Source organism: Sciurus vulgaris, assembly GCF_902686455.1.
Source record: "Sciurus vulgaris genome assembly, chromosome: 3".
NCBI classification, from domain to species: Eukaryota; Metazoa; Chordata; class Mammalia; order Rodentia; family Sciuridae; genus Sciurus; species Sciurus vulgaris.
Window position 1 is genome coordinate 1,370,451 of NC_136463.1, and position 109,343 is coordinate 1,479,793.

Sequence of the window (109,343 nt, forward strand, 5' to 3'; positions counted from 1 at the left end):
TCAGGCTCCCCCTGGTCCCACCTGCTGCCAGAGTATTTGTGGGGCTCCAGAAGCCCAGAGGTGCTCAGGGTGTGGACTCACCAATAGCTGTAGCAGGCTGTCACTGCTCTGTGACATGGAGGAGTCACAGACACTTGATCACCAGGGCTGGCACACCAAGATCCTTTTGGTCCTGATGGAAGACCAACTCAAACATGTTCAGAAAAAAAGAAAGTCACCACCAGAACAGCTAGGGTTCCCACTGTCCTCGGGGCCTCTGAGGACTTAGGTGTCCAAGTCCTGTCTGTCTGTCTGGCTGTCCCTTCCCTGTGTTTCTGTCCAGGACCTGGCTGTCTGTCTGTGTGCTGACTTCTTTCCTCACAGCAGATGTCTTTTCCCCATGGCTGGACTGGAGAATAGGGACATGACCCCGGCAGGGCCAGGCCGCCTCAGCCCAGCCTGGGCTCCCCAAGGCCGGCTGCCTGGGCTGGGGGATGTGGCTGTGTGGCTTCCAGGCCTGGGTCTTGAGCAGCAGCTCGACCAGAATCGTGTGGACTGGGTGAGGTCAATTCCTGCCTGAGGGAGGGGTTGATACCATTAGAAGTAGACAGAGGGGCCGGCGATGTGCGGCTTTGGGGCAGAGCACTAGCATGTGCATGGCCCTGGGTTCAGTCCCAGTGCCACATGTGCGTGTGCACACGCACACGAGTGAGCAGGAGGTTCCGGAGCAGATCAGCGCTGGCAGGGACCACCCTACAGCCCCGTGTACTCACATGCTCACCCTTAGCTCACATCCTCAATTCTTGGGGGCTGGCCTAGCACTGTGCAGCTGTCCAGTGGTCACCATTACTCTCCCCTGGCCCCAGGTGTTGACCGAGGCCTTGACCATGGCTGTGCGAGGTGATGCCTGTGCCAGCTCTCCAGACACGTCCATCTCCCGAGTTCTGGCAGGGCGTTGCCAGTTTCTGAGCTGTGGAGTCCTCAGTGGCACTATCCCCGCCAGCCCATCTCATAACCCACAGTGGGCAGGGGGAGGAAGGAGGAAATAAAAAGCCTCTGGCCCAGGCAAGAAACGATGAGTGGGGTACCCTCCTTTCATCCCATTCATCCCGAGGGGTCAGACAAGTGGGTCTTTGCATCCCTCCAGGGCTGAGCCCGTACTGCCTTTGCCATGTTGCTGCCTCCTACAGGCAAAGCTGTGCATGGGGGGTTCTTTCCCCTGCTGGGGCAACCCAACCTTTATTACCGAGAAAGCCCCTGTGGCTCTTGGCCTCCCAGGGTCACAAAAATTTATTATCCCAATAACACCTGAGAGAGGAATGCTCCTGAGGTCCCCACTTCCGCCCATGTCCCCCTGCCCAGCCACAGTCCATCCTGGTGGCCTGCATTCTTTCTCCCACTTCCCTGTAATGGCCTGATGATCGTTGGCTCCCAGGCCCTGGACTGGCAGGTTGTCCTCCTGTGGTGCCACACTGCAGAGCAGCACAGGTCTGATGCGGGACAGGGCAGAGTCCAGGACACTGGTGTGACAGTGGGAGGCTTCAGCTCCTCCCAGCTCTGCCTCCTGTCCAGGCTCTTTGACCCACCTCAGTGGGCCAGGCCCTGGAGCCTGGATGCCAGGGCAGGGGCGGGATGGTGAAGGGCCATAGCTCAGCTCCTTGTTGAACTTGTGCTTGGAAATGAGCTCCTGGATTTCAGGGGTGGGGTGGGTTCTAGGGGCAGGCCTAGGTTGTCTAGGTCCCTGGCATGTTCAAATCCAGAGTCTACTCTTGGTGAGGACAAATTGCTACCCACGCCACGATGTCGGTATCCAAAATGGTCAGCAACCCCACAGCTGGAAATCAAGGTCTGTCCTGGCTCCTGACATCTATCTGTCAGTAGGGATCTGAGCCAGCCCTGGGCATGCAGTCTCATGGTGGGGTCCTGTGCATGATTGTGCTCCCGACCCTACAAGTCCTGGGCAAGCTCCAGGCTACAAGTGGGTCATGCACCTGACTGTTAAGCACTCACTGGCAGTGGGGCCTCTGGCAATGCTCTCGTGGGCACGCACAGCTGGGCACAGCCCAAGATGTTCTCCACCTTGAACCTGCCTGACACTTGCCTGCCATTTGCTCATTCCTAGTCCCTCGTGTCTGTCTAGAGGGTCGGGCACTGCTTGAGTGCTCGCTGACCTTCGCCGTGGAGACACCTGCTCCGTGCTCTGTATCCTGGGAGGGTTGTGCTATAAAGTGGGCTCTCCAGGCTCAGCCATGCACTTGAGATGCTGCCGACATTATACGGAGAGCTGTCTGCAAACGTGGCTGCTGGAGATCGAACCCAGGGCCTTGTGCTTGTGAGGCAAACGCTCTACCAACTGAGCTATATCCCCAGCTCCTCAGCTGGACTTCTGAGGGGCCATTGAATTTGTGGTGAGGGAAGGTCAACATGATGTAGGTGGGCTCCAGTGGCCTTCAGTGTCCAGCAACTGCTTGGCCTCTTTTGTATCCATCCTTTCTGTTAGCTGGACAGCTGGTATACCTGGTTATTGATAGGTGGGCTGCAGAATACCCAGTATTATTGGACAGCTAGGTTTCAAGGTTGCTGGATTTAGCAAATAAAATACAAGATGCCAGGTTAAATTTAAATTTCAGATAAAAGAATGAATCATTTTTCAGTATGAGTATGTTCTAAATATTCCCCGGAATACACGCACCACAAATGTCTTCTTCTTTCTCTGAAACTAAAATTAAACTAGGAGACCTGTAGCTTATTCAGCCATGCCATCTGGGAGTCTGGGGATTGGTCGCTGCCAGAACCCAGCACCAAACGAAGACCAGAGGCAGGAGGCGACCACTAAAGTGCCCAGGTTTGCAGCATACTCACCAGGCTACCTCCAAGAAGGCTGCTAGCCCCCCCACCCAATCCCAGGAACAGACTCTGATTGGCTCAGCCGAGGTCATGTGATCACCCAAACCAATCACTGAGGCTTGGGGGGCGGGTACCCTGCGGGGTCCGGATTGGCTCCTGTGCCTACAGCTGCCTGCCTGCTCGCTGAGCCGCGTGCCTGCGGAGCGGTCTCCCCAGCTGGTCCTTTCCGCACAGAGGAAACTGCCAGGGACTCCGTGGTCCAGGAGCAGCGGCCTTGAGCGCCTTTCCAGGGCTTTGTCGCTTTGGGGTTCTGCTCGGCTGGAGGCAGAGTGCTCTTCCTGCTGGACTTCCTGATTTCCTGCTTGCCCTTGGCACCCTGGGTGCCCATGCAGCTGATCTGGGCATGTCTGTGGGCGCGTGCCCCTTCTCATCCTCTGCCGGTCCTCTACATCGTCCCTCCCTCTCGACTTCTCCAGACCATCCCTGCACGCTCCTGAAGAAGGGAGCCATGGTGGGGCGTCGAGGGCGCGACTGAGGGCCTGGTACCTGTCAGGGCAGCCCGAGCCGGTTCTTTTTTTGCGTTTGTTTGCAGTGCTGGAGACTGAACCCAGGGCACCCCACGTGGTCGGCCAGCACTCTACCACTGAGCTACATCCCAAGCCTGTTTCTCATAAGTGAAAACAGATTTCTTGACAAGGGGCAAGATCATAAACCTGTTCAGAGGCTCCCACATCTCAAGGTTGGTTTTAACTTCCGCCTCTCGACCGACCTTATTGTGAGGAGGCCTTCAGACCATCCCATGGCTGTGGAAAGGGCTGCTGGAACCTTGGGGCAGAGGTGGGTTTGGGAGGCCTCTGGATCAGCCTATGGAGGGACAGAGGGATGGGCTGAGAAAGAAACCGGCAGTGTCCGCGCCAGGAGGGATGGCATCAGTGGGGGTTGAGAATGGACGTGCGCAGAACATGCGCAGAGCCCTGCTCTGGTGGGACAGGGTGGCCCCGGTCTGTTCTGGCCAGCCAGCCAGTGCTCGGGTGTCTGCAGCAGGCTTGAGCAGGTCTCCAGCTTCGTCACTGGAGCGTGCAGGACACACACCTGACATGCATGGCCCTCTGAAGGGGGCTGAGTGAATGCAGGCCCTGTGACCCCAGGGAGCAGGTGCCCAGGGAAGCCCAGGCAGCCCTGAGCCACTGCCTGGGAGTCCACAGTTCCCCGTCTCTGAAGAGCTGTGAGGTGCAGCGAGCCAGGACCCCTGACCTAACGGCAGGGTGGAGTGCGGCTGCAGCACCAGGTCCAGGCCTTGCTGTATCCTCCTGCCCCTAGGAGAGGGTGCAGGAGGAGGTACCGGGGAGGGCCTGTCCCCTGGTTGGGGCCCCCTGGTGTGGGCTGGGTGGGCCCTGCCACACATTGGCTCAGAAGTCCCTTAGGCTGCCTGGTCTCAGGGCAGGTGAGCAATGAAGTGTCAAGGTCTCCAGTTCACAGGTGAGGTCACAGAGCCCAGAGTCACCAGTGGGAGTAAGGTGGCACCTGGGGCCTAGTCTGAACGCCGGGTCCCAAGTCCACCCCTCGTCCTGCCCAGCTCTTGCAGGCTGAAGACTGGTGTCGTTGGGGCCTCTTGGTCTCCTTGCCAGCTGCAGTCTGGTGCAGCTACAGGGAGGGTGTCCTGACGAGGGACTTGGCCTTGAATGGCCCGCCAACCTGACTCTACTCGGGCTTGTCCACCTAGAGGCCGGGCTCCTGTCACCACTATGGATGGTTGGAGCAGGTGGCCTTAGGTGCCTGGGAAAGGGCATAGAAAGCTCATGGCCAGGTCTCCGGCTCTCAAGGCCCTGGGAAGGGAAGTGGGTGGCAGGTGGTGGGGCAGAGGCCCAGTGTGGGTGGGCGCTTGGCAGGGCTGGACAGGACTGGGGCGAGTCCCTCTCCTGGAGCACCACTTCCATCTGCTCTTTCAGCTGGCACCCAGGGCCCTGGAGTGGCCTCCCCCGGCTGGGCGTGGTGCCTGGGGGCCTCCTGGCCAGCTGAGTGCAGGAGCGCCCCCCCCCCACCTGGTCCAAGCCTCGCTGCCTAGGCGGCTCTGCAGCCTCGCCCAGGCGGGGGCCAGCAATTAAAGCCCCCTCGTCCCCAATTGGTCTGCAGTATTAAAAACGAATCGCGATCAGCCGGCTGTCATCTCTGCCTGATGAAACGTCAGTCCATCGATCCCGCGTGCCCAGGGCCATCATCCATCTTGCTTCAGCATTTCGCATAATGGCTCGTTTGTCTTGATCAAAGTGTAGTCTTGCATGTTTAACCCTCGGGAACCCACAGCCCCGTGTCCTTCCCTGATACCCTGCCCTTGGCTAGGGCCCCATTCTGGGGCAGCAGGTTCTGGAAGGCCGGGACTGCCCTTCCTGAGATGAGGTGGGAGGAGGAACGGGCAGGGATGGAGGAGAGGGGTGGGGAAGGCACGATGTCAGGGATGAGGGTGTGGAGCCCAGCGTGCGGTGACTGTGTGGCAGAGCTGTGTGTCCTACTCCTGAGTCCACCAGACTCCTGTAGACCTCCTCAGGGAAGGCAGACGCTTGAGACGGGTCCAGCCTGTTTGGTCTGCCCAATGGTCACCTGCCCCAGGGCTCACCCCACTTGCTCACATTCCCAGGGCCCCTTGGTGGCCTTTAGCCAGGCCTCCTTCTCCCACCAGTTTCCAGACCTCCTCCTACCAGCCTCCGGCCCAGCCCTATGCATCCCTCCCTGCACCCTGGGTTTTTCTCTGGGTGTCAGCACCTCCCTGGGGGCCTGGGCCGGCCTGGCTCTTCAAACCCTGACTGCTGGTCAGAGGGCACGCTCTCAGTGGGTGGCGTGTGGAGCTGAGGTGCAGCATGGAGCAGCAGGAGTGCAGGCCACATCCAGCTCTCAGGGCTCCCTCTGCCTGCCCTGCCCTGGGCTCCTCCAAGACAGCCCTGGCTGCAGCACCTCCGGCAGCCTGCCAGACCAACCCAGCTGGTCTGCCTTGCTCCCGTAGACATCCCACTTGAGCTGGAGTCCTGGTGTGGGGCTGCCAGCCCGGTGCCTTTCCAACACTCCTCCTTACAGACGGCATGACCGACGACTGCGCTGGGGGGAGGTTATCCTGGCAGCTGGCCTGGCAAGATTGGCAGCCACTGTTGTCCACCCTCTCGGGTGCTGCAGGGTCTTGGCAGCTGACCCCACTGTAGCGTACTGCTGGCTCCGTGAGAGTGGGCTGAATGGAGGATTTGAACCCAAGGCCCATCACAGGGGCTTCCCATGGTCCCCAGGGGAAATGTCACCACCCCCTTTCTGTGCTTTGTCACCCATCCTGCCCTGACCCCCACCCTGGTCTGCCACAGAGCCTCCCTCCCTTGCCTGCTGACCTCCCTGTGTGGCCTCCTGAGGGGGTGGCGGGAGGTGACAGGCATTCGTGCCTGGCTTTTCGTTGCTCTGGAGCTGTCCAGCCTGTACTCTGCCCAGCAAGAAACTGAAGTTACTAAGGGTGGATTATCCTGAGCCCATAGGGGGTCTCTGGCCCCAACTCAGTCCTCCCTCCCACCAGGGGTCCCTAAGCCGGGAGCCTGGCCCAGCAGGCACACCTGCCCTCCTTACCACAGTCCTGGATCTCAGCCTTGCTTCCCCAGCACCCAGCTCTATGGCCAGGGTGGGAAACCACCCCCAGGCTCACCTTACCAAGCGGGGCTCTGGGGGTGCTCAGGACCTCAGGCACAGTTATTCCAACAGGGTCCCTGGAATGATGGCACAAGGCTTCTTGCAGCCCACGCCTTGTGCTTAGGGTCCCTGTCCCAACCCCACTCTCCACGGACTTGGAGCTGGCTGAGGGGGAGCTGTGGGGGTTCCTCCTTGCTGGAATCCACGCTGTAGGCAGGTCCTGCTGGGCCTCCCAGGGAGGTCTCCTACCCAGCGAGTCCTGCAGAGGAACGCAGGCGCAGGACAGGAGTGGAGAGAGAGCTGCCCGGGCCAGGGCATGCCCCACGGGCACACGGCCCCCAGCCCGGGCCACAGCTCCACTGCCCAGCGACCTTGCCTCTGCACACCTGCCCTCCCCAGGGCTCCCTCCCAGGACACAAGGAGCATCCTCGTACTGGCGAGTGTTAGGCTCCCTCTGGGGCTGCAGCCGCATGGGGGGTTGTCTCCAGGTGGGGGCGCACTGAACCCCACTCCCAGTGCACCCGGATCTTGGGCTTGTCTCTAGGGGCCGCACAGGCCTGTTTAACAATGAGGACTGTCAGCTGAGGAAATGTGAGTGGGTTCCTGCCTCCCTGAGGTGCCCACCATCCTGTCACCGTCCTGCACTCCTCCCTAGCGTCCCCGGTGCCGAGTGGGTTTGGGGGAAACACCCCCCACCCCTGTGCTTTGTGGGGGCTGATCCCATCTTGTTCCCCTCTCAGGGATGCCCACTCGCCTGTGTTGAGTTCAGGCTGGACAGGTGAGCAACCTATCCCGGGATCAGACCTGACTGGCAGGGGAGGGATTCCAGGCTCGAGAGGGGCCCTTGGGCGACTCCAGCCGAGGGCACCTCACGTCCACTTCAGTCACATGCACCTTTCCTGGTCTGGCTCAGCACCCAGAGGGGCTCCACTCTGGCTAACGCAGGAGGCAGGTGGGGACGCTCTGCCCAATCCCCCATTCTGGGACCTGGATGCGTCTGCTGAGCCTCAAGGAGCCCCCAGGGTCCCTGGGAAGCCACTGTGTCACACACACACAGGCTAGCAGTCATGATCCGGACCACGGAAAACCTGTACAATAGTTCATATATTTATTCTTAAGCAAGTTATCAATAAAAAATTTAATACTAAAATGCCTTTACATAGTTTGCTGTTCATAAAACCTTTTTTGTTTGTTTTTAGTGTTTACATTGAAAAAAAATCCAACCATCCTCTTAGTTACACATGTACAAGGACCGTGCTTTCGCCACGTTTAGCCACGGTGGGGGGTCACGCCAGTTGCGCGCGCGCGCGCACACACACACACACACACACACACAGAAAGGAAGGAAAGAGAAATGCAAAACGGACGGCAGGGGCGAGTGGGCGGGTGGGAACGGAACTTCCACGTTGGGGAGGAGCAGGCCCTTCCTGGCGCTCACTCCACACTGGGCTTTGGGACGGCCTGAGCCCCGGGCCAGCGGTCAGGTGTCCTCCTTCACTTGACAGCTTTCTGACTCCCAGCCTCCAGCAGGACCTGGCCAGGGTCTCCCCAACCACCACCAGGAATGAAATACTGCGCTCGTGCGGAGACACTGGGGAGACGGGTGCAGCGGAGAGCTGGGTGCCAGGGCCCCTGCAGAGCGGCCCCTCCCCTCCTCGAGTGCCCGTGGGTCCACCAAGAGCACCCGGGGTGGGGGCAGCGTCAGGGAAACAGGTCCTGGAGTGGCCTGGGGTTGGGGCTGGGCTCCTGGCCGGCCAGAGCCGAGGAGGGGCTGCGGGGCCCTGATGCTCCACTGCTCCTGGGAGCTTTCCCACGCTCCCCTACGGATGAGGGAATTGGTGGTGGGACACGGGGAGCATGTGGCCCCTAACACAGCTCTGAAGACAAGGGCCTTCTGGCATGGTCTGGAGAAGGGAAGGGTGCCAGGTGCTCCTGGTTGCTCGGGGCCAGGGTGTGGGCACAGGAGACCAGGAGGGCACCTGTTCTGTGTCCCCTGCATGAGCCTCCCAGGCCATGAAACTGTCCTGCCAAGAGGCCACGGAAAGGGCCCAGAAACCCCAGGGGGTGTGGCAGGAAGGGGGCTGAGGACCAGAAGCCGGGTGGAGGGCAGATGGGGAGAGGGGCCTTCCCCAGGTCTCTTCTTTCCTTCTCCCCCACCCCAGTGCCTCCACGGGCCTCTCCACCATCTGCACCTGAGCAGGCCAGTGAGGTCGGCCAGTGGCCTTGGGGCACCAGGGAGGCTGCTGGGGTGGGAAGGGGTGTCTTTCTCTCCCACCCGATTGGTGGTGGAAGAGGGCTGGGTGGAACTGGACCAGGCCCTGGCGGGCCCCTGGAGGGGAGGGCCGAGGGGTCTGGGCTGGTCGTGCCCTGCTCTGAGCAAGGCCAACTCTGCTCCCCGCGACAGACTGGCCATGTGAACGGAAATCAGAGATAACTTGGAATATCTAGGACATAAAATAAAAACACCGCTTTTTCTTGAACTGTAAAACATTTGTTCGTTTTTGCTTGTTTTAAACAGAGGTAAGGTACGCATGGCTGCTGCCCCTCAGGGTGGGGGTCTGCTCCTGCCTTCATCTTGATGCCTGGAGTCCGTTCCTTTCCTGGGGGACCCTCATTGCCACACCCCCAACCCCAACACTTCTTTTACCTAAGAGACGTATCGAAAGGAGGTCCAGTGTGACCTCTGTCTTAAGTCGGCCCTACGAGATTACAGGGTGCAACGAGGGTCCCGTCCGACCTGTCCCATGGTCTTTGCCCCCCAGTCCCAGCTGCCTGTCGACACCAACGTCCCCGCTGGAACTCAGCTAGGCTGAGGAGAACAGCGCACTTCCAAAGAAAACTCCAGAACGAACTCCGGGCACACACACGCGCAGACACACACATGCACTCACACACACACACCCTCGTCACGCCAGTGGGGGAGATCCTTTTCCACTGTTTTCCATAAAACTTCCCCACAGAAATACAATATTTACATAAGAAATAAATAGACAACACACCTGATTTCTGCTTTCCCTGGTGGGAGACAGTCGGAGGTATAGGGAAATATGGCTTGGATACGAATCTCTCGAGAACGCTGCGGGAAAGCAGAGTGGCCAGGGGGCCTGGGGCCAGCTGACCCTCCGCAGCAGATGGGACTGGAGTGGGGTCCACGCCTAAGCGCGCTCTTCCAGGGAAAATCACGGGAAAGCCTCGGGTGGGTTTGCATATTGGCTCGGCCTGACCTCGGGGGCCTTGCGGGGCGGGCAGCTCAGCACAGGATGGGCACGCCCTCGGCCGTCACCAGGCGCCCGGAGGTGGGGTCATAGGTGCCGGCCAGGTAGTAGAGGTCCTGCCGGTCCTGGCAGGTGCGGCTCCGGGCCATCTGCTCGTACTGCTCGCGCGCCACCACCTGGCACTTGTGGGAGATGGTCTGCACGTCGTTCTCGTCCTCGTGACAGGACTGGTACAGTGCGTTCTGCCGGGCACGGCGCAGGGCATTGGGACCGGCCCAGCCTGCGCCCGCCCCCCAGGGCCCTGTGCCCAGGAAGGGTGGCAGCCCGGGAGCCTGTGCAGGGGACCGGGTGCGGACAGGCCCAGAGGCTCGTCTGCCCTGGGGGCTCGTCCATCCCCCTAGGAACACCGTTTCTTCCCCAGGGTGGGCTGGGGGCACGGGAGGGCCGGGACAGGGAGTAAGCTAGACCTGCGTGGAGCCAGGTGCTGCAGGGTCACGGCCCTGCGGGAGTGGGACCATGGGGTGCATCAGGCGGCTGCTCTGCTTCCCGCAGGGCTCCTGGGGCTGCTGGGGAGGTGCCCTAGAGGCTGCCCCTCTGGCCTGGTGGCTGGGATGCTGCCCCCGGCCTCTCCACCCGCTGGGGCCTCACCTTCCCGTCGCTCTGCCGCTTCCCCAGCTTGGTCTCCTCGGGGTGGTAGAACCACTTGACCTTTACCACCATGTTGCTGCCCCAAGACTCCCACATGCTCTCGATGCGGCCGATGTAGGGCAGGTTGGGCCGCCCGGCCGACAAGAAGACCGCACAGTCCCCGATGCGCAGCACCTCCTTGCCCCGGACGATGGCCTTGTAGAACAGCTTCCGGGCCTTTCCCTTCATGCCCCGCCGCTGTGGGGACAGCAGAGGCAGCAGGGTGAGAAGGGCCCGGGGCAGGATGGCCTGGCGGAGGAGCAGCACGCCCAGTGGGTGTGCTCAGGGCTCCACAGGGGCTGCCGGCACCGACCACAGGTCCTGGGAGGGGCACGCTGGGCTTGCCCCGCACACGGGGTTGGGACAGCCAGGCCACAGCCATGCCAGTGCCCTGGCATCAGGCCGAGAGGAGCACGGTGTTCCTGCAGCACCGTCTTCAAGTGCAAAACCCCTGCGCACCACCTCAGGCGCTGTGAGTGCGGCCTTATCATCAACGCGAAGAAGCCCAGACAGCACTACCAGGGGACCCCGGGGCACAGAAAGCAGAGAGCGGGCAGCTGCTGGGCCGAGGAGCTGAGGGTGGTTGGTAGGAGCACATGGGCCGGGGCAAAGGCAGCTGCCCTCTCCAAAGGAGGCTCTGCTACCCCCGGAGCCGTACTGGGGAGTAGACAGGGAAAGGAGAAGAGGAGGCAGAGGAGATGAGCCCGCCTACCTGTGTGGGGTTCCCCGACCACTTCCACAGCTGCCGGGCAGGCAGGAAGGCTGAGATCTTTGGCCGGTTCTCCACGGAGGGCAGCCGCTGCCCCCGGGAAAGCTCTTTGGCTTTGGAGAAGCTCAGGGCCTCCTTGCGCTTAAGCTTGGCTTTGCCGCCACTAGGGCCGGGGCCTGCACCTGCACTGGCCACCGCGGCCCTGGACAGGAAGCAGCGCTGTGCGTGGGCATGGGGGCTGCCCCCCTTGGAGTGCAGGGCCTCGGGCTGGGCCAGGAGGGTGGGCACAGGGTGGGAGAGGCAGGTCTGCAGCAGCAGGGCTGGGTCCTCCTCGTCAGAGCTGTAGGAGGAGTCCTCATTGTCCGAGGAGCAGAGGCTGGAGGTGGACATGGAGCCTGAGGAGGAGGACGTGGACGAGCCGGACGAGGAGGAGGACATGGACAGGCGGGTAAGGAAGCGCGAGGGCACTCCGGCGGCCAGCCCAGGCCCGTCCTCGTCCTCATCCGAGTAGGAGCTGGGGCAGTCGCTGTCACAGGGCAGCGGGAACTCAGCCTGGCCCGCGTACTTGCGCAGGGCCAGCCCCACGGGCAGTGGGTGGGCAGGCACCCGCCCCTTCTTGTCCTTGCCCACGAGGGCCGGGTGTGTGTAGCTGGGGCCGGGCAGGGGCCGCCCCAGCTTGGGGCCGAGATCCTTGTCGCCCACCAGCAGCGCCTTGCAGTTCTTGTTCTTGGGGGAGGTCACGCCCTCGTGGTCCAGCTTGACCAGGAACTCGCCGCCAGCCCGCCGCCGCCCTCCCTTCTCCACCTCGGCCCTCTCGGCCTTCTTGGCCCGTAGCAGCTTGTGGGCACCCCCGGGCAGGCCTGACCCAGACCCGCCGACGAAGGGTGCGTAGGAGCTGGCCAGGCTGCTGAAGGAGTCGGCCCGGAAGCCATTGCCGAACACAGGCGCGGCTGCCGTGTGCGCGGGGAACAGGGCTTCGCGGGCCCGCAGCTTCTTGGCGCCGTGGAGCTGGAAGAGGTTCTGCAGCACCCCTGGCCCTTTGCCGCCCGCTGCCGCCGCCTTGCGTTTGGTCTGCGCCACCGCTGACCAGCTCAGCAGGGGGCTGCCCCTGCGGCCTAGGAAGTGGTCTGAGGCCCCCGAGGGGGACTTGGCACCTGAGGTTAGGAGGTCTGCTTTGCCTGGGAGGGAAGCCAGGTAGGGTCAGCGGCACCAGCTGGGTCCTCGAGTTGCCTCCACCTGCCCCTCCCCAGCCCCGCCAGGACCCGGGTCTCCCGGTGGGTGCTCCCCCTCCCGGCTGCCCACCCCCAAGAGGGCCGCCCCCCGGTCCTCACAGTCCTGCAAATACCAGCTTTGTCTTTGCCGATGGATTTCTTCCCGGGGGTCTTGGAGGCTTCAGGGCCATCCTGTGCTTTAGGGGACAGGCTGGGGGCGGGGGCTTCACTGGGTGGGGGGGCCTCGTTAGCAGCTTTCTTAGTCCTGCGGCAGCTGCTGGACACCAACAGGGCTGGAGAGGGCTCTGTACCTGTGGAGTGGGCAGAAGGGCTCAGTGGGGCCCAGGGGCCACCACTGCCTCTGTCCTTCCTCTCGGGGAGCTGAGGTAGAGCTGGCCCCTGCAGCAGGTGGGAGTGGCTCTGGGTGGGGGCGCCTGGCACACTTGGGGTGCTCACACTGGATCTTGAAGTCCGGAGGCAGCAATCTGATGTTGGAGACAGCAATGTGGCCTGTGTCCCCATCGTCAAACTCCACCACCACTGAGTCCAGGTCCTCCTCCTCGTCACTGGAAGCACCTGCAGAGAGGGCAGCCTGAGTGTGTGGCAGGCCCTGCCGGGCAGCGCCAACACAAAAAGGCGGGAGGAACAGAGCCGGATGCTACTGCTCCCTGACCCTGGTGACCCCAGAGCTGCCACTGCAGCCTGGGAGCTGATGGCCTTCTTACCCCTGCTGGGACACGGCCGGCAGGTGACATGGCCATCCAACACCAGGGCACACACACGTGCAGGGAGGTGCAAGCACAGCTCTGGTCAGTCACGCCAGGAGCAGCCCCTTCCAGGAGAGTCCCTGGGCCTCCCGCCCACTCCTTTGCAGGACCCACCAGCCTTCCTACCCAGGGGCCCCCATGCCCTGCTTTGGCACCAGGAGGTTTTGCCTTGGGAGAGCTGGTGTGTGAGTGATAGATCCGGGGACCCAGCACTGGGCTCTAAGTCCTGGCTGGCTGGAGGTGGGCGCCTCCTGCCCCAGGCCCTCCTGGATTCTCATGGCCCCTGGGAGCTGCTTCTGCTCTGTCGCTCTAAGCAGAGGCCCAGGTGTGCCCACGCCACCTCCAAGGCAGGACATCCTGTGTGGGCAGGAGCCCCAGGTGCCCTGGGGCTCGAGGGAGCCTGGCCCCGTTGCCCTGGCATGCTTACCTCGGACCACATTGCCTGGGTACAGGCAACGCGACTTCTGGCTCCAGTAGGCGCAGACCCTTGTGCCAGGCGGGAGGTACCGGCTGGATTGAGGCCTGACGTCAAGAACCTGTAGAGTGGCGATGGGCAGCTTGTGAACAGCAGGGCCTGGCCCAGGCACTCTCCGGAACGCAGGCCAAGGCTCTCTCTGGGCCCAGGGTCTGCCCGGCAGGCGCCTCCCTCACCGCCTCCTGCAGCAGCTGCTCCAGTGAGTAGATCCGCTGCCGGTTGCCTCTCTCGCCCTCGATGACGATGCTGTAGCTGAGGGTATCGGGAGAGCGTGAGGGGTCTTGGGGGACGTGCGGCTGCCAGCTACAGCCCTGCCCCTCCCGTCCACACCAGGTCTCACATGTCAGGGGGCTGCAGGGTCCTGACGCTGCCCGCGTACAGCAGGCTGTCCTCCTTGGGGATGAGCACAGGCAGGCCATCCTGCAGGTCCTCCTTGTGGATGGTGCAGGAGCGAGCTGAGGGGCAGAGCGTCAGCGCTGGCCAGGCCCGCCCCGCGCCCACCCGAGGCCTGGCACCCCGACTGCCCTGCTCACCCAGGGCGGCGCTCTGCTCCTCGCTCAGGGGACTGCTGGCCCCCTCCCCTTCCTCTTCTGAGAAGCTGCTGTCTCGGTCGAACCCAAAGTCGTCGTCCACGGCGAAGCTCTCCAGGAGCCGGCTCACTGCGTGGCCCTGACCCTGGGGGGCCAGAGGAGTCAGGCAGGGCCGAAGAGCTTGGGCCCGGCTGGGCTCCCGGGCGGGGGAGGCTGCCGCCCGTGAGCCGAGGGGCTTGCTTTTCACCTTGGCCAGCTTCCTGCCCTTCCCCAGGATGGCCTTGGCGTTGCGGGCAGACAAGGCGATGGACAGGGCCCCGTTCTTGCGCTGCGTGTAGCGGTGAGAGAGAGGGACGGTGGTGAGGACAGCGAGGCCCAGCCTGGCCAACTGGGGCTGACCCAGGCCTCGGGGAGCAGTAAGCGGGAGGGAGGCGGTGTGGACCTTGGAAGTCCTTTCCCGGCTAGTGCCCTCCCCCCGGGGGGCCAGGACCCTCAGGATGCCTGCGGCCCTGCTGGCCTCACCCGCAGCACCGGCTGCAGCAACGTGCTCTTGCGTGTGGCTCTCTTTAGGCGCTCGCTGGCCAGCTTGCTGCCTTCCTCACAGGCGAAGGCCCGGGTGGGACCGAAGAGGGCGTCCCTGGTGGCAGCAGCACCTGGCTCTGCTCGCAGGCTGCCTTCGGCCTTACCCTTGGACTTCCTCTTGCCCGGTGCACCTGGGGGTCGCCGCCCCTGGGCCCGCTCCATTTTGGCGCCCACCTTGGCCTTCACTGTCCGCCGCTTGATCTTTACCTCACTCTCGGGGCTGGACAGGCGGCAGGCCCCTGTGGGAGCAAGGGAGGCCATCACAGGGGTTCTGGCTGTGGACCCCTGCCACCAGGCCAGCCCCGCCTGCCTGGCCTCCTCATTACCTGGCAAACCCTGCCTCTCCTTCTTCTTCTTGGCCTTCTGGTTGGCTTCCATCTTGACCACAGAGGAGGGTGAGGGCCCCAGCATAGCTGCCCCGGACCCCGTGTGCAGCCCCAGCCTGGGCTCCTCAGGGGACGGCTCTGTCTCCAGGAGGGCCTGGCAGCCCTCACTGTCATAGCCACTGCCTGGGGACAGCAAACAGGGCTTGGTGACTTGGTGCTGACCCTTGCCATCTGGGGGTCCCATGGGGGACTGCAGGTCTGGCCCGTCAGGACACCCTCTGGGCTGCTCTCTGGGGGCAGGAACTTGGGTCCCAGCCCTCAAGCCTGTGGTGGGGGAGGGGAGGGAGATTTTCTTTCTATAGTCCCAGTTTGACTGGCTGGGCCCCCTCCCCAGGGCAGCCCCTTCCCCTCTTTCTGCATCCTCTGGCCCAGATGGCCCCCAGCTTCCTGCCCCCTCCCCAGCAGTGCTTCCCTTTGTTCTTGCTCAGGCCCCTGACCCTGGGGGAAGGGTTGGGGAGGGAGGAAGTGTCTGTTTTTCCAGGCTCCTGTTCCTGGACACATGGCTGCTGGGGGCAGATAACCCCTGGCCGGCCTGGCCGGACGCTGTGGGAGCGGAGGCGGGAGTAGCAGAGGCTATTTTTAACCTTGCTTTCCAGGATGTGTCCAGGGGCCTCTTTCCTCCACACAGAGAGCCACTGAGCTCTGCCCTGGGGACAAGGGGCTTATTCCACAGCCTGTCCCAGTGAGAGGCCCTCCCTGGATCTGCCCATGGCCCCATCTACCCTCCCTCCAGTTCCAGGTGACCGTGGCCTGGAGGTCCTGGTTGTGACCATGCCCACCAACAACATGCCTGCTTCATGTGCTGTGGCCACCACTGGCATCTCCCTGCCGCCATCACCGTTGAGCTGTGAGTGCCGGGCTGCCCCAGACACCTTGGCACTCTTGGCTCGGGACAGCTTCTTCCGGATGCGCCCACCTGGGGCAGCCTCCTTTCTCTGGAAGGGGCTGAGGCCAGTGGGCAGACCCTTGCTCTTGACCTTCGGCTTCAGCTGGGCCACCTTGTGGGCCACGGAGGATGCCAGCTCGCCCTGAGTGTTGCTCTTCTTGCACCGCACCTTCTCCTGAGAACGAGGAGGCCAAGACTACATCCGGGCCCACCACGGCCTCCAGGCTCCAAGCAGCACTCCAATGGCACTGTCCTCAGAAGGAGCTGGGTGGACATCTGGCCTGCCCACTGGGGTTGGCACTGTCCACCCCACCGAGTGGCCCCCTACCTCAGCCATCCCATACAGGAGGCAGTGGGTGTGGTTGGTGAAGCTGTTGGTTTTTCTAAAGAACGGTAATAGCAGGGCTGAGCAGAAGGAGGGCTCAATAGAAGAAGGGTAACGGCAGAGGGCTGAGCCTCCTCCTCTGGGGGCTGGAGGCTCCCAGGCCCTGCCAGTACCAGGTATGCACCTGGAACCGTGGACACTACATTCAGAGCCTCCCAGGAGGGTGCTCGCTCCAGGGCGCTGTCTTCCTGTCAGCAGGAGGGGTAGAGGGCTCAGGAGCAGTGGGCGTCCCAGCTGCTCCCTGCCCCCACATCACACGGGTCAGTCGGCCTGGAGGAGGGTGGAGGCCTGGACTCACCCCGGAGGCTGGCTGCAGGCCCGCGTAGATGCTCTCTTCCAGCTTACTCCGCTTCTTCCTGGGTTCCTCGCGGCCTCGCAGCTCCGCGCACAGCAGGCTCAGGCTGGCCCTCACCGCCCTGGGGGCACAGACAGTGGTGTGCAAGGTGGGCACGGACAGGGCAGCTCTGCCTAGGAGCCTGAGCCTCGTCCCCTCGTCCGTGTGTGCCCAGGACAGCCCCTGAGCCACGCTCTGCCTGCCACGCACCGGCCCTTGCGAGCCAGGCACCTGGTGTCTGCCCCTGTTCCCGCAGGAATGTGCTGTAAGTGGGGCACTTCTTTTACACCACCCCATCCTTCTACCCTGCTGGGGAGGAAGCCCGAGGTGGTGTTCAGTCATAACCACAGTGACCCAGAGGGAAGGGCTGGGGGCTAGTGAAGCCCTAGCCCCCGCGAGGCAGCCAGGCCCCTGTGTGACTGGGGCGGTGGACTCGTCTTTCCGCCCAGAGATTGGGATGGTAACAGTTATGTCCAGGTCAGGAAAGGGATCAAACAGGTTCAGGCCTGGCCTTGAGCAAGTGTCTAAGGACAGGTCCTACCAAAGCTGGGGCAGAGAGGCACTGGGACAGCTTCCTGAGATCAGGGTCCACTCTGCAGGGTGGGGGTGGGGCAGAGCCACAGAAACACAAACTCTCCCTCCCAGTCCCTGGGGGCTCCCCACCAGGCTCAGCTCTCAACTGGGGTCCTGTGGAGGGAATCTGCACCCCACCGTCCATCTCCCAGAGATGGACGTGTCTCAGTTTCCTTAGGCCCCACAGGTGTATAGCCTCCTCTAGGCTGGAGCCAGGTTGGGGTTGACAGGGTCAGCACCTGCTGTGGACTCAGCCTGATCCCTTGTCCCTCACCCTGTGCAGGAGGTGGGCTCAGAGCTCCTCACAGTCCCATGTGCCTGGGGAAACTGAGGCTATGTTGCTGTCTGCTGCCCTGGGTTGGACAGGGGCTGGGGCTCGGTGGCCCACCCGTCAACCATGCCTTCCCACACGGTGCATAAGGGAGTGTGGCTGCTCCTGAGAGTGAGTCGCAGATGGGAATGAGGGGCTGGCCCAGTCTGCCTGTGGGGCCAGGCATCCCTTTTCACCTTCCTGGCCAGCAAGAAGGCCGGGCCTCTTTTGGCTGAGAAGGCCAGGCAGGAAGCCCCTGCAGCTGAGATCCTCCTCGCCCCCAGCTTCCTGCCCACCCTGCTTGACCCTCCCACTTCCGGTAGGGCAGAGGGCCCATCCCCTGGGCCCAGCTGCTGGCTGCAGCCTTGGTATCTGTAGTGTGGATGGAGAGTGGGGACAGAAGCTGGAGCGGGCAGAGAGGCAGGGCCCTGCTCCCTGGCCTCAGTCTCCTTCCAGCCATGAGGCGACTGCCCTCTTGCCAGGGCTGCGTCTCGGGGTCAGCAATGCTGTCACGAGGTCAAGATTTCAGGCTGTGGTTTGAGGCTGGGGGTCTGAGAGAAGCACAGCAACTCTGCCAGGGCACAACCAGGCAGGGCTCCATGACAGGGCCCCTGGCCAGGGCCCGGCCTGCAGTGGCCCTTCCTGCCCAGCAGCCCCCAGGGTGCTGGCTGGTTCTCAAAGGGAGACCCCCACTGGGTGACACCTGGACAGGGAGGGACAGCTCGGCACTGCCCAGCCATATGGTGAACCCCCTCCTGCAGCCCATGCAGACTCCCCCGCCCCGTCACCTTCTCTGCATTTGCTAATGTTTTGTGACATAAAGCCCTGAGATTAATTTTTTGCCTCTGTCTTAATTGAAGGAACCATTTAGTGCCGATTTAACTATTATTACCAAATCATCGGGATTGATGCGGTGCACACGCGAGCGCGCCAATCGCGTTCGGAGGAGCTTGGAGGATTTATGCAAATGGGCCTGCCGGGAGAGGCAATTTGTAGCCGAGAAGGACAATTATACCCGGCCCGGGAGTGCGCCGACGACAGCGCCGGGCGGGTAATGGATAATAACCTCGCGCGGCAGCCGTGAGCAGCAGCGCAGCGTGACCAACGACTTTATACAGTGCAGATAAAGAGCCTTTTACGCAACGCCGCCTCACACGCAGGGGGCGAGCCCGGGCGGTGGGGCGGGCGCGGGGCAGGCCCGGCCACGGCCAGGTCCTGGGGCTGGTGGGGCCCGGCCTGGGGGCGGGGCTTTCCGGGGGTGGCGCGGGCGCAGTGGCTGCCCGGGTGTCTGCACTCGGCAGCGCCTGCCGGCGGGGCTCTGTCCGGGGACACTCCCCAAGTCCCGAAGTTGCGGGAGGGTCTTGCTGGGCCCTCGGAAGCCGGGCGAAGGGGCTGCAGCAGCCCAGGCGGCGGGGAAAGAATGCCAGAGGAGCCGGCCCTGCGGCCCAAGCCTCAGTGCCAGCCCCGCCCACTCCGTCCCCCACTCAGCACTCACTTGGCCTTCCTGCCATCGCTCCTGGCAAGCTGGGCCCCAGGACGCAGGGAGGACAGCGAGCTGGAGTGTCTGCGCTTCCTCGGGCGGCCAGGACCTCGCCGTGCAGGGCTGCGAGAGCTCTCTTCTCTCCTGGGGGCCACAGGAGGGGCTGTCAGGGAATCCCCCCTGGCGCCACTGCCCTGAGGGGGGTGCTGGGTGGGAGTGAGCTGGGAGCCTGCCCTTCCCTGCAGCTCTGCCTGCCCCTCCCTGCCTCTGGGCGCCAACTCTCTTGCACACTGGTGGGGTGCTCCCCTCACGCCACATTCACAGCCAGACCGCCTTGGGCACTGCCCCCTTGCCTCAACACCCTGTGGACTGGCCTCTGGATGACGGTTTCTTCCACCAAGACCCTCTACTGGCTGGAAGTCTCACCCCCAGCTCCTGGGCCACCCTGGAAGGCCCCTGCCCACAAAGTAGCCAGCATGGCCTGGCTTGTACCTGCATCTGCCCCAGCACTGCACCAGGCACCTCCCCTGGCAAGGGGCCCCTGAGTGTGGGTGCACAGCTCCAGCCCCCAAACACGTACTCATGATCATGTCGTCGCTGCAGGCGTGCCAGCTCTCGCTGCTTCTCCTTGTAGCGCCGTTGCAGCTCTGCCAGCTGCACACGCATCTCCACCTCCTGTGTGTCCAGCTGGTCAATGGCAGCCTTCAAGGGGCAGACCTGTGTGCAAGGGCACAGGGGCCTGAGAGCTGGGCCAGAGCCTCAGGGCAGGGCTGGCAGGTGGCAGGGCTGGCAGGTGGCACCTTGCTCTGTCATGGCACTGGGCATGTGCCAACAGTACTGCCACTCACAGGTTTGGTCTTGGGAGTCCAGGTGTCCTTGCGCTGCAGGATCTGCATGCGGGGGGTGAGCCTGGGGCCACCAGGGTCAGCAGCTGGGGGCTGAGCGGAGGGGATGGAGCTGTCTGGGCTGGCAGCCTCTACCAGGGACCAGGCAGTAGCCAGTGTGGCCAGGTGCTGCAGGTTGAAGGCTAGCACGTCCTCATCCTCCTCTGCTGGGGGGACAGGAGGGTCAGCAAGGGTCACGCCTGCCCTCAAAGAGACTCCTAGTGATAGCTCCCACTGTACAGAGCCCCAGCCCCTGGAGTGCCCAGTCCCAGACGTGAGGACCAAGGACCAGGGCCAGGCCACAGGGAAGGGTGCCTCCAGCCCCAGGAGCTCCAGGTGGGGAGAGCCCCCCAGGTGCAGGGGGAGTGGGGTGGGACCTGAGGCACCCTCCTGGAGGCAGAGCTCATGAGGGCAGCCAGCTGTGGTCAGGTCAGAGGTCAGGCAGCACCAGCTGGCAGCTGTGCCCCCCTCGGGACAGGAGGCCAGCAGCAGCACTGAGGCCCTGATGCACCAGCCATGGGTGAAGTTCACTCGGGAGCAGAGGCCTCCCACCTCGCAGGCCCACGTCACTGAGCTGTGCTCACCACGGTGGTTCCAGGGACTGGCTGACCACCTCCAGGAGTACCCAGGGCTCGGTCCCTCCATCCACATGTCCATCCACCCTCCTGCCAGCTTGAGGGAGACCCCAGGAGCAGCTGCAGGGCGGGGGGTGGGGGGTGGTCATAGGAGGAGGATGGCAGTCTGTGATTCTTTGAGAAGCGAGGCCAGGTTGGGCCAGGAGCTTCCAGGTGCCCCATCGCCTGGCCCAGGTGGTGTGCAGCTCCTGCCCCCTTCTCCTCGGGGAGGGCTACCCACTGCTCTCCATTTCCCCTCAAGCCCCGCCCCACCCAGCGGCCCCTGCACCTCTCCAGGCCCCAAGGCAGTGCAGGGCTGCGCCTGGCCCTTTCTCCCACACACTCGGGCAGAGGCAACGGGCACGCTCTGGCCCTGGGGCAGGCAGCAGTGGGCATGGCTGACCACAGTCAGGAAGAAGGCTTGGAGGTTCATCTGGGGACTCAAGCGCGGGGGTCCAGCAGGGTGTCACAAGTCACCTTCACCAGTGACAGGACAAGTGGGGTCAGGGAGGACGGCCCAACGTGCCCTCAGAGCTTGAGCGGGTGGTGGCGTCCATTCAGGGAGAAGCCCAGAGTGGACTCAGGCCTGAGGGGAGCAGCAGGGATGGAAGACTGGGCATACGCAGGCTGGCCCCACAGGGACATCCACGGGGGGAGGGGAGGAGACCAGGAGGACCCTATGGGGTCAGTGGTGTCCACAGCGTCCTCTGAGGGCATCTGGGAACAGTGGCGCCTCTGCAGCAAGCAGCATTGCCAGCACCCAGACCTGGCGTCTAGTAGCACCCTCCACCAAAGGGCACTGGGCTCCTGGGGAGGTGGCTGACTCCCCTGGGGTGAAGGTGCAGGATGAGGTCAGATGCCAGGCACTTCAGAAAGCACTGCAGGAGTCGGGCACAGTGGCCACGCTGTCATCCCAGCAGCTCAGGAGGCTGGGGCAGGAGGATCACAAGTTCAAGGCCAGCCTCAGCAACTTACTGAGACCCTAAGTAACTTAGCAAGAACCTGTCTCAAGATCAAAAATAAAAAGGCTGGGGATGTGGCTCAATGGTAGAGCACCCCTGGGTCCATCCTGGTACCAAAAATAAATAAATAAATAAATAAATAAATATCAATGACAGGGACACCCTGAAAGCACTTAGGAGTTCGTCAAAGGGCTCTTCTGGTCAAACCTGGGGCAATTTGGTCATCAAAAAAAAAAAAAGCGACAGGAATGGATTGTAGTCGACTGCAAAGAGAACCTGCCAGTCATGCGCTGTCAGCAGAGAAGCTGGGGACGAGTGGAGAGGGAGGTGTCACAGGGTTCCCGGGCTCTGAACTGCACTGGGCAGGTGGGGAGGGTAGAGCACATGGTGCAGATCAGAGCCAACAGAGCAGACTGAAACCTCCTGGGGAGGACACAGCTGGCCCTGCCAAAGTGCACCCGAATCCAACCACCGGAGACATGCAGCCCGGGGCCCACAAAGGGGTGGGTAGGTTCTCTGCTTCAGGATCGAGGACACCCAGTGTGGGCAAGGAGGCAGAGAGCCCAGAAGATGGAGTTAGTCTACTCCAGAGCTGCTGCCAAGATGCCAGGGGCTGCCCAGAGGGCCAGCTGCCGGACACTCAAACCTCCAGACACAAGTTCAGGCCACTGCACAGGTCTCCACCACAGGACACCCTCAGCCTGGAGACAGAGGTCTAGGGTCCCTGATAAGGGCAGGGAGGGGGGCTGGGGATCTTCCTCAGTGGGCAGTAACAGAGGTCCATCTTGCAAGCCCCTTTCAGGCACAAACCCTGGTCTCCTGTCCCTTGGGGTCACCAAGGTCCTCTCTGCTCCTCCCCTGCCCTTTCTCCAGGTGACCTCAAGGCCACAGGTGTGTAGCCCTCACCTGGCCTCACACAGATGGCTCTGCCGGCCCTCGAGGGGAGGGGGCCTGAACTACCCAAGGGTCTCCCCAGCCAGCACCCAGGCCCCACTGGCTCCTACATCTTCTCCCACTGAACCCTCTGAATTCTGCTCTGTGGTGCAGAATGAAGCTGTTGGGGTTCACTGTACTCACAGGGAACAGCTACTGCTGGGACACGGCTCAGGACCAGCCATCGCAGCACCGGGAGGGCTGTGGCTGCTGCAGGAGCTGGGGCAGCCCCGCTCCACACCACCCGGTGACTGCAGCACGGCCTGGCCTGACAGCCGCAACACCCGCGCTGGCTCACGAAACTCGGCCCCCTACTCAGGACACATGCTCCACATGTATTTATTCAACGAATGGGCTCCAGTCCAGCTGGCATTCACAGTGCCGGCGTACACACGCGCTGCATCCGCCTAGTGCCCCTTAGCCACCCCATCACACTGCCATGTGATGCTCACATGGGGTCCCTGGCGCTTGGCCTACCCTGGGTGCCCCCACCTCATGTGGCCAGGAGGCCCAGTGAGGTCTACCAGAGAGTCCAGCAGGAGCAGACTATAGGGTGCACCTCTAGGGCAGGCATGTCCCAGTGCTGCCCTGTGGCCTCCCCTTGCCCAGGTCACAGCCAGACTGGGCACCAGGCCAGGCTGCCCTGCAGCCTCTAGCAGAGGAGTAACAGGGGAATTCACAGGGGAATGAGCTTTACAGAAGATTCCCTTTATCTCCACACAGCACGAAAAGCACGGGGGCGGTGGGGAGCGCTGTGCGTCAGGAAAACGAGGGCTTTGTGAGGTTCTTTCTACAGATTCCGCCGGGGTGCTCCCCCCAGGAGGGACTCCTCTGGGGTTGAAGGGGAAGATGGCTCGGCTCTGGCGGAAGAGGAAGTGGAGCGCTGGGGGCGGGGGGGAGGGGTCCTGACGCTGGGGGCAGAGCCGGGACCTGCCAGGCAGAGCCTGGCCCTTGAGCATCTCAGGTGGTCAGGCCCCAGCCTGGCAGGCCGCCATGGTCTCCAGCTCACCCTGCTGGCCCACAGCCCTACCCTGCACACTAAAGGGTCCTAGGTGGTTGGGTGAGCCCAGGAGCTCCTTGTCCTACAGGTTGCCTGGAGCAGGAACACCTGCTGGTCAGCCCGGAGGCTTAGACCCAGTGGTCCAGTTGATTTCAGCCTTGGTGCTATCCCCCACGCTGGCCACACCAGGCCCAGGGCTGGGAGTCATGGAGCCGAGTGGTGGTGGGGGGTCCCAAGGAGGAGGAGGGCCCTTTCCTGTCGCAAGGCTTCAATCTACCTCGTGCCTTGGGTCTTGCCATGTCCCATGTGAAATGGAGGCAGCATGTGAGAGTGCTGCCCCTGAGGGTCCAGCTTCCAGGGTCCTGGAGGAAGGCTGCAGGCAGGGCTTACCTTGTGTGGCCTGCTCACTCCTCTGCCGCTGGATCTCCAGGTCTGCCAGCTCGCTAAGGAGGGCGATTCCATGAATCCCTGAGCTACGAGGAAGGGTGGTCGTGCTGGGGGGCCCAGAGGTCATGGGAGGTGGAGGATCCAGCAGGCTGAGGCTGGGCAGGTCCCCCAGGTCCACAGTGGCAGCCACCAAGGCATCTAGCCCCAGCAGCACTCCGGGTGGGTGGCTACTGCTGGAAGCCCCCCAGTCCTCCTCTGAGTCCTCCACACTGTCTTCCTCCAGCTGGGCCTCACCCTCCTGCAGCCGGGCCTCCTGGGGGGCAAGCCGTACACCCTCCTCATCCTCGTCCAGGGCACCAGGGCTCCCTGCTCGCTGCTGCAGGGCTTGAGGGGAGGCCCCTGGTGGGGGTCCCTGTACCCCCTCCTCTCTGGTCCTCTCCTCTTGCGTCCTTCCCTGAGTAGAATTAGCCTGGCCAGTGGCCTCAGGGGCCCCTCCCTCGAGGAGGGCCCCAAATTGCAGTTCTTGCAGCCCTTCAAGTGGGCTGGGGTCCTCTGCCTTCCCTGGGGTTCCCCGCTCAGCAGGGTGGGATGTGGCAGCAAGGTCCTGGGTGGCTTCCCTGGCCCCTGAGAGCAGCCCAGACTCCTCCAGGCTCCTGGGGCTGCAGGGGGACGGCTCCCCGGGCAGGAACGTCCTCGCAGGCTCAGGCTCAGCCCCTGGGGCAGCAGTTTGCATAGTTTCAGGGTCTGGGAGGTCAGATGAGTGCCCCTCTGAGGGCAGGGAGGCGGAGAAGCCCATGCCAGGCGTGGGGCGCAGGTATCCTGGAGGCAGGTCTGGGAAAAAGGGGATAGGTCAGGAGAAGGTGGGGGCAGCTGCAGAAAGTGAGGCTGTCATAGGGTGGGGAGGTGGGCTGGGGCCCTCAGGCCTACATAAGGGAAGGAGGGTCCCTGCCAGCCCTTGGCCTGAGGCAGGGCCCAAGAACTGCTGCCTCAGGGTGGCAGGAAGAGAGCCCCAGAGCCAGCCCCAACTCGTGGTCAGGGAGCTTTGGGGTCCACGGGGCCATCTCTGGTGCAGCACAGTATGGTTAAACAGAAAAGGGGGTTTTAAACGTGATGCCTGAACCAGGGTTTTCTCTGGACCATAACAAGCTGGCAGTGTTGAAGCATTACGCCCCATTAACTGCAATGAAAAAAAAAAAAAAAAAAAAACTAAAGGAAAAAACTAAGAAAGAAAAAACAACACAAAACCTCTTTGGCTCAGGATCCTTATTATGGAACTGGGACAGGTTTTGTGTTAGCCACACGAGTTTGCAGAGCTCAGTTCTCAGCCTGATTCAGAGAACCGCGTGGCTGCTGGGGAGTGCAGGCAACAGGCCCTCCTCGCTCAGGCCCAGGCAGGGGCCACTGCCCCAGATGGCTAGAGATGCCCAGGTTTGCTGAGACCCAGGCTCAGGGCTGGGGACAGGTCCTGCTCTGGAGTCCCCATGGCCCTGCCACACATCACCCACAGGCCCCCAGTGCTGGCCATGAGGGCCTGCACTGCCTCCTGCCCTGCCTCCTGCCCTGTCGTCCCCCTGCCAAGGGCTGGGAGAGAGGCAGGGGGGACCTGCATGCTCCCTTCTCTGAGGGCCATCCAGAGGGAAAAGGGAAGGAGGGGAAGGTGGCATTGCCCTGGGCCCCACAGAGGGCTTGGGTACGTGGCAAGCAGACCCTCCAGTCAGCTCTGCCCACCAGGAGGGGGTGGTGGCCCCAGGTGGAGCGTGGGGCAGAACAGTGCTGCCCAGGCTCACCTGGTTCCAATGTGGCGAGGGTGGCTCCGGCCCGCCGGCTCTCCCCACTCTTGTCTTCGGCGCTGGGCAGCTTGGAGCTGGGCCCTGGGCTGCGGGCAGGGCAGACGGGTAAAGTGCAGGGGGCACTGGGACGAGGTGGTGGTGTTGGGCAGCTTGTAGGGGGCTTCAGGGTGGGTGAGTGGCAGCAGGGTGACAGCTTGACGGGGCCTGCAGCGGCAGGCGAGGGGCCGCTCTTGGCCATGGGGGTTAAGGCAACTGGCTTGTGGGTGGACTTCAGGGCCTTCTCCTGGGTGGGCTCTTCCAGCTCCAGGTGGTGGTCCTCAGGCTTCCGCTGTTGAGTTGGGGGAGACGTTCAGCCAGGTGGCCCCCTCTGCACCTGTGCATCCACTGTTGGCAGGAGGCATGAAGGGCTCCTGGGGCTGGCCAGGTTGGGATGGGGAGGGGGACAACTGCATTGGGTCCCAGCTGGCTATGGCTGTTGAGGTGGTACCTGGAAATGGGTGGCCCGCTGCAGCTCCAGGGCCTGGGCAGCTCGCTGCTGCTGCTGTTGCTGCTGCTGCTGCTGCTGCTGTTGCTGCTGCTGCTGCTGCTGCTGCTGCTGTTGCTGCAGGGCATATAGCTCCTGCTGCCGTAGCAGCTGAGAACGGGAGTACACGGGGAGCTGGCCCGGGTGCTGCATGTGGGAGGTGGGGCCCCGGCTCCCATACATGGGGGGCCACAGTGAGGCCTGGTCCATGACTTCAGCTGCAGGCAGGCCAGAGGGCAGTCAGCTCCAGCCAGGGACCAGGGCCTACCCTGGCGGCTTCCCCTCGCCTCAGACCACCTCCCTTCCCCAGTCCACCCAGCCCTGTCCCCAGATGATCCACCTCAAAGTCCCTCCTGGGCCTTGGCCAGGCACCTGCCTCTCCCTCTCCCACTTCCCAGAGACTGTCCCCCACACCAGGCCCACTGCCGACAGCCCCAGGTGCAAACAGTCAGGTCCCGGAGGCCCTTACCGAGCGCGTGGGGGGCAGCATGGGGTGTGGGCTCCGAGGGCAGGATGAGGAGCTGTGTGGGGGCATCCTGGGGGAGGGGGAACACGGAGGGCACGGAGCCGGGCACGGAGGCGGGGAAGCCAGGGGGCAGGTTCTGGTGCAGGGCAGGGTGTCCGAGGCCTGGGGAGCAGAGGTCCCAGGATCAGGTTGGGGGTACCCTCATCACTCTCAGGCCTCCCACGTCCTGAGAAGGTCCAGCCTAGGCCAGCCCCCGCTTGCCCTCAGAGCACTGACCATAGGAATGTCCCCCCATCCACAAGGAGGGGCTGCGGGTGCGGGGCAGCCATGGGGGGTGGGCAGGGTGGGGGTGGGGGGCTGGGTCCCCGCCCAGCTGGCCACCCTGCATCATGAGGTGGGGGGCCAGTTCTCCAGGGCAGCTGCTTGAGGGGTGAATCCGGGCGAATTCCACGAGGTCTTTGTTGTCCCTGTAAGATCACCAGAATCAGCCCTGCCACCTGGCTGACCCTGCCCGCCTGCCCGGCTCCCTAATCCCAGGGGAGCCCTGAAGGGGAGCTGGAGGTGGCGACAGGGGGCCCCAGGCTCTGGGCCTGATGTCAGAGGCCTCCCTTCCCACAATGGCCCTGCTGGCAGAGGGGAGCGGGCAGAGCCCTCAGGAAAGGCTGGAGGTGAGTGTGACCCTGCCCAGGCCAGCCGCAGTTGGTGTCCTGGCTGCTGCACCCCCGTCTCCCCTCCCTGAGTGGGTGAGCCGTCTGGGATGTGCCACCCCTGCCAGGGCCTCCGCCTGGCTCTTACTGTAGCAGCAGCTCGCGGCCAGCCAGCCCCAGGCGGTCATCACACAGCCGTGTCCTCTCCTCCTCAGCCTCCAGGTCCAGGGTGTGTGTGGCCCGGGGGCCTCCACCAGCTGCACAGGGTTAGAGCGTAGAAGGATGAGATGGGGTGGCCAGGGCACCACTGGCCGAGGCAAGCCATGACCCTGTGTGAGCTGGGAGCTGAGGCATGAGGGAGGGTCCCTGGCTCTGGGGGCTTCGGAGGAGCTTCTAGGGGAAGGTCTGGGGAGCCAATCGGGTGCACTGACAGGCGGGGCCCGCTGGTCCTGGACCCCCTGCCAGCCGCCTCCCTGCCAGTGAGGGGCCGTACCTTTGAAAGTGGGGGCAGCCCGGCCCTGCCGCCCGTTGTTGGTGTTGTAGGTGGTCTCGGGCCGGCTCACTGTGTCCTTCTGTCGGGCCAAGGCCACCGCAATGCCCACAGGCGGCTGCCGCACCTCCCCATCTGCCTGTGCAGCCTCGTGCTCCCGGCTCCGGGCACAGTCCGGCCTCTCCACTGCGCCCGGGCCCTTGGAGGCTGGGAATTTTGTCTCCTGCTGGACACAGCTGGCTTTGAGGCTGCCCAAGCCCACGAAGGGTGCCTTCTGGCCCACGGCCAGTGCATGGCTGCTGTACTTCAGCAGGTTCTTCATGGCTGAGACCTCATCTGGTGGGGTGGGCAGATCCTGGGATAGGAGGGCCGTCTGCTGCAGGCCACTGCCAAAGGGGTCCAGGTAGGCACTGCCCTTGCGCTCCTCACTGATGGGCATGGTGGTGCCCTGGCCAGCCTGGACACTCCACGGGGGCAGGTGGGGCCCACTATAGCCCAGAGATGCCAGCTCCAGGGACTTGCGCTTGACCTCGGCCCCGCTGCCCCCTGGCTCCACCTCAGGGGCTGCCAAGTGCTGCTGATGCCGGATCCGAGCCACCTTCTGGGCCCCAGGGGGTGCGGCGGGGGCCTCCTTGTTGGCGGCTTTGTCTAAAGTGCAGCAGGCCTGGGTGGCCTTCGCACCCAACAGGTCCTGGCTACTGGGCCGAGCACAGTCCTGGGCATGGGTGGGCAACTCAAAGTAGCCGCTTTTGTCCAGACCACTCTTGGGGAGTCCAGGGAAGGAGGCCTCGGGGCGGGTGCTGAGGTACTCCAGGCCCTTCAGCCGGGGGTTGAGGGCCGCCTCGAAGCCCCCAGGCCGCCGCTCGCCCTTGCCCTCAGCCTTCAGGTGGGCGTAGGAGACTCCGTAGGGTGCAGCGTGGTCGGGGACCATGGCCCCATCCAGGTGTCGGTCCTTGCCCTCACCTGCCACAGCACAGGCCTCGGCCGCCTGGAAGGGGCGGCTCTTGTCGGCCAGGTGTCCCACAGAAGGCACGAAGGTGGGCCCGCTGGCCTTTAGGTCCCGGGAGACTTTGTCCTGCAGTGGGCAGAGCCCATCTGGGCCCGTGTGCAGCTGCAGGCAGGGGAAGGAGCCAGCGGCCGTGCTGAGGGGTGGGGGCGGCCCGGCGGGCAGGCCGGAGGGCACCGTGTAGGACACCGTGTGGTGCAGCATCTGCCGCCGCTCCAGGCACTCGCTGAAGGCCGGCCCGGGCTCGGGGGTACCCGCCACCTGCTTGGCATGTCCAGAGGCTGCCGCCCCTGCAGTGGGCCGCCCCAACACGCCCCCTGCACAGCTGGCCAGTGCGGCCTTGCCCACGTCGCCATTGAGCACCTTGGTGTTGAGGAGGCAGGAGGTGAGGTGCTTGGGGCGGCCCTCACAGGAGCCCCGGGGTGCGGGGCCGGCCTCCTTGCAGGGCCCCTCGGCCGGCACGGGGGGCACCAGCCTGTGCCGCTCCTTGCCACCGTCCTCCTCCACCGCCTTGCCGGCCTTCTCTTTGCCCAGTTCTTTTGCCGTGAGGAAGCGGTCAAACTCCCTGGGGCCCTTCTGCTGCGGGCCGGCCTCGCCGCGCTCCCGGCTGCAGGGGTGGGCAGGAGCGGTGCGGGCCATGCCGGGGAAGCTGTGGTTGGCAGGCAGGAGCGTGGGCTGGGGGGGCAGGTTGCGCAGGTAGAAGTTATCTGTGAGCAGAGGGAGCCGAGGTCAGCGGGGGCGGTGGGGCCCAGGCCCCGAGAACCTGCTGCAGGAGCCTCCCAGTCCCAGCGGGCGCCTACCTAAGGTTTCTGGCACCTAGCGAAGGTTTCTGTTTCCATTTTTTAAAAACTTGTGGTGAAAATACACAATGAACGGTACCATTTAAGTGTACAGTCCAGTGGCTTTACGCAAATTCAGAGTGGACCAGCCGCCACCAGCAGCCACCTCCACAACTTCTCCCCCCACAGGCACCACTCCTTGCTCCCCACCAACTCTGTCCCTGTGTCCTGCAGACTTTCAGAGGGAGGTGGTCCCCACGTCCCGTGAGTGGTGGGTGGGGGTAGGGAACTTGCTTCGGGGGAGTACAATGCAGGGCTGAGAAAGTAGTCGTGCTGTGGGCTCAGGTGAGGGGCACGTGTGAGGTAAGCCACTGCAGAGCTGGCTGGCCAGGGACCGGTGAGAGAGAGTCCCTGCAGCCTGGGTCAAGTACTGTGGATGGCCCCGTGTGCTGGGATACCTGCAGCCCCCCAGAACCCCCAAGTGGCATGACCCCCGGGAGGAGCAAGGCTGAGGGTTTTGGAGAAGGATGGGCTGGGTGGGGAATGTGGGGGCCACACTCGGGACATCCTGGGGAACCACCCTGCCCCTAGACAGCTTGCTGCTCTCTTGGGCTGGTGGACATGGGTGGGGAGGGCTGAAGCAGGTTGCAACAGCAAGTAAGGAGAGTGGCCCCTGCATCCACCCCCCTCAAGCTTGGGTCCCACCCAGCCTGGCTGTAGTGCCAGGTGCCCTCTGTGGTCCATGGACTGGCTGCCCAGTGGGGCCCCTGAATCTTCGGCAAACCCTGCCCAGGTAGGGTGTGCTCCTTGCTCTTTGACCAACCCTGGGACCACACCCAGCAACCTGGGGCCAGGCACTGCCTGGAGGGACCCTGGGGACCCTGGGGGCTGTCCCTTCCTTGGCCCAGCTGGGTGGGCGGGAGGCTGGGTAAAGCCCAGAGCCAGGGAGCAGACAGAGGGGGAAACAAAAGGCTTGGAACTTGTAAAACTGTCCTCAGTCATGTAAATTCCTTGTCAATTTCCTGCTAATTGGAAACAAGGGGGAAGAGGGCAGCCCAGGAGAAACCTAATTAGCTCAGTTTCCAAAACCAAATAGAGTTCTTTGGATGAGGCTCCACCACAACATTCTGAAAGCCCAGAGGGCCAGCGGCTGCCTCCACACCAGCAAGCCCACTGCCCCTGTAGTCCCGGGGCCCTGGCTCAGGGGTGGGACTTCTGGGGCTGAGACCAGACACCTGCCTACCCCTGAGAAACTCTTGTCAAAACAGCTGCAGGCGTTGGAGGCTAACAGGAGCCTGGGGGAGCTGGCGGCCTGAAGGGCCAGGGCTCTGCTGCCCAAAGGACAGTCCCCTCGAGCGTGGCCAGATCCTCCAGGCCCAGTCAGTCTGCAGGTGCCCACAGTTGTCTTGAGGGAATCCAGACAAGCAGGACACACCCTGAGTCTGGGGCCTGTGGTGAGAAGGTACTGAGGGACAGCAAGAGAGCTACCCGGGGCCTGGACAGCTCGCTGCATCCCTGGGTGTCCAGTTCACCTCCCAGGCCCTGCTGGCTCCTCTGCCTCACTGGAGCTCCCCAGGGACGTGGTGGACTGTCCTCTGCACAGGAGTTGCTTCACCCCTGATGGGCTGTGAGTGTCCAGTGACCCAGCGTGCAGCCTCTCCATCTAAGCTGAGGTCACCCCTCCCCTCTGGACCTCCTCAGCAGCACCTCCCACAGCCTGGGCCAGGAACTGGCTCTGAGACCCTCTGCCCTTCCCTGCGCCAGCCCATTCCTTGAGGTCACTGGCTCCAGCCCTGTGGGGCTCCATGTTTGCATTCAAGTCCTATCACACAAAGTTCGTCTTAAGGGTGGCCACTGACCCAACCTGCCCAGCCTCCAGGGACCACCCTGGGGTGCCCACTAGTGGGGGCGCTTTCTAAAATGTAAATGAAATGGCCCTCCAGGAAAAACCTCTACCTAGAGACGGGGTGAAGCTTCTGGCCCACCCTGCCCTCTCTAGCCAGCCGCCTCTCCTGCAGCCTCCTGACCTGCGACCTCTACCTTAGCCTCTCCCGCCTTCCGTAACACCCGGGGACCACTGGCTCCATCTTGCCAGCAAAGACCCAAACACAACAGCCCTCTCTGGTGACATCTGCTGCCACCAGGGTAAGCAGCCCATCTTCTGTCTCCACCCCAGTGGCCGCCTCAGCATTGCCTGACCTGAAGGCAGGGGCAGGGACTTGGGGGTGGGTGTCCAGCAGCCCTGTTCTAGCCGAGGCGCTGCAAGTGAGTGGGACAAAGCAGGCTTCGATGGTTCTCCCTGTCCCTGACTGAGGACATTCTCCTCTGAGGCACCCTGGGATCCCCCGGCTGCCTGAAGGTGTAGGGCATGGCCAGGTATGGAGGAGGTGGAGGCCAAGCCCCAAGTTCCTTCCCTGGAGCTGAGTCAGCTGACTCCCTCCCCAGTGCTCCCCAGCCTGGGAACCCCACCGGCCCCTGGTGGTGGTCCTGGACCCAGGGTTTACACCCTCCAGGGGCCCTACTAGGCTGGATGCCTCCTGAGGGTGCCCCCCGGGCTGGCTGCCTTGGCATGTGTCCCAGAAGCCTGCCACCCGCCCACCCCTCAGGATGCCCTGCACCCTGTGTTAGGCCCCCAGCGGCACTTGCCTTTTTGGGTTCCATAGAAACGATGCTGCCCGTAGAGAACATTGCTGTTTCCATGGTGATCCAAGTGGCTCACGGGTAGGAAGGTGGATGCCAGACTCCCCGAAAACCTGGGGTACGCTGGAGCTAGAGAGGCAAGGGAACTGGCTGGAGAGGCAGCACCTGGCCCCCTGGCCCACACTGCCCTGAGCCCAGGGAGGCAAGAAGCCTGGATGGCCCAGGAGCAATATCCTACAGAGCCCTGCGCACAGCCTGCCGGTGGGAAACCAGCCCATCAATACATCATGCTAACTCTGACTCCATGGGTACTGTCCCCCCGCACAGCGCAGATTGGACGCTGGTGGGCTGGGGGACGCTGAAGGAGCGCGCCTCTGCTTCCCTTCCAGCAGCACTGGTCGCAGGTGCTTCGGTGGGGGAGCAACAAAGTCTGGGAGGTATCGCAGGAGGGGAGAGACGCCCTGAAGACCCAGCAACCCCCCTGTGCCATCCACAGGACCCCAGCCAGCAGACATCGCTGGCCTAGCTACGCTGCGCAGGAGCCCCCGAGTTAGCCAAAGCCGGCCGGGGGTGCACAAATGCCTCCGGCAGAGTGAGCTCTCCGCCCAGGCCCACCTCTCCACTTCCGTCATCTGCAAGGGGAGCTGGTCCCTGTAGCGTCAGCACTGACCCCAGAAGAACCCCATGAGCAAGGCTGCAGCTCCCAGCCTGACCTGAGGGGTCCAGCCCAATGAGCCCACCGAAGTTCCAAGGGACTGCCCCTGCCCAGCACAGGAAGCTACCACAGCTGGGGCTGTCTCACCCTGCTGGCCCTGGACCTCGGGTGGCTCTCGTCACCTGGGACACATACTCTACCTCCCACCCAGACGAGGTCCCAGCCTGCAGAAGAGACGACTGAGCACAGCCTGGGATGCGCCCCCCAGACCCCTTCTGGAAGGCCCAGAGTGGATGCCCAGAGCCATCAGCAGTCACCAGGAGTGTCCACCTATGGGTGGTCCTTCTAGGTCTGGCAGGGGATCCAGGGGACCTGGACATTGGCAGCGTTCAACAGATTCATACCCACCAGACCCCTACCCTGCCCACTGCCATCACCATGGCAGCCTCAGGCCTGGGGACCTGGTCTTCTCCAGCCTGGCTCACACCCCAGTGCCAGGTGTCCAGCTCCTCCTGGCCAGACCCTGATGCCATGTGTTATGTGGCCTGTGAGGGTTCCTGAGGGGGACTGGATGTCCTCAGTGTGGAATGAGGAGACTGGACGCGGGGCCATTGGCCATGGGGCTCAGGTGGCCCTGGGGCCTACTGTGAGCATTGGCTACTTGGCAGCGGGCCCTACAGACTGAGGACAAGGGGAGCCCTGGGCAGAGTCTGAGCTGGACACTTGGGGCATCAACTCCACGATACCCCACCACACTCAAAACACTGACCTTTGCCCCTGAGGACAGGACCCAGGGAGTTTCTCCTGGAGACCCGCTTTGTCCTGAGAGCTCTGCAATGCTGTCCGACTTCCCGGGCTGCTCGGGAGGTGGCTCGAGCAGGAATCTGGGACTTCCCTGGACGGGCATGCTGTGCGGGTCCCACGGGAGCCTCCCAGGGGAGCGTCTGGACACCCGTCATACTGGCCACTTGCTGAAGGTGCCCTGAGCCACATGCCCCTGATCCAGGCACCAGGCCTCCCTCTGGGGTGCGCAGCTACTGGCCAGGCCTGCAGCAGACTGCGTCCCTGCCCTGGCTTTACTTTGTTTCCCGACGTTTTCTTTCCTTTTTCACCGGTGCGGGGAACACAAGGGCACTCCACCACCGAACCACACCCCAGACCATTTTCAGATAATTTACTTAAAAGTTTGCTTTGGTACTGGGCACTGAACCCAGAGGTGCTCCGCCACCCAGCCACACCTCATCCCTTGCTGAGGTTAGCCTTGAACTTGTGATCCTCCTGCCTACTGATTAGTTGGGACACAGGTGTGTCCTACTGCACCTGGCTCCTGAACTTCTTTGGCCACAGAACCCCAGGGCCGTTTGGTGGACTCCTTTAACACCTCGAACAAGGCTTCGACAGAACACTTAGAAACACCATTTTGGAAGTCAGAACTCCAGGACAGACCTGCAGGCCTGTGTCTGTCCCCACAGCCTCAGAAGGGCTGGGACATTTGCCCTGCCAGAGGCTGACCTGACTGGATACTGGAGTTGATGGAGGCCAGCACCGTCTGGGCGCTCCAACTCAGTCTTGGGGGATGTCTGTGGTGCTTGGAGGCTGGCAGCCCTGGAACCCACCCTGAGCAACAGAGGGGAGCCAAGAGGTGGCCCTCTGCAGGCTGAGGTCAGGGGTGGCCAGGCCTGGTGGGCGGGGCTATGGGCGGGACAGGGAGGGTCAGGGCCTCAGAGGCGGAGCGCGCATCGTGCTCCAGCTGGACAGGGCACCCCAGCACCCACAGGGGCAAGGGTGCCACATCTGTGGTTCCCCCGCCAAGGGGCCGTGCCCGCGGGGCCATGAGCGGCGGCAGACCAGCCCTCAGCCTGGTGATGCCCTGGGTGTTCTCTGACCCCGTGGGTCCAGGTGAACCTGTGAACGCTCTTGGAGGCCCGCTGCCTGCCCGGGAGGCCTGAGAGCACAGCAGCCTGGGTCTGGAGGAGGCCAGGAGCCGTGGACAGCTCCGAGAGGGGCTGAAGCCTGCGGGTCCAGCGGAGCCTGGCTGAGGGCCCACCCTGGGCCATGTCGAGGACCTGGGGACCGTGCCCACCCCTGGCCTGCCCCTGCAGCCACCCAGACTGGCGAGGAACAGGCTGAGTCTTGGCAGGCCCGCCTGCTATCCTGGTGTGTGAGGAACACATCTGCAGCAGATGTTTACCAGATTAAACTCAGCTCCTGGAAGACTTGACAAGGTTCAGGGATGGGGGTGGGGTGGACGAGCAGGGGGGCAGGGCCTGGGGGGCTGGTTAAGCCAGTGCAGCTGTCCCCCCCCCGTAATTGGCTGCTGTTAAATGTTTTACGGGGCTCGTTTTGGTAAACAGAAGTCTGTAAATTCCTCCTTCCCAGACGCAGTTTCCCAGGCGTGGACCTCCCTGTGCCCCTCGGGAGGTCTGGCCGCCTGCTGCTCCTGGGGAGCAGACTCCTTCCTGCCCGGGCCCTTGGGGGCAGTGTGAGGGTGGCTGGCCCTGTGCGTTCCTCCACTTCTGAGCCTCAGCTGGTGGCGTTCAGGCCAGAGAGTGGGGACAGAAATCTAGCAAGGCCCAGCCCAAAGTCCTGGCCAGCTCCCCACCTCTAGCCTGCCCAAGGCCCCAACCTCTGAGGTCCCAGATGGGGAGCTGGGGTGAAAGGAGAGGAAGATGGGGTGCTGGGCAGGAAGGAGAAAGGCACAGGTTGGGCAGGGGAGCCCGGGGCGGGGGCCGAGGCAGGGAGAAGAAGTCTGCCCTGCCCAGTGATAGAAAGGCCCTTTCTTCTTCCCCCAAACACTGCACTCTCTGAACTGAGGAAGAAAATAAAAAATGATTTTCATGAATCAAAGGAGCTGTTTGGAGATCAGAACCAAGACGGAAGCCTGGGTGGTGTGGCCAGGCCAGGGAGACACCAAGGAAACTGCCCAGGTGGGGGATGGCCCAGGACAGTGGGAAGAGGCCAGAGCAGCAGAGAGGGCCACAGGTGCCAGGCCAGGCGGGGTGGGGCCAGGGCTGCAACCAGGCTTGGGGTGCTTGAACTCAGCACCAGAGCTGCTGGGCCCCACACTCTGCTAGGTCAAGGTCGGGACTGCCCTCCCCACTTCACCTTCCTTGAGGTTGGAGTCACTGCAGTCACCCCAAAGGAACGGTGCCTGCCTTGGAGTCCCCAGCTATCTTGGGGAAAGAGCCCTGGAGGGGCAGCGAAGGTCTCCCTGAGGACACCCATCCTGACATGTCCGCTGCCAGCACTACTGGGAGGCCAGAGCCTGGTCCTGGGACACAGTGGCCCAGGGGAGAAGATGCTCAGGGACCCAGCACCTGATGGGCATGGTGAAGCCACAGGAGTCTGGAGAAGGTGAGGGTTGGAGGAGGGCATCTGCCAGGCGGGCAGGGACTGAAGGACAGGGTGGACAGGAGGGCAGCTGGGGAAGGTGGGCTGGGGGCTCCTGCTGACTACCCAGAGGGGCAGGTGGGCCTCGGGGGAACTGTCCGGGTCCCCGTGGAAACCCAGGCCACCTGGGTTCCCGCTCCTCGTGACCTGGCACTCAGGGCTCTGCCACGTGCACCAACGCCCATACCAGCTCGGGGCTGGTCCTCTCCCAGGGGACACCCTTCCACTCCAGGAGGCAGTGCACTTCCACTGCAGTCTGTTCACCACAGCCAGCGGGTTACAAGGAGCCTGAAGCCTCACTCAAGGCAGCACAACTGACCGCAGGCAGGCCAGGGCAGCAAGCTGCAGGCCGCCTGCCATCTGAGCATTAGCGCCTGTGGGTAACCCTGGGACAGCTCCTCCGCATGTCCTCCCCACCGGACACCTGCAGGGCCCCTTGCCCAGGTGCTCACATCCCCAGGAGATGTCAAAGTGCAGTTCCCAGGGCTCTGGCATTGGGGAGCTACCTGAGACCCCTGTAGGGTTGGAGTACCCAGCTCCTGGGCACCGGGACTGAAGAACGGTAAGAGCTGGGGAAGGAGCCAGGCTTCCATGGCACCTCTGGAGCAGAGGCAGGGGCAGGCTGCCCAGGATCCCCAGCAGTCCCCAGCCTCAGGCCCCCAAGTGCCCGCGAGGTCAGCAGCACAGGCCAGCAGGGTCGGCAAGGGCCGGGGTCGCACACCACCGCATCAGGCTGGGGAAGGCAACTGAGAATCCTCAAAGAGCAACCTGGGTGAGGCCCCCCACTCTGGCCAGCACGCAGGACGGCAGCTGGGCCCTGCACTGGCCACACCCTTCTTGGTGTGGTGGCATCGCACCCGGGACTCCGCTGGCCAATGAGTACCATACAGGGGCACCTCTGGGGAGCCACCCCCATCAGACCCAGGGATGCCATCCCAGGGAGACCCCTCCTGGTGATCAAGGCTGATGCCCCCACAAAGGACAGCCATTGCAGGGGACACCGGAGAGAAGGACCTGCGCTGCCAACTGCAGCCCTGGTTCTGAGTCAAGCTGCTTCTGAATGGCTGTTCTGATCAGCGGCTCACAGAGGGAATGAAGGCTTAGCCCCTCACAGTTGGGCATGTGGACTTCAGTCCACACCAGAAACCTGGCCAAGACTCCTGGCCAAGACAGGAGGGACTGCGGGCACAGGGCAGGGGCAGGGAGGACTGGCCACCTAAGGCCAGGAGAAACTTCAGAGAGGTCGGTGGGAGTTTCCCCTGCCCCTCTACCCCTGCTCTCCCCAGATCTTGCAGCGACTAGCTTTCTCCAACCGGCCAGCTTCTCCCTGTGGGCATGGGCGGGGGCCGGAGGGGAAAGGAGGGGTTGGGACCAGGGGACACTTCCACCGTTAAGGAAGCAAGCAAGAGAGGAAGGTGGCCCCAGAAAAGGGGCCAGAGCAGGACCAGCCATCAGAGGTGCGGTTCTAGGGCTGGTGCTGAGGGACCTCAGGAACCTCTGGCCCACCACAGTGGGAGGACACTGCTAGGACTCTGTCCTTCTCAAAGACACACTCCGGATCCTACTCACTCCCAAGTCCTAGCAAGTCCAGGGCCTCAGAGGGGACAGAGAGTGACAAAGGGACAGCTGGCAGGATGCAGGAGGCTGTGGGATCCGCCACAAAGGGGCATGCTCATTGGCTCCTGCCATGACCCCTGCCCCAACTGGAACCTGGCCAGACCCCTGTGGAGAAAGGGCCACTGGGGCAGGGGTGGCTCTGACCAAGAGGCCACCAGGCAGACAGCCAACACTGGCATGTGTGCCCACGGCCCCCTCCAGGTGGCACAAGAGACCGTGAGTAGCCTGGCTGTGGGAGCTCCTTGGTTCCTGCCCCCAGCACCCCCTCAGGAACAGAATCCCCTTTCATCGCCTGTGGGTGGTCCCAGGCAGGCGGCTGGGGGTAGGGCGGGAGGGACTCACTGACAATAGGGCCAGCTGTGCTGCACCCACACCCGCTCTGACCCACCCAGCACAGGCTGGCTGGACAGTGGCTCACCCCTGCCTCCGGCCAGTTCCGCTGCCCACCCCACCCTAAGCCCAGAGCGGTCTACCGCTGTGGAAACCCTGGTCTGGGGTGCGCAGTGGGACCAGGAGGCCTAGGGGCTGAACCAACGGGCCCCACCCCAGGCCAGATGTTCTGGGGCGACTCCTCCAACTGCGGGGTGTCTTCTGCACCCCCAGCTGTTCCAGGGACACAGGAAGCCCCGGCCCCCGCTCTAGCAGCTGCCCTGCAGATGGTGTGGTGGTGGTGGGGGGCTTCCGGCTGGCTGGGGGGCCCTGCCTAGAGCAGGGGGCACCTGAGGCTACCCCCAGTGGGGTCCCTCTTGCCAGCCCCTCCCCGGCCCTCCTGCCCTTGACATGAGACCCCAGGGCCAGAGAGGGAACAGCAGACTGTTTGCTGGCACCTGCCTCCCTGCCTATCCCGGGGGCCGTGGAAGGAAGCGGGGACAAGGGTGAGACCAGGCCTCAAAGCAGACCGCCCAGGCAGCCCACCGCGCTGGCCAGGCCCTGCTCCTCGGCAGAGTCGCGTGCCCCCTGCCTGCCTTGCCCCCCGCCCTCCTGAACACACACGGCCGAGAAACAGGCCCCGGCACGCGGGAGCCAGCTGGCACCCAGTCAAACGAGCAGCCAGGCATGCCGCCAGGGCAGCCAGCCAGCCTGCCACTCGCTGGGCCCCGCCCGCCCTGGCCTCTGCTCGCAGAGCAAGCTCACAGCCGGCCTGCACCATGTGGCTTGTTGGGGAGTGGAGAGCAGGGGAACCCCCGCGGGAGGGGATCCCAGGGCGGGGAGCTTAACGGAAGGCAGGAAGGGGCCGTGAGAGGGTAAACTGAGGCACAGCCTGGAAGGTCTGCATGGCTGCCCCATCCCCAGATCATGGGGACTCCTCCCACCACTCTTACAGGGAGCATGCAGGACGGGAGAGCCGCCCGGCGCAGGACGGCTGCCTACCCATGCCTGTCTGCAGCACCGCCCGGTGTACGGGGACTTCGAGGGCGGCCCAGGCACATTCTGCTTCTGCTGCGTGAACCCGCCTGAGCTCGCCCTCCCTACCTGACCACACGGACGGTGGACAGTCTTGGAGGAGGCCCGAGGGGGACCCCGGCTGGCAGAGGGTCGGCTGCAGGAGCGCAGCCCTCTTCCAGACATGGAGAAGCTGCCTCTCAGAAGCAGGACCTGACTGGGGCAGGGGCAGGCCTGGCGCAGCCACCACCCAGGAGTCAAGGCCTGGGCTCCCCAGAGAGCCCCCTGAACACTGGCCATCCCAACAGGTGCCCTGGGCCAGGGCAGGAAGGTAGAACCCACAGAGGCTGAGCGACTCCACCAGGCAGCCGTTGGCTGGAGGGGAAGTGAGCGGACAAGCCGTTGTGCGTCCACCTGCCCTGAGCCACCCCCAGGGGTAAGACGGAGCTCCAGGGCAGGTGGCGCTGCCCACAAACGGCCTCCTTGCTGGTGGGGTTCCCAAGGGTGGGATGGAGGAGTGCAGGGCTTGGGGTGGGCCGCTCCACTCCCGGGCCAGGGGATGCTGTCTGTTGTGGGGAGTGTGCCCGCAGTGGCCCTGAGTTCTGCTGCGGGGGCCCCTGCCTGCTTCCTCTGCCAGGCCACCCTTCTCCTTCCCACAGACATCCTGGGAGCCAGATGCTGTGGCCAGGAGACGCCCAGCAGACAAAAAGAGGCTGGAAGGAGAGTGGGGTGGGTGGGGGTGGGCGGCTGGGATGAGCAATGCCTGCAGGGCCTGGGCTCCCACCAGGCCAGGGAGTCTGGTGTCCCCTCAGGAGGCTGCTGGGATGGCCAGGGTTGGAAGCAGGAGTGCAGGTGAGGCTGGGCCAAGGACACGGTTATGCCCACTTGGTCCTCAGGACCCTGCTGGCCTCTCCTCCACCCGGGAAGGGAGCTGCTCCTTATCGCCTGCCCAACATGTGCACTCCGAGCGGCGCCTAAAGCCCAGATTATTTTAACAACTGTCCCTCACTCGTCACCTGTCCTGTTTGGAAAACAGCCCCTTTCTTGTTGCACAAAGAGAGGTTTCTCTGGCTTCCAGCAGTGCCGGGCGCTAATCTCCCTGCCTGGAACACGGGCGGGCGGTGGCGCGGTGTGTGGGTCCGCTGTGCTCTGTAAACACGACGCCCGAGCGCAGCAGTCATTGAGTTACGGCGGCACCCGTGCCAGGAGCAAGAGCCCAGCGTGCCCGCTGCCAACTGCAATTACCTCCCGCGTGCCAGCTGGGGCTTAACCCTTCGCCTGCCGTGGTGGACAGCACAGCTGAGAGCACCAACCGCTCCAGGACCGGGGACCGTGGGGCCAGGAGCACTCGCCATAGCAACAGGGTGCTGAGCAGCCCTCAGGTTACTCAGTAGGCACATCCACCCTGGGAAGGGCCCGGGGAGTTCAGGGAACTAGCAGGGCCTCCAGCGGTCCTCCCGCTGGTCACGAAGTCTGAGAGCGACAGGTATCCACCAGGCGTGCCCAGAGCAGGGAGGCTGCTGGCCTGGGAGGGGCTCGTGGTCCTCAGCAGGGCCCCAGGGTAGCAGCCGATGCCTGCCGACAGCTCTCTCCTCCCTGGCCCTCCCTCCCAGATGGCACATCTGGAGCCCACGCCTCCGCAGGCCTGGAGAGTGGGTGTAGCCCATGACGAGGGCACAGCCCAGTCCGGCCGCCCAGCTGCCTTGCACGTTTCCTTGGCCCCGGAGCCCTCCCTGCCAGCCCCTGCTTCTCTCTGCCCATCTGGAGCACACATCTGGCCAGGACCGGTGCCTAGCCACCCCCCACCTTCCCAACCAATTACCACCTCCCCAAGGGGCTTCCTGGGCACCCTCGGTGCCTCCACCAGCCGGACTCCCATGGCCCGCTGGCAGCTCCTGGGGTGCCGCTGAGGGTCCAGGACTGACTTACCTTCGTGGGAGTGAGAGAACCAGACCTGGGTGGGGGCAGGGTGGGAGCCACGGTAGGCCTGCTCAGAGGGGGCAGAGGTGGGGCCGCTGGGATGTGTGGCAGCTGCTGAGCCCAGGCTGCTGGTGAGGAAGCTGCCCATGAAAGAGGAGGCCGGAGAATTTCCCATCAGGCGGCTGCTGGCTGTGGACACAGGGGCAGAGTGAGTCTGGGCAGCAGTTCTAGGTGCAGCTGTGGGTAGGACAGGGTAGCACCCACCACCAAGGAGCCCTCCTCCACAGGCACTTCCCAGGCCCCAAGCTCCCCGGGCCTCTGTCTTCAAAGATCCACAAAGTCAATGGCAGGAAAAGCTCCCTCACGGGCCCACACAGTCACATGCTCCTGAGCCTCCTTGTACCTCACTCAGGTGCCCTAGGACTGACGCCTTCCTGTGACTGTAAAGCCTTTGCCGCTATGACACCAGCGCAAGCAATATCACCAACCACGCCACCTGCACCGCCAACCTCCTCCACCACCACCACTGCCAATACCAGCACACCACCTGCACCTCCACCACCACCACCATACCACCTCCATCACCACCACCACACCACCTCCACCACCTCCACCACCACCACACCACCTCCACCAACCACACCACCTGTACCTCCACCACCACCACCACCTCCACTACCACCTCCACCAACCACACCACCTGTACCTCCACCACCACCACCACCTCCACTACCACCTCCACCAACCACCTCCACCACCACACCACCTCCACCAACCACACCACCTCCACCACCACACCACCTCCACCAACCACACCACCTGCACCTCCACCACCTCCACCAACCATACCACCTCCACCATCACCACCATCACCTACCACGCCTCCTCCACCTCTACCACTATCACCTCCACCACTACCACCAACAACCACACCACCTCCACCAACCACACCACCTGCACCAACCATAACACCTCCACCATCAAACCACCATCACCTACCACGCCCCCTCCACCTCCACCATCTCCATCACCACCAACCACACCCCCTCCACCTCCTCCAGTACCACCACCATCACCACCACCACTGCCATTACCACTACCACCAACCATACCACCTGCACCTCCACCACCATCACCACCATCTCCACCATCACCACCACCATCACCTACCATGCTCCCTCCACCTGCACCAGCACCACCACCACCTCTACCACCATCACCACCAACCACCACACCTCCACCAACATCAACCACACTGCCTCTACTACCACCTCTACCACCACCACCATCAATCACACTTCCTCCACCACCACCAACAACCACACCACCTCCACCTCCACCTCCAACAATCACACCACCACCACCACCATTTACATAACCACATACCACCACAATCACCTCCTCCACTACTCCACCACCACCACCATGTCACCACCACCATTGCTGACCAGGTGCATTCAGGACCTGAGGGGAATAAACTGCCCTGCAGCCCTTCCCAGAGGCAGGGCACACTGATATTCCTAGGCCACAGCAGCGGCCCCAAAGCCTCTCTGATGTGGGTGCCCCTTGCAGAATGCTTTGGAAGGGTGAAAGTCCCAGGCCAGCCCTGTGGGTGCAAAGGTCTCCACACTCTCATGGGCAGCATGAGAGGCAGGGCCTTTCTCCAAAGGCGGGTCTTTATCCTTCTTCCCAGTCCAGTTAAATGACTAGCTAGCTATACAGGGGTGATCCAGTCCCAGGTGAGCCGGGGAGGAACTGAGTCACAGGGAAGATGAGATGGAAAGGACAGAGAGAGAACACAGCTATGTGGATCAGCTCTTAAAGGTCCCTCAAGGCTGCTCAGGGTCAGGCCCTGCCAGGCTGGCACTGAGCATCAGACAGCACTTGTCTGGGGCTTAGGCAGCGGCCAGAGACTTCCTGGGCCCAGCCAGCACTTGGCATTGTCCTGGGAAGCCTGGGAGCTCAGAAGACGGAGAACTGCTGGCTCTGGGCCAGCCTCCAGAGTCTGCCTGGCAGCCTGCCGCATCCTTTGCCCCCGGTCAGCAGCGACCCTGCTCCTTCTGCCCAGGTCCAGCAGCAGGATGAGGCTGAGTCTCCCCAGTCGCCATGGATACGGCTCATGTACACATAGGACACACATGCACAGAGTGCTCTGCACACAGGATGGCTTGGTGGGTGGTCTAGGCTGCGCTGCCGGCCCCACCCTGGCGGGTACCCTGGCACCTTGCCACCTCCGTCCCTGAGCAGTGAGCTTGGCTTGGGCCATCCCAGGGTTGAGAGGGGCGTGAGATGGAGGGCAGGCCCTCCATGGAGGAACTCTGGGCACAGGAAGGTGGCGGGCTGGCCCAAGGTGAGCCAGGGCACTGCTTCCCGCCCAGGAGACAGGGGAATTGGTGAATTTGTGATGCCTCATTCTGCCTGGCTTGGTCCTGGGAGCTTCCCAGACACTGGGTGACTCAGCAGAGAGGCAGCCAGGCCAGGAGAGGCGGGTGCCCCACGGGACCCTGGCAGCAGCACTGTGCTTCTCCAGCTCCCGGCCGGACGGCAGCTCCTTCACCCTGGAGCAAGAGGGCCAAGCAGCTGAGGGGCCTCTCCCATTCAAGGCCCCAGAGGAAGGGTCAGTGAGCGTGGTGGGGAGGGGGCTGCCAGGGCCTCTATGAGGGAGAGGAAGAGCAGGCCATAGGTGCCTGGGAGCCAGGGACTTCCCAGACCACAGGATGGGGACTGCCAGGGGCTCCCGCCAGACCACAGGCGTGTCCAGCCAGGGGAGGGGACTCGGTCCGGGAAGGGAAGTGTGGTCTCCCTGCCCTGCTCAGGGACCCTGGGGGGCATGCCTGCGGGATGAGTGTGGCCGCCCAGCTGCAGGCTCCTCGCCCGCCCAGGCCCGCCCCAAGTCCCCCAGGCCTTCCCATCCCGGCCCTCCCAGGGAAGCCCCACCCACCCCTTCCTCCCCAGGATGGTGGGAAGCAACCAAGAGTCCAAAAGTCAGGTCTGGAGAAAAAAATCTCTCCAGGCCCTCGGCTGGGAACCCTGCACCGAGAGCACCCCACACTGCAGGCAGACCCAGGGAAGCCGAGGCTCTGCAGCAGCCCCTCCCAAGGCTCCCAGGGGCAGCAGGAAACCATGCCACCGTCCACAGCCCCCTGGGGCCGTCAGGGTGGGCCTGCTGGGTGGCCTGGGGCCCCCAAGCCAGAGTCCAGGATTGGGGTCTCAGGCCACTGTGCCTCCACCCAGAAGTGGGATCTTGGTCCTAGGAGGGGCTCTCGCTGATCTGATCCTCTGTTCGGATGCCACTACAGGAGGCAGCCCCACGGCTGGGACCTGGGGGACTGCACCACAGGCCGGCCAGCCCTCCACCCTGGCTCCGCGAGGGCAGGGAACATGCCAGTAACAGGCTGCACTTCCTGCTACGGCAGGAGACCCACAGCTGGCCCCTCTAGACAGGGCCCTCCTTGCTCCACACCAGCCTGTCTCCCAGGCTGGGACCCTCTAGGGGAGTCTCTTTACAGCTGGCTTCCCTGAACCCATTAAGGCAGGGAGCCCAGCTCAGGACCTGGAGGCTGGGAGGCAGTGCCCTTCCTGGGCCTGGCCTCGGGTGCTCAGATGGCTCAGGCCGTCTGCTAGGGACCGTCACTCCTCTCTCCCCTTTTCTACTGAAGAAGGGTTGGGTCTCGCATCCTCACCACAGAAAGGTCTCCGTTTCACTAGAATAAAGCACTAGGTTCAAGAATAAAGCACAAGTAAGGAGGCAGAGCCACCCGAGGCCCCACTGCCCTCAGAACGTAGCCGAGTGCCCCTCTCAGGTGCACACGCGTCTCCAGAGTCACAGGGAATTGGACCCTGCCCTCATCCAGGCACAGGTGACGCGGAACTGAGTCCGCCTGAGAGCCCCAGATGTCTCCATACAGGGACCAGGCGGCCTTTCCCCTGGAAACTGGCCGTAAGGGTGGCCGCTGCCAAGGGCTCTCACTCCCCGGCCAGCAGGCCAGCACCTCAGGACGCCTGGGCGGGCGCATCCTGCCTTGCACACCCCCTGCCCCAGCACTGCCTCTCTGACAGGGTGACATCCCCCTGCGCTGGGCCTGGGAGCAGATCCCACAGCACTCTCCTGGCGGGCAGCAAGCCTCCTGGGGTGAGGGCAGGGACCACTGACTCCTTGAGGCCGCCTTGAGGCCGCCTGGGCGGCCTGGGACAGGGCATCTACACCCGTCTTGTCACCTCTAGCTCTAAGGACTTGGGTGGTGGCAGCATTCCCAACCAGCAGAGCTGTGGGCTGCCACCTCCCCAGACCCTCCTCCTGACCAGTGCCAACCCCAGACAGAACTGGTGCAGTGGCTGCCTGGGAGCCTGGTCAGCCGGGGCCCTGGCCAGCCCAGAGCCGCTGGCCAACTCTGGCCGGGAACTAGCCTGAAGGCTCCTTCCTGTCAGCAAAATCCTTGCCTACCAAGTGCTGTCCAGGAAGGGACAGCAGGAGCCCTGTGCAGTGGAGAGGGCTGAGCCCCCTCTGGCCAGGACCCAGAAACTGACACCAACTATGTTGGCACTTCCCCCGCCAGGCACTTTACAGACCTATATGCCTCAGGCCACCAAGATCCCAGATCTCACGTCCACCACAGGACTGAAAAGGGAACAGGAGGTGGGTCTGGGTCCACAGCCCTAGTGCCTAGTGCCTAGTGCTCACTCTGAGGAGGTGTGCTGGCCCCTGGAGTGTGTCCAGGCCAGTGCCTTGGGTTCTCCCTCGCTCGGCACAGGAGTCCGGCACAGGTCCCAGAAAGGGACCTGAATGCAGTGCTACAGGCAGGCCACTGAGGCAGGCCATCTGTGCCTCACATCAGCCCCCACCAACTGACCCCACTGCCCGGCTCGCAGCCCTGGATACAGGGCCGGCTCTGTCCCAGCTCCCGGCCACCTCAGCTCTGCCCAGGACACCACAGAGGCCTGGCCCGGGCGCCAGGCTGGCTGAGAAAACGGCTCCGGAAGCCAGCACGCCAGGAGGGCCGGCTGACACGCCGGGGCCGCTGGCGCCTCAGGCACAGCCCCATCCCTGGAGGCCAACTGTCCCGTACCCAAGGCCGGCCAGCCTGCACGGAGACAAGTCACGCCCGGACCCCGGGCTACTCCAGGGCTGCCAGCAACAGGAGAGCTGGGAGAACAGCAGGCAGGGCTGGGCTGGGGTCCCCGGCACCCTGAGAATATGACCCTTCCGCCAGGCCCTTGACTTAGGACCACTTCAGGGAGCAGCTGCCCGCAGGCGGCACCGGCTGAGGCAGCAGCCGTGCCCAGGCAGGACGGGTGGGGGCTGGGTCTTCCTCCAGCCCCCCTGCTTGCCGGGCCCACCTGCCACAGCAGGGTGGCTAGAGGGTGCAGGTGGGCTCCACTGGAGCCATGTGCTGCTTGGGGAAGATGCCCGCCTGGGGGCCCCTGTGGACTGCCTCCGCCGTCCGGCTGGCTGTCCAGAGCCCCTGTCCAAGGGCCCTGGGGAGCCAGCACACCAGGCTGGGCCAGGGCTCCGCTGGTCCACCCGGCTCTTCCTCCAGGCAGCCGGCTCTGCGGGCGAGACGCCAGCCGAGGCAGGCAGAGGGGTGGGGCAGAGCTCCGGGACAAGCATTTGTTTTGAGTTACGTGAGCCACTGACACAGCACCCTCCTTTCTGGAAACTGTGAAATGGGTTGTAAAAAAAAAAAACACGAGGCTCACTGAGATGAGATGGCGGCAGCTCCTGAGAAGCAAGTCCCTTCCAGGCTCTCAGGGCTCCTGTTGCTTCCGGAAGCCCAGCTGACGGGCTGCTGGCACGGGCCTCCCTGGCTCTGCGTCTGGCGGCTGCACCCGCCACCAGCGCCAGCTCCCACCCTCCCTCTCACACCCGCTCAGGCTCCCCTCTTCCCTCACACCAGCTTCCTGCTCCACCTCCCCCAATTCCCTGAAGGGCTGTTCAGGCACTGGGGACACCCAGCTCTGCCAGGCCCAGGGAAACTGTCCCTTGTTCTCCCCAGGGGACTCCAGGAGCTATGAGAGATGGTGTGGTGGGCAGCCTGAATGAGGGGGCATTGAAAGCTCCTTCCTGCTCAGAGCCAAGCCCACCGGGAGCAGAGGATCAGAGGAAGGACAGACACCCCCTCCCGCCCTGCCCCGCATTCCTCTCATTCCAGAGAATGGGAGGGAGGACATCCACCCCAGGCTTCCTTCGGGGATGCCTAGATGCAGGCAGAAAGGCTAGGTCCAGCCTGCTTGGAGGCAGGGGGAGGCATCTGACCATCTGGCTGCCCAGGAGGAGCAGGAGGGGCCACGGAAGAGGATGCCAGGCCCTGGTGGGCGGGCCACTTTGTAATCCTCACCTCGAACCAGGAAACTGGACACTGCTATGAGGGAGGCCTTAGAGACGGTGACACACACCACCCAGGCAGGGACACCCCCACACCACTGGATTCCATTGGGGCCCCAGCAGATCACACGGGGGTGTGTGCTGTACATGTAGGCAGATCCAGGGTGGGCAGGCCCGTCTGAGCAAACCGGGAGGCTGAGGCAGGAGGATTGCAAGCTCCAAGCCAGCCTGGGCAACTTAGTGAGACCCTTTCTCAAAATAAAAAATAAAAATAAAAAGCATAGGCTGTAGCTCAGTGGTAGAACACTCCTGGTTCAATCCCCAGCACCAAAAAAAAAAAAAACCAAAACAAACAAAACACCCACCCCTGGATAGGGACTATGTGTGAATTCACGTGGGGTGTGTCTCCAAGAGGGCACACTTGTCTCCGGGTGTGTCTGTGACTAGTGACGTGACGTGCACGTAGCTCTAAGCGTGCACCCTCTGGGTGTATAATAGGCTCTGGCTGGACTACAGGGTACAAGCTGTAATTGACTCCACTCTTGGGCATGAGGGCAGATGGGCTAGGCAGGTTCTTGAAGACGCTACTGCCCCAGGGTCAGGCCTCCACCTGCATAATCCCCTTACTGGCCGGGGCAGGCACTGGAAAGGCTCTGGGCCTGTCTGCCCACCTCATCTGCCTGCCATGGCCACAGGTGGTAGAGCGACGCCCGCCTCCTGTCTCAAGTCTACCCCAAACTGCAGCCCAAGACCCCCTGCTTCCTGGGAGCCAGCTCTCTCCCGTACAGCCTCTCCGGCCAGCTCTCTGGGCAGGAAGTGGCCTCGAGTCTCGTGGCCTCAGGAGAGCCAGCCACGTGGAGGGGTCCATCTCCGCTCTAACATAGGGAAGCAGGACGGGCCTTCCCCAGGCTGAAAGCCCTCTTGAATCTTAGGCCCCCACAGGGGCAGCCTTCGTGGGTGGCCCTCAGGAGCCCACAGACCCTCTAGCTCTGGGCTGTCCCCGCCCTGAGTCTGAGCTGCAGCCACCAGGTGTCAGTCTGTGCAGCACCGCTCACCCCACACACTGAGCCACTTCTGCCACACAGCCACCGTCCACAACTCCCCACAGGTGGCTGGAGAAGAGGAGGCTGAGCAGAGCCCAGCGAGAGAGGAACAGGAGGAAGGAGGGAGGCGGGACGCAGGAAGGGCCTAGAACCACGGCTAGGGGTGGGGGAGGCCAAGAATGTGGGCCAGTGGGCGTGGGATATAGGGCGGGGGTGGGAGGGTGTGAGCACATCCCTGGGAAGCCCCTCCACAGCCCAGCAGCACCTTCCAAAGTCCCCATGGCCCAAAGGAAGTCCCTCTCAGACCATAATAGGAAAGCTCTGTGGTTGCTGGGCCACCCAGCCCAGCCAGCATGGAAATGACTGGAGGCAGCCATGACAGGGACAGGCCAACCACCTCTGCCCAGAACTAATAAAAGAAAAGGAAAAATCACATCTACGCCTGGTTCTTATTAAAAGGGTAAATTTAGCTTTTGGCTAGGGCAGGGGGGCGGGGTGGCCAAGGCTCCCCACTGGGGCGGCCCTGGATTCCCTCCACCTCCCCGAGTGACTCAGAGTGTCCCCAGGGCGGGCAGGCGGGGTGTAGGGGCCGCCTGTCTTCCCTGGTCATCCCTTGCCTGTGTCCCTTGCTCCCTCCCCTGAGCAGGCAGGTGGTTAGGACCTCCCCCAGCACAGGCAGGGTGTGGTAAGTTGGCTGTGGTGGGCCAGCACCCCCAGGATCTGCCGCCACAGCCGGGACGAGCACCCTACAGGCCAGCACACACGTCCTTCCCGCTGCCTAGAGGTGGGCCAGCAGCTGCATGTGGCCACGCCGACCAAACGTCAGGTCTCATGCAATCAGCACTTGTGCACAGGAGTGCACAAGCACACACACACTTCCACCCACACAGTGCACCACACAAAGGCACACCCAGGTTCACCTACCCAGGAGCACACAAGCGTGTGCAAACACACGCCCCAGTGCAGGTCCCCTCAGAGACCACTGGAGGCTCTGGTCCAGCTTTGGGCACCCACCCTGCTCTCCTGCACAAGGTAGGACTCTCCATCTGCCCAGTGGACCACCTATGGTGCACTGACCCCTGCCCACAACTGCAGCAGGGCGATGTTGGCTCCAGGACTCAGAAAAGGATCCGGAGCCTGGGCAGCTGAGGAGTTAAGGAAGCAGAGAGGTGCAGGCCTGGGGCCCCCTGGGGTGGGCTCCCCACCCCCAATGCCCTCCATGAAGATCCACCCAGCTGGGCCTGCCTGAAGGTGAGGCCTGCAGCCCTCTGTCACAAGTCTCACACCTGGCCTGCAGCCGCAGCCAGAGCAGGGGGAGTCACAGCCCCCAGACCTGGGTGCACACTCAGTTCCTCGCCTGCCAACCCCACCCTTCTCGGGGGCCCACCTGGGCTGTGGCCCCAGCGCAGGTCCCTGGCCCAGGCCTCCTCAGTGGTCACCCAGCCCCACAGACACAAGGACCATTTCCATGGCACCAAGAATTGGACAGATTTCGACCTCTTGCTTGCTGAGCCCATAGGCCTCTCGCTGCACAAAGTAAGTGCAGGGTTCCCTGCATCTGGGTGTCAGGGCTGGGTGCACCCTCCACCAGAGGCCAGCGTGTCCTCCAGTCACCTCACCTTGTACCCAGGCCAGCCTGCACAGGCCTGGGGCTATCTGAGGACCGGCCCAGGACACCTGGCAAGGCTCTGGCCCACACAGGCACCCCACACCCTGCACCCAGGTGGAACCGATGCTGGTCTGGGTCGGCTAGCTTAGGCAGGCAGGGTCTGCTACGCTCGTGGTGGTCACCGTTCTCGTCATGGGGTCAGCCACCACATCGGGCTAAGAGAGCGTTCTGGCCACTGTGAGGACTCACGCCAGCTCAGGAGCAGGACCGGCACCGGCACCTGACTCCCCGAATAGGCAGCGCCCTGGAGGGCTAGGAGGAACACTAGTCGGTAAAGGGGTGCTCCAGGTCGCTGCTGCCAGTACCAGCAACCTGTCTTCATTTCCCAGCTAACTGCTTCAGGTGCAGTTGGCTCCAGTCACCTAGCAACTCACACTCCAGTGCTGCCCTTTCAAGGGGGACTCGTTGCCCTTCCCAGACTTTCTTTCTCAATGCCCACCTCGCACCCAGCCCAGCCACCCCTGAAAAGTGCGTCTGGCCCCCTTCCCAGGGAAGCTTGCTCCCTGGAATCCCCCCGCCCACTTGGAGCCCTCTACTCAGGACCCAGCTGTGCATGCAACAGGCCAAATGGGCAGCTAGGCTCTGTGATGGGCAGCTGGGCTCTGTGATGAGGAGGGGTCCAGGCCAGCCCAGGGAGCAAGAAACTGGGCCCTGGTTAAGCAGGAGGGGAAGGAGCCAGGAAGAAAGACAAAGGCACGGTCAAGGTCAGGGTGAGCCTCGTGGCCGGAGAGTGGGACGCCCTGGGCAAGGTGGCCAGAGGGAGACCTAGGCAGTGGCTGCCTGAGTCCAGCACTCCTGGCTGGGGACAGCCACCCAGCCTCTGGCGTCCCCACACCTGAAGACTCCGAGGGCCAGTGAGAGGCGCAGCTGGCACACACAGAGCACGAGGTGGGCACTGAAGCAGGAAGTGCCGTGCGGCCGAGGGGCAGGGACAGAGCACAGGAGACGCCCACTGACTGTCAGAGAACAGTGACGACTTCTCAAGAGAATGCGTAGCTGTGCCTGGAAGCTGGGGACACTAGCACTCACCTCCTCCCAGAGGCACCCGGATGGCCTGCAGTGGTTTCCATGTAGGGACGTGGGCACAGAGGCAGAGATGGCCGAGGCCGCAAGGGAGCCCAGAGCAGGAGCACGGTGATGGCCACCTTTGTCTCCCCAGGAGGAGGGCGTCCCAGGGTCTTGCTCTCTGACTCAGGTAGCACTTGCAGAGGGGGCTTAGGGGTGAAGCGCTGGCCTGGCAGGTGTGAGGCCCTGGGCTCAAGCTCCAGAACTCCCAAGGACTGCGCTTCAAGAGAAGGAGGACAGGGCTGGGCTGGGGCCCAGCGGCTGAGCGCTTGCCTTGCACATGAGGCACTGGGTTCCATCCTCCACACCACGTAAAAATAAATAAACAGATCGATAAAGGTACCATGTCCATGTCAACTAAAAGTAGAGAGAATGCGGAGAAGGGAAAGCGTACGGTGTTTCTTGGAACTCCTATGAGCAGGATGGGGGGCACTTCTGGGATGGGCAAGTCATATCCCACCATGAGGAACCCCCAGGAAGAGGGCCTGCGGGCACTCAGGTGGGCTGCAGCTAACTAGCTAAGTGGGGCCCAGAGAGCAGCCTGTGTGGACCCTGTACAGGACCTGTACAGGGCAGAGAAGACCTGCCATCCTACACTGCAGGGCTGGTCATGGCAAGGGGGTGCCTCACCAGTACAGAGGTGGCCATCAGGCAAGCAAATGACCTCGCTGAGGTCTGCCACCTGGGGGTGGGCGGGAATGACAGGGGGTGTGAGGTACAAGGCTGATCCCCGGTGGGGGCTCGAGGCTCAGGGCTGCGGCTGCCCAGAGAGAATGAGATCCCTGGAAGCGTCCCTCCCTGAACTCTTCAGAGTCTGCAGGCCCATGGCTGACCCTGGATACACAGTGACTCTCAGACCTCTCTGATCCAACTGGCCTGGCTCAGGGCAGCTCCTATCCCTGGGACGTTGGGCCCAGGGCGGGCTGGAGCTACCAAGAGTCTGCCCCAGAGCCTGGGTTGACCCAAGGGGGGTTGGGGAGCACCCTACTTGAGCAAGCAGCTGGCACAAAACACCTGGAGCAAGTGCTGCCCAGACCAGAGGGCACACCCCCTGGTTGTCCAGCCACAGCACGAGCCCTGAGCTTTGTCCAGAGAGTGAAATTCAATCCCAGCTCATTCATTAGAGAGTCTCTGAATGCCCACACTGTGCCAGGGTCACCAACTCTTACCTCAGGCCAGCCTGGAATCGGAAGAAGCCATGGGTGGCCCATGTGCTCTGACCTGCATCCCTGGCCCTCAATCTTGCAGTGGGTCACAAGGACCTTTCTGCTGTTTGGGGGCCAACTTGCTCCATCCTCTGGCACAGGTGGGAATCTGCTTCCCCCAGAGGGTAAGACAATGCTGGGCCTGTGGTAGACACCAGTGCCCTGGGGCTGGGGGATGCCCTGCAAGTGTCAGGGGACCCCACACGGAGGGGAGGTCCAGAATGGCACCCTGGTGCAGCAGTGATGTGGGGTCTGGAGACAGGAGGGAGGATATGGGGTGCCAGGACACGCAGGGCAGTCTGGGTACATCCAGGGCCTGAGCTGGAACGGGCAGAGGAGGAGCGTTAGGGGTTTTCAGTGAGCTCTAGGCTTGGCCTGGCCACAGGATCCCCCAGGGACATCTGCCCAGCCAGTAGCCAGAGGGCAGGGTGGGCAGTTACAGCCACAAGAGAAGCAAGATGGCCCCCAAACTGCCCCTTTATGCAATCCTTCACATAGACTTGCTTCCATGAACGGACTGTGGCCGATGTGAGGGTCGCCACCCCGCAGGGAGGTTACAGACAGGCTGGTTTCCGGCTGCCAGGCAGTGCACTGCTGACCGAGGGGACCGTGGGCAGGCACTGTCTCCAGCCGCAGCCAGCAAAATCCTGAGGCCCGCAATGGCCAGGAACGAGCTCTAGAGGGGACCCCACGGTTGAACCTGGAGATGCCCACAGCCCTGGCCAACAGGGAGTCCCAGATTCCTGACCCACAGAAAGTGTGAAATTAGCATCTGCCATTTCAACCACTGAATTTGGGGAAAATCTGACATACGGCAATAGCTAACTATAACAGAGAGGAGACAGCCTCTGGTGGTTTACAGCCCTGCCGGGAGCCCAGAGAGGAGGTGGAACCTTCAGGAAGGCAAGGGGAGCTCCAGGCGAGGGGAGATGGTGACATGGGGACAAGGTCTGCACAGTCAGAAATGCAGACTCGGGCGTGAAGACTCCCAAGCCCTGCTCTGGCCAGCAGGTCCCAAGTGCCACTGAGTCCTGAGTGCTGCGTGGAAAAGCAGCCAGCTCTGTGGGGCACGAGTGCCCGCCCTGTCCAGGCTATCTGGCCTTCGAAGGAGGGTCTCCTGGTCCATTTCCCACCTGAGGGCCCGTTGGAGTTGGTAAGCTGGACTTCTGCTCAGCATTTACCACTAATTCTGCACCGTGTGTGGAGGATGTGGAGCCTGGTGTGTGGTTTCCTGGTTTTCTTTGGTTTCGGCTGTATACACATGGACTGAGGGATTTCTCAGGGTTAGCCTAAAGATGCATTACAATTCAATTTAGATTTAATTTTAACATTAATTTAAAGCCAATTAAAAGCTTATTTTTAGGATACCCAAAGGAATGCAACGAGTCGCAAAAAGGGGACTGGCTTCCAGGCAAACTGCCCACGAGGTGCCCTGCTGGCTTGAGATGGTCATAGCGCACAGTGGGGCTGCCAATGGAGGGGCAATAGAATCAACTTCTCCTTCCTGCACAGGGCAAGGGTGGCCAAGCACCCCAAGGCTGGTCCACAGGCCAGGGACAGAGGGGTCTGATCTTATGCTCTTAAGCCTCACTGCGCCCATGCTGGGGGCCCAGCTCCACCTCCTACCTGCCAGGCCTGGTGGACTGGTGGAGAGAGAGGGCCTAGGCCATGTCAGGCTAAGCACAAATGCTTTCTGCATCAGGGCCAGCCATGGGCACAGGGACAGGGATGGGGAGAGCTAACAGGGAAGAATGACACGGTCCTGGAGAGAAGGGCGGTGAGGAGCTTGTGGGAAAGGTCCTTATGGCAATGTGTAGGCTCTGGGTCGGGGTCTGCACAGCAAAGGACTGGACACGCAGGGCTGTGACCAACAGAAGCTCTGGGGACTATGGCAGGACTCGCCTAGAGCTAACAAGGCAGACTGCAGGGGAGCTGCCAGAGGGCCTGAAGTCGGGGACAACTCGCAGGGGGTGACCCATCCTATACCAGCCACCACCTGGCCACCCTGCCCCCGTTCTGCATAGGCACCTGGGTCTGTGGGTTTGGGACCACCATGGGCTCCCTGGTGCAGGGCAGAGGGGGAGGCTGTCAAGGACAGGAAGGAGCTGCTGAGGAAGGAGCCAGCCCCAGACGTGACCCCTCCCATCCACAGAGTCCACGTCCTTCCCAGGGTCCTCTTCAAGCCTCTCTCTCAGTGGCCTGGACTGGCCACAGCTCTGAGCCCTGCTGCCTGCAGGGCAGGGTCTGGCTGCTGCAGGAAAGGGGAGCTGCTCCCTCAGGCGCCACAGGGCATACCCATGATGGCCAGGCCCGCAGCCTGGAGCAGGGAGGGGAGGTGTGCACATGCAGGGGGCACAGAGGAGAAGGCCTCTCCGTGCCCACCCAGGACCAGCCCACCAGGGTTCACACTCAAGCCAACACGGGGTGGCTCCAGAAGCAACCCTCCTGAGGAGCCCACCCAACACACGGAAGCTGTGCAGGGCTGTATCTGCCCCAGGACACAAGGAGCCCAGGTTTGACTCACAGCCTCCCCTTCCCAGGGGACATGGGCAGCTGCTGCCCTCCTGCCCTCCTGCCCTCCCCAGCTCCCACTCTACTGCCAGGGGCTCCAGGAACTGTAGGCCAGCCCCACCCCAGGGCAGGGCCAGGACCCTCTTGCCAATCACATCAAACTTGTCATAGCATGCTGAAGGACAGCATGGACAGAGGGTGGTGAGACGGCTAGACTCTGGCACCCAAGATTCCTAGTTCCATGGTCAGAGCAGTTCCAAAGCCTCAGAGCCTGGAGACAGACACTGAAGAGGGGGTCCCCTCTATCTCCCCTGGGTGGCCAAGGGTCAAGGAGATGCCCAGGCTACCTGTGTGGGTCCAGCCAGCTCAGGTGGGCTCCTGGATCAGATCCCAGGTGACAGGGAAGGCCAGCAGGGCCCACAAGGGGCAGGCGCCAAAGCTTGGTCTGTGTCCCAGTTCCACAAAGCCCTCTGGCAGGTGGAAGACCAAGTCTCAGGGAGAGGCCACCACACTGACCCCGCCAGGTGCTGTGCAGAGCCCGGGCCTGCAGGAGACAGACCCAGGTCTACAAAGCACAACAGTGTGCAGGGCCTGAGGAAGAAGCCAGCACAAGGCCATGTCAGAGGGCAGGGAGGGCGAGTCCCCAGGTGTGCACCCTTGGGAACTGTGTCCTGACTGTCCCCTGCTGGTCAGGCCCCATGTCAGTCTGGTCACTGCCCCTGTCCCCTGCGGGCACCCCACAGCCACCCCAGTAGGGACTGCTCTCCCAGGGCCCCTCCTCACCTGCCCACACCCTGCGGCCCCGATGAAGTCACTGGCTTTTGTCCCCAATCATAGGTGCCCTGCTCCCACTGGAGCCTGGGCATGAGATGGACAGACACCACCCTAGCCGCCATGCCAGGGCCCAGTGGAGCCGTGGGGGGCAGTGTCTCTCCAGAGGGAATGGTCCCCTCCTGCTCTCCAGCCTGGGCCACTGGCACCCCTGTCTCCAGCAGTGCGTGGGGCTCCAAGAAGAGGAAATGGCTCAGCCTGCAACCTGTTCAGCTCTCACACCTTTTAAATGCCAAGCACACCACCCAGACCCATGCAGACAACCGAGGGTTCTGAGGTGTGCCGACCTAGCCCTGCCCCCCGAAACCAGCAGAGGATGCCACCAGTGGGCTCCCCATGCAGTGGTGGGCAGGCGCCTCCATCGCCTAGGAGAGGACCAGAGTCAGGCTCCAGTGCAGAGGCTGGTGGTCCCTGGGCTGATTATTCTTCTTCCTCCTTTCCAGCAGGGGAAACACCAAACAGGGCTTCACATCTCTGGTTCTCCCTTGGTGGCTTGGGGCAGAGGAAGCCCAGCCAATGGTGTGGCCCAGCCCTGGGAGCTGTGACAGGACAGGAGGACACACCCAGACTCAGGACCCAGCTGCTCCACAGGGAAGCTGGCCCAGTGTAGGGGAAGGGCACTGACCTAAGCACACTGGTCAGGTTGGCTGGACAGTGGCCCCTGCAAGGCCTCATGGGACAGTCCTGTATTTGCAGTAGGGGTCAGGGGGACAGAAGAGGGACAGGAGGGGGGCAGGTCCAGAGGTTCTGCTTCCCAGGAAAGCTCCACTGGACATAAGACATGAGGGTAGGGAGGTAGCCGTGTGGACAGTGAAGTGGGGTGGAACACGTTCAGGGTCGGGAGGCCTGAGGACTGCCACCTGCATCACCTCACCTGAGGGCTCAAAGCAATGTGCCACCAGGCTCCTTGACCCACTGCGGGTCAGAAATCTGGGTGGGGCCCAGGCACTGTGGCTTCAGAGGCCACCCAGGGGAGTGCTGGGGCAGGGTCCCAGAAGAGACCCTGCAAGGGAGCAGAGAAAGTGTCTGGTGACAGATGAGGTGGAGGCATAGGTGGCTGGGCATGTGGTAGAGGATGTGGGGTGGCTGAGAGTGTGGGACTATCAGGAACAACAGAAAGAAAAGGGCAGGGGGCAGGCGGTGGCCAGTGGCTGAGGCCAGGACAACAGAGCTAAGGTTAGGTGCAGAGGACTGGGGTTGAGGAGCAGGAGGGAGGGAGGCGGAGCCAAGTGCAGGGTCAGGTGGGGGGCTTTTCTGGGTCCAGTGGCTGGGCCTGGGGCGGGTGCAGGGCTAGCTAGGGTGGGGAGTTGGTCAGGTACCTGGCAGGGAGATGGGTTCTCCCAACGAGTTTGGATTGGACCTGACATGGGAAATCTCAGTGCAGAGCAGGAGCTCAGGAGAGGGCAAGGAGAGGTCACGGGGGTGGGCAGCCTGTCAGCAGGGAAGCCACCCTGGGTTGTGCCTCAGGATCACTGAGGACCCTCAGCCCTGCTCCCTCCAGCAGGCACCAGGAGCCAAAGGACAGAGCAGGTGACAGGAAGCCCTGAAGGAACAGGCCCCTTCCCATCTCTGGCCAGGCTGGCTCTGCCAGGGCTGCGGAATGTGGCTCCCTGAGGCCAGTATGAGCCGGCACAAGTATGAGCCTGCATGTGAGTGTGTGCAGCCATGGACTGCCACCTCTGTCACCTGGGCACACACGAGCTCCAGCCGCTCACTGCTGGCTGTGACGGGGGGTGGCTGGCACCTCCGTGTCAAGGTCTACAGGTGGGCCTTCACTGCCCCACGGGGACACAGCACGGCCATCTGCAGCACGACCCCTGCCCACACCCACCATGGTTCCCCACCCGAGCTTGTGTGCCTTGGGTCTCCTGTCTAACTGCCCCGCCTGCCCTCTTCCTTGTTGGACCCACTCGCCCAGCTGTGCTCCCAGCATGCAGACCAGAGGGCTTGGCTCCTGGCTGTGGATGCAGAGTCCATGCCACTCCTTCCTTGGACCCGCTGGCAGAAGCCAGCCCTGGGCACCACAGAAAGACAGGCGGGAAGGGGGTCCAAACAGGACCGGGCTTTTCCAGGGGATGACGGCAGGCAGTGTGTTTCCTACTGAATACCCTAAGGATTCCTGTTGGCCAGGGTGCTCAACGAAAGCACTGCTCCCCAGGTCACCCTCTGTCTCAGGGGCCCAGCAACTGCCCAGAGGCCTCCATGGGAAACATGCCCACTCTCTGCTGCCCTCCCTCATTTCTGGAATTTCCCCTCAGAAAACCAAGTCCTTGCACCAAGGGCGGGAGGGTACTCCCTCCTCCGACTCCAGGCGGGCAGTGGGCCCTCCACCAGTGCAGGGAAGCAGCAAGGGCCCCGCCAGCCCCTCAGCCTCTTTTGGCAAAGACACTGGAGTCTTTGTTGGGGGAGGAGCCCAGTCCACCTGTTTACTTCCCCCTAGGTCAGAATGAAGACAAGGCCTGGTGGCTGGTCCGATCTGGAACCCAATCACAGGGACAGCTGCAGCAACAGCCTGTGAACACTGCCCGCTGGCTCCAGGTTGGGGGCTACACACCTCCCGGCCAGGCCAAGGCCCACTACAGACCCCATGTGGACCTGCTAACCAGGGCCTAGCGCTCCCTGCCTGGGGCCCACCACCATCTCTCCTGAGCCCACCCGGCACCCACCCGTCCCCAGAGCCTGTGGTGGCAGCTGCTCGCAGGGACATGGGCGGCAGTGATATTATATATTACGACAAACAGGGGCAGCCCACTGACAAATAGGCCTGCGTGATCTAAACAGTATATTATCCCATAAAAACGTCAGCAGGCAGAACGACAGAGCCAAAGCGGAGCACCGCCCCACGCCCAAGGCCCCCAGGCCGGTCCTTCCCAGCGCAGCCCAGCTGCTGCGGGTCGACTTTCCAGTCATTGCCCGCTGGCTGTGATTTTGTATTTTGCCTGTTACACTGTGCCTGTGGTTGGGGGACATGAGGTCCCAGAGGTTAATGGGGATGAGTGAACCCAGGGGCCTGCTCCCTGCGGACGGGACACCAGGCAGAGGAAGTCACCCACTTGCTCACACAGGGCACGTGCACTGCACCCCAAAGCCCTCTGCAGTGTAACTGCAAAGCAAGGAGAAGAGACCGTCTGGGTTTCTGCAAGGAGAGTGCAGGGCAGGAGGCTGCCCAGGAGCTGAGAGTTTCAGAACCTCCTCTGACAGGTCAGGATCAGCCAGTGGGCCTCCAGAGGGGCCTGAGGCTGCCTGTCCTGGGGACAGCTTCTTTGGAAATCTCCACCTCACTTTTGGAGTGCTGATGGTAAGACAGGGAGTTACTTTGTTTCAGGGTATTAGGCATAAGAGCCCCGGCATCTCCAGGGAAGCCTCAGCGAGTGGCCCTCTGCCACCAGATAGAGCCCCTGAACCCCTCCTATGCTAGATCCTGTGGGTGCACGCCAGCTCCCCGCAGAAGGCTGTTCCCAAAGAGGGCCCTGGGCACAGACTGAGCTCGGGGGCTGGTAAGAGTCTCCTGTGGACTTTGGTCTAGACAAGCAAGCAGCAGCTGCCAGTGTCCAGGGCACGGAGGGACAGCTCACGGTTCCGGGGGCCTATATTCCCATATTTGTGGTAGGAAGGAAGCCAGGTGGGGCCCAGAAGCCTCGGAGGGGGAAGGGCAAAGGGGCACTGGGAGTGATGACCAAGGTCCCTTTCGCCTGCCTGCTGGGAAAGCACTTATTCCCAGTGGTACTGGCCGAATTCTATCTGTGCTTGGAAATTCCCATAGTAGGGGCACAGAATGTCCCAGGCTCGAACCCTGGAGCTAGACCAAAGCATTCTGGGAAATGTAGTCCTTAGGGAGTTAGGAGGGCCAGGAGATTTGCCAGAGTGTTTAGTTAGGGAACAGCCCAGGAAGAGGAGAGAGCAAAGGGGGCTACCCTGACCCCAATATCAAGAGTGGAAGTTTAAAATTCCTGGGAAAAGCTGCATTTAAACATCTGCTGCCTGGTTCTAGCCTCAGATAATACCCACAGTGGGTTTTCTGAACAAGTTCTGAAGCTCTTATTTCGATGGGGAGACCTGGGAACTCCCCAGGGAGGAGGGACCCGGACCAAATTTTCCAAGGTGAAAGAAGCATCCAGTGTCCCTCATTCCTGCTCTCCTCTGGCTGGGACCTGCAGAGAGAGAGAGAGTGGGGGGCGTGATGGGGGAGGGTGCCCATAGGACTGGGTGCTACCTGCCGGCCTGGGCCTCCAGGAGAGGCTGCGGCACATCCTGAGTGCTTGCCCATTATTTACGCTCACAGCTTGCTCTGATGACATATGTAAGTTGACAGCGAACATCCTATCAACTTGCTGGAGTGTATCTTGATTGTTAAAACACACTCTTAAAGGTGTACTATCATTTATCAAATTAAAATAGCTGCACCTTGCTTGTTCCATCCTCCCCAATGAACCCCCAGCAGCCTTCCTCCTCCTCTGGCCTCCTGGGCATCCTGCCCTAGCACTGGGCCCTGTTCCTCAAGGGAGGATGCCCCTGTTGCCGGGGACCCTGTCCTTGCACCCCCTCCCCACCCTGCCCCGGGCTAGGGCAAGCCCACTAATCGCCAAGAAGTGACAAACGCCAGAAGCCCCACCAATTAAATTTAAACTCATGCAAAGCTCAGTGGCTAGTAAATTATTATTTTTATTAGCTTGAACCAAGTTCCCGTAAGAGAGAAAGTCAACTTGCTCCCATGAATGGCTCTTGTATAATTTATTTAACTCTGTGCTCTTTGCCAAAGCCTGGAATATTTTTAGCTCGTTCTGTTGTTGGATTTGGCTTTTTTATGTGTGTTTCTGAAGGGTATTTTTAGCCTCATCCATGTTATCCTAACAACCTCCTATGCGTTTTGTCCTGTCTGTATGGGCTGCTGAACCCTGTCTCGCAGGGAGACAAGGGGGATTTCTAAGAATAACCGGGGAGTGTTTGGGGTGCGTGTGTTCAGGGAGAGGTGCTGTTTGCCAGGGCGGCTCCCTGCCTCCCTCCCTAATTCGCCCTGTTGCTCACATGACCTGGATATTCCTATAGAACACCCGGGTGTCCTTATAGGAATAATCAGACATGGTGGCAGCACAGCCCCACGGAGAAAAAACCCACATTCCAAAAACGGCTGCAGCGGGCGGGCCGGGCCACCGCAGCCGGCCCAGTCCTCAGCCGCCAGATTCCCGGAGCCCCGCGGCTCCGCTGGGCACGGCGGCAGCTTTGCTGTCTGGCTCTGTCACTGATGGAGCAGGGTGGGTAGAGGCTTCAGAAAGTAGCTCTTTTCACACCTACTTAATGTTGGTAACTGCCGCAGAGACACTCCATCCTGTCATAGAGTTAATGAGGTATTTACGAAAATGTATTTTTTTCTTTACCAAAAAAAAAAAAAAAACCCACGTGACAAGGGAGGGGGAACCTTTGATGGGGTCTTTTCACACTAGGAAATTATCTTTTTTTTCTCTACGGGGCGAGGCGGGGTCTTTTGGTGTTTTTGATTTTATTTATTTTCCAGACGGGCCACCTGAAGCACTTTTAGCAGGAAGGAGGCTGCAGCTCCGGCCAGAACCAAGCCCAGCCCAGGGCACCTGGCTGCCTAGGCCCAGGCAATTCACACCCCAGACGAGAGCAGGGGCAGGGAGGGGAATCCAAGACCATTGAAACCACTCCAGGAAACAGCCTGTGGCAGAGCCCCCGCGGAGGAGGGTGTTGGGAGGACAGGATAGGAGCCTACACGGCCCTGAGGGGGAGGGGGAGGGGCAGGGACAAACTCGGCTCTCTGGGCTTCTCCCCCTGCCTGGGCTACCCCTCCGCCCAAAGGCGAGCTCCCCAAATCGCTGTAGGCAGTAGCTGATGAGAAATCTGGGGCTGGATTTTGTTGACTCCCTTACCCTTTTTTTGCCCCCCCCCCCGCCCCATTTCACAGCTTTGCCTCCGGACCATCTGTATTAGAGACACAATCTAACACTGCACTAAAAATAATGGTTCCAAACATTTTAATTGCACCTCTTGGTGACAAGGTTACTGGAACAGCACTTTACCATAAAACCCTACAGCCTGAGTATAAAGCCACCAGCACTTTCATTTTTGGAAAAAACAATGGAAAGAGCCCTGCAGCCCAGTGTCCCCCTGGAGTCCCACAGGCTGAGAGTGTGAAAGTGCTGAGTGGGAACAGAGAAAGGTAGCCGGCAGGGAGACCCTCAGTCCAGTCTGGGCGACCCTGCCAGGCCAGGCAGGTGGGGAGAGGGACCAGTGGAGGCAAGGCCTGCATCCCTAAAGGCTGGATCCTCCGCCTGCTGGGACACACTTCCCCAGCATGTTTCTCCTTACTGTTCAGTCGGTGCAGGAAGAGCCGGCTGGGCTGCTGCATCCCTGGCCTGCAGAACAAGGCCATCACAGAAATGGGAAGAAAGTCCGCCAAACTGGCCATTTGGAAACCCACACACGAGATGCAAAAACAAATTGTTTAACTTGATTACACTCTTTTCCCTCCTGGATCCTATGGAGCTGCAGACTAAAGCAAAGGGATCCCGGTATAACTCCTTTTCTAAGAATACATGTACCAAAATTTTAAAGCTAATACCATATCCGGGCTCTTGGTGATTGCAAACAGCTTTCTACTGCACGCCGCACAGCCAGGCTTCCCACCACAAACAGGTCGGACATCTCCAAGCACTGTCGGTCCCTCGGGTCCCCAAGGGACTAGAAACTGGGCCTCCAGGAACAGGGGACACATGGCCCTCCAGCCCCTAAAGAGGAAGCCCTGAGAGACCTCCAGCGCCCTCTAGGGCCCCCCATGCATGGGGGAGGCAGGGAAGATTTGGGGTCAAGCAACAGCAACACAGGATGCAGGCCAGCAGGGCCCAGTGCAATCTCTCACAACCCTCTGCAGCCTGCACTCCAAGAACCACGTGGTTAAACTTAGAATGAGCAAGACAAAGGTCCAGGCCACCCTACCACGCGCCCACCTGACTGGGTGTTGCCTAGGTCTAGAAATAAGGGCAAAAAGGGGAATGGTGGCTGATGGAGAGCTGGCAGGGCTGTGGGTTGGTGGATGGGGTCAGGAAGCAGCAGTGACCCGAAGTGATGGGGAACAGGGTCTGGTCTGGTCTCCCCAGGTTGCATGGCCCTGGCCGACCAGGGTACTGCTGTGAAAGCCTTGGTGTCAGGGGCCGTCCTCTCTGGTGCTGTGACCTGCCAGGCTAGAGGGCACTGCATATTGGAGGGGGGAGGGCAAATGCTCCCTTCCCATCCCCCAATCCCAAGGCTAAGCCTCCCCGGACACACAGCAGGGGCCACAGCCTTGCAGCCAAAAGCAGGAGCTGGCAAGGAAGCTGGGGAACTGTCCTTGCCTTTACCACAATCCCCTCTCTAGCTGCCCCAGTGGGTCCTGAGCTGGGTGGGCAGCATCTCAGCACAGGGGCAGGAAGAGACACTTAATAACCACAGGGACAGCAGAAATATATTTTTAAATCACCAATTGCTCGGGCAAGTCCTTTTCCTCTTTCCAGTTATAAATCTAGAGGAAGAAAAAGGGAGAGAAAGAAAGAAGAGCAAAGGAGAGAAAAGGGCAGCCTGGAGGAAGGCTCTAACAGGACAGCAAGTTGCCAGTGCCAGTCTGACCCACAGGGAGCCCTGAGCCAGCAGCTCTGAATATCCTCTTGCCGTTAATGCTGGTCGCCCGTTAGTAATTGAGCAATTTCGATTTTTTTTTTTTTTTTTTTTTTTTTTTTTTTTTTTTTTAAGGAAATGTACGTTTTGTTTTTTGACTGCCCTCCCTTCCGACGTTTCCCTTCTAGCCCGGTCTTTGCCATCCGTTTTAATCCACACACTAATTGTAATCCCATTAAAGCAGATATAATTTTATTAGTATTCACAGTTCATCAAGCTAGCAATAATAACTGTTACTGCCAATTTTTTTTTAAAAGCAGCAAACAACATTTCTGATGTTTAGAACAAACTGTAAACAAAAGCAAGCCACCCTGCGTGGTGACCCAGAGTGTCCCCCGCACAGCCTCTCGCACTTCGACAAACTCCGAGGGAGAGGGCCAGTGACCTCCGCGGAGTGGGGCGCGGAGTTCCAACGCCCTTCCTCTGCATCCTCCCTCGTCGTTAATATCGGGGACCCGGGGTCTCCGGAGGCCTGTGGGCTCTGGCAAGGGCAGACCCTTTAGGGGCGCAGACGCCCCTCCGGGCTCCACCAGTGCAGCCCTAGGCTCTCTCCTCTTGGCGCAAACTCGCCGCGCGCACTCGCCTGCACCGAAATCCCCAGCGTAGCGCGACGCGGCTCGGCGCTGCCCTCCCCGGGCGCGGGCTGCTCGGCTGGCCGCACTCTGGCCACGCTTTGTCCGGCTTTAGCAGGATACCAGAGGCACTTGTTAAAGCAAATGCATCCCCTGCAAACCCATTCTCGCCCTGACACTTCAAGGCTTTATATAGAAACAGGATTTGATCGTCTTACACCAGCCGTCCCCATTAGCGCTAGCCCCGCGCACACCGCCCTAATCCGCGGGCCGGGCGCGCCCGGGCCCCCTCCCCCAGCTGCACAGCCGTTTTGTTCCCGCAGAAAGCTCCTTGCTGTCCCAGCCCCGGAGCGTCCCGAGGAGGTGAATGCAGAATGCAGAAAAGGGGTTTCCGCGGAATTTAGTTGTGTAGGAAGGAGTGGGGGAGGGTGGCCAGAAGCGGAAGGCTTTATTTTTATCCGACTAGAGGGCTGCCCTCCTTCCAAGACCCGGGGGAGACCCCGGTAAAGGACGCAGTAAACTGTGAGGACCCGGTTCCTGGACTAGCAGGACTCGCGGCCCTCTCGGCGCAGGGCAGGGAAATGAAACCAGAGCTTCGTAAACTGCTCGGAGGAGCGGAGGGGCGGGCACCCATTCGACTCTCGAACTCGAACGTTCCAACTCAACTCCCACTGAGCCTCCCGTCCCGCACCCGCCCAGACGGGGCACTGACCTGTATGTGAAGCCATGGGCAGCGGCGACGGGAAGTACTTCCCCGGCTGGAAATGCGCGGGGGGCTGAGTGGCGGGCCCGGCCGGGGCGAGACGCGCGGCGGCGGCGCTGCGGTGGCCCAGGCTCCCGCGCTCGGACAGCAGATGAGGCGGCGGCGCGAAGTCGCGGCCATCCATGCCGGGCCCGGGCCCCGGCCCCGACCCGCTGCCGCCTCCCGGGAGCAGCGCGGCCGGGGCCCGGGGGCGGCTCGGCGCGCGGGTGGCGCGCGGGCGGCGCGGAGGAGGCGGCGTCTGGGGTCACCGGCGGCAGGGGTAGCGGGGCCGGTCAGCACGCGGGCGGACTGGGCTTCTCGGCTGGCGGCCGCGCATCGAGCTGGCGGCCGCCGTGCAGGTCCATGGTCTGTGAAGGCAAGCAGAGGAGACTTGGTGAATCGGGGGCTCCGCTCGCCCGGGGGTCCCCGCCCCACCCGTCGCCCTCCCTCCGCCCTGGCCGGAGTCGTAGCCAGGCCGGGCGGCTGGGGACCCCAGCGCTCCGCGCGTCTTTCTGCCGCACACGCGCGCGCGCGCCGGGCCACCCGGGTCGCCCAGTGCCAGGGTCCCCGCGCATACACGCACCATCCCGACCGCGTTTGGCCTGGAAGAACCAGGGGCAACCCGACCGCGCTGCGCGCTGCTTCCCCTTTACGTCCCCGCGCGTCCCTGCGGCTAGGGCGCCGTGTTGAAGAGGTTGCTGGCTCCTCTGGGTGATAAAAACCCAAATCTGCGAAGCCATCACGCACACTCGCGCGCGCACACACACACACCACACACACACTCACACGCACACCCTCACCCCTCCCCCGCTGCCCAAAGGTGTCTCGGAGGAAAAGGCCTGGGGTCCACGCTCTCATTTTTCCTCTCTTCCGTCATTCCGAGGTCCAGCTTTTACTGCATTCCGCTTAACCGAATAACCATGCTAATTAAGCGAGTAATTTTATTGATTGTAACTCAAGAGTTTTTTTATAACCTTCCTTTTCTCCCCTCTCCCATCCCCCCATGCGTCTTTCAGTCCATTCTTTTGAATCTGTCGTCCCCCCCAACCCAACGGGACCGGCCCCCGCCCCCCAACACCGTGCCAGGATCCCGAGCCGGCTCCCCAGAGCCTCGGGCTGCCGCGAACGCCACCGGCATCACCTGGGCCGCCACGCCGCAGTGCCCGGCCTGCTGTCCCCGAGCTGGGAGCTTCCTGGCGAGGCTGGAACAATCACCCCGCCCCCCAATCAAATTCGCCCAGGATCTTCCTCTGCGGATTGGGGGCTCTGAGGGGGATGCTTTGAGAGTCGGAAATTGTTTTCTTTCAGCCTCCCAAATCGGCCCCGGCATTTCTCTCCATTCAGTGCCTGTCCGGGATCGCCCAGCTAAGGCCAGTCTCCGCGTGGTCCGAGGCCCAGGGATGCGGGTTGTGCGGCACCCGGTTCGGCCCAGCAGCTGGGGAGGATGGGCCCGGCCCACAGCGGCCTTCACCCGCGCGCGGAGCCCAGCAGACCCCGGACCTCCGTGGTCCACCCACCCCCACCGTGGGCAAGGCCGACTATAAATGACCCTCGCCTATCTTCTCTTCCACCCCCACCCACCAAGAAGCATCCACTTCCAGGCCAAATTGGGGACAATTTCAGACACAGCAGTAGAGCGACAGAACAAGCGATATTAACCGTGCACCACCGTGGGCACGCCACCAAAGGCTCTCCCCTCCTTCATTCCTCATATTTCTTTTTATTTCCTAAACACACATTGTTTTAATGTTTGTTATCACCTCCAACAGAAGGGAGATGGACAAGCTCCATACTCTCTTTAGTTGTGAACTTTGCAGAAAACCTCGTGGTGTTTTTTAAATAAGCCGTCCCACCGTGACAACAAAGCGATTAAGATGTTTTCCATTTCGTAAATACCATTTTAAATTGCTGTATTTTATGCTCCGGGTTCTACAACGTCTTATTTGCAGACTATTTTGTGTCTGATTTAATCTATAACCGAAAACATAATGTATTAAGTGAATACATATTTGCTCAGCTGATAAGCTTTTTTAATATTTATTCGGAGAGCTTTTGCATTGTAAATAAACGGGACTACACAAAGAGTTCTCTTTGTCTCGAAACCGCATACAAAGGGGTTTGGGGCTCCCTTCCCTCTAGGGATCGTCACTCTCCCCGGGTCCAACAAACAACTCAGCTCTCTGTCCCGCGGGCCTGCAAGCGAGTATCAGGCCGCCAGGGCGCGGAGAGCACAGGGCCGAGGGGCTGCTAGCACCGGGGTCAGAGAAGGGTATGTCCTGGCCGGGAGAGAGGCTTGCCCGCCCTAGCCCAGGTCGGCGCCTCTCGAGCCCCGGAGGGCGTCGGGAGGGACAAAGGGAAAGAAGGAAGGGGAGGGAGGTCAGGAACCTGCGGCTTCAAAGGCGCCGAGGGCTGGAGAGGGGTCGGGGGCTGTGCGTGTGGGGGTGCAAGGCTCTCCAGCAGCCTCCGGGGAGTCGTGTGTGTTGAGCTTTTGTTTTGTAGGTGTTCTCTCCCCCCCCCCCCATATGAAATTTCAAAGTTGTGGAGAAAACGCAAGCTGCTCGCGATTCTCGGGACGCGGGCTCCTCTACGAAGCAGTAATTTTAACTCTTCCACCCCCTGCGGGCGGACTGCAGGCTCGATTGTTCCTTTCTCACCAACCCGCTCGATATTTTAAGCAAACAAGGGGCAGATTATGTCGCCGGTACGCGCCGCTGCGATTCTTACTGGACTGGAGGAGACTTTTCTTTGTGTTACCTCCTCCCGGGGAGGGACTGCACCGCGTCTCCTTGTCTGCCAGAGCCCAGGGAACCAGGGCCAGTCAGGAACCGGGCGAGGACCGGCGGCCATCGCGGCCGGGGCTTGGAGTCCTGCGGCCCTTAACTGTGGCGCCGTCACCCGCCGAGTCCCGGAGCTCCAAGCCCACCCCAAGCCCAACCTCAGGACAGGCGGCCGCAGAGGACCGCGAAGACCGCGCCGCAGCCCCGGGTAGGACTGGATCAAGCAGGGAACCGAGCGCAAGCGGTGCTATGCAGAAGGCCCCGCTCCTCCCAGATTATCGCTGTCGAGGGCATTTCGGAAAGAACTGAACCTCGGTAAACCTCCCCAAGGTGGCAGGGCGTGACCCCTGGAGCCTCGACTCCCCTCTTCCGGCGGCCTGACTCTTGTCTCCCGCGCTTCGGGATCCCGGGCTTCTTCAGGTTTGCTTTGTTTTCAACTTTTGCATCTAAAATCCCGCTCTTGCTTTGGCTGCCTGCTGGGGATCAGGGCTTGGGCCGGTCTGCCTCGCTCCGACCGGGTCTCCCTCGCGTCCGCGAGCGCAACGGGGCCTGCGGGCCAGGCCCGTAGCAGGCGCGTACCGGGTTCGGGCACTGCTACAAAACCCGCTCCCAGCGAAACGGCCGCGCCCACCCCCCCGGGAGACGAGTGCGAGCTGGGGTCGTGTCGGATCCCCGCGCCTGGGGACGCACCGGCCTGTGGACCCTGTCACGCGACTCATGGCCCCAGCCCGCGCGCTGCCCAGAACGCGTGCAGTGAAAACGTCCGATTGCTCTAGTGCCCATCCTCTACCCCCACTCCTCCCGGGAAAATTTTTTTCTGAAATGTTCTGAAATGATTTAGGCTTTTAAAAGTGAAACCCGAAAACCTCCCCTTCTCAGTCCCTTGCTGCAGCTGGGAAAGCCCCTGTGAGCAGCAGTCGTGGCCGCCACGAGCCGGCCGGTTCCTGGTGCCGCCGAGCAACGGGCGGAGCCCATATAGGGCTCTTCGGGCGAGGGTAGTTAAGATGGAAGAGCAAATAACTGGGGGTGCTCGTGGTTTCTCCAGAGCTGGGCGCTTGCTGAGTGTCTACCCGTAGCCACCCGCGGGGCACTAAGCAGACACAACCTGGCAGTCCCTGTCCTGTCTCGATTATTTATTTTTAATGCTGGGTGTCGATCGAGACAACAAGCGCTCAGAGCAAAGCAAGGACGCATCACGAGGGGAATTTTAAACCGATCGATAAGATTTTTCAGAGAAAAAAATAGCACTCATATATAAGTCCATCTTTTAGAAAAAAAAAGCCTTCTCGACATTATAACGGATTTTTTTAAAAGGGAAGATATAATATTTCTTAACATCCACAATCCTGAATTTATCTTGCTAAAAAATGTAAATCCCCAAAGCCAAAATAAAAAACAAAATAATAAAAATACAAAAAAAAAAAAACCAAAAAAAAATGAAAGCAATTTCAGTTACTTACTGGAGGCTGTTTCCTGGATACAATTGAATGCAATACAATTAAATCAGTAAATGTGACTTTGTTTTGTATTCCTATTGGTATTTTCAATGTGCTGACTGTTGCACTGTAAATGCACCGCTTCCACAACAACGACTCTAGCGAGCCCATCCAGAGCGGCTCTCAAACCTGCAGCCCGGCGCGGCGAGCCACGGGCCCTGCATACTAATAAGCTCGTGCCACTCAGCCTGGAGCAGCCCGCGCGCTGATTGGACGCGCGGCCCTCCACGGCCGGGAGCTTGTGCCACTCATTCGGCGTAAACAGGCTTCCCAATAGGCTGGCGCAGGGCCAGGGAGCTGCCAATCAGGGAGCAGCAGGACTACTACCAAGCCCGATGGCGCCTAATTCAAGCCCAGCGACTGCGCAGCTCCTTTGCGCAGATCATTGCTGCTGAATGGGAATGTGGTGGCGCTGGGCGGGAGAGGGAACAGGGATGATAGAGAGCGCGTGTCCAGGCCGAGGGGGAGGCTTTTTTTTTTTTTTTTTAAACCCGCAGGTCTAACGCTTGGTTTCTGTGCACAAAAGAAGAAACAGCAACACCCCTTAAAGCAGATGCCCTTTTCACATCTGGGATCTCTCTGACAGGTGGCAGAACCTAGGCGCAGGTAGGCCCCATCTATACAAGCCCAGAGGCCTTCTCCAGTTGCCCAGACCTTCCACCACTCTGAAACTGCCGCTGCTCGCCCGGAGCCCAGGAATGCATGCACACCCACGGCTTGAGCAGCATGGGCTTCAGCACCACCCTGTCCTCTCCCGGCCTCAAACCCAGGGAAATGAGTTCTTCCTCTTCCACTGTCTATTTGCAAGCTCTCAATTTTATTTTCCTCTGCCACACCTGGCAACGGAGCAACAATCAAAATGAAAATCGAGGATTTGTTGCTAAGAAGGATTATTCTTTCTTCCTCTGCTCCTAGATTTTAAGGTACTTTCACCTGATAATTTGGGGGTGGGGTCGCATGGTGTGAAAACCGTGCATGACATTTCTCAATGCCTCCGTGCTCTCCTGCACATTGCTAAATTCTCACTACAATGGAAAGCAGCCACGGAACTATTCTCTTTATTGTAATCATATTCAAACCACTTTTTAAATTATTTTGCAAGCAAATATTTCATTTAGAATTTGGTTTCTTATCCAAATGGTATTTCTTCTCGAGGAGTCGAGGTGATGTCTTAGTGGCGATGAACACATTATTTTTACTCCTCTCTCTCCGCATGAAAAAGGATATATAAATGAGATGCCAACCGACACATTCGCACGCATTAGAATTGCTCCATGGTTTCACTCCAGCTAGGAGGTGAAGGAGTTAAACCTGAAGCCGGTTGTCTAGTTTCTTTCCCCGCCCCACCCCCCGCCCGCTCCCCCGGGACTTCTGGGATTGGTTGGCACTTAGCCATCAGGCTGTCAATCACCGAGTGTAAACAAGGCGCTGATTGGCTGTTGTCCAGTCCGCACTGGGCCTCCTGAAAAAAGCAATTACTGGCTCCGCGGTTTCAAGGCGGCCCCAGGCCGCTTGATGAAAGGAGATAAGCTGGGGACTGTTTCCAGGATCCCCGCGGGCCGACCCCGGCAGCCCGGGAGCGGAGGTGCGGCGGAGAGCCCGTGGATCAAAGGAATCCGCAGAGAAAGGGGAAAGCGGGCAGACCGGCGAGCCGGCCTTGCCCCCCGCGGGCCGCGCTGGCCCGGGTGGGGGCCGCGGGCGGAGACTCCGGGATTTCCCGCCCGCCGGGCACCAGGCCTCCGCCGGCGCCCGCTCCGGGCAGCGCGGCCTGGAGGAACTCCAGGTAAGCCCAGGCTCCGCGGGCCGGGCCGGGGGCGCAGAACCAGGCTCGCGGGCCTGCGCAGCGGGCCTGGGATCCGGGTTCGGTGACAGGACCCCTGCGGTCGGGGACCCTGACCAGCATGGGCAGGCGCCCTCGGAAGCGCGGCGCCGCAGCCGCTCCGCCTGGGGCGCGCGGGCAGGCGGAGAGGCGCGAGACGTAAATCCCGCAGAGCGCCGGGAGATCCGATTAGCGCGCGTCTATTCATTAGGCCGGGGGCGATTGAATTAGGTCCGGGCGCGGGTCTGGGCTGGGGGCGGCGCCGGCTAGGCTCAGACGCGAGTGGGGGCGCGCGGACCACCGCACTCCTGGTGGCATCCGCAGCACCGAGCGGCCAGCAGTGGCACGGGAATGTCGGGAGGAACGCGGTTGTAACGGGTCCCGCCCGGAGGGTTCAACCGAGGCTCCCCGCCTCCCACGCACACCGAGGAAAGGCGGCCCGGCTACGGAGAAACTCTTCCGGGAGGAGCCGTCGGGGACGCCGCGGTTGTAGCCCTCAGGAGGGCAGGCGCGGGTTGGAAGCACGCAGCGGCCAAAATCTGGGTCCGCGCCGGGCGCCCCTCAGGCTGCGCCTTTTCCTGCGCTCCTTTGGAAGCCGAGTTTGTCACCACTTTGTCCACGGAGTTTGTTTTTTAATCCAGGAACCTTTTCTTCTTAAAGATTAATTCGTAAAGCCCCATTTGAAGAAAAAAAGAAATAAGAAAAATCTTGAATCCAACAGGGACAATACCTTGTCGACCGGGGGTGTCCCTGGAATTGCTTGAGCGCGCCGCGGTGGCCCGGCAGGCTCTGAGAAGGGGCTTGGCCACCAACCACCCTGTGAGGGATGGGCGGGCCCCCAGCTCTCTTGAGGCCCTACTCCCCTCCAGAGGAGCCAGCTGCTTAGGCCTCTGGGACCACCAACCCAAGCCCCCAAACGGGCGAGAGATTGTTGAGGGATCCTGGAACCTGGCCGATAGGCACACCCTGCGCCCCGGTCGCAGTATGAGAAATGGTTATTGTCCAGGAGGTGGATGAGCACAGGATAGCGCGGGTGTGGGCCCCCTTCGCCCTTCGCTAGCGGGTTTAGATCCTGTGCATCGCATCATCGCGGATTCCTAATTAAGGGGTGAGGGCTAGCTTCAGTACCCCCAAGTGCTGTCTCCTGTCTCTCCTGTGTAGTGTCCCAGGGAGAGGCTTCCCACGTGGGGAGGTCCTGAACGGAACTTTCAGCTCCCTGTGCACTGCCCTCTTCTGCAGCGTTCACTTAAAAACAAATCTAGTGGGCTTTTTTCTTCTTCCTCTTCCAATACTGTTTCAAAACAGTTGTTACAGCAAATAGCTGTAGACGGGCCTCTGCTGGATGCGGCCAGGGGCTGGCAGCTGCCCAGCGCAGGCGCCCAGCCCTAGGCAGCTCTGCAGGACAAAATAAGCTCCCGTGTTCCCCTCCCAATGCTCAGAGACCCGCTGGCCCAGGCATGTTAGGCTGGGCTCGCTATCTGCATAGAGGAGACCTCCTTGGTTGCCCTCTGACTCTCCTGCTGCCCATGGCTAACAAATGTTTTTAATTTTAGGGGAAAATAGTGGGATCTGCAGATCACCTTTGGTGGGGAGAGGGCCAGGAGGGGCAGAGAGAGAAGACAATAAGCCTGTCAGTCTGTTTTAAAAAATATTTTTTTTAGTTGTAGATGGATACAATACTTTATTTATTTTTATGTGGGGCTGAGGATTGAACCCAGTGCCCATTTGCTAGGCAAATGCTTTATCACTGAGCTACAACCTCAGCCCTGATATCAGTCTTGATGCTGGAGTGTGGGAAGTTTTCCAAACCAGTGGTTTCTTAGTGGAACCTAAGACACCCAGCCCCCAGCCCACCTGCCCAGTAGCCTGAAACCCTAGAAGCATCCTCAGCTCTCAGATCCATTCCTCCCCAACAGGAGCCCCAGCCACTTCCGCAAGCCTGGTGGACACCATTCAGGGTTCCCTCTGGCCTGGGGAGAAGATGAATGGATACCATGCATAGCCGGCTGTGCTCTGACACCTGGGCATGGCCACTCCTTGAATGCTCTACTTACATGCACACACATGAACATTTGTGCAGTTTTGAAAGGGTGCTCCATGAATATGCACATGTTCGTGAGTGCTCACATATCACCCATGTGTACACAAACCCACACTGGTGCATGTGAGTCTCAGAGCATGTGACACTCCCACATGCACATGTGTATAAAATGCAACATATAGGCAGGGCTGGGGTGTAGCTCAGTGGTAGAGCGCTTGCCTAGCATGCCTGAGGCCCTGGTTCCATTCCCAGCATCACAAAAACAAAACACACACGCATGCAGAGACACTTCTACCACACACCAACACATGGGCACATACACATGAGAAGCACTCCTAAAAACTGCTATTACAGCCACAGCTTGGCGGCCTGTTACCCCCAAGCCCGTCCTGGAGCCCTGCAGCACTCCTGTCCTGCCCCTACACTCCTTGATACTAGCAGCAATCTAGGTTTCCCAGCTCCCAAATGACCAGGGTCCAACTCTATCTGAAATCATCAAATAATCATTTTTTAATATAAGGGGCTGGGGGTGTCAGGCAAGTTATATAAAATTGTGAATTAGTCACTGCTCCAAATAAATGCCTACTTGGGCCAGAGAGCAGCAGGGCTGCGCTGCCGGGTAATAGTGTGTTGGGTGTCTCTCCATTGTTCCCCGGGCCATTAGTCAAAGGGCAAATTAGAAACAATTTCTTGACGACAAAAATTGACTCTTAATTCTTCCCACCAGAGGCACAAGGGGACAGGCCTAGAGGCCAGACCTGAGACCCGGGCTGGGGTGCTGCAGGATGGCACATGGAGGGGCAGGCAGGGGTAGACTGGGGGTCCCTGGGATCCAAGTTTGAATTTCATCAGCCTGTGAACACCTGCAGGTTGGACCCAGGCTTGAGAAGGAAGGGACAGGAAGGGTGGGCTGCAGCCTAGGTGGAGGCTGAGATGACCCACAGCACCCTGAACCCTCCCTCGGTGGGAGGGAAGCTGTACCTCACCTCTGCCCAAAGACAGTTTCCAAGGACAGCTCAGGAGATTAAGAATTTGCTCCTTTCTCTTCAAATAAGAGGGATTTAAAAAAAAAAAAAAAAGTCAAGACAGTTCCCAGGAACTGCCCTGGTTGGAAGAATAGGTCCTGAGCCCCCTTCCCGTCTCCTGAAGGAAGACCTCCTCCACCATAGGGGGGAGTCTTTTCATCAGGACCTTTGTCTACACGGTGTGCGAGAAGCTCCCTCTTCTGTGCTCCAGGCTCCCTGAAGCCCTCCCAGGTGGGTCAAAAAGCCCTAGGTCCCCCAGAGGTGCTACTTGGAGGTTTGTGCCTGGGGATGTGGGGTAGCCTTTTCTTTGCCAGATCTTCTGCTTTGGAAGTTAAGCTTTGTTAGGCAGACTTATTTGGGATGGGACAGGAAGGTGAGGGTGCCCTCGATCCCCAAGAGAAGAGGGCTGCCTCCCAAAAAACAAAGCTTTTAGTCCCAGCACCTGTATTTAGCTGGGCCCAGAGGCAAGGTGTCAGGAAGGGGCTGTCCCACCCATAGGATGCTGGGTTTTCGAGGCTCAAGGTAAGGGCAGAAAGCAGCCACAGGACAGGAGGAATTGTCCCAGGGCCAGGCCTGATTGGGCAAGTCCTCTGTCAGATAGCCCAGGAGGCCCAACTGTGTACCCAGCCTATCTCTCCTGAGGGTCCATCCCAGCTCCAGATTAAGCAAGGAGGCTGGCCTAGGCCAGTGCTCATTCTGAGCCCCAGGGACCACCAGGGAGGCACAGGTTGTGCCTCTAAGACAGACCTCAGGACCCGGTTGTAAGTTTTAAACAGCATGGAGAGCAGCCAGGGCCACCCCTGCCTCTGCCTCCTCCTCTGAGGGAGGCTTAACTTCTGTTGTTGCTGATTTTGTCCAACCAGGTCAGGAGGCTGCCTAGCCCCCTCCCCTTGCAGGGAAGGTGCTTGTTAAACAGAGTTGTAATTTGTGGCTAAATATAACCCAGTGTGTTCACACGGAAAGTATAATTCAGGGTGCTGGTCGCATGAGGTTATCAGCAAGGAGACCCATCTGGGTTAAATCAAAGTGATTTTCATAAAGGGCAGACGCGCCATTGCCAGGCTTCTCCCTGCCTTTTTATTAGCAGCAGTACGGTTGTCATTACTACTAGAGGGGACCAAGGAGATGCCTGGACCCCCAGCTGAGGAACTGGGGGCCCCTACCCCTGCAAAGAGGCTGTGTCCCCCTCAGGCAGCTCATTCTGCTGAGTCTGGAGATGGCCTGGAGGGCAGGAGAGGGCAGGTTCTCTGAAAACAGGGGAATGGCTTGGGGGGACTTCCTGAATCAGGAATGACCAGTTCTCCTGGCAGAAGGCTGACCTAAACAGCACAGCCTTCAGTCTTGGCTGTGAGGAAATTCCCTTGAGGACAGGAGCCAGACCCAGGAGGGGAAGCCCCCTGGTCCAATGTACAGGAATGGGTGAGGACAGCTGAGTGGCTGCAGCAGCCTGCTGGGACAAGTGCCTGGGCAGAGCCTGCTACCAGGTGGTTTGTGGTCTTTCCAGGCACACCTCCAGGCAGAACAGGTTTCAGGTCCTCCCTGCAAGGGCACCTGCTCCCGCAGCCCACCACACCAGGCCTGGCTGGGGAGGGAGTGCCCAGGAGCTGGCTGCAGGGTGCTGGGTCTTGGGTGTGCTTATTGGGGTCACTATCAGGATATGCCTGGCAGGGCCTTCTCTGATCAAGCCCAGCTGGTTTAGGCAGGGTTCCATCTGGTCACCAGGGCCAGGAGCAGAACCTATAGGATCAGGTAGCCAGGAGTCTAGAGGAGAGAGCCCCCAGCTTCCCTTACTTCACCCCAGTTCCTGCAGCAGCCTTGACAGAGCCCAGGCAGCCAGCTGAACCGCTCCCTACCTGCTTCACCCACCCCATGGTGGCAGAAGGCCTGCTTCCTGTGGATTCCTTCAGTTCTCCATACTGGGAAAACCCCAGCCCAGGCCAGATGCCCCCACCCAGCACCACTGCCCCAGCAGAGGGCCCCATTATGTAGGGTGCCACACATCGGAGTTGGTCCCACAGGTCACAGGCCTATCCTCCGGACACTATACTGTCCTGCTGTTTCCAGAGTTCCCCATTCCCATCCAGCCCAGCTTCCTGGTGGTGGGCCTGCCTGCAGCTTCCTGCCCTTGAGAGAGCTGACTATCTTCCTGCCCTGGGGCACCCCCAAAACTTGTATCTCCAGAGTGATGGGCCATAGGCCCCTCCGTGGGAAGAAACCAAGCTAGTAAGATTGAACACAGACACCTCCTTTTCCTCTCCCTTATTTCAGGGGAAATTGGAGTCTTTGGCCTGGTTACCTTCTGCATTTACAGACCAAAAAATAAAATTCCCATCAAAGTTCCCACAGAGCAGCCAGGGCCTGTGGTAAAGCCTGGAAAGCCCTCTCCTCCAGTTACCAGAAGGGCAGTAGGGACTGGCCATAGGACCACCTAACCCATGCCTCCCACCCGTCCTGGAGTATGGCCACTGCCTCTTTTGTTAAGAGGAGTTGATATATTAAGTTAATAGCTCAATAGGACTCCCCCCCCCACCCGTGCTGGGGATCAAACCCAGGGCCTTGTGCTTGCAAGGCAAACCCTCTACCGACTGAGCTATCTCCCCAGCCCTCAATAGGACTTTTTTCTGACCTGCACAAATACGCATTCAACCCCAATTCATGGTGTGTGGATACCTCTGCAGTTGGTACTTGCCCAGCCAAGAGGGTTTTCAGAAGTGCCCCAAAGGAAAACCCCCTTCCAAGAGTACAAGCCAGGGCGGGGGTCTGCCCTGGAGCCAGCCTGAGCACCGCCAGCCCTCCCCAGCCACTTCCACAGGGCCTTTTCGAGCACATTCCACTCAGGCGGGCGAAGGGCTACCGAGCTATGTCTTGCCCCGCGCGTCCCCTGGGTCCATCTCAGTGTGCCACCGCTACCCAGACGCCACTGCCTGCTTCGCTGCGCAGCATAAGGACAAACATAAATGCGGGCGGCGCGTTTTCTTCCTCCGGAAATGGTTTGCCTTTTATTCAAAGCTGACTTTTCACTGCAGAAAGCCTCCTGAAGCAGGTGGTATAAAATTAAAGCCCCTACAGCCAAGCCAGAAACGAAAGCGTCTCGGAAGTGCCGCGGAGCGGGCGAGAGCGCCCGGACCCGCGTCCGGAGAAGCGCGCCCGCACCACAGAAGCGGTCCCACCTGCTCCCGCGGCCGCCCTGTCCCCGAGAACCAGGAGGCGCCATAATGGCAAATTTATGGCCTGGGTGACGTGCTTCCCTCTCCCACAATGGGGCCGGTGACATTAAACAGAAAATTGATGAGAGAAGAGCGGAATCTAATCTCTCCCCACGCCGCCTCGTCTTGCTTTTCGGGGAGGGGGCTGGGGACAGAAGGAAGAGTGATCCCCGCGAGTTTTGCACCCGCGCCAGAAGCTCCTTCCCCCCCAGATCCCGTGCTCCCGGCCGCAGGTGGGGTGGGGGCCGCGACCCTCGCCCCGGGGTCCAGCAGCCACGTCGCACCGGCTCAGAGGACCCCGCGCCCCGGCGCGCCGCAGCCCGTTTCCCTCCCCAGTCCCGGGGACCCCCCCACGCGTCCCTGCAGAGCTCCCTGCCCCCACTCAGCCGAGGGGGAAAGGGGGACCGCGGCAGCTCAGCCCCCACATGGGAAAAGACAGCAAGTAACGCGGGGCGCTTCTGTGGTGGCCGCGACTCCCGCTCCCCTCCGCCGGCCGCACGGCTCCCCTGCGACGCCCGGCGCCTCCTGGCACCGAACCCGCCGCGTTGCGTCCTTAAAGGCGCCGCCTGCTCTGCCAGCCTTTGTCCGCGCCTCTGGGAAGGTCATGAAGCGGGGATTGGGGGGCAGCGACAGTGCATGGCGCAATCGCATCTCCCACCCGGATCTCTTCCTGGGCTGTGTTCGGGCCTCCAGGAGAATCGGACCCAACCGCCTCTGGCCGCGGGTTGCCTGGATGTCCCAGGCTTGGGTCTTGTCACACATGCTATGCTGGGGCCTACGGCCAGGCTAAGGACAGGGCCTTCAATAAGTGGGTGCCAGGAGATGTGCTTCTCAGGGGAAATGGAGAGAGTCCCTGGGGACCTCTTGGGAGAAAGGTCATCCCCAGAGCCCAAAGGGCATCCAGAGGCCACGAGCAAAGTCCAGGTTGGGGCCTGATGGGCTCCTAGGTGAGGCTTCTGCCATTGTGCCTCCATCGCTTTCCTGAATGACATGGAGGGTGTCTGGGTGCTAGATCCTGCCCTGGACACTCAACCTCTAGGCAGCCTGGGCTGATGATGTTGCCAGTTCCCAATGAGCTTGCTGAGGGGTGCATGGCTTGCCTGCTGCTCACCTGGCGCCTGGACACTTGGGCCCTGAATTATTCTTCTACAAAGCCAAGGTAAGGATTCACTGGCATCTGAGTCCCAGTAGACCTGAGACCTTTGAAGTTGGGACTTCCACCTTGAAGCCTAGGCCTCCCTAGCACCCACAGAAGGGGGTGCCTGGGCCCTGCCCTTCCTGGGTGGCCTCTCCGCAGGCCCCACCCAGCTGGCCTGTTTCTTGGTCACTGCCATGATTCACAGCGAGGCCAGCCTCTGACTCTGCAGTTGGAAGGAACTGCTGATATATGAGAATCTGGAAGCTAGATCCCAAAAGGCCAGACTGGCCTGGGACCAACAAAATCACCTCTATCAGGCTGGATGCAAACCTCCACTTTTAGGTTCAAAAATCAGTTGTGAACTGCAGGCAGCTTCTCCCTGAAGACAGGATGAGCCAGCAGCAGCTGCCTGTCCCGTTCAGGGGGGAGCACCCCGCCCCGCCCCGCCTCCAGCCCTGCCCTCTCCGTGGCAGGCCCTTGTCTGGGCGGTCCAGCAGCTGAGCCTGGCTGGGGTGGGGGTGGGGGCTCCCAGGATGTCTGACCCAGAGCCTCTGATGTCAGGCCCACCGGGGGAGGGGACGCAGCTGGGGACAGCAGAGAATGGGGTCCTTGTGCCACTGTTGCAGGCCCCAGGCTTCGATGAACACAGCTTTGTCCGCACCCACACCCCGTGGTGACCACGGGACCGGGTGGGGGATCAGCAGGCCTCAGAACAAGAGCTGCATGCGTTTTTGGCTTTTTGGCCTCAGTTAACCCTTAAGTGGGTGCTGGATTCAATCTCCCCAGCCATGTGCCTGGCACCTGGAAGCCTGGGGACCCAGGGCATGCAGAGGAGAGGAATAGCTTCAAGCCCAAGGTTCGAAACGTGTTAGACTCTTTTTTGTTTTTCTGTGAAAATGGCTGTGACCAATAAAGGCAATGAGAGGGCGGCTGGGTGAGAGGGTCCCGTAGGCGCGATTCTGACAAACACGCAGCCTCCCGCATAGAGTCCTGCTCCCAGCCCAGACCTAGCTGACAACATAAGTCCAGAGACAAATCCTCAGTGGACTTCCAGAGGAGGAGGCCCCACCCGGGCACCCATCAACCCATCCGGGGATCCTGGAGACTCTGGGGTGAGGTGGAGGTGAGACTAAGGGGGAGGATCTTGCAGGGACTCCAGAGCAACAGTTGGGTATGGTGGGCCACAGACCCTAGGAGCAGGAAGGGGTGGACAGGTAAGGGCCATATGTGGGCCCAACCACTTGGGGGGCAATAGGTCGGCGGAGGCAATGGGATCTTCCCCGTGCCTTGTGAATGTTGAGGGTGGCAGTACATGGCAAGGACACTGGAGGGCCCGCGCACCCCTCACTGCAGCCTCTGGGCCTGCGCACTCCTCTTGGGCCCGCAGTCTAAGATGTGCACTTGGACAGTGGCAGGGTGGTGTGTTTCCCCCTCTTCTTTGTGATTCTATATATAAATACCTTTCTCAAATTTCCCTTTGGAATTGTATTCATTTTGTATTGAAAACCAAAACAGCCGGTAAGCAGCACCCTGAACAAGTCTGCAGGTCCACAGTTAGTGGCTTGCTGCGAAGTGGGTCCAGTCCCCAACCCCAGGGCCATCCCTGCCCCAAAGGGCCCTCATGGGATTGCAGGAAGGGTGCCTCCATTTGCCACACACCCTCCCCAGGCCCTCTGGATTCCAGGTGGGTGCTCCCAGCTTGGGGCATGCAGGAGGAGTATAGACCAGCACCTGGAAGTTCTCCAATTTTCCAACACGGGTACAGCGCATGACAAAGTGGTTGTTTTCTGAACACCCAGAGAAAGGTGCCCCAGTGACTGGCCTTGCTGCCCAGGAGAGGCCCATGGCCCCTGAGGAACAGTCCAGCAACCCATGAATGCGCCATGATGAGGCAAAGGCGCCTGGCACTGGGAGGGCGGGGCATATGGGGCCCGGAGCTCCAGAGGTTAGGAAAGGCTCACAAGGGTGTTCCAGAGGCTCAGAGCCCTGGCCTTGGGATGTGCTGTCTACCAGGGCATGGGGTATGGTACAGGTGAAGGGCCACCTGTCTTTTCTAGCCTCAGGGCAAGGTTGGGCCCACGTGGATCCCTGCACTCCTATTTCCCCACCACCAGGGGGAGTGGGATGAACCCCCCCCCCCCAAGCCTGCCCTGTCCCTACCCCAGGATTGATGCCCTGAGGACTTCTAGCAGAGGTGGGTGGGAGGTGGGCTCCAGGGGTCTCTGGCTCACTATACACAGGGGCTAAGGATGGTCTGCAGTCCAGAGTGTGGACAGCACAGCCTTAGGACCCTCAGACCCCAGGGAGGGCAGGAAAGTTTCCCCAACACAATTGAAGGGGCCACTGCCACCGTCCTGGAAGCCCCTCACCCCTCCATGGCCAAGAGGAAGTGCCAGGCATGGCAGGCACAGCTGTCCTGGCAACTGACTTGGGAAGAGACTGCTCTGGAGCCAGCATCCGTAGGAGGGAGCCAGGTTCAGCCCCAGGCAGCCCCCATTACCAGCAAGGCCCCCAGCAGGAAGCCGGGGAACTGATGGACAGGAACCAGGCCTAACCACCCCCAGCCTGCAAACTCTGGGAAATGTGGGATGGTCTGGGCACACCTCAGAAGGGCCCCAGTGGTCATTGGTTCAGGATGACCAGCACTGAGTCTGATGCCGGAATAGCCGGTAGGGGGCTTTGCCAAGTGCTGGGAACCTCTCTGGGCCGAGCTCAGCCCTTGTGTCCCCCAGTACCACAAAGCAGGCACCAAAGCAAAGGCTGGGAAATAGCAAGCTCTTCAGTTCCCACCCGCCTGGGCTCCGGTGGGGCTGTGCCTCTGCTGCCCACCACCTTCCTCCCCTGGGGGAGCACACCCGCAGCCCAGCCCTGTGCTTCAGTCCGTGTTCAGCTTGTCTGTGTCCGGGCTGCATCCTGACTGAACAGGAAGACCTCCCCAGGTCTTTATTTACCTTTATTCTTCCGGGAAGGAAGTCGGATACAGGACGTGTTCCTAAAGGCCAGATCCGAATGACCAACTTCCAGGGTCCCTCCTCAATGGGGGATTATTGGGGTTCCTGAGGGCTCCCCCATGTACCCCAGACACTTAAGAGCCTGCCAGAGCTGTCCCCTGGCCTAGACTCAGGGTACAGAGGAACTGCCCCAACTCTGAAAATGTGAGGATACTGGACCCAGAGAGTGGGGTCGCTGTCCTCAGTCACTCCACCTGAGAGGGACAGCCAGCATCTGGTCTGCCCTGACCGTTCAGCCTCCTGCCTCCAATCGCAGCTGTCACCCAGGTTGGAGCCACAGCCAGCTGCACTCACTGGGCTCTGGGACAATGTCCCAGTCCATCCTTCCTGCTCAAAGTACATCCTGGGCCATGCCCCACCTGGCCAAGGGCCACCTGCCAGCACTCCCCACCACCTTGCTCTCTGCTCTCGGTCATGGGCCTACTCACCTACACTTTCCTGAGCAGTGCCAGCACCTGGCCAAATGGGGCAGAGGGAGGCAGTGCCCTGCTGTGTGGAACAAGCACACCATCACTGGGTGTATAAGGGACCCAAGATGTCCACACCAGTCAGGTGTGGATGGGGCTCCTACAGGCTCCTGGGACCTGACCCCCACTCCTGCCTTCCCTGCATTCCACCTGGAAGTCCTTTGGCCAAAGGAAGTGAGGCCTGTCCATCTGCATGGTGCCCACTCTGGCTCCCTCAACTCAAAGTGGGACTATAACCAATACAGCTGTGATTCTTTTTCTTGTCTTTTGGTGATTTAAGCCCTTCTTTATCTTGGATATTGCCTTAGGGTTCTGCAGAGAGATAGAACCGATAGGAGACATGCCACACCTGTATCGACATCTCTGTAAGAGATTTTATTTTTAGAAGGAATTGGTTCACATGATCATGGAGTTAAGTCCCAAGATCTGCACCGGGCAGGAAAACTGATGGTACAGTCAAGGTTTGGGGGCAGTGCGTATTCCAGTTCAGTCAGGAGGAGGAACTCCCTCTTACTCTTGAGAGAATCAACATTTGTCTCCCATTTGGGTCTTTGTTCAACTGATTGGATGAGGTCCACCACTTGGAAAGGACTGTCTGCTTCACTCAGTCCACATTCACCAGTCAAAAGCTAACCTCATCCAGAAACACCCTCACAAATGCCGGAATTAGGTTTGAGCAGACACCTCAGCATCCCCTGGCCTAGTCAGGTTGACACATAAAATCAACCTTCATAGGTGAGTTCCACCAGAAGGGGAGTTGCTGGGTCATCGGAGAGGTGCAGGGATTACCAAGTGGCTTTCAGAAGCAAATGTGCCCTCTGCACGCCCACAGGAAGTGAGCACCCCTGGGTCCTGGTCCTCACTGGCATTTGGAATTGCCAGTCTTCCTCAGCTCAGCCTTTCTGATGGATGGGAAGGGGTCTCCTTGCAGCTTAATGCTTGTTCCCTGATGATTAGAAGGCCGACCGATTTCTCATCTGTGTGTGAGTCATTTCTTCACCCTTCGGGTCCAGGAGGTCTGTTCAAATGTGTTACCCCTTTTAAAAAGTGGGTTGATGTGTCTTGTTCTTGTGGATTTGTAGGTCTTGACAAGATCTAGACGCAGATCTTGGCTGGTCACTTCTACACTCCTGTCGAGAGGCATGTTGGTTGGGATTAGCATTCACTCAGAGGTTTCTCCAAGCTGGTGTTTCTTTTTTCCCTAGAAATTGAGCCCAGGATTGTTCTGCCTCCAAAGTACATTTGTGGCCCTCTTTATTCTTAAGTCAGGGTCTCACTGAGTTGCCCATGCTGGCCTGGAAATTCATCCTCCCACCTTGGCCTCCCAAGTCACTGGGATTACAGGCTGTGTACCATCAGACCAGCTCCAGATTCTTGAATTTCATTGTGTGATTGTTTTTTGGTTTTGGTTTTTTGCAGCGATGGTGACTAAACCCAGAGCCTCGAGCATGCTAGGCAGGAGCTCTACCACTGAGCCACATCTCCAGCCCTTCTACTTCATTTTGAGGCAGGGCCCTGCTGAGTTGCCCAGGCTGACCTGGAGCTTGTGGCCCTCCTGCCTCGGCCCGCTGGGTTGGGGTGGGATTACAGGCGTGTGCCATTGAGCCTGGCTCCATGTTCTTGATTCTGATGAGAGCCAGTCATTTCCTTCATGGTCAGTATCCTTGGCATCCTACATCAGAAACCTCTGCTGACCACAATGTCTTGAAGGTTCTTCTGTTTTATTCTAGAAGCTTTGGGGTTTATTTTTCACCTTTTGGTACATGATCCACTTTAATTAATTTTTGTATGATACAAAATCGAGGGTCAGCTTTCCTGCTGGCCTGCCCGCTTCAATGAAAGGCCATGCTGCCTTCTGCATGGCAGTGGCCTTTGTTATAAATCAGTGGGTCGGGGGAGGGGCAGCTTTCTGGGCCCACCCTCTGGTCCCTGGCCTATTTGACTATTCCTGTGCCAATCACTGGGGCCTTTGCTGGCTGTTCAAAGCCCACCCAGGGGCTAAGGCAGAGGGGCCCTCAGGGTGAGGCTGCAGGGCCCTCCTGAGCAGTGTCCACTGCTTGCTCTACCTGCAGAGCATTCTCTCCCAGAGCCTGACTGCAGCCCTGCAGGAGCCCACCTCAGAGGTCCTGAGGGGCTGTAGCTGGCGGGGGACACTCACGGAGGGGCACGCCAAGGGCCAGCCCCTGCTCACAGCAGCCCTGCACAGAGAACCCTGGTTCAGCTGCCCCTTGGGCTTCTAGGCCATTGCAGGCGCTGCCAGCTCGTAGAGAGCAGGGACACCACATGGAGCTGACACTGAGCTTGCACAGTAGTGGGGCCTGGGACAGATGGTGTCAGTTAGGCAGCATGGCCCAGGGCTGCCTGGGTAGTGCTGTTTGAAACAGGGAGGTGATGATGACATCTGAGCAGAGCTGAGGGGAGTGAGGAGCAGGCCTGCGGGTAGGAGAGTTTCAGGAGGACCTGCAGGGCCAGGGCCCCAAGGCTTCCAGCAGGAAGGAGGCCAGGGCCTTCCATGGGAGCAGGATGGGGAGGAGCAGGGACAGTCTCAGAGTGCAGGGCCAGGAGTGGGACCAGAGGTCCTTCAGATCCTTCAGACCCTTGGCTACGGGTCAGGTCCAGTCAGCCCAGGGCCTCCTGGGCCCCGTGCCTTTGGTTCTGCGACTGACGTCCAGTGGAGGAATCCACTGTGAGGAAGGAGCCACAGCCCTGGAAGAGGCCCTGAGAGTCCTGCCCAGCAGCAGGCAGGTGGAGAGGAGGGGCTGCCAGGGGGGTGGGAGTGAAGCACTGGCCCAGGAGGGGGCAGAGCAGGTGCAGGGCTGGAGCTGGAGTGCAAGGATTCTGGAGACTGCAGGGTGGTGTGTGGCTGTGCCCTGGGCAGAGGGGGCAGGCATGCTGCCTGCAGTCTGGGACCTGCCCCGGCAGGGGTGGGGGCCCTCCACCAGGCTGAGTGCCAGGCAGGCTTCCTGGAGACTTGGACTCAGCCAGCAGGAGGTGATTGTCAGGCAGCCGGCTAGTTCTGGAGCGTGCCCTCCCTGCCTGGACACATGGCTTTGGGAGCTGAGGCATAGCAGGGAATAGAAACCAGTGGTGTGGAAGGGGTCATGCTGCAGGGTCTACAGGGGACAGGACAGTGCCCCAGAAGGAGAGTTCAAGGAGGGGATACCAGAGAGGCAGTGGGCCAGGGTAGCGTCAGGAAGCCAGCAGAAGGAATGTTCCACCAGGAAGAGTTGCCCGGAGCCAGCCAAAGGAGGCCATAGCACTGGCCCTTGATCTAGTGCTATGGTGGCTACTGGTGATCTGCCCAGGCAGATCTGCTCCACCCCTCCCCCTTTCAGGCTAAGTGCGAGTGCACAGGGCTGACCCCTTTCCGACCAGGGTCAGCCCCAGCGTCCCCTCCCTGCCAGGCCAGCTAGCCCCAACCTCCTGACCCCCAGGAGGCCCTCGCCTAGGTTGGCTGGACTATGCGCTGTTGCCAAGGGGCTGTGCCTCTGTGTTCATGGCTGGTCCTCCTGGCCATCCCAGCTCCCCAAGATCTCCTCTAGCACTAGAAGGAGGAAATGGCCTCGTCTTAAGTCTTATTCCTGTGACTTTGCCAGGTCACGTGGTCCCGGAAGCACAAATCTTCCACACCCCAGGGTCTCCCCAGCAGTGAGCTTCCGTTGGTAATGACAGCAAAGCCAGTGCAAGCAGTGTCCCGGGCTGTCACAGCGAATGACCACAGACTGGGCAACTTAGATGCCCAAAATTTATTTTCTCATGGTTCTAGAAGCAAGAACTGGCAGCAGGTGTGGGCAGGAGCCTCCAGAGGTGCCTACTAGGGTCTGGCCAGCTCCCTGGCCTGTTCCCTCTAGCACCCCACTTCTGCCTGCTCCTGTTCTTTGGTCTCTCTGTCTCAGATATCCCTCTGTCTCCCTTTTATTTTGTCCATATTCTTTCCGAAAAATTTATGTGGTCAGATGGGGAAATTGAGCCAAGTGATTGTAACAAGCCACATTTGAATTCCAATCCCTGTCACTTCATACACCTAATTACTGTGCGACTGCTTCTGCATTGGCCTCTGAGTCAGAACAATTCACTTTTCCCATTTGGGGAGCGGGGGTGCTGTCTTATTAGGTGTGGACCAGTGAGGACCATTGGCTTGTCACGCAACTTTCAGAAATGCATTTTTTCAGGCTGGGATCGCGACGCAGTAGTAGGTTGCTCACCCAGCATGTATGAGGCCTTGGCTTCAATCCCCAGTGCTACAAAACAAACAAATGAATAAATAAATAGATGGCACCAGGAAGGACTAGCAGCTCATTGGGCTCTTGAGCCTCCTGTCCCTGTGCCCTTCCCTGTCCTGCCTGTCCACCGACCTCAGCCCCCAGCACTCTGGCCCAGCACACTCAGCCTCCTGATGGACGGTGGGACTGACCCCTCTCCACTGTGACTCCCTCCCGTCACCAGTCTCCACACTGCACATGGGGGTACTCCTGTGGGCCCTGCAACCTCCCAACTGACCCTACAAGAGCTGGAGGACCCAGAGGGCTGGATGGGTTGCCCCCTGCTCCTCCCCAGGTTGAGGAGCAGAATGAAATCATTCCAACTGCATCTGTTGAAAAGTGGCCCCCTGGCCATCCTGCTGTGTCCTCTCACCACCCCTAGGCCAACTACTATTGTCCCTCTGCTCTGTGCCAATGAGGAGCGGTGGTCACTCTTCTAAGTCGCCATGGCTGTGGACAGACCCCAGGGCAGCCTGACCTCCAGCACTGCATCCCCCTGGCTCTGCAGCTACGTATCTGGCAAAGTGTCACTCAAAGTGGGTGGGATCCCCCCAGGGCATCAGTCTGGAACAGCCTGGTAGAAGCCGCACACATACGCCCCTTTGCGCTTGGTCCTGAGGCCTCAAATATTTGTGGATGCTTTTATTGTGGTTTCTGGCATCTTCTTTCTTGTCATCTCTATCCCCTTCCCATTGTGCGTCTCCCAGAGTGGCCTGGACCTGAAGAAAGGGGTCCTGGAGGGGACAGTGCAGGAGTCCATGTGTCTAGACATGCAGGTGTCCAGGGGTCCATTGTAGAGCAGGGGCTGGGCTGCAGGTCCCCAGACCCCTCCAGGTCCTGATTTATGGCTCATTTCCAGATGCGGTCATCCTGAATTTAGGCTGGACACTCACTCCAATGACAAGTGTCCTAATTAAAGAAAGGCAAAAACTATTTGAGTCTCAAAACCACAAAGGGGCAACTGTGAAGATGGAGGCAGAGACCAGAGAGGCAGCCACAGCTCAGAGCGCCGGGGCCACGGAGGCAGGAGGAGCCTCAGAAGGTGTTCCTGTGAAACCTTGGTTTTGGACTTCTGGGCTTTGGAACTCTAAGAAAATGAGCTGTTATACTTTTAAGTCACCCAATTTGTGGAAATTGTTATAGCAGATCTGGGAAAGTAATACAATACTTATTTTAAAAATCAAAAGGCTGCGGGTCGGGGGTAGTGCATGCCTATGTCCCAGTGGCTCAGTAGGCTGAAGCAGGAGGATCGCAGGTTGAAAGCAGTCTCAACAATTTAGCAAAGCCCCCCCAGCAACTTAGCAAGACCCTGTCTCTGAATAAAAAATAAAAAGGGCTGGGGGTGTGTTTCCCTGGTAAAGCACCTCTGAGTTCAGTCCCCCAGTACCACGCCCCCAAAAAAGTTAAAAGGTGGTACACACCCGTAATCCCAGCAACTCAGGAGGCCGAGGCAGGAGGATCGAAAATTCAAGCCCAGTCTGGGCAACCAAGCACCAAATCCTGTCTCAAAATAAATTAGAAAGGGTTGGGGGTGTAGCTCAGTGGTAAAGACCCCCTGGGTTCAATCCCCATACCTCATAAATAAATAAATAATAAAAGAACTCAAAAGGTATAAAAGATGCTAAAGTGAAAATTCCACCGGCCCTGCCCACGCCACCCTCCACCCTCTCAAAGTGCACGCACATCAGCCCACAAGGCCAGAGAGGGCACTTGGCTCGGACAGCACAGCACACACCTCTGCCTGTGCTTGGCTTCTGTTGTTCAGCTCAGGGCTGGGAGGACCTTTTTGCCCCTTCTGCAGGGTCATCTCATTCTTCCTGAGTACGCAGGGCTCTGTTACCTCAGCGTTCCCTCCTCTGCTCCAGGTGCAGAGCCAGATTCCAGTCCAGGTGTGGTGGGCAGGTGGTCCCTGTACGTGCCCCTCCTCTACCTCTGGGTGTCCTGGTGAGAAACCCCTGCAACCTCTGGGGTGCTGGGTCAGAAGCGCTTCCTTTGGGATGAATGTTGTAGGTGCCTCCTGAAGGTTGAAGGTCGTTCCAACTCCCGCGCTCTCCAGCAGGCCCAGCCTCCCCCGTGCAGCCTGCACTCAGGCAGCTCACAGGAAGAAGAGCAGGGGTCCCCAGAACGCAGGGCAGGCCCCCAGGGTGTGGTAGAGAGCCTTGGCCTCTGCTTTCTGGCTTCCTGCCGTCAGGCACAGCTCTGCGCGGAGAGCTGCTGGAGTGCAGGGCCACGCTGGGCGCGGACTCTGCTCTCCCCGGGCATGTTGATGGACATGCAATCAACCCGCCTGTGGTTATGTTGGCAATTGAACTGGAACAGGAAGTTAGAACAGAAACCAGGGCCTTTCAAGTGTTGACAAATTCACCAAGCTCGTGCACCTGCGTGTGGGGAGCCATGCTCCGGACTCGGTGAGGGAGAGGCATGTCTGCTCCAGCCTGGGAGGACTGGCCCCTCCAGCCTTTCCCGGAGCCCCAGAGTCCAACAGCCACATCTGGGCAGAGGCTGGGATCCCTCCACTGCAGACGCTGGCTGGCGGCTCCACGTCTCTGTGAGTCTGTTTCCCCACATTGCTCATGGGAGACAGTCTGCAGGAGCAGCTTGGCATCATCTGATTTCCTTCTTGAATTCCAGATGCTAGACTCAGTCTGATGCTGCAGAACCCTGAGGAGGATGCGGGCCACCCCTGCAGCGCGTTGCGGGGATTCATGCTCCTCGGGAATGGTGGTGCTTAGCAAACCTGCCTGCCGCCGGGCTCTGAAACAGTCAGATGGGGCCTGTGCGCCCAGGACCGGAGCATCCTCTAAGCTCCAGGCCTGGACAGGTAGGTTTTGTCTGCTTTTTTTGCAGGACTGGGGGTGGAACCGGCCCTTGAGTGTGCTGGACAAGAACCCCACCACCGAACTACATCCAGAGCTTCCCTGCTCCTTGCACATATTTTATTTTGAAATAGGGTCTCGCTCAGTTGCCCAGATTGGCTTGAACTTGGGCCCTCCTGCCTCAGCTTCCTGAGTAGCTGGGATGACAGGCGTGGCCGCTGTGCCAGCTCCAGGACAGGTTTTAAATGGCTGGATGCCTGGTGGAACCTGAGCAGTGGTCCCCAAGTGGAGATGCCTGGGGGCACCAACTGAGGTGGGGGACTCAAGTTCAGCCTTCGTCATACACGTGGGAACCTGAGCCTGGGAGGTCCTCAGTACCGCTCAGGCCACAGAGCTCTCACACTTGAGGACAACCCTGAGACTGACACACCCAGCTGACCCCCGCCAGCCAGCACACTCCCAGAGGCGCCCCAAGCCAGCAGTCCCCGGCTACTGTGGAGTGAGCAGACAGTCCCTGAGTGGGGGTCCTACGGTCCTGCTGAGCACCTCATCTGGGGTGAGCTTATCTCCAGAGCCCTTTGGGGCCACTATGGCCAGCAGTCCTTTTATCACCTCTGCCTGTGGCTGCCGGCTCTGCCCCTCGGTCCCAACTCCAACCTCCCAGGGTCCTGGAAGGCAGCAGCTGCAAGCCCTGGGGTCTGTTACAAACAGCTCCATCTCACTGTTTCTGTCTGTCCCCCACAAGATGGTCGAAGTGCCAGCTTCCGTGCCTGTGGCTCAGCCTTACTTGGAGACAGGCCTCTGGAGTGTGAGTGGGCTAGGACGACCTCACTGCCCATGGTGAGGCTGGCCACTGAACTGGTCCACACGGAGAGTGTTGGAACCCCTGCCCCGTCAGCGACAGGGAAGAGCAGTGTGCACCCAGAGAAGGGACAGGCTGTGGAAGGGGAGGCAGCCGAAGATCCCAGCACTGCCAGCATCTAGAAGCTAGACAGACTAGACCCCAGGAGCCCACCCTGCCCACCCCTGGGTTTCCAGAGCCAGGAGAAAATACATGTCTGGAAACACATGTTGTTCCAGCCCCAGGTTTGTGGTCATCAGTTACAGTGACCCAAGGAAGGTCACACCACCTCCTCCCTGCTCCAGGGACCAGCCCCGTGGGCACTTGGGTGGTGGCGACTGGCAGGAAGTGTTGGAGCTGAGTGCTCAGGAAGCGACCTCAGGACCAGGAAGCTTCCAGTATGGAAAGGAGAAGTCTGGAATCAACTCCACTGTGCTGGGCTATGGCTGCAGTGTTGGTGTGAACTCAGTTTCCCAGTATAGACAGATCTAGGAACGGATGTGGGGAATCCAGCTCCAGTCCAGAGACAGCAGAGCACACCCAGAGCCCAGGTCCTGGCTCCTAAGTCCTGCCTCCACTCCCAAGAGCAAGGGCCACTCTGGAAAAGCCGAGCCCAGGGCTGGGGCAGTGCATATTCATTCTGAGCCTGGCACGGCTGGTTGTGCTCAAAAAAAGTCAGGAAGTGCTGGAGAGCGACAGGGAAGAGAGGGACAACAGGGACGTTGGAGAGGCAGAAGACGGTCAGAGGGCTTCCCTCGGGCCAGACCTGGGACAATCTGAGCAACACAATGTAGTAATGGATTGCTATCTTTATTTGCGACATAAATAATTCATGATAAAGATAAATGATTGAATACGTGAATGGGGGAAAGCTGCCTCTTAAATGTGGAAGGAACAGTGGGATCAGAAAACTTCCATTTGGCAACCGGCATATTAATAATTGATTCAGGGAGGAATCAACAGCGGATGCTCCAACTGCTGGTGAAAGGTCGAAGGAAACAGGCTATTTACTTAGCCTCCACGAATCTGCTCTCAGAGCGTTCGCTAATTATTACTTAGTAATTAGTAAGTTCAAAATACTAATTAATTAACTGCACCACGGAGGAACCTAGCAGATGTCACCTTAAGCCAAGTGACGAATAGCATCACCAGCTGGGTTTGCTGGGCGCTGCTGTCCTCAGTTTCCCCATCTGCTAAGACATACTTTGCTGGCTTCTGCTTCCTCCCAGAATTCCAAGCCACTGACCCCAACTATCCAATCAAGTGTGGAACCAAATATTTGAAGGACAAAGTCACAAAGAAAGATTTGAATTCCACATTGGAGGACAGGAGATTCATGACAACAGATGGACACGGGGCCTGGGATGGGTTCTGGACCCACAAGAGAATTCCCAGGGCAGGTCATGTAATGAGGCGGGTCTGTGGCTCACAGTGGTGTCCTAGCAACAGCAAGGTCTGACGTTGCTGGTCATGTTGCTGATGACATAGGGCCTGGTCAGCGCTGTGGGAGACACTGTCTTGAGTCACAATGGGCATCTTGTCGGCCACTTACTCTCAAATGGTTCAAAGAGCAGGGTAAGAAAGTGTGGTGCAGTTTGACTCTGGGGCATTGGGGCCACAAGGTTCAGTGCTCTTTGCATTACCAACAACTTTTCTATACATTGGAAGTTATTCAAGAGCTAAAAACAAAACCTGGATCAGAATATGAAGAGACAAGCTGCAGACTAGGAGAAGGTATCCGGAAACCACTTCAGACCAAGGGCCAGGATCCAAAATACACGAAGAATTCTTACAGCTCCATGGTAAAAAAGCAAACAATTCGGTTAGAAAATGAGCAAAGACACGAGCAAACATTTCATTAGCGAGGTTATACAGATGGCAAATAAGCACTAGAAAGGATGTTCAACATCATCAGTTGTCAGAAAAATGCAAATTGAAACCACAGCGCCATGTGGGTACACACGTATCAGAATGGCTAAAACAAAAAATAGTCACAAAACCCATTGCTGTGGAGGACGTGGAGAAACTGAACCAGTCTTGCACTGCTGGGGGAGGGCAACATGCTGCCATCTCTCCGAAAAACAGTTTAGCAGCTTCCTAAAAGACAAACACAACCTCAAATTGCATTCCTGGGAATTTATCTCAGAAAAGTGAAGTTCACACAGTATCCCTAACAAAACGTCCATGGCAGCTTCATCTTAGCTGAACAGGGGCAACAACCCAGATGACTTTCTGTGGGTGAATGGTTGAAGAACCTCCACAGCTCCATGCTGTTCAGCTGCAACTGGGGTGCGTCTTAGCCTGTGTGAGGCCCAGGGTGCCATCCCCAGCGTGGCCCAGAAGAAGGAGGAGGAGGCTGGGCTTGGCAGCACAGGCCTGTAATGCCAGCAACTCAGGAGGCTGAGGAGGAAGATCACAAGTTACAGACCAGCCTCAGCAACTAAGTGAGACCCTCAGCAACTTAGGGAGACCGTGTCTCAAAATAAAAATAAGTAAACAAAAATGGGGATGTAACTTGGCAATAAAGCATCCCTGGAATCAATCCTTAGGAAAAAAGAAAGAAAGAAAAAACAGAGGAGGAGGAAGGAGGAATTGACAGAACCTAGATGAACCTCCAGACACCAAGAAGAAAAGCCAGTCCCCAAAGGTCACATACTCTATGAGGTCATTTGTGTAACATCCTTGAAATGACATGTCATGGATATGGAGAAAAGAGCAGGGGTCATCAGGGGCTGAGGAGGGATGGGGAGTGGACGAGGCCGCAGGGACGACAGAGGAACCTCCCGTCCTAGCTGGACCCACATCAGCCGCCTGCTGTGATGATCTTGTGTGATCTCAGGATTACCTTAGGGAAAGCCGGTGAAGGGTCTGTGGAGTCTCTTCCTCTAACTTCTGACACCGCATGTGAATGTACCATCATTTCCCAAAATAAAAGGCTTTACAGAAAAAGAATCCTGGCATGTTTGTGCACACACACATCATGTATGTGTGATTTTATGTAATTGCTGAATACCCACTGCTGTATTTGTTACATTCATTGGCACACACTTTAGAAGTGTAAGTGAATTTAAAATTGTAAGATCGGGGCTGGGGAGATAGCTCAGCTGATTGAGTGCTTGCCGCACAAGCACAAGGCCCTGAGTTCAGTACCCAGTACCACAAAAAAATAAAATAAAATACAATTGTAAGAGTCTCTAAACTGGAAGTTCGGGGCCGGCACTCTGCATTCAGCAAGTCCCCAGGTCGGTTTGTCACTGGAGGCCCAGGAGAACTGCAGGCCTATAGAGAAGACAAGCCGCTGCTCCAACCTGGCCCCTGCTGGGCCCTGCCCCTTTGCCACTTCTCTCTGGTCCTAGGGAATGGCTGAGCCCTGCACAGCACCAGTGCAGGAGTCTAGAAGCCAAAGCTGGGCACTGCCCTCAAGCTGTCACAGACTGTTAGACAAGGCTAACGTGGTCTAGGGCCCAGACTCGGGACCGCGGTCCGGCTGCACGTGGCTGCACGCTCCCGCGTTGGCCCACCTCACGCTTCACTGACCCCAGGCTGCCTCTGCTCTAGCGGAAGCCCTGTGCACACTGATCTCGCCAGCGCCGCACCCAGCCAGGCCCGGGGTCCACCCCGCCTGGACTCGGTTTCTGTGAGCAAGTGAGCAGAGGCCCAGGGTGGAGGAGGCCACTGCCACCACACCCCTGCGGCCTCTGACCCACACACCTGGACCACCGAGGGGTGGGAACACAGGCAACTTCCACTGGTGTTGTACAGAGTCAGGGTCCCCCAGGAGCCTGCATGGGAGGCGTTCAGGGAAATACCCTGCGAGCCTGCTGGGCCCCACTTAAGTGGCCTCTTGCCCTGGCCAGGAATCAGGGTTTAAAATGGGTGTTCCGAGAGATGATCCTGCACAGGGACAGAAATCCCTTGCCCCTGGGATTCTGACCAAGGGAAAAGAATCTGAAAACATTTCCCTCAAGTGGCAGTTTAGAAATAAAACGGGTTCACCGATTCTTTGGCACTCTTCCCACGGGGTGGGTCTGCAACCCTCCCTCACATGGGGGCTGGCCTTGGTGGCTGGGGCCCCAGCTAAAAGCTGACACCAAGTGTCAGACACATGAGGGAAGGAGTTTCCCGAGGACTCCAACCCCAGGCCACTGAGTCCTTGCAGATGGGGCAAAGAGAGTCGTCCCTGCTGGGCCCCGTCCAAGCTGCTGACCACAGAATGCGTAAGCACAATAAAGTGACGGCTGGGCTACCAGCTCCATTATTCGGCATTAGTGGCTAGAACACTGAAAGTGCCTCCCGTGTGCCACCAGCAGGGTGGCCCTGGGCTCCTGCCACCTGACTTCAGGAGTGAGCCTGCTTCCTTCCTGCTGGACACCTGGATGGGCAGCTCCGGGACCCCTGACCTCAGAGCCAACCGGGAGGCTTCCCGCTAACTTCAGGAGTCCTGGCAGTTGTGTTGGCCACCTGGTGTCCAAGTGGGCAGTGACCAAAGGACAAGGAGGGAGCCACAGAGGCTGTGACTGGGGGCACAGTGGTGCGGCGGCAGGTCCCAACCCGGGCAGGCAATCATCCAGAGGAAGCATGCAGGGAAGAGCGGAGGGTGCTGGTCTGCCAGCGGTGGGCTGGGAGGCGTCCCTCCAGGACGTCAAAGGGAGCCAGGGGCCGTCCCCAGGGCCACGCGCTGCCAGCAGGTGGAGGTGCGCCTCTGGGAGGTGACTCGGAGGGCGTGGCTCCACAGTAGAGGCAGGAGCCCCGCCCGCCAGCAGAGCTGTGTTCTCCACAGGGCCCTCACGCGTGTTTCCAGCCCACACATTGGGTTACATCTTTCATCATGTCATCCTCGCATGCCGCAGGGCTGCTCCGAGGGGTGCTGCCCGCGGTGCCCGCAGAGAGCAGGGCTCCGCAGGCGGCTGGTGAGGAAACCAGAGAGCCCATGGTCTCGGGCGTGTAGGATCAGAATTTAGAATCTGCCTCCAACACTGTGGTAAATTTTCTCAAGCTCAATATTTTGACTACAATGCAGGATCAATAACAACTAGTGTATTAACGTTATTGTTTTTCAGGCTGGAAAAATGTTTACTAAACTGTCACAAAGAAATGATGTGCCTCTGTTTGGACTATTTGATTTTAACATCTACTTATGAGTATCCCATGAACCCTAGTCTTGCACCAAAGTTATGTATTCGTACAAAATTACTACTAGCACAGTTAAACAAAATAAACAAAAAGCTTCACATAATGTTCACACTCCACTTTTTTGCAAAAATATTTGACATAAAATCTGTGATGATTATGTGGTAAAATATGGTTTGCTCTTGGACTTCTCAGCCTCCAGAACCTGGAGCAAAATTCACCATTTTCTTTATAAATTACTCAGCCTTGGGTATTTTGTTATAGCAACAGAAGATGGACTAAGGCAGGGGAACAGGAAAGAGCAAAGTCAGTGAAGAAAAGAAGCAGAAATAGTCAAGGAGTCACCCAGAGGATGGAGGGCTGGAGTTACAGACTGGCTCTGGGGACTTGCCAGACCAGGGGAGGGGGAGCAGAAGTCAGGTGGCCACAGATCCAGAGCAGCCCTCCCTCTTTCCTGTGGCCTCCCACAAGAGCCCCCTGAGCTGCTGGTTCCTCTTCCGTGTCAAGGAGATCACAGGAATGGAGAGCAGGCGCTTCACATTTTTATAGCAATCTGACTGAATGAATCTAATAACAACGACTGTTGACTCTAATAATAAAAATTAAGGGCCTGCCTTTGGACGTCTTTAGGGGTTTTCTTCCATTTTTCTAGTAATTCCTTCTATTGTGTTTTACAAGAGCATTAGCCTGCAGTGGACTGGGGACAAAACCAAACCAAACCTGGAGGGAACTATTCTTTCCAGATGTATCCCTGAGGAGGGAGGAGGAAGAGCAGGGCGGAGCTGGAGGGCTTCCCTTCCAAGGGAGCACCTGGTCGGTTTGCTGCTGGCTGAGGGTCTTTACTCAGGAGCAGAGAACCTGCGCGTGTTTATAAGATGAAGAGGAAAAGCGATGGCCGAATACAGCCACCTCCCGAGCTGGGGGAGGAAGAGTGGAGACACAGTGCGCGAGCCGGTCAGGACTGGCCCGAGAGAGCCCAGCACAGGCAGGTGATTGTTTTTGGATTCGGAGAAGCTGGGCACCAAGGCACAGGCCCGCAATCCCAGGTTCCAGGAGGCTAAGGCAGGAGGATCGCAAGCTCCAGGCCAGCCCAGGCAACTTGGTGAGAACCTGTCTCAGGTAAAATTTTTAAAAAGAGGTCTGGAGATGTGGATCAGTGGTAGAGCCCCTGAGTTCAATCCCCTGTACTGGGAAAAAAATAGTAAATAAACAAATCACAAGGACACTGGGACCAAATCTGCTTGAACAAAATGAACAGAAATACAGATTATTTCCTGGAGAAAAGATACTGAAACCGACTCTCGAAGAAGTGGAAATAGCCACAGAAGTGGGAATGTGGTCAAGGTCGACCCTGGAAACCTCCTCAGGCCCAGATGGCTGTCCTTTCAGGGGCAGCACCACATTGCATGACCTGCTTGAAAGAACAGAGGAGATAGGGCATCTCTACAAAGCCCCAAGTGGACAAGAGATCTGTGTCCCGACCCCTTTATGACCACGGATGCAGAAGCCCTAGCAACACACCGGGGTTTTGCTGTTGCTTTTTATCTGGCTTCTCCAGTTGGAAGCTCCATGTACAGCCAGGCTCAGTGGCCACTCCTCCCAGGACTCAGGAGGCTGAGCAGGAGGATCACAAGTTCCTCAGCAACTCAGAGACCCTGTCTCAGCAAAATGAAAATGACTGACTCAGGGCTGGGCTGGGGCTCAGTGGTAGAGCGCATGTGTGAGGCCCGGGGTTGGATCCCCAGCAGCACATGAAACTAAATAAACCACATAAAGATGTGGTGTCCATCTGCAACTAAAAATATTTTAAAAAGAAAGAAAAGGAAATGACTGGGGATGCAGCTCAGTAGTAGAGCACCCCTGCATTCAATCTCCAGTGTCCACCCCAACGAAAAAAACTTACGTATTCCTTTTCGATTTAATTGTTTCCAATAAGCTACTTAAGATTCTACATTTTCAGATTTTTCCTTTGGGGTGAGGCATAGATTTTGAGACTTAGAACTATCTCCCTCCCTCCTTCCCTTCCTTCCTTCAGTTATTGGGGATTGAACCCAGGGGCTCTCCACCCTAAGTCACATCCCAGCCTTATTTTATTTTTATTTCGAGACAGGGTCTTGCCCATGCCAAGGCCGGCCTCAACCTGCCATCCTCCTGCCTCTGCCAGGATTACAGGTGGGTGCCTCTGCAGTCGGCTGATGTAGCTCTTTATCAAAGCATGATATATAGACATTGAAGTGTACCGACCTTATTTGATTCTTTTTTCTTTCTTCTTTCTTTCTGTCTTCATCCTGCCCCCAGGGCGGGAAGTGGAATCCAGGGCCTGGCACAGGCTGGGCGAGGGCTTCTCCCCTGAGCACCCTCCTGCATGCTCCTAGAATGAGGAGCCAGCACCTGGTTCCAGAAACAGAACACTTTCCCCCTGGTCAGCGCTGGCGTCCCTGCAGTGCTTGCTCCCTGGGAAGTGTGGGGAGTGGACACAGCCTCAAACTGGCACCAGCGGCCGTGCTGGAGTGGGCACCAGGGGTGCAACGGCAACTCCCAGACCTCAGATCCTCCCACCTCCTGGTTTGCTTCAGGGATCAGAAGGACATCAGCTCTGCCCTTGGGTCAGGTGAGGACCTGGTGGTCACTGCAGTCTTCCCTTCCAGACCCAAAGGAGCCAGGGCAAGACGAGAGCACCTCATCCTGGCACGTGCAGATACGAGAACCTGGGAGCACATGTCCTTTTATCCATGTCCAGCTGGCCCAGCTCTGGCCAAAGCAGTGCATCCCTGATTGGTCTGCAGCCCTGGTGGCACCTGGTAGAGTCTATGGACGCCTTGTCAGAATGATGTGTTTAAATACATAGAATAAAACACAGAGGGTTACAAGGGGAACTCGTTGTACTGAAACACAGTGACCAAAGGATCCGTAAAGATTTTTGTATGTCTTTTGTGTACTTGTTTAAGTGTATCGCAGAAGTTCTGGTATGAGTGATATGTGACATGTGCTTTATTGACACACTAAATAACTACCAAATATTCAAAGTGCTGATGGACAGAAAGAGAATTTCAAGGTTTCTGCAACAATTGCAGGGTGATGTGAAAAGGAATGCCTGTTCAGCCATCCCAGGTTCACCACAGGGGGAGTGTCAGGTTTTAGCGAGAGATCAGTGAGAAAATGTTGCCCTCCATGTGCATAGACACCCCTTGCCCAGCCGCTCTGTCCATGAACTGCACCTCTGGGGTCTTTCCAGGGACTAGGTCAGGGGCACCTGTCCTAGGGCAGTTAGGTTTGGGACAGCTGCTGGAGTTGGCCACATCAACAACACATGTCCAGATCTTGCCTTTTTTATTTGGTACTGGGAATGGAACCCAGGGGCACTTAACCACTGAGCCACATTCTCAGCCCTTTTTTGTATTTTATTTAGAGACAGTGTCCCACCAAGTTGCTTGGGGCCTCGATAAATTGCTGAGGCTGGCCTTGAACTTTTGATTCTCCTACCTCAGCCTCCCAAGCCTCTGGGAATACAGGTGTGCACCACCACACCCAGCAAGATTTTGAATTTTCTTTTAAATTTTTTTTTAATTGTAATTGGACCCAATACCTTTATTTTTATTTATTCTTAGGCGGTACTGAGGATTGAACCCAGTGCCTCACTCACATGTGCAAGGAAAGTGCTCTACCACTGAGAACCAGCCCCAGCCCAAGATTTTGAATTTTTATCTAAGCCAAGTGTCTGTCTCTGAACGCATGACTGACTCATTTAACTCATCAACATGCATTGTGATTACCAATGCACCCAGACATTCCCTGCAGTCAGCTCTGGGGTTTCATTGCTATGTCTTCCTGCTGTCCCTGTTCCCCCCAAGAGTCCTCACTTCTTGCTTTTGTTAGGTACATCAGGTTGTCTGTTCCCTTTGGTTGGAAGGTTAACATCATATTCTATTTATCTAGTGGTGAATTAATTAATTAATTAATGTGGTGGGGCTGGGGCTAGAACCAGGGCCTCTCGCATGCCAGGCCAGTTCTCTACCACTGAGCCGCACCCCAGCTTTGCTGACAGAGTTTTTAGCATGTTCTTGAATTGCCCTCTTCCTACCCCTGTCTACAGGAATTCAGATCTGTGTGATCCCACAGATGAGTCGCAGACACTGGCGGCTGGACTTCCCGTTCCCCACCACTGCCCATGCTGGGGCCATCTGGGTCCACCTCTCAGACTGCTAAGCCCATTTTCCAGCACAAATCTTCTGAGAAAGACGTCTCACAGCTCGTGTAGCCCTTGCCTTCCTGGATTCACTTATTTACCTATTTTTTGTAGAGTACATGATCTAGCAATTATTCCAGATGGTCTCTGTTGGACATAAACTCCCTGCATACCTGGCACAACCAAAAACAGTGTTTGTTTTTCCTCGCCACCGAATGGCCATTAGGCCTGGCATGGAATCACACAGGCTTAGAGACTCGTCCCTGGAAGCCATGAAGGTGCCCCTCTTGCTTTTGATTTCCGAGTGGCCGACACCTCGTGTTGGGCTTTTTCTTTTTCTGAAGGCACTGGCGACTTTTATTTTCTTGCCCGCCTTCTCGGAGGTGAGCAGGGTTGGGGTGCAGCTCACGGTGGAGGCTGGCCCTGGGTGCCAGCCCCGCACCAAACAACGCAGTGCCTGGCTCCCAGCCCGGCAGTTGTATTACTTCCTTAAATATCCCCTCCCCTCTCCCCTTTCTCCTCTGGAATTCCATCTGGATGGTTCTAGAAGACCATGGGCCTGTTCTCTCTGTTCTAGCTGAGTTTTGGAAAGTTTAAGTTTTTAAGATTTTCTCACACAAACATGATTTTGTTGTATTTTTAAATATCTTTATATTCTTGAAATTTTTTGAATAATACATAAAATTGTAAGTAAGAAAGCAAAAAATTATCTGGGCATATCCACGTCCTCTGATTCTTTTATCAGTATTTTTTCTTTCTCTTATTTTCAGGTTTTTTGTTTTCTTGGTTTTTTTTTTGGGTTGGTTGGTTGGTTTTGCCGTAGGGTTGAGCCCAGGGCCTTATGCATGCTGAACACCTATTCTACCACTGAGCTACACCTCTGGCCCCCAGGTTCTTAATTTTTTCAGAACAAAATCTTCTCCATTTTCCTCTCCTAAGATATTACTGGTGCTGTTTTGAAATGTTCTGTGTGGTTTGAAAACTCCTGCTTCTGTGTTGCACTGGCAGCCACAGGAGTTCAGGGGTGGCAGCAGCTCAGGTACCTCTGACCTGCCCCAGGCAAGCACTGCACTGGGTGGGAAAGGGACACTCCGCACATCCACCTAGGGCTGCTCCGCCGTCCTCAGTGTGGCCACAGGAGGCTCCCAGGAGTTCCAGCATGTCTGAAACCAGCACACGCTGCGTAGGCCATAGTTACGCAGGCACACAAGGGACTCTGGGGATGCAGTGCAGTCAGCCCCATGAGAAGGGGCAGCAGCTTCCGGTGGACAGCTAAGTGCCTGTCAGTCTGCCCTCTAGCCTCCAGATATCCAGAAGCACCACACTTCTTCCACCATGTGGAAACAGTCTCATAGGGAGAAGACCCAGCACAAAGCCTTTCACTGCTGGGACATGTGACGCCTCCCACTGGGTCCAGAGGCCTGTCCTGGGTCCAAAGGACACCCCACAAGGTAGTCAACGACCTGCTCCCCTCCTCTTTAACCTGATCCTTACTCAGAGTTCTGCCGAAGGCCTGAGCCCTCTTATCTGAAGGGGCTGTCATTGTGGCAGGCCTCAGAGCAATACTAACTTTTCTCCTGTCTGAGGTACACAGTGGCTCTTCCCACCTAGGAGTGCACATCTCTGGGGTACTTCTGACTGCAAACCTGCCCTGCTAGCAACACCCTGGTAAGGCTGCCAGGGTCAGCCGACGCACACCCACATTCTGGCTCTCTCCCTCCCACCGGGCTTTCCCCAGTGTAACAAGGGAAGTGTCCTCATCACCCTAACTCAACTGCTAAGTCAGTGCCACACATTCTAGGGTCCTGTGGGCCAGTGCCCTCATGCTGACTTCTCTATTAGGGCAGGCAACTCACTCAGTTGTCACCACAATGCTGTTTGATGCACTACCCCAAAGTGGCTTAAAACAACAAAGTTGATCCTAACACCCACAGACCTGAGGGCTGGCTGAGCTCAGCCAAGCCCGGCTGGACCCTGGTTCCTGGAAACAGGGCAGGCTCTGAACTGCTCTGGACTTCTCTCTTTTCCTAGAACCAACAGCTTCCTATTATCATCTGGTCTGCTCTCCATTCCTCCATGAGGTAGTCTCATGGTGAATTCCAGGCATTCAAGAGAACCAGGCCAAACCTTTGCTCACTTCACAGTGGGTAAGATCGCATCAGTCAGAGCAAGTTACTCTGCCAAGCCTGAAGTCACCTTCCTGAAGGCCACAGGAAAGAGGTAGATGTAAAATTCAGGAACTGATGGTGCATGCCTGTAATCCCAGCCATTTGGGAGGCTGAGGCAGGAGGCTCTGAAGTTCAATTCTGGGATGTAGTTCAGTGTGAGAGTGCCCCTAGGTTCAATGCCCAGGACTGTGAACGAAAGAGAGAAAGAAAGAACTGGGACCAATTACCCAACCTAAGACAAATATTTTATTCATTGGTACTGGGAACTGAACCAGGAGCACTCTAACACTCAGTCACACCCAGCCCTTTTTCTGTTTTACTTTGAGACAGGGTCTTCCAAGATGCTGAGGCTGGTCTAGAACTTGCAATTCTCTTGCCTCAGACTCCTGAGTCACTGAGATCAGAGCTATGCACTACTGTGCCCTGTTAACCTAAGATAAATTTAAGGGAAGTTTAATTGCCCAGACATAATAGACCCTGGCACAACACCGTAAACAGAAGGGAAATGGATTTCTCTTGAGAGCAGCAGCCCGGGTTCCAGTCTGGCCTTAACTGCTGTGGTCACCTGGGGCCCAGGCTGATGGTGGCCTTGCTGTTCTCTTGAGGCTTCCAGAAAGGCTCTGGTTGTTGCCATCTGGGCCCTCCTGGGAGGGAGAGGCTATGGAGTGGGTGTGGGCCATTCCACACAGGCACCAGGTACAGAGGTGAATTCTTTTCCTCAGAGGGAGGAACTGGCCACATGGCCACACCCCTTGTAAGATACCTGGTAAGAGTGGTCTAGCCCCCACCAGGGAGGCAGGGGAGCCTGGTGTCGGTGGGAGGTCATGAGCTCAGCCCTGCCTGGTTGTCAGTTCTTCAGCTTGCAAGTTAGTGATTCCAGCTTGTGTTCCTCTTTGTGTGAGGTTTTGTGTGTGTCTATCAGCAAGTGGTCAATTGCTTGAGAAGGTGTGGAGGGCTCCTGCATGTTGCTGGGATCATCAGTGCTGGCTCTAAGGACAGGTTCTGAGGATAGAGGACCCTCTACTCCTCCCAGTGTTATCTGCCAAAGGGATTTCTTCTCTGCCCACTGCCTCTTCCTGAGCATAGGCAGGGGTGAGGCTGAATCCTGCCCATTCCCGACAGCTGTCCCAGGGCCCCTTTGCTGCTGCTGCTCTCTGAGCAGGGTGCCCTCAGAGCCAGCGTCCCTGCTGTCAATCTTCCCTGTGTTCTAAGAAGACTGGGTTCCTTTCTCCAGCCAGAGCAATGTCCCTACCCACTTCCCCAGGCCCCCTGCCTGTTGTCCGGTTATAATGGATTTTAAATTTTTTTCTGTCATTTCCAGAGATTGAAGGTGGGAGGGGAGACTGTTAGGAATTATCTAGACACTATGTTGATTCAATTCCTTTGCAGTCTCTAAACCTATTCAAGTCTCAGGCCTTGGATGCTTAATTCCTATGAGTTGCATCTTTAAGGCCATATTGATCGGGTCTGTGGATTGCAACCAGGCTGGACCAGGTGGGGCTGCTGCCAGGTACTGTCTACATTCTGGGCTGCTGTTAGCCTCCTGGAGCATGGCTGTGTGCTCACCTTGGAACCTCGTTGTTGAGGAACCTTAAGGTGGAGCCTTAGAGGTTTCTGCCTAGTGACTTTAAGAAGGAATTGGTGACTTTGATTTCCACAGTACAAGGGACATGAGAACTCTCAGGTTGAGCCATGCAGGTCCTGGGATGATTGTCACCAGACCATCTCCCTTAGTGCTGTCTCCTGTACCATGCCGCAGCTTACTTATGTCCCACTTATGTCCAGGATTCAGCTCACCCCAGGACATAGGCACCAGACCCCACAGGGGAGGGCCCCCTCACAATGTCTGCACCAGGTCACTTTCAAACTGAACCAACCAGATTGCCCTGCTTCCACTTCTATCTTGGTGTGTCTGTGATTTTGCTTGGGGGTCAATATTGGGAACCAAGGAAAAAGATTAAAGAAAAAAGGAACACCTTCCTGACACGTGGGACCACTGACACCCACAGGGTGTGGATTCTCCTTCTCATGGAGCTAAAACCGTGTCTTCTACTTCAAGAAGATGCACGGGACAGGGAGTGGCCAAAGCCCTCCGTGTGGAAACAGGAGAGCCTGCTGTGCAGGCTTCTGTTAGAGAAGTCCCAAGCTGGGGGGGGGGGGGGGGGCGCCGGGAGGGGGTCACCTCCACTGGCGCTGCCTCTCCGGGATACTGGAGAGGGTACTGGTGAGGCCCTACTTCCATCCCCATCCCCTTGTCTAGGGGCTGTGCTGGCCGCAGGGAAGACAGAGCAGCAGGCCGTGCAGCCTGGCTGTGGTCCACTCTGGGTCCGAGTCCCTAGGTACCAGCTCCGCATCCTACCATTTCCTTTCAAGCTCAGGGGGCCATTCCGGGAGAACCCGAGGCAGCGGTCACCAATCCCAAGGGCCCTCTCCCAAGGTTCAGGGCCTGAGAACCTCTAAAAACCCCGGTCCCTAGACTCCGGGATGCTCCGGAATCAGAACACCGGGCACCCTCCTTCCCTCTGGGGCGGAGGTTGCGTCTCCTGCATTTTCCTTTGCACATCCTCATAGAAATGGGCGCCGCAGGGTGAGCCACAGGCGCAATAGGCTGCTCTAAATCAAGTCCTCTTAAACCTCAGGACTGACCCTGTTCGAGATGCCGTCCCGCTCCCCGCAGATGCGACGTCATCCCCTCCCACGTCCCTCCTGATTCTGGAGCCCTCCGAAGTGAAAGGGTATTCTGAAACCCAGAACCCCGCTGCGACCACCTTCCCCGCGGATGCTCAGCGATGCACGGCCACCTGGGTCTCTGCACCAGGGAACTGCAGCGCTCGCGGGACCGTTGGTTGCTGGCGCAGCAACTCCCATAGCTCCGCCCCCATCCCTCCCATTGGTCAAACTGCTCACCGCCCTTGCTCCCGCACGATCCTATTGGCCCGCGCCCGCGGCCCAGACAAAGGGAGCGACGGAGGTGGGAGGCGATTGGGCGGGGTCGGGAGGCGGGCGGGGTCGAAGTGCGGGCCCGCGCAGACCTCGGCGCAAGTGCGCTGGGGGGATTCGGGCGGGGGCGGGGGATGGCTTCTTTCGCGGAGGCGGGGCCCCTCCACGTGGGTGGGGCCCGACGCCCCCGGAGGGCGGCGGCCGCGGGGCGCGGGAAGCCAGCCTGCCCGCCCCTCCACCCTGCACCCCTCCCGCCCCGGGGCTTCTGCCCGGGCCTCGGCCGCTGCCGCCGCCTCCTCTTCCCCGAGGGCTTCGCATCGGATTTCGCAAGCCTAGCTGTCCGGAACGCTGGAACCCGGACGCAGAAGGCCGCGCCCGGAAGCACCGCTCCCGGGCCTCGGAGCGCCTTCTGTACACGCCGGATCGTGGGGATCCTCTGCTCCGACCGCGGAGCGGGAGGTGACGGGGGCCTGGCGCTAGAAATGGGTACCGCGCCGGAAACTGCAGGCCAGATCTCCGGCTCCCCGCACTTCCTGCGGAGTTGGCTCGTCGGGGTGCGTCGCCGGGGAGGGAGGGTCAGGCCGTGGGGCGAACAGCCTGGCGGGGAGTGACTTCTGGGGGCCCCCTCGCCAGCGGAGGGCCCGCGAGGCCGCCCTCGGAGCGCCTCCAGGTACGTGCGTTTTCCTTGTTTCCCGCGCGCCCAGAGCGCACTCCGGGGAGGGAACGAATAAAAACCCGGCTGATGTGTAAGAGCCTTTCGCTGCAAACGCGTCTTTTCGCTGGGTGCAGGGAAGGCGGCGGAACGCGGGGTAGACCCAGCCCCTGCTCCCGTAGCTTCCACTGCGGCACTCCTCCACCCTCACCTGAGGCTCGAAGCTGGGCCCCTTTGGGAATGCGCGTCCTCTTTTTTCCCCGGTTCTTTTAATTGGCCAAGGACACCGTGTGTCCTGCCTCGGCCTCAGAACTAGGAGTACCAGCTTTGTTTCCGCAGTCGTCCCCCACCCCACCCCCTGGAAATCCGGATTCTTGAGCTGGTACGCTCAGGGAATTTGGGGGGGGGGGGTCGGGGGAATGGAGGAAGGTCGAAATGGTGAGACTCGACCTTGGCCCCCACAGGGCGGCAGCTCCCCTGGAACGAGCCTCTCCTGGCCTGCACATCTCACAGGGTTAGGAGAGGTCCTTGGGTTTTGGGGTTTTTTGGTTTTTTTTTTTTTTTTTTTTTGGTCAGGCGGCGGGTGGCCGGCCTGCTGTAGGCTCCTTCCCCTCCCCCATGCCCACTTCAAACAAAAGAAACCTTTGGAGAGTAGTTTCAGGGGTAGAACTCTTCTGAATGTGGGTCTGCACTTCTCCCCGCCCACCTTCTTAGGAACGGGGTTTTTACAACAAAGGGGAAGGTTGGAGAGAGTTGATGGGAAAGAGCCGCTTTTATTTCGGGGTTCCTTAAGAAAGAGATTTCAGCCTGGCCTGGTGGCGCACGTCTGAAATTCCAGCTGCTCGGGAAGCTGAGTTCGGAGGATGGAAAGTTCCATGTCAGCCTCCGCAGCTTAGCGAAAACCCTGTCTTAAAAGAAAAAGAGAAAGACCGGGGATGTAGCTCACTGGTGGAGCGGTCGAGCACGAGGCCCTGGGTTTAGTCCCCACCACTAAAAATAAAAAATAAAAATTCATTTGCTCTTTCTCCTCCCCCCCCCCCAGAATTAGAGGCAAGTGAGCCACAACGCTCCCCAATTTCTTACCTGATTAATAGGACTTTAGATGATGTTTGCTTGGGGTGGCTTTCTTAGAAGACTGTTTCAGAAGCCATGTGGGAAATTGGAAAATTGGCTTCCAACTGGCGGGATTAAAAACCCCCATGCAGTGAAATGTGTCTTTGGCTGTTTTGCAGAAGATTGAAAATTAAGGGATTTGATGGTTGTGTGTAGGGGGGTGGTTTGTGTCCTCCCCTCCCCCAATAGATTAGAACAAAAGGCCGGGGCGGAGGGGGCGGGATGGGCTGTGAGTTGGAAAGCCCCCCAGCGGAATGGAACACGATATTAAAATGCCTTCTTTCCGAGTCCCAGCGCAAACCCGAACGTCTCATCCGAGTGTGGGTTGAGAAGAAAGTGATGCCTCTTCCCAGAGGCGGATTGGGCCTCGTGCTCGGCCCTGGTGGCGGGAGCCCCGGGGACTCTTCCCCGGTTCGTTCCAAGTAGTAGTTTCTGGGCTGAGGAGAGAAGGGCCCGGTACTGCAAAGTTCTGTCTTTGGGGCAAAGCGCGCAGTTTCTGTGGCCACCCTCTGAGGACAAGGGCTCCTGGCGTTCTCGATGTGCGCGTCCCTTCCCGTTCCTGCGTGGCCCTTGGGGCGCAGACCCGCGTCCACCAAAGCCCTGGACCTCATTTCTCTCAAAATAAAACTCAACAAGCCATAAAGGCTCCCGACCCAGTGGAAAAGGCATCTCAGATTTATGGTTCCCGAATTCCCCACACTCTAATTATCTCTGTTTTTAGTTGACTTATGGGTGGTGGCCAATAAAATAATTTTCCATTTTGGATTTTTTCCCCCCACAACATGAAAAATGCAAGTTTTCTCTCTTACCCGCTTGGGCGTACCTTTTTTCCGTGCTGGAAGAAAACAAATACTGCCGCCCTCTGACAGGAGCCGAGCTGCCCACCCCTCGCAGCCTGGTGAACTGCAGTGTCGGGGGAAAAGGATTTTTTCGTTCTCCCGCGCAGAAGGGCACCTCAGGGACCGCTCCCTAGAGGCCCTGCCCGGTCGGGTGCGGGCCGCTGGGACTCCGAGCCCCACCTGAAGGTCGTGGCGTTCACCCAGGCCCTGCGGCGGAGCGGGTTCCCCACGATTCCCGCCCCAGTCCGGTCACCCCTCATCCCTCGTCCTCCGGGGCAGCGCAGGGCGCACGCCTGGGGCGATGCGGGGTCCGCGGGCCGACCCCTCGACACTGCCTGGCGGCCCATCCCCCATCCTCTCTTTGTTCGCCTCTGCGGACACCGAGTTGGAGGTGCAGGAAAAAAATAATTAGATGGAAATCAAAGATTAGACGGGGTGCGCTGGCGGCCTGGGCCAAGCCGGCCCGACACTCCGCCGCCGCCTCATAAATCTTTTTCGCAGGCCTGACAAACGCTGCGCCTTCCAGTTCCCTGCGAATTCGGAAACTTATCCATCTACTCCTGCCGGACCCTAGACACCCCTCTTCCGGAGCGAGGGCGGAGAGCCCTTGGTGACCCCGACTTTTGGCCAGCCCAAGACGCCCCCAAGCCCAAGCCCCGAATTAATTCTCAGAAACCGAGGAAGGTATTGGGGGGGGGTGGGAGACCAGGGCCCAGCTCCCCATCCGAGGCAGAGCAGCAAACATCTCCGCCCTATTTGTAAAACCAAATAAATATTAGGGTGCCTGTTTCTCCCACTCCAGACTACGTGAGGAGGGTGTGGTGGGGAGTTCGGGGAAGGGTGAGGGGCGGATTAACCCCTCGCTGGCGACTCCTTTGTCTGGCCCGGCACTGCTTCATCCCAGCGGGGCGCCCTCGGTCTGGAGACCCGGGCGCGCCGAGCCGGCTCCCAGGCGCCTGGCCCCGCAGGTGTGCGGCGCGCCCTAGCAGAGCCGGGCTGGGTGCTGGTCCCGGCCGGTGTCCGAGAGCTGCAGAGCCCACCTGCGGTCCACTCGGGACTGCACCCAATACCTCCCGCCGTGCAGCGGGAGAGAACTTGAAGTCTTGCGGCGCTCCGATTTCTTAAAAACTGGAATGAATTGGGAAAACAGTAAGGCTCTTCCCATCGCAGATTTGAGGTGGGGTTGCCTTTTTATTTTATTTTTAATTGTATCTCCATGTTGTGGCAGTTGTTTCTGACCTTTCTTACTATTAAAAGAAATGTTGCCACATTTAATTTTTGTTGCCATGAGATATGGAGAGGGTAGCCCAACATTTTGAAGTAATTTGATAAGCCTTCAAGTAGCAAACCCGAAAGGGAGGCTGGCGGCCCAGGTATAGTTTCTTTATAACCTGAATTTACAATGAAAGCATTCTCCTTTATGGATATAATAGATTAGATTTCACAACTTAATTCTCCGCAATGGCTCAGTTTAAGGGAGCTCCGGCTGATTTTATTACGCCAAGCCAAATTGGATGTTTGTGGTCTTAACGAAAAGCGATTGTGACATAAAATATGTAATTTTTAAAGTAAAAAACAACGGGTTTGACCCCGTCCCCTCCCCCTCTCCGTCCTTCCTGCTAGCCCCCAATCCCCTGGTTTGGGAAATGCCAAGAACTACTGGTGTTAGTCGGTTTCTGCCAGGGACACAGGAACCCAGGCGTGTGGGGGCTGGGAGGCCTGGCCGGCGGTGCGCACGCGGAACCGCTCTGGGAACCGCTCTCGGTCCACTGCTCTGCATCGCCCTGAACGTCGGGGTTCCCGGCGCCGACCCTGAGGCCTCTGTCCACTCCGGCTACCGCACGGGTTTCCCTGGCCGGAGCGCGGGGCAGAGGAGGCGCGCTCTGACCTGGAGTCTCCGCACCGGCCCGCGGGTTCCTGCAGCGACCACAGGACTCGCGGCAAGAGCTGGTCCCAGCACCCGCCGCATGCCGCACCCCAGCCGATCCGGACTGCCCGTGCGCCCCGTGGGGAGTGGGCGTTGGCGCGAGGAACTTTCCAGGTCCAGCCACCCCGCTTCTGAGTGCCAGGAGCCCGAAATCTCAAGCCGCCTGACAAGGACAAGGGACTGGGCGGCCCCGCCCGGGCCTGGCACGCAGCGCCCGCGGCGCACTCAGCCATCACTTCTGATTAAGGTCGACCCTATTCCCCAGACAGCCGCGCCCCCTCCCATTTCGAGGTGCTTTTTTGGGGACTGATTTTGCCCCCGAGAAGCTGAGGGCGGAAAGCAGCATGAGCGTAGTCCACCTCTGGCACGACCAGGCCTGAGACCCCTGCCACGACGTTGGGAGCTAGACCTGGTGTCCCTGGACCTCCGCGGCTGCAGGGACAGCCTGGAGTCCCGCTCCGGGAGGACGCGTGCGTGCCGGTGCGTGGCCCGCGGGCTGCGGGAGAGCGCCTTAAATTAAATCTTCACAGCGCCTGACCTTGTTTTTTCCTCGGGCGGATAACGGCAGCAGCTGTTTTTTCCAGAATTCCTGCTGCTGGGGGAGGGGCGTTATTATTATTTTTTTGGTTGTCACAGTCTCCTGGAAACATTCCCTGGCCTCAGAAAGTCTAACAATGGCCCAGCGGTTTCAGGAGGAAGCCCTCTCCCCTGCTCTCCCTAGGGACTCTGCCCTCAGGCTGCAGTGGGGACTTCTCCTGCTAA

The 109,343-nt window shown here is 59.6% G+C and overlaps 1 protein-coding gene across 1 annotated transcript; it reads right to left on the bottom strand.

The window, feature by feature from the left end:
* Positions 1-7,873: 7,873 nt before the first annotated feature.
* BAHCC1 (BAH domain and coiled-coil containing 1) lies at positions 7,874-69,160 on the bottom strand. Its single transcript, XM_079133415.1, has 28 exons — positions 68,965-69,160; positions 64,698-65,095; positions 41,109-41,288; positions 32,141-32,263; positions 27,713-29,422; positions 27,368-27,476; positions 26,849-27,039; positions 26,576-26,734; positions 26,071-26,324; positions 25,581-25,911; positions 23,797-24,624; positions 19,862-20,064; positions 19,594-19,730; positions 19,029-19,157; positions 16,615-16,732; positions 15,832-16,106; positions 14,986-15,164; positions 14,600-14,898; positions 14,325-14,405; positions 14,081-14,222; positions 13,888-14,002; positions 13,724-13,799; positions 13,500-13,608; positions 12,762-12,881; positions 12,440-12,616; positions 11,098-12,272; positions 10,347-10,583; positions 7,874-9,940 (listed from the first exon to the last, which is right to left on the bottom strand). The coding sequence occupies exons 2-28, from the start codon at positions 64,870-64,872 to the stop codon at positions 9,734-9,736; spliced, it is 7,839 nt and encodes a 2,612-aa protein (XP_078989541.1). The 5' UTR covers positions 64,873-65,095; positions 68,965-69,160; the 3' UTR covers positions 7,874-9,733.
* Between the last annotated feature and the right edge of the window lie 40,183 nt (positions 69,161-109,343).

Excerpts from the sequence above, each read along its gene's own strand:
- BAHCC1 (XM_079133415.1), bottom strand. The coding sequence starts at position 64,872 with ATGGATGGCCGCGACTTCGCGCCGCCGCCTCATCTGCTGTCCGAGCGC. Across the intron at positions 29,423-32,140 it reads TTTCTATGGAACCCAAAAAG|ATAACTTCTACCTGCGCAAC; the intron begins GCAAGTGCCGCT and ends CTCTGCTCACAG. Across the intron at positions 24,625-25,580 it reads CCTCGCCACATTGGAACCAG|ACCTGCCTCCAGGATACCTG; the intron begins GTGAGCCTGGGC and ends CCTTTTTCCCAG.